This window comes from Anguilla rostrata, chromosome 10, assembly GCF_018555375.3.
Source record: "Anguilla rostrata isolate EN2019 chromosome 10, ASM1855537v3, whole genome shotgun sequence".
Taxonomy (NCBI): Eukaryota; Metazoa; Chordata; class Actinopteri; order Anguilliformes; family Anguillidae; genus Anguilla; species Anguilla rostrata.
This window is the reverse complement of record NC_057942.1, coordinates 17,712,028-17,856,206: the sequence shown is the minus strand read 5'-3', so window position 1 is coordinate 17,856,206 and position 144,179 is coordinate 17,712,028. Positions and strand designations below refer to the sequence as shown.

At 43.5% G+C, this 144,179-nt stretch overlaps 4 protein-coding genes and 3 non-coding genes across 15 annotated transcripts; 5 read left to right on the top strand and 2 right to left on the bottom strand.

The window, feature by feature from the left end:
• Positions 1-398: 398 nt before the first annotated feature.
• Positions 399-5,996, bottom strand: LOC135265184 (endoplasmic reticulum chaperone BiP). Of its 2 annotated transcripts, none has more exons than XM_064354566.1 (9): positions 5,838-5,996; positions 4,410-4,581; positions 3,829-4,060; positions 3,504-3,641; positions 3,263-3,375; positions 2,763-3,153; positions 2,159-2,396; positions 1,775-1,942; positions 399-1,462 (listed from the first exon to the last, which is right to left on the bottom strand). In XM_064354566.1, exons 2-9 carry the CDS (start codon positions 4,529-4,531, stop codon positions 891-893), a joined length of 1,974 nt encoding a protein of 657 aa, XP_064210636.1. In that variant the 5' UTR covers positions 4,532-4,581; positions 5,838-5,996; the 3' UTR covers positions 399-890. The 2 variants fall into 2 exon arrangements, with proteins under 2 accessions (XP_064210636.1, XP_064210637.1); XM_064354567.1 differs by having other exon boundaries at positions 4,410-4,562; positions 5,838-5,960.
• Positions 5,997-24,311: 18,315 nt separating this feature from the next.
• On the bottom strand, positions 24,312-88,134 carry dnm1b (dynamin 1b). 6 transcript variants are annotated; one of them, XM_064354564.1, is made up of 23 exons: positions 87,728-88,134; positions 67,572-67,645; positions 65,861-66,010; positions 64,416-64,619; positions 63,353-63,451; positions 60,669-60,829; positions 60,073-60,215; positions 59,054-59,189; positions 58,618-58,685; positions 56,133-56,271; positions 54,819-54,905; positions 51,562-51,632; positions 51,400-51,451; positions 49,762-49,773; positions 48,996-49,109; positions 35,719-35,828; positions 35,476-35,587; positions 35,115-35,126; positions 34,629-34,802; positions 33,010-33,251; positions 32,213-32,416; positions 29,838-29,874; positions 27,476-28,046 (listed from the first exon to the last, which is right to left on the bottom strand). In XM_064354564.1, the coding sequence occupies exons 1-22, from the start codon at positions 87,886-87,888 to the stop codon at positions 29,853-29,855; spliced, it is 2,547 nt and encodes an 848-aa protein (XP_064210634.1). In that variant the 5' UTR covers positions 87,889-88,134; the 3' UTR covers positions 27,476-28,046; positions 29,838-29,852. The 6 variants fall into 6 exon arrangements, with proteins under 6 accessions (XP_064210629.1, XP_064210635.1, XP_064210634.1 ...); XM_064354559.1 differs by lacking the exons at positions 27,476-28,046; positions 29,838-29,874 and adding an exon at positions 24,312-25,975 and having other exon boundaries at positions 87,728-88,133; XM_064354565.1 differs by lacking the exons at positions 27,476-28,046; positions 29,838-29,874 and adding an exon at positions 26,989-27,294 and having other exon boundaries at positions 87,728-88,133.
• Positions 88,135-90,818: 2,684 nt separating this feature from the next.
• On the top strand, positions 90,819-103,478 carry LOC135265182 (cip1-interacting zinc finger protein-like). Of its 3 annotated transcripts, XM_064354557.1 has the most exons (16): positions 90,819-91,945; positions 91,982-92,028; positions 92,533-92,657; positions 93,338-93,504; positions 94,223-94,346; positions 94,936-95,020; positions 96,827-96,915; positions 97,328-97,407; positions 97,841-98,026; positions 98,585-98,715; positions 99,493-99,586; positions 99,985-100,098; positions 100,393-100,539; positions 100,816-100,894; positions 101,004-101,125; positions 101,312-103,478. In XM_064354557.1, exons 1-16 carry the CDS (start codon positions 91,856-91,858, stop codon positions 101,957-101,959), a joined length of 2,328 nt encoding a protein of 775 aa, XP_064210627.1. In that variant the 5' UTR covers positions 90,819-91,855; the 3' UTR covers positions 101,960-103,478. The 3 variants fall into 3 exon arrangements, with proteins under 3 accessions (XP_064210627.1, XP_064210626.1, XP_064210625.1); XM_064354556.1 differs by having other exon boundaries at positions 90,819-92,028; positions 96,836-96,915; XM_064354555.1 differs by having other exon boundaries at positions 90,820-92,028.
• A 3,589-nt stretch (positions 103,479-107,067) lies between these two features.
• Positions 107,068-107,149, top strand: trnas-aga (transfer RNA serine (anticodon AGA)). The gene has a single exon. It is a non-coding gene; the product is annotated as a tRNA-Ser (tRNA).
• Positions 107,150-107,628: 479 nt separating this feature from the next.
• trnas-aga (transfer RNA serine (anticodon AGA)) lies at positions 107,629-107,710 on the top strand. The gene has a single exon. It is a non-coding gene; the product is annotated as a tRNA-Ser (tRNA).
• Positions 107,711-108,652: 942 nt separating this feature from the next.
• Positions 108,653-108,734, top strand: trnas-aga (transfer RNA serine (anticodon AGA)). The gene has a single exon. It is a non-coding gene; the product is annotated as a tRNA-Ser (tRNA).
• Positions 108,735-114,412: 5,678 nt separating this feature from the next.
• Positions 114,413-132,121, top strand: LOC135265181 (surfeit locus protein 4). Its single transcript, XM_064354554.1, has 6 exons — positions 114,413-114,640; positions 124,430-124,616; positions 125,200-125,276; positions 125,385-125,428; positions 126,943-127,129; positions 130,374-132,121. The coding sequence occupies exons 1-6, from the start codon at positions 114,593-114,595 to the stop codon at positions 130,638-130,640; spliced, it is 810 nt and encodes a 269-aa protein (XP_064210624.1). The 5' UTR covers positions 114,413-114,592; the 3' UTR covers positions 130,641-132,121.
• Positions 132,122-144,179: the final 12,058 nt, after the last annotated feature.

The window sequence follows — 144,179 nt, the reverse complement described above, 5'->3', positions numbered from 1 at the left end:
TGAGTACTTTTTTTTTTCTTTTTTTTATAAATCAGTTCACACACACCATTTGTAGTACAAGCACAAACTTAGCCTTCCAAACTGGAGAAAGATTCCCTCTCACTCAAAGAAACCACTTTAGGCAGAGGTGTCAAACTCCAGTCCTGGAGGGCCGCAGTGTGTTAGTTTTCAGTGCATTTCTGCATTAGAGATTAATTTTACTCAGTAATTGGGAAGTGTCCACACACCATTTTCTCAAGGCCTTAATTGGCTGCAGATTGATAGGAAACCACAAATACATGCAGACACTGAAGCCCTCCAGGACTGGAGTTTGACACCCGATTTAAGGCATCTTCAATGGAGTGCCAGACGTGACAGGGGTATGCAAGTAAAGGGCATGAATAAGCAAGACGAGGACATTTGTATCAAACATTTATTTCCAAGGTTCCCTACAATTATCCAGAATGACCAGATCTCTTAATAAATAATTTTCAACATCATGAACATCGTTACCCATACGGTAATAATCCATAACCACCCCCCACCCCCACTCCGCCCCAAAATCTCACCCCTCCCCAGACAAAATAAACCCTTGTCTAACTGCCAGAGAACAGCAGAAGTGAGCCTCAGTCCAGGCTGACTTTGAAATCTCCACTTGACAGTGAAGAGAGCGACATTCACACCCCCTTCTCCCGTAACCCACCCACCCTCCCAAATGAGTCCTTCCAGACAGCTGGAGGGGTTGCTGTTAACGTTCCCCTTACGTTCCTCTCGCTACAGTTCAATGAGTCCGATATGTACACCTGTGGCCCTTTTCCAGAGAAACAAAGGCCCGGGGGGGGGAAGGGGATGGTGGTGGGGGTGGGAGGAGAACGATCCATAGGGGGCACCGTTGAGCAGCTCCAGGCGCCCTACAACTCATCCTTCCCGCCCTCCTCATCGTCCTCGGCCCCCTCAGGGGGCGGGCCGCCCGCAGCACCGTAGAGCTTGCTGACGATTGGCTGCACCACCTCCTCCAGCTCCTTCTTCTTGGCCTGGAATTCCTCCAGGTCGGCGTCCTGGTGCGACTCGAGCCACTCGATCTTCTCCTCCACCGCCTTCTCGATGGCCTCCTTGTCTTCCGACGAGAGCTTGCCGCCCAGCTTCTCCTTGTCGCCCACCTGGTTCTTGAGCGAGTAGGCGTAGCTCTCGAGCTCGTTGCGGGAGTCGATGCGCTCCTTCAGCTTCTTGTCCTCGTCGGCGAAGCGCTCGGCGTCGTTCACCATGCGCTCAATGTCCTCGGGGGTCAGCCGGTTCTGGTCGTTGGTGATGGTGATCTTGTTCTTGTTGCCCGTGCCCTTGTCCTCCGCCGTCACGCGCAGGATGCCGTTGACGTCGATCTCGAAGGTCACCTCGATCTGCGGGACACCGCGGGGTGCCGGCGGGATGCCGGTCAGGTCGAAGGTGCCCAGCAGGTGGTTGTCTTTGGTCAGGGGACGCTCACCTGAGTAGGGGGGAAGCGGATATGTTCAGTGAGATTAGCTAATTATTAGCTAAACTGACAAGTGTACTATGCAATGTATCAACTTAATTAAGTATCTTTATATAATGTTGAAGTGAAATTCCAAAGTCACTAAACTAATTAATACCTGTCCATCAAGTGCCAAACAATCATCTACCAAAATGGCAGGTTCTCTAAACATTTCAATCAAGTTGGACCATTTAAACACTTTCCAGCTTCCAACTGTCACTCAAAACTCAAGACACAGCACATTGGATAGCTAAAGCTTAAAGCAAATCATAACTGGGAATTCACCTTCATAGACCTTGATGGTGACAGTGGGCTGGTTATCAGAGGCCGTGGAGAAGATCTGGGACTTCTTTGTGGGCACCACAGTGTTTCTGGGAATCAGCTTGGTCATGACTCCTCCCACAGTCTCAATCCCCAAGGTCAAAGGGCACACGTCCAGCAAAACAAGGTCACCTGTGAGGGGAATGACAAGTCATAAACATTGGTGAGATGGAAGTTATTACCATGATATGGGGGGGGGGGGGGGGTAAACCTTGGTTTTAAACACCCATTTAGAAATATAAATAGAATTTTTAGTCTACTCCTGGCACACTTGACTAGGGCACTCCAGCATTTGGTCACCAAATGAAGCCATTTATGAGTAGTACCCATAAGGGATCAGGGACTCACCTGTGTCCTCCTCTCCAGAGAGCACTCCTGCCTGCACCGCTGCTCCGTAGGCCACAGCCTCATCGGGGTTGATGCCACGGGATGGCTCCTTCCCGTTGAAAAACTCCTTCACCAGCTGCTGGATCTTGGGGATGCGGGTGGAGCCTCCCACCAGCACGATCTCGTCGATGTCGGGCTTCTTCAGGTCAGAGTCTTCCAGAACCTTCTGCACGGGCTTCATGGTGGAGCGGAACAGGTCCTGTGTGGATGCAAACAAAAGAAAATTAAAGGAAACCGATGATAAAGGGACAATGGTTAAAGTCGGCAGTGAAGAGTTCTCCCATTGGGAGATGGGCTAATGCACCTGGGCAGTGGCACCTTGGAGATTTCTAACATTGGTTAGCATAGTTAAATGACAGTATTGCGTTAATGTTGTACCTATCCTCACTGGGCTGAGAATGTTGCTAGCCAGGCCAAGCTCTATTACTCAAATTAGTCAGGTGAAAGCATTTCACTTACATTCAAAGTCACTCTGCATAAGAATGAATCTTCTGAATGAATGCAATGTAATTTCTGTTCCAAACGGTCGTTCCTGTGATAACGCCAAATGCCGAATGGTGCTTACCATGTTGAGCTCCTCGAACTTGGCACGGGTGAGGGTCTCGGAGAAGTCCTCGCCCTCGAAGAAGGACTCGATCTCAATGCGGGCCTGGTGCTGGGCGGACAGGGCGCGCTTGGCCTTCTCCACCTCGCGACGCAGCTTCTGCACGGCGCGGTTGTCCTTGCGCACGTCCTTGCCCGTCTTTTTCTTGTACAGCTTGATGAAGTGCTCCATGACGCGCTGGTCGAAGTCTTCACCGCCCAGGTGGGTGTCCCCGTTGGTGGCCACCACCTCGAAGACGCCGTTGTCGATGGTCAGCAGGGAAACGTCGAAGGTGCCGCCGCCCAGATCGAACACAAGGATGTTCTTCTCTCCGTCCCGCTTGTCCAGGCCGTAGGCAATAGCTGCGGCGGTACTGCAAGTGACAAGAAGAGGTATTAGGAAATACAACCTCATATGGCAACTCCATGCCAAATATCGCCACCCACATAAGCAAAGGGCGACAAAACGAGGGATAAACTCACGGCTCATTGATGATCCTCATCACATTCAGTCCGGCGATGACCCCAGCGTCCTTGGTGGCCTGGCGCTGAGCATCGTTGAAGTAGGCAGGGACGGTGACCACGGCATGAGTGACCTGAGAGAGAGCGCGGAGCAAAAGGGTTCTAAGAATGTGTTCAACTGGGGTAGCTTGTTTTAAGCTGGGGCGGGTGGGGTGGTTTGGCATTTTACAGCCAGTTCAAACTGACCACTAAAGCACCATACCTTCTTCCCCAGGTAAGCTTCAGCAGTTTCCTTCATCTTGGTGAGGACCATCGCGGAGATCTCTTCCGGGGCAAAGGTCTTTATCTGGCCACCGCCGATGTCCACCTGAATGTGGGGCTTAGTCTTCTTCTCAATCACCTAGACAAAAAGATTACAAAAAAGACCCATCAACAATCCCATTCGATTTGATTTGATTTGATATCTCAAAAACAATCTAGAAAGCAATCTAGCCGTAACGTTTTCATTACAACATGCAGCCACTTCAGTTTCCCCATTGACCTAAAATCCCATTGATGCACAGGTGCATCAGGTGACAGCCCCTCACCTTGAAAGGCAGGTACTTGATGTCCTGCTGAACGGAGGGGTCATTCCAGGTGCGCCCGATGAGCCTCTTGGCATCGAACACAGTGTTCTCTGGGTTAGAGGTCAGCTGGTTCTTGGCAGCATCTCCAATGAGACGCTCGCCCTCGGTGGTGAAGGCCACGTAAGAGGGTGTGATGCGGTTACCCTGGTCATTGGCGATGATCTCAACACGACCGTTCTTGAACACACCAACACTGCAAACAGGAAAATAAGACATTATTTTTGCATGTTTATAAAATAAATTCACTTTTGGTTGACACCACTTAAGAGACTGACATTAACTGGTGGCAGATTTCCAGTTGTAAAGTAAATGTTGTTGAGCTTGAATCTAACTACTGAAACGGCTGAGCTTCATGACCTTCCCTTTTGTCAGCTTATGCAATAGTTTTCTCTATATAAAATTGTAACATTACAAACGAGGCGAATTTTGCAAACAAGAGACTTTGAATTACAACAGCAGGTCGTAATTTCTCCGCTTCATATCAGTTCGGCATATCAGTTCATATAAAGGTCAGGCGTAGTTGCCAGGTGTACCGCGCTTACCAAGAGTACGTCGTTCCCAGGTCGATCCCTACCACGGTCCCCACGCTCTCCTTCTTGTCGTCGTCGTCCGCGAACACGCTGCCGGCGACCAGCAGCACCACGCACAACAGCCTCATCTTCATTGTTTCTCCGTTTCTTCTTCAATGTAGTATTCTGTGTTTAAAGTGGTATTCTGTAAAGTAAGCCATCAAACCAGGTTCAATTTACAGTATATTAAATACGTTCTAACATTTCAGCAGACAGTAATGTATACCACAAATACCCTCAGAAGATGCAATTAACTAGACAACCGGCACTATAAACAAATTGCTAATCTAGCCAACAAGCTTATTTAGCACGGGTAATTTATACTGAAGCATGTCAGTAATCCATAGAAATGATGATAAAATAAAATGAAAGCCTCGTGGCTGCCTTTAAACGCGGACATACTAAGGCCTCGTCGGGGAAAGCGCAGTACGCCCAGATAATGGTGCCCGTTTCCTCCTCAGTAGGCCATTACATTACCCATCTAGCTGGCTAGCATGCGAAATAGCGGTCTAAGCAGAAAAAGAAACGTAACGCCAGTTTGCTTTCCAATCAAGTTCAAAGAGGACCATCGTCCAATAATGGCGATACAGTTCCTAATTGAAAGTAGTAGTGAGCCAACTAGGCGACGTAAATTAGCTAGTCAGACTGCACAGTACGAACAGCTAGTGACTCGAAAGACACGAATGAATGGGCCTACAGGGTAGCCATCGAGTTTACTGGACCGTGTGGGAGCATGTTAGCTAAATAATGACAGACAGATGACGAAGTAAACTTTGATCGCTAGCTAGATTGTACAAAACAATTTGCACAAATAAAACTTGATTATGGACCAGTTAACGTTAACGTCGAACGGTAAATTAGAAATAACTTGAGTCGACGTTGCGCTGCTAAAATGTAACAGGGTGGAGTCCAGACAGGAGCTGACACATGTTCAAGTTCATATCAGCAATCTGTAATGTTAGTAGTAAGCAAAGTGGCCATACTGTACATATTCCACGTGGATTTAACGTGTAGAAGTACAACATCGCTAGGTGGGTAGCATTTGATCAACTTAGGCAGTCCATCGATAGCCACACCAACTAAGCTCTAAGCTACCACCGGGTAGCAACAAAAACGCATCCAGTACAACAGGGATCCAACAATTCCACAGTAATTTACCTGTAAGCATGCAATTCGTTTTCTAGCTTGCCAACAACGTAACAATTACCATCTCATCGACAGAAACGTTCTTTGCCGCCCAAGTACAAGATAATCAGAAATGCGTCCAGTCCGCAGAAAGCAAATGCAACTTATTTCTGGCCAAATAAAATTATGTTTCACATGCTGCCCATTCCTGTCCGACCAGCTAGCCAAGTGCCCACATTGTTTTGAAATACATGTATAAAACAATCAATTACGTACCTTTTCCTTCTGTGTATTTAACGTAGCAAATTAATTCTCCAAAAAGCCACTATGATAACACGTTCACACTTCCTTCGCTTGTCTAACTGATAATAGCTGATTGGTACCCACAAGCTATATAACCTTCATCTTTCCCCATCGTGGATGCACGCCATTGGTCGTGGTGTTGTTCGTTGGAAGGCAATCATTGGCTAGAAGAAGCACGCTGGCTGCTGTTGATTCGCACACGTACCGATTGAACAGACGTCATGACTCACGCCTGTGTTCACAATAGCGATTGGGTAGCTGTCAGTGTATTTCCAGTACGTTCTTGTCGGTTTTTGCCGGCCGGTACCCAAGAATTGAACTGTATTGCAGTTTCGACCATTAATGCTTATAAAATTATACTTACTTTATGCGCATCTTTGTCGGCACAGTCTACAAGTTCTCACGAACGAACGTATGATGGGCTCAGACATTGGGCACTAAATATGGAAATTTGTTTCCTTGTTAAAGACGATTTCCCGACTAGGAAGCGTTGCTGTTGCGCTCTGTGAGCTGCGATCTGTGGCGAGATATAAATGAGATCATGACTCGTGCTTTACGCTGGCTGTTCCAATTTTTAAAATGTGATCCTTTGGTAGAATTTGTTTGGAATATCTTGTAGTGTGAGACCTCCGTCATATAATATCGTGCTAAATGAATATGAATACCAAGGAGCCATAGTCATAGTATTATGCAGGCAATGTGACTCAGAAGCACGTGTCTGTTTGTTTTACAATATAGAGAAATATGGGTTGGTATTGGAGTAGCCCTAATTGTAATACATTTCCTTATCTTTCACAATGCTTGACATTTCCTTACGGGAATGTAATAAGAAAATAATTTAAGAGATCAAGTTATTAATAATCTTTGGCCTAGCACACAGAGTGCTGGAAATCCATTCATTGTCAGAATTATTTGTCTCTGAATTGCTCATGCATGCATAATACATCAAATTAAAATATGCCTGTGTATCACACATGTCTGGACTTTGCCATATGCATTCTCCCAAGACCTAATACACATTTAGCCTAAGTCTATTATCCAACGCGTTTCACATTCCACCATTTAAAAAATGTATAAAAACGGAAATCATGTGCATGTCATCCATCCATCGTCTATATCTGCTGATTCCCGGGTCGCGCTGCATTGGGCAAGAGGCAGCAATACACCCCTTGACAGGTCACCAATCTATTGCTGGGCTCACACACAATTCACTCGCACACTCATACCTATGAGCAATTTAAAGACTCCAATTACCCTACCTGCTTGTCTTTGGACCGTGGGAAGAAACTGGAGTACCCAGAGGAAATCCACACGGACATGAGAAGAACATGCAAACTGGATTTAAATCCCAGACCTTCTTGCTGTGAGGCGACAGTGCTAACCACTGCACCACCACAGCCCCCCACTAAAATTACCTGATTGGTTAAAACCTGAATTTTATGGGAGATGGCTGCTATAAGCAAATGCATTTGTGCTCCTATAATGAAAGTACAATGTCTCTCGATTACAGCCACATAAATTTGTACAAATTATATGGTGACAGAGTAGTCAACTATACTAGCTCTGGTGTTTCCATTTTCATCACAATCAGTAGGTAATTTATTTTAATCTCATTGCAATTGCCAAAGAACCTTTGAGTCATAGCTCAGAAACTGTGCGATTTCTTAAAGGAAAATGGGCCTACTGGCACCATTAATTAAGGAATTTCACACTGTGTTTTTTGAAAACCAAGCCAGTATCAGGGAATCAATCTGTGGGAGTCTCAGTCAGTCTAGGACAAGGTAACCTATCTGTGGGAGTCTATAGAGGAAGGCCCCATTGATTATCACACCAAGCCTCTTCAGACTACCTCTTTTAATTCAAGAATTCATCTTGGGTTTAGGGCGGCACAATGGTGTAGCCTCACAGCAAGACGGTCCTGGGTTCCGCGTGGGTTTCCTTTCACAGCCCAAAGACATGCAGGTAGGCTAACTGGAGATTCTAAATTTCCCATAGGTATGAGTGTGCGAGTGAATGGTGAGTGAATAGATTGGCGGCCTGTCCAGGGTGTATTCCTGCCTCTTGCCCAATGCATGCTGGGATAGGCTCCAGCACCCCTTGCAACCCTGCCCAGGATAAGCGGCTTTTGATGCCTGGCATAAGAACTCACTTTTAGTGGTTCACTGACGTTGCACTTACACACCCTGGTTTGGGAATGTTGCTGGTCAGGTCTGGTACTGATGCACTTTGTTTTCTTTCATTGGAAGTTGCACTGAATATGAGTGTCTGCTAAATTAACATAATGTATATCATGACAAACTAACAAATATGATCAATCAAAAAAAAAAAAGACAAGGGAGCACCTTTAGGAATGCTTTATGTGTTTTTATTTATGGTTTATATATTGATTCTGTTGGCATGAAAGTGAAGAATCTCACAAAATGCACACAAAATCAAAGCAAATGCAGAACAGAGAAATTAGGCTTTTACCTGCAATGTGGCATATCTGTCACACAAAGCAGCCTATTTGGTCTACACAGGGTTCTGATTCACCATATTTGTAATTCTGGTCTATGCTTGTTTGGTCATTAATTCAATGTTATTTAAATATGTTAATATTACATACATTAAATAATATGTTTGTGCATGAATACATGTCAATATCTGCATGCTTGTGCTTGTGTGATATATCAGTGTTTGGCCAGTAATATGACCCAGTACTCATGAACAGTGTAAATGAAGCAATATTATTTCCCATTTGCATATTTCTTTCAATTTCAGTTGTTTTATCCCCCCAATTGTGTTTTTTAAATTATTTATCAACATCATAATAAAAAAGTTTGAAAAGAAATGAGATTATCTAAATGTAAAAGTGTGCAGAATAATGTTATTTATATCCCCACTTGCCCTGTGTGTACTGTTGCAGTTATCTTCTATATTATATATATATATATTATATATTATATTATATAATTATATTCTATATGTCTCTCAAATGACATTAATTTAAAATAAATTGTCTTGGCAAAGTAAATGGCCCCATATTATAAAAGCAAATATTACTTACACACATTTAAACATCAATCCCTTTAATCAATTAGCAATAACCTATGAACGATTCCTGAAATATATGTTTAAAAAAAAATGCAGTATAATTAAAAATGAGAAACAATATTGCATGTGATTGGCTCAACCCCGATACGTGAACATGACTGTGAGTGAATTATATAAATCAATTCACTGCTGTAAAATCAAATGATATAATGACACATTTTGCTTAGAGTTAAAGCTTAAAATGCTGTTGTCAGCAGGATTTTCTTTTTTCGTTTATGAATTTATAAATTTAGGATGTCATGTTTCCCGCCTAATTTTGTCTGAAGCTGCAAAACGTATTATCGATTCCGAGAACGTAGATATACGCGGTTCTCTTCCGAAACACGTAGAGTCGACAGCTGCTTCTTTTCACGTCGCACACTTATTTTATTAGGCTACATGTTAAGTATTTCTACAATCTGTTTTTCATATGAACCGTAACGATCATTAATCGAGTTTCAGAACACCATCGGGGAACTTCTATTTTGTCTTCAAGAGTCTGATATTTCCCATTCATTTTAATGTGAGCTCTGATGTTTCGCCCTCTCAGCATGCGCAGTACATGCTTACTTCCGGGACTTGGCAAGTTTGGTTACGACGGGTTACCTGAAGGCGTGCTTGTCTGTCTAGGTAAATCAATGAACTGCATAAGAACTACTTATACAGTTCAGTGAGTTAAATAAGCATACCTATGGTCACAGGGACGAGGGATTGCCATTCTCTGTGAAGCTCACAAACTCCAGTGGTTACTGGAGTTATGGCAGTTAAGTAAACCCATGGTGCCAAAACGCAAATTTCCCCATTGAAGTCCATTTTTGAAAAATTAACTTAAATTTTACATCTTCTGTCCTCTTTTGTGGGGGTGTCCGAGCCCCACAAAATATATAGCTACAATGTATTTCATTCCATGGTCCCCCATGGGGACATTTCCCTCGCAGCATGTTACATTCACATTTACGACCACACACTTATACCAAGAAACATACAATCATTCACGCAACAGAAAGGCTGGACAGTGAAATACATACATACCAATACAAATTGGACATATACACGCCTATTCAATCAATCTTGACTGTGAGAGAGCCATCCACACATATGTTTGGCCTGTCCATGTACTGCATGCTTATACACACAGGGCCAAGTGACTTGAAAGAATTGAGCAAATGTTGGGTAGCATTGCTTTGGAATACATCTTATTTAATTTCGGTGAGGCAAGATAGCCTATATTGTTTGTAGTACCGTAACTTGGCGTCATTTTGATATCAATACTTTTAATGGCAGGCCTGGACTGGTCTTGTATGTGTGAGTAACTTGGCATTTTTGTACGTTGAAAACGTGTTTTCTATGAGATATCATTTCTTTTTGCAAAGCGTTTTATTATGAGAGTGAGCCGTGAGTGAGTTTTGGTAAAGAAAATATAAAAACGTAAGAAAACGTTAGTGTAAAAGAGGAAATTATCTGCCTGAGGGCGAGGCGGGATTCAATCCTTAAACCGGAGGTTTACCAGTCTGTGACTTTGTTAGTGCAGCACCATGACATAGCTATGCAATGCGTGAAATATCATTAGCAAACCTGTCCGTGGTTTTAAAGAAGAACACAGGCCAGTAAGCACAGAAGAGCTCCCGATGAATCCATACGGATTTGCAATATTGTAGCCGGTTAATAACTGAACGTGCAGACGGTAGCCTACGCCATAATGCAGTGTATACGTTCGGTGAACGGCGGGTAGATATGGTGCAAAAGCAATAATTGAGAAGTAGTAGATAATTATTAGTGAGGGTAAAAGCAGGTTAAAGAAACGTGTCCCTACCTAGACTTGAACCTAAGACCCAAGACTGTAACCTTACCCCCGAATAGTTAAGCTTAACGTCCCTTAACTTTTCCCGTTCATTCTCAACGGTAGTTCTTAACACTACGGATGTAATATGTTTTCGGCCGCACGTTGATTTCGCGGCGCTGTTCCGTCCCGGATAGAATAGTTAAGCTTAACGTCCCTTAACTTTTCCCGTTCATTCTCAACGGTAGTTCTTAACACTACGGATGTAATATGTTTTCGGCCGCACGTTGATTTCGTGGCGCTGTTCCGTCCCGGATGCAGGAACGACATTTTCGTCTCTGTCCTTAACTTTCCCCATTCATTCTCAATGGTAGTTCTTAACGTTGCGGGTGTAATATCGTTTTGGCCACACGCTGTCGTGGCGCTGTTCCGTCCCGAATGAATGAATGACAGCGTAAACAAATAAATTCAAATATTAAATACACGCGAGGCATTTTGCGGTTATTTTGTGGTACCTACGCTTCGGTAAGTCTTAATAATTTTATTACAAACAGGTTCCTATTTTATATTGATGCCATCGAGGTATTCTGTCATTATTTCAGCTAATAGATCAGTAGTTTCATTTTTCCTATTTGACTTCATTATTGGTTTTCACGTCCCGTTTGTTGGCTTGTCCGTACATAATAACACTTTTAAGTGAGAATATTGCAGGTAAATGGGACATGTTTATATGTGCACGTTTGTGTCTCAATATATCAGCTATTATTACCATGGCCCTGCAATCATGTTAGGGTTTAGTTTACAATATGTTTCATTTCCCCCTCACTATATTATTGCTGGTATCATCATCATTATTGGTATTGCCCCCTTTACATGTGCCTTGTGTAACACGTCACGGTCTAGACATACATTTTTATTTATTATTATTACTTATTACACTATTGCTGTCAAGGCAATAAGTAATGCCATCTCTAATTGTTCATTGTCAGTACTGTCATTCAGCCATCTTAACAAACGCTTTCCTATCTATATGTTTCTATACTTACCATTCTTCTTCTTCTTCTTCTTCTTCTTCTTCTTCTTCTTCTTCTTCTTCTTCTTCTTCTTCTTCTTCTTCTTCTTCTTATTATTATTATTATTATTAGTCAGTTTAACTATTCAATATAGAACAGGACACAGTACAAATATTGCTGCCTCCACCTTCAGACAATACAGAATTTGTGTAATGCAATTCATATTAACTACCCCTCCCACCCTATCCCCTGGATTGACAGCACACAAAAAAGGGAGATCAGTGGAAAATCATTATAATAACAATAATAATTTTCATGTTGAGAATTTGATAATACTGGGTGATAGAGCTACACAAGGTTGTGTATCAAAATGGCAAAACATAAGGTCAAGGGCATAAAGAATCTACCATTTATACAGCATCATGATGTACAGTTCCCATGAAAATATAAACCCTCCCCAAATTTTACTGTCCAGTTCTCTGTTTTAGAGTTAATGTTATTTCATTATAGCAATTATAGGTCATCAACTGTATAGGTCCACCTTGGCCTACCAGGCCCTTTATGATTACTGAGCTCACCAGTGCTCTCGTTCTTAATGATGTTCCAAGCGGTTGCCTTTGGTAAGCTTAAGGTTTGGTCTATGTCTCTGACTGTTTTTTCATATATCCCAGCCTCATAATGGCTTCCTTCCATTGGCATACCTTATAATTGTACTGAAGAAGCAATTGAACACACCTGACTAATCAGAAACACATGTGAAACCATTTGTCCTGAACATTATGGCACCCTGAAAATATGTATGTACATCCCCAATTCTAAAAAAGTCGAGACGGTAATTAAATGCAAATAAAACAGAAAGCAGTACTTTTTAAATTAGCTTTGACTTGAAAAATATTGCCCAAATTTAATAAGCGTTATTAAAAGAAATGGTGATGTTACACAGTGGTAAACACTCGACTGTCCCAACTTTTTTGGAGCATGTTGCAGTCAACAGATTTGAAATGAGTGTATATTTTCAAAAAACAATTAAAGGTAAAACGTCAAATAATGTGCTGTTGTAGTGTTTTAAATATTTGTACAGGTAAATAAAATGTACAATATTTAACATTATCACTACTTTTTGTTTTTATTAGCATTTTCCATACTGCCTCGGCTTTTTTGGAATTGGGGTTGTATGTATGTATAGAGAGTGCTGTCATTTCTACAGGGTGAAATCAAAATGTATTAAAATAACCTTTCATAAGAGCTGAGACCTGATAGCTGCACTTTAACCACATGTGAATTGTTTGATAACAAATCTAAAATTATGAAGTACAGAACCAAGTAAAGAAAATACGGCTTTGTCCCTAACGTTATGGAGCTCACTGTATATAAAAATATAATTTCTGCTTCAGAAGTGGCCCATGAAGTACTTGGCAAAAGCAGACCAATGCCAGTGCTTCTCTTAACACCCAAGCACCGAGGAGCTTCAGGAGACCCAGCAGCCGCGGCAGCATGTGACTGCAGGGAGTCTGACTGCATGTGTGCCAGTTGTCATCTTGCAGCCTTAGTAAATCCACCTGCTCCAGTCCCAGCCCCAATCCCATTTCATGCTTGTGCATATCAACCCTGCTAATACTGTTATGAACGAAAATACAAATATAGCTTTACATTTATACTTGGCCGTTGTTGTGATTATGTGTTTATTAAGAATGGTAATATGTAACTGTTGCAATAATTGATCTGATGTAAATACTTTGATAACTGTATATGTATTGATTTGGCAGAAAAGATTTCCTGATCCTCTCCATAATAAAATGGAGGTGGAGAACAAATATCATGTTAATATCAAACCTAAAAAAGAAGAAGTGATATCTGAGACACTTCTGTGAAAAACAAATCAATTATAAACAATTATTTATTTGCCCACAGGTGGATTCGAACCATTGATTCCATGTCACGCGGCTGGCCTTCGCGGGCCACAGGCAGATTAGCTGTTTAAACTGGAAATGTATTTTGCGTGCGTATGCGAGTTTTTGATTGGGTCGTGAGGGTGAGGATTTGGCTGATGTCGGTAAAATGTCCAATGGGGGGACATGTTGTTAGTGGGATAGGCGGCAGGAAAAATAAGAATGAGAAGAAGAAGAAGAAGAAGAAGAAGGAGAAAACGCAAAATCCCCTTAGTTTGAGGCTTTATTGTGTGGACATGTGAAGTTGTTCATGAAATCTGTCTGTTGAAATGGGGTCAGAATGTACAGAATTTAATGTTTTTAGGGCTGAGTGTCTGTGGCTGTTGTGGTTATTTCTGTGGGGAACCCTGAAAAGTGCCAAACTCTCGGTGCTGTATAGGTATGGGGCATGCCCCCGCCAAGGCGTAACTTGGTAGGATGGCATACCTGCCATCCCAATCGCGCAGATGATGGCATGTAACCAGGTGCGCACACTGCAACGTAAAACCATGAGGACCATGGAATGAAATACATTGTAGCTATATATTTTGTGGGGCTCGGACACCCCCACAAAAGAGGACAGAAGATGTAAAATTTAAGTTAATTTTTCAAAAATGGACTTCAATGGGGAAATTTGCGTTTTGGCACCATGGGTTTACTTAACTGCCATAACTCCAGTAACCACTGGAGTTTGTGAGCTTCACAGAGAATGGCAATCCCTCGTCCCTGTGACCATAGGTATGCTTATTTAACTCACTGAACTGTATAAGTAGTTCTTATGCAGTTCATTGATTTACCTAGACAGACAAGCACGCCTTCAGGTAACCCGTCGTAACCAAACTTGCCAAGTCCCGGAAGTAAGCATGTACTGCGCATGCTGAGAGGGCGAAACATCAGAGCTCACATTAAAATGAATGGGAAATATCAGACTCTTGAAGACAAAATAGAAGTTCCCCGATGGTGTTCTGAAACTCGATGAATGATTCTTAATAAACACATAATCACAACAACGGCCAAGTATAAATGTAAAGCTATATTTGTATTTTCGTTCATAACAGTATTAGCAGGGTTGATATGCACAAGCATGAAATGGGATTGGGGCTGGGACTGGAGCAGGTGGATTTACTAAGGCTGCAAGGTGACAACTGGCACACATGCAGTCAGACTCCCTGCAGTCACATGCTGCCGCGGCTGCTGGGTCTCCTGAAGCTCCTCGGTGCTTGGGTGTTAAGAGAAGCACTGGCATTGGTCTGCTTTTGCCAAGTACTTCATGGGCCACTTCTGAAGCAGAAATTATATTTTTATATACAGTGAGCTCCATAACGTTAGGGACAAAGCCGTATTTTCTTTACTTGGTTCTGTACTTCATAATTTTAGATTTGTTATCAAACAATTCACATGTGGTTAAAGTGCAGCTATCAGCTCTCAGCTCTTATGAAAGGTTATTTTAATACATTTTGATTTCACCCTGTAGAAATGACAGCACTCTCTATACATACATACAACCCCAATTCCAAAAAAGCCGAGGCAGTATGGAAAATGCTAATAAAAACAAAAAGTAGTGATAATGTTAAATATTGTACATTTTATTTACCCTGTACAAATATTTAAAACACTACAACAGCACATTATTTGACGTTTTACCTTTAATTGTTTTTTGAAAATATACACTCATTTCAAATCTGTTGACTGCAACATGCTCCAAAAAAGTTGGGACAGTCGAGTGTTTACCACTGTGTAACATCACCATTTCTTTTAATAACGCTTATTAAATTTGGGCAATATTTTTCAAGTCAAAGCTAATTTAAAAAGTACTGCTTTCTGTTTTATTTGCATTTAATTACCGTCTCGACTTTTTTAGAATTGGGGATGTACATACATATTTTCAGGGTGCCATAATGTTCAGGACAAATGGTTTCACATGTGTTTCTGATTAGTCAGGTGTGTTCAATTGCTTCTTCAGTACAATTATAAGGTATGCCAATGGAAGGAAGCCATTATGAGGCTGGGATATATGAAAAAACAGTCAGAGACATAGACCAAACCTTAAGCTTACCAAAGGCAACCGCTTGGAACATCATTAAGAACGAGAGCACTGGTGAGCTCAGTAATCATAAAGGGCCTGGTAGGCCAAGGTGGACCTATACAGTTGATGACCTATAATTGCTATAATGAAATAACATTAACTCTAAAACAGAGAACTGGACAGTAAAATTTGGGGAGGGTTTATATTTTCATGGGAACTGTACATCATGATGCTGTATAAATGGTAGATTCTTTATGCCCTTGACCTTATGTTTTGCCATTTTGATACACAACCTTGTGTAGCTCTATCACCCAGTATTATCAAATTCTCAACATGAAAATTATTATTGTTATTATAATGATTTTCCACTGATCTCCCTTTTTTGTGTGCTGTCAATCCAGGGGATAGGGTGGGAGGGGTAGTTAATATGAATTGCATTACACAAATTCTGTATTGTCTGAAGGTGGAGGCAGCAATATTTGTACTGTGTCCTGTTCTATATTGAATAGTTAAACTGACTAATAATAATAATAATAATAATAATAATAATAAGAAGAAGAAGAAGAAGAAGAAGAAGAAGAAGAAGAAGAAGAAGAAGAAGAAGAAGAATGGTAAGTATAGAAACATATAGATAGGAAAGCGTTTGTTAAGATGGCTGAATGACAGTACTGACAATGAACAATTAGAGATGGCATTACTTATTGCCTTGACAGCAATAGTGTAATAAGTAATAATAATAAATAAAAATACCAATAATGATGATGATACCAGCAATAATATAGTGAGGGGGAAATGAAACATATTGTAAACTAAACCCTAACATGATTGCAGGGCCATGGTAATAATAGCTGATATATTGAGACACAAACGTGCACATATAAACATGTCCCATTTACCTGCAATATTCTCACTTAAAAGTGTTATTATGTACGGACAAGCCAACAAACGGGACGTGAAAACCAATAATGAAGTCAAATAGGAAAAATGAAACTACTGATCTATTAGCTGAAATAATGACAGAATACCTCGATGGCATCAATATAAAATAGGAACCTGTTTGTAATAAAATTATTAAGACTTACCGAAGCGTAGGTACCACAAAATAACCGCAAAATGCCTCGCGTGTATTTAATATTTGAATTTATTTGTTTATACGCTGTCATTCATTAATTCGGGACGGAACAGCGCCACGACAGCGTGTGGCCAAAACGATATTACACCCGCAACGTTAAGAACTACCATTGAGAATGAATGGGGAAAGTTAAGGGCAGAGACGAAAATGTCGTTCCTGCATCCGGGACGGAACAGCGCCGCGAAATCAACGTGCGGCCGAAAACATATTACATCCGTAGTGTTAAGAACTACCGTTGAGAATGAACGGGAAAAGTTAAGGGACGTTAAGCTTAACTATTCTATCCGGGACGGAACAGCGCCGCGAAATCAACGTGCGGCCGAAAACATATTACATCCGTAGTGTTAAGAACTACCGTTGAGAATGAACGGGAAAAGTTAAGGGACGTTAAGCTTAACTATTCGGGGGTAAGGTTACAGTCTTGGGTCTTAGGTTCAAGTCTAGGTAGGGACACGTTTCTTTAACCTGCTTTTACCCTCACTAATAATTATCTACTACTTCTCAATTATTGCTTTTGCACCATATCTACCCGCCGTTCACCGAACGTATACACTGCATTATGGCGTAGGCTACCGTCTGCACGTTCAGTTATTAACCGGCTACAATATTGCAAATCCGTATGGATTCATCGGGAGCTCTTCTGTGCTTACTGGCCTGTGTTCTTCTTTAAAACCACGGACAGGTTTGCTAATGATATTTCACGCATTGCATAGCTATGTCATGGTGCTGCACTAACAAAGTCACAGACTGGTAAACCTCCGGTTTAAGGATTGAATCCCGCCTCGCCCTCAGGCAGATAATTTCCTCTTTTACACTAACGTTTTCTTACGTTTTTATATTTTCTTTACCAAAACTCACTCACGGCTCACTCTCATAATAAAACGCTTTGCAAAAAGAAATGATATCTCATAGAAAACACGTTTTCAACGTACAAAAATGCCAAGTTACTCACACATACAAGACCAGTCCAGGCCTGCCATTAAAAGTATTGATATCAAAATGACGCCAAGTTACGGTACTACAAACAATATAGGCTATCTTGCCTCACCGAAATTAAATAAGATGTATTCCAAAGCAATGCTACCCAACATTTGCTCAATTCTTTCAAGTCACTTGGCCCTGTGTGTATAAGCATGCAGTACATGGACAGGCCAAACATATGTGTGGATGGCTCTCTCACAGTCAAGATTGATTGAATAGGCGTGTATATGTCCAATTTGTATTGGTATGTATGTATTTCACTGTCCAGCCTTTCTGTTGCGTGAATGATTGTATGTTTCTTGGTATAAGTGTGTGGTCGTAAATGTGAATGTAACATGCTGCGAGGGAAATGTCCCCATGGGGATAAAGTTCTCTATGTATGTATGTACAATATGTATTTTACATGCAGTATTTGTTGTACGTAGCAAATATACAATAACTTGTACATGTACTCAAATTCAGTTCAGAAGCTAGTATCAAAATGTTTTCTGGAGAAATATGCTTCCTGTAGTTAGTCAGCAGCAGTTTTGTAGGCCTACATGAATTTCAATGTGTTCCATTACATTACATTCCATGAGGCAATTCGAAATATTTGACTCTTTGATCTCACACAAAGTTTGCATGGCATTGTAAAATGGTAAGATTACAAAGCACAGGGCCAAGTGACTTGAAAGAACTGAGCAAATATTGGGTAGCATTGCTTTGGAATACATCTTATTTAATTTCGGTGAGGCAAGATAGCCTATATTGTTTGTAGTACCGTAACTTGGCGTCATTTTGATATCAATACTTTAATGGCAGGCCTGGACTGGTCTTGTATGTGTGAGTAACTTGGCATTTTTGTACGTTGAAAACGTGTTTTTTATGAGATTAAAGATAGACTGAAAAGAGTTGAACTGAGAGAGGTGCCTGCACAGAAACGATATATCAGAATACGTGGAGTGTAAAACCTTGATCTAGAATGACACGCATCCACTGTCATTATTGTTTTGATTAGGCTATATCGTTGATATTATTACTATTAATATAACTAATAATAATATGAACTGCCATAACTTCTTGTACCCTCTGTTTCTCTTACAGGTTCTACGTTGCTGCCGCATTGGAGCTATCTGAGCTTCCGTGATTCTACGTACTCTATGCTGGATTGATAGCAACTAAAGAACGGAAGCGCCACCTACAGGTGAGTATGACTTACAACCTAATTAGGCGCAATACTGGAAAATAGTCAATACTACATCCCCCGTCATTTAGGCTAAGCAACTAGAATGCAGAATCTGTTAAACAGTAATCAACAGGAGAATAAGTGCAGCAGGTTATCGTCTAAGTACGTTACTTCCTAAACAATCAAACAATAACAATTATTATTATTATTATTATTTTTTTTTTTTTTAACAAAGTCTCTTCTTATTTCAAGAGTCTTTCTAGGAAGGTGGTGAGATTGCTAGACTGGCAGTAAGATTTGAACAACTAACAAAGTCCTTTTGATGAGCTGGCGCACGTCTTTCTCAATGAATGATGCAGGTTAGTTTCAGCAGGTAGGTCGCCCAATGCAGGGAGAATGGGAGCATCACTAATGGGGTTCGGAGTTGACTCCCCACAGCTGGCCGGGGTCTGACGGTTCACCAGACATCCCCTCTTGTGCACTTACAGGGTCTTCCAGGCTGTTTGATGACTCCTTTCCCTGGACTTGCATAGAATCTGTGTTTCAAGCTCGTATCTGGTCCACAAGTCGTCTCATGGTCTGTCCATTCCCAGCGACATTTCAATGAGACACAGGGGCCCGTGCAGCTCTCAGTCACTGCTGCCAAACCCATTTCGGCCCGTAGCCGTAATTACGCACATAGACGTCATCACCAGGAGAGAAAGTTTCAGGTGGTTGTCAGGGTTCAACTTCTGTCTTAGTTGTTTCTGTTGGACTTTTGCCTTCACGTCTGGCCTGATTAAGCCAAACGTAGACCTCAGCTGACGTGACATCAGCATTTCTGCTGGTGACTGACAAGCCTGTTGTCGTTTGAGGAGTCATCCTGTGACTGAACAATAACCTTGCCAGTTTAGTTTCAATGGTGTATCTTTATCTATCTGGCTTCTTCATCCCCTCCTTAAGTAGGCGGTATACTGAGTAAGAAGTAGAACCTTTTGAGCAAAAAGACACAATGAGAATGTAATTATTCTGCGCCCCCCAGCGGCGTGGAGTGACATTAAACGGTGCGGTGTTCTCACTGAGTATACCGACAACGGTGTTCGTGGACATGTTCGTCGGTGGTTCTCAATCCTGAAGTTCTTTCGTCTTACCGAGTATACCGCCAGCTTTAAATGACTGGACCACCCTCTCCGCGAGTCCATTCGTAGAGGGATGGAATGGTGCTGACGTGACATGTTCTATTCCATTTTGCCTCAGGAATGCTTCAAATTTGGCACTTTTGAAACACAATCTATTGTCAGACACTAAAATCTGTGTCAGTCCATATGTACTGAAGGTCTGCTAAAGTTTCTCGATTGTGCTCTGGGAGGTTGAATTAGTCGTGGGATGTATGTCTAACCTTTTGGAATGGGAATCCACAATCGCGAGGAACATCCATCCCATAAAAGGTCCAGAATAGTCCACACGGATCCTGGTCCGTGTCCTCTCCGGCCACTCCCACGGGTGCAGCGGTGCGGGTGGTGGACCTTTTCTGTTTCTTTGACATTCTTTACAGGTCTGCACTTCCCTCTCGACATCCTGATTAAGACCTGGCAACCACAGGTAAGAATGTGCAAGGCCTTTCATTCTAGTTATGGCGGGGTGACTTCAACAGTGTGCTTCTAGCCCTTGCGGGGATAACTATACGAGCCCCCCACAACACACGTCCAGCTTTGACACTTGAGGCCAGCCTCCGTTAATGATAAGCCACAAACTGATGGTCTACCTCGGTGGACTAACCCTTCAGACTGCTGTCGTGCACCTGTGATAATGTTATGTTTTCTGCAGTCCGGCGTCTGATTTGTTTGGTGTTGACAGGCGCCTAGGCATCTAGGTGGTCAATCATCAGCACTTGGTCAGCTGCATTCTCCTCTTCAGTGACCTCTGCCAAAGGTAACCTGCTGAATGCATCTGCATTCGCGTGATGTACGCCATCAGGCTTTAATATGGGTACAATTGGGGCTGCAAAGGCAGAATATTTGACTGGGGAAATGACATCATCCTTCAGTGTTTGGTTTATCTCCTGTTCTACTTTGGCCCTCATCGCGAATGGAACCGATCTTGGTCTGTGGTAGCACGGCTTAGCATACCAAGAGACGTGAATCCTAGCCTTGGTGCCTTTTGAGGTGCCCAGTTCCTCTCGAAAGACTTCACTGTGCTTCTCAAGCACTTCTTGTAAAGACAGGCGCTCTGTTGTGACATGCTTAATTTCATCCTACTTGTTTTGATACCCACAATTTAATGTTCTTCTTATTTGTGCATAGTGCATAGTCCAATTTTATTTGCTAACCGCATTGTTGCAACACAATTGGTAAATTCCACCAGCTAAATGTAGAAAGCTGTACAAAACTTTGTACAAAATACCGCCGTTGCACAGGACAATGTTACTCTTTCATGTTGTTCAGCTTATTATAATTAAACTGAACAATTGTTTGTAAGGATGGTATTACCCTTAAAAGTGTGTCCTTATAATAGTATTCAGCTTTCTGAGCACATTGATGCAATGTAGGTTTACTGTTCTTGTAAATGTTGTTAGGCACTAAGCACAGTGAAGCACAGTGAAGTTTATTATGATTATTATTATGATTATGATGATGATTATTATTATTATTATGGATTGATGCACATTACTGTATTTCCCATAATTGTGTTCTGTACTTATGTACATGCAATCATAGACTGGTTCTCTATGAATAATAATAATAATAATAATAATAATAATAATAATAGAATACATTATATAGCGCCTTTCCAGAGCCCCAGGTCACTTAAAAATGTTAAGAAGTTAAAAACAAAACAAAAGGAAAAATAAGTGCAGAAAGCAAAGCAGATATATAGGACAGTAATTTGATTGTCTTAGTAAGATAGTATTAGATTGCCAAATAAATGCATAGATAAATAAATACATACATGAATTAATAAATATGTGATATACTTTGAACACTTCAAAAGTTAAGTGAGGAGCCCCATTACCCAAAATGCCTGATGAATTGATTCATCCCCAGTATGCATCGATTAGAACCTAATAAATCCATATAAATGGTTCAGGATTGAACTCAACACCAGGCAGTATAAACTTGCGAGATACTATCAGAAAAAAATTTAAACACCTAAAATAAAAATGTATTACTAGGCCATTGTTTCAGTTCTGTAATTCTGTAGACACCAGGTGGCAGCACTGAGCCAGCACCAGCAGCTTACCGCACACATAAACACAAGTAAGTTAAATATGAGAGATGGCAGTAGGGATCAGTACTAGGAACACTAACCTGAGAACAGTCATAGAGGGCGATTTGCTTTGGAGTATTATTATTATTATTATCATTATTATTATTATTATGATGATGAAGATGATGATGATTATTATTATTTCAATTTTATATTTCTTTAATTATCTGTCATAGACATGTTCTTATTTTACATATTTTATTTCTCGCTTGGTTGAAGATCAGCTTACCGAAAATATTAATGTACTGCAAATTGCAAAAAGCAGTTGGAGCAAGTGCATGGGGACACACATCAAATAATACATTGGTGCTAAAAAAACTGAATGGCAGGCAAGCTGTATGCACTGTGTGTGCACAGTGCCTTAAACCAACTGCAGAGTTGTGTAAGGGTGGATTTGTGAAGCCCTGCCAGGCTTGGGTTTGGGTGGTCTGGTGGAGATGGAACCCGGGGCAGCCACGGATGGAGGAAATGTCAGAGCTTGGTGAGAGGGTGGAGGAGCTCCTGCCCTGATACATACATTGTTGTGATCTACCTTCTCCTCCACCCTTCTGTCACACCCGTCTGCTGTTCTTTCCATCTCTGTTCCCATTTTGCTTGCTCTGTGCCTGTCTGTGTTGCCCATCTTTCTCTTACTTATCTCCCTCTCTGTATCTGTATCCCTTTCACTGTATGGATTACAGATTCAGGTTGACTTCACTGACATGGCATTCAGACGAGATAAAACAAATGAAAAGAGAAGGGGAATAAAATGAGTGAAAACTCATGCATTTCTCATTCCTCTCTTATGTGCAGCTCATATAGTACATTGCACATCATCAACCACCTGCCATTTTGTATTACACTGTATTTGGTCACTTTCTATTGATGGAGTGTTGCTGGAAGAGCAGAGGTGGGGTTTTCTTTCAGTGACCTGATCAGTGATAGCCTCAGGTCAGTTTATAAACCTTGGTATCCATTCAGTTCTCAGACCCTGGTCATTAAAATTGTGCACCAGAGATGGCAGTGTAGCATAAATAATACGAAAGGAATTTAATATTTTTATGCAGTCTATGAACTGGACTTGTGACTGTAAGGCTGATGATTCTATGGTAAGATGCTACCGGTGTATTCTTGATGCGCTTTACCTGAAATGTTTTTGTTTATGTTCACGGGTTGCATATAAAAGGATGTAAGTTGTGTGATTTGCTCTGAATGAGAACATCCTCTGAAAGCCTAAAATGTGATTAGGTAGTTGTCATTAATAATGAATATTTTGGCTTATTATCTTTACATTAGTATGTATTCCTCATGTGTGTCAGTCCGATGTACCAGACATTTTAGTAAAAACATCCTAGGCAGTGGTATTAATTATTTTATTTCTACCCTTGAGTGAGCAAGGCCTAGTGAATAATGAAATCAATTAATGTATATACATATTTAGAAAAAATGCTTATCTAAAAAAGGCAAGATTTGATATAGGGAAAGTAAATGGAGGATGTCATTTAGTAAACTAAGTCTAGGCATTGGTAAAAATTTATGGGTCAGTGTGCTGAGGGGGCTGTAAATAAAAGGATATTAAGGGAAGTATATGTAGAATTCCAAAGGCATATACTGTATATTTAAGTAGGATAGTGGCACCATTTCCACTTCTACACTGGGAATCAAAATGGAAGCAGAACTCACTGGAGCGCTGTAGTCCCTGGGACTCGAGCACTGGATGTAATAGGGTAACTGGAAGTGAACAGTAGACGATTGGACCAGTCTTGCTAAAACACCTGCGTCCAGATCAGGTTGTTTTAACCCAAAGCTGTCTGTGACAGACCCCACAGTCAGCATTGTAAATGGCAGCATATTCCCAGAGGCTTTGATTCCTCAGCGGATATACTTCTAGTGTACTTTCACTTTCAGATACAATCCAAAGCCTGTCTCAGTGTGTGTATAGAGAGCCCTGAGGAAATAAAGGCAATCGGGTTGGGTTTGTAGTAGTCTATAGCTGGCTCAGTCTTGTCTTGGGTGACCTGTAGTCAGCTGTTAGCCATTAGAGGGGAGCGGACACACCAATACATTTATTTATATTTCAATCTTTGTCTTTTCTATGTGAAAGAAGACACATGAAGACACACTGTTACCTTCCACGTTGTTTAATCCCTTCACAATGCAAGGGCCAGCTGGTTCAATCAACAGCAATAAGATACAGGACGTGCGAGGCAGCAGGAACAATCACACACAATCACTCTTCACCTTGTAAGGGGTGAAGACACCAAACCCTCCTTCACACATGACACTCTATACATTGTGTCTGTCTAGCCATCATACATTATGTCCTTTTAATTGTGCATATATTTATATATATATATATCATTTAACACAATCACTTATTCATAATAATCATTACATATTCATATTGATAATATTCATCTTACATATCGACTAAACTCTAAACAGTGGAAGCACAATTCCCACAGATGCACCACAAAGATTCATAATACACTGAAGATTTGTCCATGATAAATGATTATTTTTCAATTGTAACAGTGTTTAATGTTGCTAAGATTTGGAGCAGGGGTTGGGGGGGGGGGGGACCTTATATGGTCTTATGGCTGTGTAGTGGGGAAATCGCTGTGCGCAATAGTAACTTCTGTAAACGGAGTCATAGTACAACAACCACAAAGACACTGGCAGGAATGGTCGAGCCCATATCCTCTGTATATATCGATGCAATTCATTACAGGAATATTGAACACAAAGGATAATTATCTTTGTATGGACTGCCTACTGTATAATTCAGTCCAAAGTGAAAAAATGAGAATTTATGCTTGAAAAACAAAAATATATATTCCTCATTCCCCATATAAATTAACAGTTGTATTAAGCAGAATTTTTGGCTGGGAGATACACTTTTTTCCCTTAATGACATAATGAATAGCCAAACCGTGACCAATCGTTCCCACATCGGTTAGTTCTGAGTCTCTACAATGTGTGTGGTGTGTTGAGTGGCCAGCTTTACGGAAGCCTGCCAATGGATATATTGCACTTTTAATATTGACCCGCCTCACTAAGTTACTGCCTTCTAATGGGGAATTGAAGGTATGACCAACTGGGAACAAGGCAAGGACACGATTGCCATTTTGGCAAGGCTCGGTGGGATAGGGCAAGGTGGGCGGGGGGGGAGGGGGGGGGGGGTTGAGATATTAGCCTATATTTAACCGTGGATCGTTTGTAGAATACTTACTCGCATAAACTCACAAGAACACACAACACGGCATTTTTCAGTACGACACAGACGCACACAGCAGTGACCGGCACGATGACACTACCAAGTGGTTTCTGGTTGCAGGGGTCCGGAGGAGGGAAATTAATATGGGGGGGGGGGGGGGGAAACGGACGGAAAGAGTAGGTTCCCTCATCCTTCCTCGGCCTTCCGTTCCGCTGAAGTCGCTCTTCAAGCACCCCTGCCTCGGTTCGGGATGGTTGCAGAAGGGGGGCGTGGCCTCCAGTCTGTTTCCTCAGGTGAGAGCCAGCCGGGCGATTGCTGGAGGAGATCTCCTGTTTCTACGTTTAGCGTAATATTATCCTCCTCTTTCTCAGAGGAAGAGCAGAGGAAGGGAATAAGGAGAGGGAAGGGGGGGGTGGGTGGGTGAGGAATCTAGGGAGAAAGGACTATTTGGAGTTGGGGTAGTTTTATGAGGTGAGAGAGAGCTCTCGGTATTGGGGGTAGGGGGGTGGGTCTAGGAGTCTGATGGAGGGAGAGGACTCTCTGGGTGGGAGGGGCTGCCTTTGCTTGGCCGGCTGAAACAAAAAGAGGTAGAAAAAGAAACAAAAGAGGAACAGAAATAAAAAATCGATACCAGAAATAAGCAAAAAAAAAAAAAAACTGATAAGAGGAAATCAGATGCAGTTGTAATAATTAAAGATGGCCAGCAAGCAACTTGTCTTGTGCATTATCGAAAAGAAAAAACTAAAGCAAATCAAGAAACACATTCCTTTTGCATACTGTACGAAGACATGGCTGGTCTGGGTGGTTACTTGAGTACAGTATTGCCATCTATGGGCCTGATTTACTAAGACCTTTAGCATATGCAAAACCTTTTAGCACACGCAAACTAATAACACAACCAATGATTGGTGCTCAACAAATACCATGACCAATCATTGGTCATGTTATTGGTTTTGCATGTGCCAAAACATTTAGTACATGCTAAAGGCCTTAGTAAATCAGGCTCTGTGTAAGCTAAATCTGCACCAGCGGCACTCTGGGAGTCTGGCACATCTGCATTGAACCACGCCCACTCCGCCAACATGGCACAAGAGCCCATTGTCATGCATTATCATCACTGACTGATTATCATAGACAAACTTTCATGGTTCTGCACAGGACGCAGAGGAATGCAACACTGTAAAAGAGATGCACTTATTCCCATTGTTTTTGCTTCCCCTCAATGCGCCAATCGGGAATAATGCATCTCATATAAAAGGAAAGAAAAGGCACGGAGCAATGGCATAAACAAATGAACTCTTTAAACAGCCGTAATCATATAATAAGCCCATAACAGAAATCAGAAATGAAACCAAGAAGAGGATAATGCACACTTCTCCCTCGTTCCCTTTTCTCGCGAGCAGACTGAGGTGAGGGAGGGAGAACAGCTCCCCCGTGTGGGTAGCCGGGGAGGTGCTTAGGCAGCAGATATTTTTGGTGCGTGTGCGAGGAGCGAGAGAGGGGACGAGAGAGAGGAGAGAGAGAGAGAGAGAGGAGAGAGAGAGGAGAGAGAGAGAGAGAGAGAGAGAGAGAGAGAGAGAGGAGAGAGAGAGAGAGAGAGAGAGAGAGAGAGAGAGAGAGAGAGAGAGAGAGAGAGAGAGAGAGAGAGAGAGGGAACTGGCCTCACTAAGGCCCTGGGGAGAAACCCTTTCGGGCGTGGGTGCTGGGCGAGCGAGCGCAGGCGGGGAAAGGAGTGGAAAGCTAGGGGGCGGGATGCACAGGACAGAGGGGACAGGCTACTCTAACTCCAGGATGAAGCGGGGCTGTTCCCGGCGAGAGGCTGATCCGGGGCACTAAGGAAGAGGAAGCCACGGCACGTCCGGGACAGCGCGCCACGCTGGCTCAGTTTAAGCTATTGGGTCACAGGGGAGAGGGGAGGAGCAGGAGAGGAAGGCAGGAGTCAGAGGACAGGGGTCAAAAGGAGGAGTCAGGGGTCAAAGGGGAGGAGTCAGAGGGCAGGATAAGAGAGAGGTGGAGATGGTAAGGAAAAGGAGAATCTTAACAACTAGACCGAAGACAACACGAATACAAGAATACATGTTCATATTTATAATGCATACAAAGTACAGGCTGAAAGTCAATCAAAACTACTACAATACATTTGAGCATTCTTAAATCATTATCAATACATCTTTGTTTTTATTTTGCATACAAGATTATTTGGTTGGTTGACACGTTCAGAGTTTTTTTTTTTTTTTTTTTTGCCTCTACCAAAATACAAATATTCAGGGATAAGAAAGAAGGAATGTGCTGGTTTGTACAAACCACACTACACTAGACAACGCAGGGAACAAAATAATTTTTGTTATTGTCCTTCCTTTTAATTTTGCAATATTTACTCCTTCTTTCCTTTTAAAATGGGCATGTGCAAAGTGAAATGTGTACTTGTATTCAAGTCTGGAGAAGTGTATACCTGCACGCTGGTATTGCTTGTGTGCGTGTGCATGTGTGTATGTGTGTGTGTAGGGTGTAGGGGATGGGAGAGGGGGCGGGGCGGGAGTGGGGGGTAGTTTATCCGCTGGGTGTCGAACCCAAAGTCAGAGGCCTAAGACAGGGGACTCTGTGGGTCTGTTGGGTCGGGTTGGTGAAGCTGGTGCTCTCCGGCTGTGAGAATGAGAGGGACAGACAGACAGATATACAGACAGAGAGAAGACAGCGCACAGTCAACACCAACACAACAGCAGTGCCGTGCTCCACACGGAATGCCTTGACTCTCTCTCTCAAACACACACACACACACACACACACACACACAAATAAACATGCATACACACAGTCAGACACATGCAAACACACAGAAACATACAAACAAATGCGCGCAGACACAGAAACACACGCACACACGTGAGGGAACACACAGCTCTCAGTGTGGGGACAATGCTACGCAGAAGTGTATATAATGGTGGCCTCCAGCAGCGCCCTCTACAGGAAAGCCAGTGAACTTCAGGCCTTGAGCATTTTTTCAGAAATTATTATCAGACTTTGATTCCTGACATAATACCAAACAAACAAATAAGATCTGCCATCATAAATATCAGCAAATGTAGTGTATACTGTTTGAATTTGTGGAAGGAGTTTATTGTTGGTGAATGTAAGGACACTGAGAGAGTATTTACAATTGGCTTGTAGGCCCACAGGCCTGGGGATCACTGGTGTCAGAGCTTGAATTATCCCTGACAGGCAATATTTGACCTGTACTCCGCTGGTTTGACAGGAAAGGGCTAAAACTTTCTTCCTGGTTTTCCCCAAAGAGGACTCACATTTTCTGATAAGGAGAATTCCACACATTGAATCCACAGTTTACTTCAGAAAAATGAATTCCAAGCTAAAATTCCCTGTAATGGATAATTCATCAAACTACTCCTGAACCCTATGCTACAGGATATGTGTGTGTTTATTGGCTCATTTATTTCCATTGGAGAGACAGGACCTTTTCCTCACATGAACTTTACATAAACACATATATACAGCCACAGTGGAATGGGTGAAATGTCATGGAGAAACACAGACACTGACCCTTGACCTGCCTGGACATGCCCTCTCCCAGGATGAGAGCTTTCTATTGGTGCAGAGGTTAGTGTGTGGAAGAAACGGAGGAGGTGTGAGTGTGTGCCTTTGGGTGCACCTGTATCTTTGAGTGTGTGTGTGCGTATGCATTTTGTGTGGTATTTCGGGCAACAGAGTGGATCATAAGGATGGATCATAAATAGTATGGCCCACTCTCTTAAAAACAGTGATAGTAGTAGCCAACACACGCGCACGCACACATACACACACACAGACTAGTTCATGCATACTCGGAATCTAGGTCACACCCCCAGAGACAACCTAAGATGGTGTTCTCCTCAACTCAGCCCATAATGGTCCAAGCCTAATTCAGTAGCACTATGAACCAAAGCAGAGCCATCCATTGGAATCGCAATATCTGCGATTCCAGCACAAGAGCTCAGTTAGGCACAGCAGCAGTCATCCGTCCTAGCTCATCGAAGACTCATAAAAGCAGAAACACGATTTGGAGGCTGGTTTGGGGAATACCTCTTAGTGGAGGTTCTGGAGTTCACAGATGCCAGACAGAACCGCGTTGGAACCCCCTCCTGTCTGACAAGATTCCGCCAAGAACCACATCTACTTAGCTGGGATTGGAAAGGGGCCTGTCTTCCTCCTTTCCACACATGCGGTTTGAGATGGCGTGGCTGTCATGGTGATGTCAGATGGTCAAGGGGTGGTGGGGAGGTGGGACTCTCGCGGGTCGGTGTCTATATATGGTGTCCCATTGGCCGGAGAGAGCTCAGAGGTGGGAGGGGCAAGGAACGGTCAGAGTGGGTGAAAGGAAGTGAGAGCCATGCAGAAAGATGAGGCAGGATGAGAGCCAAGCGATGAGAGAGCTGGACGTACCATCAGCGTTAGTCCTCATTGGTCACTGATTGTAATTCTGAAAAAATAACCATAATCAATTGGAAAGACTTAAGGAGGAGAAAAGTATGGGGAGGACACGGGGTTGGGTGCGACAGGGTAGTGGGAGGTTGTGCAAGATCACATATTAAAAAAGAAGGGCTACTCATATGGTCTGTTAACCGTGCTGGCAATTGGTGGTTACAGTTTAGAGATCATACTTGCATTATGCTTCCTTCTCCCTCTGTTGGAGGCCTAGTTATTTTATGGAGAATTCGCCCCCGAACCCCTGGATAATGATAGACAGTGCATGCCTCTTGAAGTCGACAAACCCCTTGGCTAACTGCCAGAGCTGGTCAGTCTAGGTCAGGCACAACCAGATGCAACACATGACCTTGGTGGTAACACGGAAGCATGAAGGAAAGAGGTTAGTCCTTCCCCCTTTTTTTCTCCCTCTATTTCTTTTCTTTTCTCTCCCTTTTTCTTTCCCTCTCTCCTTATCTCTGTTAAGGGCAAGGGACTCTTCTCACAGGCTGCAGTCATCTGCGCTTAGCTATTTGTTAGAGGTGGAGAGGTGATGCTCATGAGGCATTTCCACTCCTTTCTATGGCGATCTCACCAGCAAGACATCACCAGCAGTTGATTATTGAAACAATCACATAGAAGCTCTCGTAGAAGCATTTTATACGTCAAGCAACAAAGTGACCAGGCAGCGAAAGCTGACAAAAAGCAGCGAAAGCAGCCGTCATACCCATGGCCTGTGAGAAGCCCCTAAGATGTGTTCACACTGTGCAGAGGATGCAGAGAAGGGAAGGAGAGATGGATGGAGGGAGCAAGACAGGAACAGGAAGTGGGGGACAGGAAGTAGGAAAAAGAGATGGGCAGGAAGGACTGAGTGGCTTCTACCTTCTATTATTCCAGATTACTGGCAGTTACATCCACAACATTCATTTAAAATGGGTTCCAGAACTGATTCAGGGTAATATTAGTGGGAAAATCCATGCACTGCCCAGGAGTTTTCAAAAGCAATGGCTTGTACAGTCCATTCAGCAGAGCAATGTGGGGAATTTAAGAATTAAACTATTGGACCATAGTATGGATAATAATTGGTGTGTGTGTGTGTGTGTGTAATAACTGGAATAGACCAGTTACATGACCGTATTTGTCAGGTCACTGTCGGCCCCCTGTGCTGTAGGAGTGTGACAATATGAACGCTACTGGTTGTAGTGAGGTCAGTGTAAGATGATATCATTTTATTGGACAAAAATTGTAAGAAGTAGAGCAGATTCCATTCATTTGGATGGATTGATAGCCAGATCAGAGGTGGAAGGGGGGAGGTGTGGGGAGGTGTAAGGCTGTAGGAAAGGGGACGAAGGGTCAAAACTGTCAGTGTGCGGAAGCAGGTCCAGAGGAGGAAGGGGTGGAAGGCCTTTGCATCACTGTTTTCTGTGCCACAGTAACCTTTGACCTCAGCTGGTCTTCCTGTGCAAGGCTGAGTAAAAAAATCCCAGCACTCCTTGGTTTGTCTTAAAACACTGCTGTGCCTCTTCTACACCAGCGGTATTCCTGCCTCTTTTCCCTCCACACCCACTTACAGAAAGCACTATTTCACTCAGGCAGCTTAAAGGCCAACTATAGTGGGCCTATGAAAAATTAAAGCCAAGGAAATGCATCTGGTTGGTAAGTAATAACATTCGTAAATCATTACTGTCCATGTAATTTCTAATTCTTTGTAAAACAGTAGATGCACAACATTCCCTAGATATTTTCACTGGTTCGAATTTCAAATACTTATTAATAATTTTATGCTTTCTCATTCCATGCACAAATTTCAATAAATGCTCTTAAAAGTTAAGTTAAAACTACAAAGTTTACCTATAGCATGGTAGCATTTTTAAATGCCCAAAAACAGGAAACATCATAAAATTCAGGGCTTTTATCTTGAAATACAAGAAACTTTGGTTTCACAAATCCAGCTGACAAAGAGCAGCCATTCATAGTAATCTCTCAATTCTTTTGAAATAATTTTGATTTTCGTGGTGAGCACATGTCCAACTAACTTAAGATCACATGAAGCCAAAAGCTGCATTTGGGAAACCAAACCATCACACCGCTCATGGATCACACAGTGTTATGACATCGCTGGCGAGCAATCAGAACCTTTGTTTAAGAAACAGTAGACTCCCTCGTCACCGCCCACCCCCAACTTTTTTGTTGTGTCCTAACCTGACCCCTCTCATGCTCCCACGCTGGTCTCAGCTGTACTGAGGACCAGAGCTGTTATCTCCTTGCGGTTCAGCTGTCCCGTTAGCCTAGCTCACCTGATCCCAGGTAGGCTGTAGCAGTCACGGCTGGACTGGTACTTCTGTGCGACTCACCTGGGCACACCGGGAGGGGCGCGGTTGGGTCTGGAGGGGACCTGAGGGGGCGGTCCTCCAAAGGGGTCCGGGGAGGCCCCTGGGCGTGAGGGCACAGGCGGCGCCCCCGCGGAGGGGGGTCCGGGGGCAGAGCTTCGGGATCCCAGGCGGCCGGGGGGCCCTGGGGGGGCCCTTCGCTGCGGAGTGGGGCTGGACATCGGGGACCTGGGAGTCACAGGAGAGTCAGAGAAAAAAAATACTCATGAGCTTGAGCTGTTCCGTTTTTCAACACCTGGGGGCGACAAATCACCACACATTTTCTGCCTCCTGTAAATAATCTCTTTCTGCAGTTAACCGCAATATATACTGTTTTCTGCAGCAGTGGGTTCCAAACTCTGAGTCTGCCCACCAGTAGGCAATAACAGCGACTGATATATATTCTAATACATACTGAAGAAATGCTGTACTGTATATCTTGCACATTCTATAGAAAGAGATTCACCCCAGTCAAATTAAACACTTCATTAGTTACATCCACAGTGCTTATTATATTGCACAAACAGTTTTTTGTGATATGTTAAACATATTTTATTTCCATTTTCCATTTTTCAACAGGGTTCATCTGATAATGAGTGGGCCGCAGGAAATATTCTCACTCATTCAGGATGTTTGGGGACTACAGCTCAACGGTAACACGCCAGCAGCGTCTCACTCCTTGTGTCTTATGCCACTGCGCATGACTGCAAACTCGGGCCCCCGCCCACCGACCCCTGACCCCTGACCCCCGACCCCTGATCCCCCACCCCCGGCCCTCATACCTGCGGCCGGACGGCCCGCCCTGGACCTGCAGCCAGGAGTCGTCGACGGGCGGGGGCATGCTGGTGGAGATGGTGGTGGTGCTGATGTCGCCGATGATGCTGAGCGCCTCGCGCAGGGCGTGGTACATCCTCAGCATCTCGTCGCGGTGCTGCGCCTGCTCCGCCGACTCCTCCATCAGAGAGTTCTGGTCCCCGCACGAGTACAGGTTCGCCAGCAGCTCCGCGTGGATGAACTCCTTAGTCTGAGACAGGGAGGGAGAGAGGGAGGGAGAAGGGGGGGGGGGCAGACAGTGGAGACAGAACTGTAAGATTAATAATGATAATAATAATAATATTAATAATAATAATAATAGATTATAATTTTTAAGATTGCATTATAAATAAAGATAACAAATACTACGATATTTAGCAGTTAATATATAAGTCTGTTTAGATTTTGAACTGGTTTTTTTATCCTGGAAGACACAAGGTTCACCTACCTTGTTCATGATCTCATCCGCTAGGATAGAAACCTAAAATGCTTTTTTTTCCCCCAATCAGCAGTGCTGGAAAATCAGCTCATGGCACAAATATGTTAATACGCCTGCTTGCACTTTACCAGTACTGACTGAACCACAGGGACTATAGGGACCACAGCTTGCTGTATAAAGGGCTGTGTGGGTATGTTAAAATTGAAGCAATATAAAAGGAAGATGTAGCTGTGTGGTAAAGAACACGTCAGTGCTCAGATGACTTTACTGGCTAACGCCATGCTGTGACAATTTGGTCGGTTTCGGTGACCGTATTGTTTTATATATAGCTCTCCATGTTTTGCTAACAAAATTCTAGTGTAAGTCCATTTAGTGGGTTGCCTATCAAAAGTGAACTTTGGAAGGCCACACCCCCTCAGCCCTCAAGCCGTCCTGTTCAGAAATATTTTACTCATGAAATGTTGCTATTGTCAGTATACACATTTGAAAAGTAAGGTAAGTATTAATATATTTCTTGTTGGCTTACTGAACACTTCCTAAGGAAAGAAAATGGTGATAGCATGGTGATTCCTTCTGGAATCTCTTGTAAAAAAGATTCTTAACTCTCAGTGAATCTCTATTCATTATCCATACCCACTTATTTCTGGTCAGGGTCGCAGGAGAAGCTGGAGCCAATCCCAGCATGCATTTGGTGAGATTCAGGATTACACCCAGGACGGTTTGCCAGTCCATTACAGGGCACACACACACCACTCACTCACAATTAACACTCCGATTAATATAACCAGCATGTCTTTGGGCTGTGGGAGGAAACACATGCGGACACGGGGAGAACATGCAAGCTTTTTCACACAGAAAAAGGCCCCAGCCGGGAAATTGATTCGAACCAAGGACCTTCTTGCTGTGATGGAACAATTCTACCTACTGCACCACTGTGCTGCCCTTCTCAGTGAATCTTGGTTAAATAAAGGATAGATAAAATAAGATTTTAATAAATGCTGAGGGGGTGGCTTTTATGCTTACAAAATTCTCTGGCTACAATGGAAAGCTCTGGCTTCTGATAAAGCCTGTTTTATTAGAGGAGAGGGAGAGACGAAAGGGTGGGGGCAAGGCTGTTGCGTAGGGGAGGGGTAGGGCAGGGCTGCTCACATTGTTGATCATCAGATGCATGATGGTCTTGGGCATGAGGTCACGCACGGTCTTGTTGACGATGGCCATGTAGGAGTCGACCAGGTTGCGGATGGTCTCAACCTGCCGCTCCAGCTGGGGGTCCATGGAGTGCATGAAACTGTCAGAGCCATTCTCCTCTCCAGCATCGCTCTGCTGTGGAACAAATCACCACACAGTTATTCATTCATTTGCCTATCTATTTTTATAAGTTATGATTCATATTTGTAATATTCCAGCTAGAACACAATGTTTAACCTTGTGTTCGGCTGTGGTGAATAAAGAAGTGCAAAGTAAATGCTTAAATGTGTTCTCACAGTTCATTTTTAACCACTGAAACCAACTTTCATTGCCAAAGAATTTTAATTTTCAGAATGGTGTAGTCATGTATGAATCCACTTTTTTCCAAACGACAGGTCCGTTCTTATTACAGAGTTCAAGAAAGCGAGAGAGAGTCAGGGCACTTACTTTCTCCTTATCCTGTCAGCACGCACAGAACCCCAGCAAGATGTGGAGAGAGAGAGGGGGAGAGATGGGAATTTTACAACAGTACACAAAGAGACCAGAACTAAAAACCCATTGTGGTGCTTCCTGCTCATTTAGTCTACTTTGTTCCATCAATCAATCAATCTCTCTATCTATCTATCTATCTATCTATCTTCTGTCTGACTGTCTGTCTAGACAGATATATAGCGAGCTAGCAAGCTATCTGTGTGTGTGTGTGTGTTCATGGGAGTGCTCCAATGTAGCTGTGTTATTTATGAAGCTTCACAGAGTAGAACTAGGTGAAGTTCTAAATGTGAGCGGGCCTGCTCTGATGCCACCACACCGTGATGCGTTCTGGGTAGACTCCGGCGCGTAGGAAGGAAGCCTTCCAGCTGTCCACTTCCTCCTGGGTCTCGCAGGCCAGCTCCAGCTGACGGTAATCCTTATACACATTCCTGCAGGCCAGAGATGAGCCATATACTGTATCGTGAGACCATGTGTCACCTACAGTGGGCATGTGCGTATATATGTGGCAATGACTGACCACTGCATGTGTGTGTGAGAGAGGGAAAGACAGGGTGTGTACCTCTGCTCTGTGTTGAAGAGGGCAAAGATGTGCTTGCTGGACATGAAGCCCTTCTCCACATCCCTCAGTTTCAGGTTATCCACAGGCAGCATGTACTTCTTCTCCTTCTCCTGCAGGGGGCAGACAAACAGGTCTGAGACTGAGGCAGGAGGGAGATAGAGAGAGAGAGAGATAGTGACAGAGAGAGAGACAGAGACTGGGCCAAGCTGGAGTTTCTGGGTCTCTGATCTACATCAGTACACAACAGTGCCTGAAAGGAGAATAACTGAAATAAAAGCAAGGAAGAGTATGGCAGAGATCTGATGGCAGAGCCGGCACAGCACCCAGATGTCCCCAGACTGACAGCAGCGTTCTACAGAGTGCTGGAGAGCACACACACACACACACACACCTACAGACACACACACACACACACACACACACACACACACACCTACAGACACACACACACACACACACACACACACACCTACAGACACACACACACAGCAGCAAACACTATCGAGAGAGGTACAGAGAAAATATTTTAGCCCAGTTGTTTTGGAATGCGCAGGGTGTCCAGTAAAGCCTGCACATGACACATGACTCACAGAAAGCGGAGAGCCTGAATGATTAGGATAGACAGAGGGAGAGGCGGAGCCTATTGTCCTGGACCGGGAGGTTCATTATTATCCCATTCCTTTACACTGGAGGTGCTTAAAGACCCAGAGAGACTGCCTACAGGCCCGAGAGGGGGCAGAGGCAGCTAAGGCGTAGAGAGCACCCTGGCCACTGTTCCACCACAGGCTCCGCCCCCACCAAACCCGCAAAGGGGGGAAGGAGGGAGACTGGTGACTCATGGCAGAAGGCTGAGATTTTCCTCTGTCCCAGCCAGAGAACGATGGGGAGAGAGAGAGAGAGTGGGAGAGAGAAAGAGAGAGAGCATTGGAAAGAGAAGTGGTGGAGATGGAGGGAGGAGTAGAGGAGAGAGGGGAAGGAGAGGCAGCGGGAGACGCTGACAATGGGCAGCCTTCCAAAACCACCAATCTGACATGTTCCCCTGACAGACTCTACAGACTTCAGAAGTCACTGAAACAGAACGTACTGACAGCCCAGAAACACACACACACACACACACGCACACAGACTCACACACGCAAACACACACATACACACACACACACACACACACACACACACACACACACAGACCCACACTCACTCACATACACACACGCACATACACACTCACACGCACACATGCACATATACACATACAAATTCTTACATACGCTCATACACACACACACACACACACACACATGCTGAATAGTTTATGTGCAGTCATTGCAAGGTGACGTGTCTGGGAGAGGGGTTATGGGGGGGGGGGGGGGGGGCTAAATGATTGTGCAGGTGTTCCTCCACAGTGCAGCTAAAGGACGCCAGCACTTCTCAACAAAAAATATGAACCGGTTTCACTGCAGACTGTGTCCAGCCAGAAACCTGCGTAGCATGCACACAAATACACACAGCCAGCCATAATTTAAAACACACAGAGATCACCATAATCAAATGCATTCCCACACACAGATCACATCTTGCACATACGCTCACATGCGTCCGCACACAGCCAGTAATTTCATGAACACCCACACACACACACACACACACACACACACACACACACACACACACACACACACACACACACACACGCACCTAAAAAAAAGAGGAAAAAAGAAAAATAATGCTATTGTATTCACCTAGACAGTGCCACCCTTTAGCTGTGCTCTGATGTGTGTTTCTTTTTTTCGGTTGGGGTCGGGGGGTACACGGGGTGAGGTCGGACTGCCTCGGTGACTGTGCAGATTGAAGCCGAAATCAAAGGCTCCTCTGGGCATCTGGGAGCAATAAGGCAATGCCGAAATAACACTGTACCCAACCTCTCATTACCACTCAACCTCCACGCTGGGTGAGGACCAAGGGGACATTTTCAGAACTGCTTTCTTTTTTTGGGCTTCTTTTTTTTTGTCTCGCCTCTTTTCCTTTCTTAAAATGACCTCCGGCTCCTTAAGTGTTCCTCCCGCCCTTTCGAAATGCTCTCGGGCCGAACCGAAAGCTGCCGGCGCCCAGCCGAACTTTCCCCCCCGGGTCCCCGTCCCGCCGCACGCCGGCCTCTCCCCGCTCGCATCGACGCAGCGCGTATCGGGCGCAAGGGGGGGGGGGGGGGGGGGGGGGACGCGACTTCGCCCAGGACCTCCGGGAACGGCTGGCACTCTCGGAGTCCGCCCGCCCGCCCGGTGATTCACGGCCGCCAGAACGGCACGGCGCGGCGCAGAGAAACCCGACTCCGCGCGTCTGTGGTTTTCAAATTTGGCATCGATTGGGCGCGGGGGGAGGGGGGGGGAGGGGGGGCGGGGGAGTTCAAAATCCAAACTGCAGCACAATATAATTCTCATATCGTCACAGTCAAAGCGCAATAAATGATCACAGGGCGGGCGCAGGCCAAGCCGCGGTTCACGGGGTTCGCATCCGCTCTCCGCTCGCCGCGGTGATGAAACGGTAAACGAAATAAGAGCGCTCGGCGTGGACGTTAGCATCCTCTCCGCCCGCATCTGTCCAGCCCGGCGCTCGGTGGGGAGACTCCCCATCCGAGGGGAATCTGGTCCAGCTGCCCCTGCCAAATATCCAAGCAGAAAAGCGCACCAGTCAAAAAAAAAAGAGAATTCCTCCTGTGAGTACACTTCGCGGCATGCCATGGCAACCTGGGCTTAGAGTCCCCTTCTGGAGCCATACAACCTTACCACAGTGAGGTTGTATGGCTCCAGAAGGTTCAATGAGAGGCATCCGACATACCTTCTGCTTACCGGGTCACCCACCTGGTAAAGGGTTACCGCGAGGAGCTAAAGAGAGCACGACCTCATCTTACTCTAGCCACTATTTCACACAACCCCTAGGCGTCGTACTGTGACTCACCGTCTTTGAAGTAAGTACTGTAGCAAGTGATGGTCCACAGTTCAAATGGGACCTGGACACCTTTGATAATGCTTAAATCATGTGACCTTCATGGTTGGATGACCTAGAACACATGCTACTTCTTCAGCTTCCTGGAAGGCCCGGGAGAGTACTAAAATATGCCTGCACAAACCGGCAATGAGACCGATTATTCCACTATTTGAACTTCAAGCGCAAGATGACTAATTACTTGTAGATGAACAAAAAATGTAGAAAAGTCCAGAACTTTTCACCTCAAGGGTATGAGGGAAAGCATATGTGTTCGTAACAGTGTTTCATACAGCACATGGGCAGCTGATTTTATTATTTCTTTCTCTTTGGAAGCCAATGAATATTCAACAAATAAACATTAATCAAAATATCTTTCGTGAAGTTCTTAATGGGGAAGTTCACTATTTATTTCAGTGTTAGTGCATTCTATTGATTTTTGTGTGTGCACGTTTTAGTGCACATTGAAGTTTCATATGATCTGCTTTACAAGAGTGGATACAGGGCATTCAGGCGTGTGATCTACACTTCAAGAAACTTCAAAATATTTTGTACAGTGATGTTTTCTTGTATAAAATAATATAAAAAAACACAGAAAGTGAACTATGCTTTTTATATCACATGTTAGTATTAACCACTCAGTCAACTCTATATTTTGACCACTCAATAGCACTGAGAAAACCACATGTTCAAAGGTTTTACAGAGAACAGTAAGAAAAAGAAACGTTGTGTGGTTTCATGATTCACAAAGGCACGCGCACACATCCCCGGTAACTGTGCATCACTGCACACATCCCCGGTAACTGTGCATCACTGCACACATCCCCGGTAACTGTGCACCACTGCACACATCCCTGGTAACTGTGCATCACTGCACACATCCCGAACTGTGCATCACTGCACACATCCCCGGTAACTGTGCATCACTGCACACATCCCCGGTAACTGTGCATCACTGCACACATCCCCGGTAACTGTGCATCACTGCACACATCCCCGGTAACTGTGCATCACTGCACACATCCCCGGTAACTGTGCATCACTGCACACATCCCCGGTAACTGTGCATCACTGCACACATCCCCGGTAACTGTGCATCACTGCACACATCCCAGGTAACTGTGCATCACTGCACACATCCCAGGTAACTGTGCATCACTGCACACATCCCAGGTAACTGTGCATCACTGCACACATCCCTGGTAACAGTCTTTCTGCTGTGCATGGGAGCTACATTGTCAGGGTGTGCTAATGGTGTGCTAACATATGTCCTAGTGAGCGTTTAAATATGGGGAATACTCTCGTCTGTGTAACTTTGCCAGAGATGTTTCTCCACTGTACTCTCTCTATCACTCTCTCTCACATGCACACACACACACACACACACTGTTCACACAATCATTACCTCCAATCCCCCACCCCTGTCACGTGTAAAACTCAGCATTTCTCTGCATTAAGTAGGAAGAAGAATTAATGAAACTTTGCCATTGCAGGAGAATTCCTCTGTCTCTTTCTCACTGCCTTTCAGTCACCACATGGTCTTCCCTGCTTTGGCAGCCATGGCCTTTTATATGGCCTTTTTTATTTTTCTCAGTGGCCAGGCGGAGGTGTGGTAAGGCTGTAATGAGGTTTTGGTCTGTCTGCTTTGCATCTCTGGCAGCGAAGAGTTACAGTCTTGCTTTGTATTTTTTGTTTCAATGCTCCAGTTTTCCTTAGTAAGAGTTTTTGGTTTGCTTCATAATTTAATTCATGCTAGTTAGTGTTTCCCCCCTCCCGCCCCTCTCCCTCCCCATTCCAGAGTGTTATATTTCTATGAAACAGAGACATGGTCTTGGGCACAGTATGGCCAGGAACCAATGTGGACACTGCACAGATGGGGTCACCAAATTCAATCTTCCGACCGGTCCCTTCAACACTGGCATCAGAAGCCACACATCACACTCTACAGATCACCTGACCCTGCACACGTCACTAACACAACAGCTCCATCCATCCCCTGGCCCTGCAGCAAACCCCCACCAGCCAACCAGCATCACCCTCCCGTGCAGCCTGGCTGCCACCACCTTGATTTTAAAACCGAAAAAATCTGGAGAGGAAGTGAACTTTGGTCTTGATTTTTTGGAGCTGAACCCCCACCCACCCTTGTCTGTTGGGGGGGGGGGGCTCTCCAAGGCCTGGATAAAGACCCCTTTATTCACTGGGCTGTCAGACTGGGGAGAGGAAATCAGCTTTAGGAGAAAAAACACAGGAGCGGGAGGCAGGAGACCACAGGCCCCACATCTGGAGTTATTACAAGCCTGCCTCCTCGCCAAGAAACGCCGACATTCCTCTCAGCACTACAAAGACACGGAGCCCCTAAAGTCACCCTCCCCGCTCGCACACACACACACACTCACACACGCACAGACACACTCGCACACACACACACTCACACACGCACAGACACACACGCACACACACACACACACGCACAGACACACACGCACACACACACAGACACACTCGCACACACACACACTCACACACGCACAGACACACACACACACTCACACACGCACAGACACACTCGCACACACACACACTCACACACGCACAGACACACTCGCACACACACACACTCACACACGCACAGACACACACGCGCACACACACGCACGCACTCGCATTCATCGACACGCACAGACACGCACACACGCATGGACATACAAACTCACGCAAACATGCATACACGCATAACAAACACATATACACATTTCCACATGTATACATATACACCAGAGGTAACTTAATACATCCAACTTCCTGTTGACCTTTAACCTTCAACTTCCTGATGCCTCCCAAAAAAAGGAGGAAAAAAAAACATACAGAAATACGGACGAAAAGGCAAAAAACTCCATCTCTCCCTCTCTCTCCCTCACTCTGTCTCTCACTGCTCTCTCTCTCTCTCTCTCTCTGTGTCTCTCTCTCTTCCTCCCTCCCTCCCATAGGGGAAAGTTAGTTAACAGTCGTCTCGGTGCCACGTCAGTCCTGTAGGTCTATCCTCTGCCACATGACACAGACAGCTTTTACACGGCCTCTGTCTGCAGCGCATTAAAAAAAGAATTTAAATTTAAATGATTTATTTTTGGGCTGCGGCTGAATCTGAAGGAAAACATTTTTTTAAAATTTTGTTATTTTTCCAGGTTTAAAGAGACTCGCTCCAAAGGAACTGATACAAAACTGTGCGCTTAGAGTCTGCAAAGGCGTGTAAAGGGGGATAGGGGGGAGTATGAGGAGGTGACCCCCCAAAACTATTATCATCTTTGAATTCTGTCCATCAGACCATGCTCCGCCCCAACTTCTCCTCCTCCTTCCCCATCCCCCCACCCCCAGCCCTCCCCCCCCACTCCCCCACCCCATCCCCCTGCATTCTCTCTCCTGGCCCTGGACTAAACCCCAGACAAGAGCAAGCGAGACCAGGAACGAGGGAGAGGGGAAGAGAGTGGAGGTGGAGAGCAAGAGGTCCAAGCAGACGGGGCTATCAGACCCACATGGAGGTCTCTCTCTCCGTTTATCTCTCTCTCTCTCTCTCTCTCTCTCTCTCTGTCTCTTTCTCTTGCTATCCCAGTCTTCCCTCTGTTTCAGGAGAAGCGGCAGCTCCAGCGGCTCCTCGGGTGGCAGGTGACCGGGGCGTCTGTCTTCCGTTTCTCCTCGCGGTGAGTCTCGCCGTCGCCGTCGCCGTCCCGCGACCCGGCTCCTCATGCCCCCCCCCCCCCGGGGAAGTCTCAGGGCAGCCGGAGGAAAAACATTACCCGCGTAAAACTTTTCTTTTCTCAACCGAAAGGTAGATTTTGGTTTTTCGCCTCGAAATCATAGGGGTAGAGAGGTCGGTGGTCACGTTGGAGGATGATTTGGGGAGTGGAGGGGGCTCCTGAAATGGCTTATTATTATCACTGCTTATTTCAGTTGAGTTTCAGAAAATTAGGATGGTTTGATTTGGATGATGCCATTACTATCGTGACAGACAAGAAAGAATTTGGACATTTTGTACGTTCAATCTGCACAGGCCTGCGAACGTTAATATTTACAATAATTCCCGGTGGAGGGGGGAAATCATTTTGTGGCAAATTCAATTACGAAGGAAAAAGTTGGGGTTTTTTTGTAAAAAAGGGGAAACAAAGGGGACTGACGGAGAGTGAGAGAGAAGGAGCGCGGGTGAGAGGAGGCTAGAGAGGTGCTTGACGGCGGGTGTGGGGGGGGGGCAGGGGTTAGGGGTTTGGAGGCGACCAGATCCGGGTTCGAAAGAACGGTTCCCCCCCCCCCCCCCCCACCCCGGCGAGTCAGCGGGGGCTAGAGAAGCGGCGGCTTCGCTGAGCAGCGGGCGAGCTCCAGACGCCGAACCCTCCCCCGCCCCGGTCGCGCTGTCGCGGGACGGCAGACGGACGTGGCGCGAGCGGGAGGCTGGGCGTGAGAGCGACCGCCGCCGGGGCGGCGCGAACCGGGGCGGTCGCAGAACGTTCGCTAATGTGCTAATGCCAAGAGGACGAACCGCCAGGGAATTGCTCGTCTTCTCAAGGCTAATTTCCCCATTTTTAGGGCTTTGGCGGTGAGGATACTGTCAAGCATATTGGTTGTGATGGACTGTCTAAGCTGGAGAACTATTTGACTGGATGGCTGGTGTGTGTGTGTGTGTGTGTGATTTTGTGTGTGAGTATTGTGAGATTTTTTGTGATTGTGAGGAGTGTGGTAATTTCTGTAGATTCAGGAGTGAAGTTCGATTCTCTTTCCGAACCCTGTAATCATTACTGCAGCTTGTGTGCATGCGTTTGTGTGTGTGTGTGTGTGTGTGTGTGTGTGTGGTCATGTTTGTGTGTGCAACCCTGTGTGCGTTTGCTTGTGTATGTGTGTGCATGTGCTTATTTTTCCAAATGGAGCCTACTGTGAACAGATCTCTGGTTAATTTGTCCCCTTTGACCCCTGGATCGTTTGACCTCCTGAACCTTGGCCTTCGGACAGGACCTGCAGCCCGGCCCGCCCCGCCTACCCAGTGTTCAGACTACCTGTTCAGGACGTAGCGGTTGTACAGTAGTCTGCACATTGGTTAGGCTGTGTGGGGGAGCGCGAGACGCACAGAAAACAGCGACTTCGCCATTCAGCAGAATCGTTTGCCTTCCGTGTGCGTGTGCATTTGCGAGTGTGTGAGTGTGCGCGCGCGCGCGTGTGTGTGTGTCTAAATGTGATCAGCTTCATACCATGTAGCAAGATTAAATAAAATGAATAACACAACGAAACGTCTTGACCCGCCTTATTTTTGACACCTGAATGCTCTTCAACACAGAAATGAGAATCTGCACCTCACGTGCACTTCCTGGCCTTTAGATACTTGTGTACCTGTGCGGCTGTGTTCCCGTGTCACAGTGCAGGGTGTACACACCATTTCTTCAGCACTTGATATCAGGTTATACAGAAACCCAACAGACAGAGACGCTGTTTACTGTTAAGTATAACAGCTATAATTTAGTTTTAAACCAGAAAATTGGTATTTGCTTTCTAAGCTCAGAATCCGAAAGTATCTTAGTAAATGCTATAGTAAATGCTTAGTAATTGCCCGAAACTATTCAATGCCGCATCTTTATTTTGAAATTAAACAGGATATGTTGATGCAAGGATGACTAATAGAAAGGGAAGTGACAGCCTGTCAAGGTTTGCTGAAAATGAGCTGACACATACATTAAATATGAATATTTAACACCTTCTCTGAAAGCCGCAACAGAAAGAAGAGGATACAATGGAGATCTATTTCACTCTTACACATACAAAACGGCAATTACATTAAACCCACCAATCATTCATATACTTGCCTTGTCCTTTCCAGTTTCGCATTTTGTGCGCAGCTATTTTTTTGACAACCACACACACACAAATGCTAAACGCATACACATGTGAGGTGCACTACAAGCATACATACACACAACGTACACTGTGGACACACACACACATATGCACATAAGCACACACATGCACACACAGGCACACATACTCATAGAAGGTACACTACGCACATGCACAGAAAGTACACTGTGAACACACACACACACACGCACACACACACAGCCTCTCTCCCTTATATTATTTACGGCCCTGATATAAGTGACTTTCCTGCAGTACGGGAGCTCAGGGAGTTGGAGTCTGGCAGACCAGCACGCACAAAACCACCGCTGACTGAAGTTCACTTCTTCCCTGCAGGTTCTGTGGCAGTATAAAAACCTACACAGGGCTGTGCCCGGGGGGAGTTTCATTTTTTTTGGACCGACTGACTGTTTACACAATGAATCAGCCTGGCAAACGCTGATTGATGCAGTCCTTTTGGTGAACCAGTGGAAGACTTTTCCACAGAGCCGATCGCAAATATTACTCATCTTTTTTTCCAAAGAGCTCCTATGAGAGAAATGTATTAAATGATCATTAAAAAAAATGTGCTTCCGAAAACTTGTTCTGAGAATAGCACTAGGTGCTTTGCAATTAAACACTATTCTACATGCTAGTTTGTGTGAATCGGATGGACCCACCAGCTGATGTCTCACTGGCATAACTGTGTATTAGCACAAATTATGAGACACAATTAGTGAAATGAATGATACACAACTTTTGACAAGTCTTTGTAACAGCGATCTGAACACTGAACAAAAAATCATTTCTCCATCACTGCCTCTGTGTGGGTGTGCATGTGTGTGTATGTGTGCATGTGTGTGTGTGTGTTCAGGTTCACTTATTGCATAAGTGATATTGTGTCATGTGCACGTGTACGCGTGAGTTTGTGTACACGCTTTTGTCAGTCTCTCCAGTGGACGAAGGTGCGTTTAGCCAGCGAGCGATTGCGCGTGAGCAAGCGTGTACGCGTGTCTGTGCATACGGATGCGTGTGCAGTCGTGTTCGGGTACGGGACGAGCGAGCGCGCGTGCGTCTGCGAGCACATGCCATGTTCACATGCGGGCCCGTGTGCGAGCACACACGTGTGCAGCGTGTGTGTGCCTTTGCGTTATGGGACAGAGGTCGTTTATTGTTCTCCTTTCCCGCAGCAAGAATTGGGGGAGCTCTTGGCCGCTGCATTCAAAGACCTGGTATGTCTGGTAATGGAAACCATATGCCCCCCACCTCCCCCCCCCCCTCACCAAAGCTTGGCTAAATCAAGGTTATTATTAGTGTCTGGAGCTGTGGCGGAGGGGGAGGGAGGGGGAGGGAAACGAGCGGGCGACGCATGTGCCTGATGTGTGTCTGAGCAGCGGTCCTGGCTCTCTGCGCGGTGTTAGGCCGGAGGTGAGGGCGAGCGTGCACGTGTGCGTTTCTGCTCGCGCGCTTCGGGTCTGCACGTTCCGGTGGAAATCAATTTGATGGCATTCAAATATTACATTCATTAAATACTGTGCAATGGTGCTTATTTGTTCGTCTGCATATCTGAATCTGTGTGTGAGCGGGCACATGTGCGGATGCATACGCGCGTGAGTCTGCGTGCGCATACGCGCAAATACTGTATATCCGTGTGTGCGTGCGCGTGTGTGTGTGTATGTGTGTGTGTTTGCATGCATGTGTGCATATGTGGGTGTGTGTGACTGAATGTGTCTGTGGAGTGTCTGTGTACAGACAATGTGTCTATGTACAATCAAAATGGTGAAGTTGTGGATTGCTTTGCAAATGACATAAAGCCTAAACTCTAAAATATGAAAGATACAGCCCACACAAGGCGAGACAAGTGTGGTATCAGCGAATTGCAGGACCGCGCTATGTACTGCAAAATTCTGCACAATATGCTCAACACAGGCAGCCAATGACCAGCCAAGCAAACATTACTGGCTATAACTACGTGCAATCAGTGTAATTTTCAGTGACATATTTAAAACATCTGTTATTCATGTATGTGTATACATTTGTGTATTTGTGTACGTGCCTGTGCTCTGTGTACTATGTGTGTGTGTGCGTGTCTGTGTGTGTATGCGTGTGTGTTCATGTACATTTAAATGTATGTGTGTATGTAGACTTCTGGGGGTTTCCCCAGTGTGTTCTAAGTGGGTCAGTGGGACGAGTGTCCTGACCTCACCCTGTGTGTAAAAACACACACACAGCACAGTCATGTCCTGAGGAACTGTACAGACTCACAGAGGAACAACCCTTAGCAGGAGAGCTAACAAAGCCCCACTGTCCTCACAGACCTATTTCACACACACACCCACACGAAACCACACATGCACGGCCACACACAAACACCCCTGCACTGAGATATCACACACATATACACACACAACCCTGGGCTGAGATATCACATAAACACACACACACACGCACACACACACAGTGCTTGAATGGTCATGCACGGGTTGCTCTGTAAAAAAAGGGTACATCGTACGGGCGTAAATCCTGTGTCTGAGTAGAAACGCAGAGGCAGAGCAGGAATATGTCACTTCACCTGTGGGAAGCCAGCATCAGCATTTCCCCCTCCCCCCCCCCACCTGGTCTCCATTAGCATGTTCCAGCCAGCAGGGACACCCCGAACGGGTGCTGCCAGATTCTTGAGATGCTTCCCCTCAAAAAAGTAGTTCTAAAAATCCACCATCTTTAAATGGCTCCCCTATAAAAATTATGAGATTTTCTCTCCAGGTCCCATTTTAAACCCCCCCACAAACTTGTTTTTTTCTCTTTGGCACTTCCAGTCCAGTTTATTTTCTCACGTTTTGGTGCAACTGGCCACTCTGGCGACCCCGTTGTCAATGCCCCCACCCCGTCTACTGCAGCCCCCTGACGCTGCACCTCCCCCTTCTCAAGCCTTTGAAACCAAGTTGGTTTATGAGAAACAGGCCTGGTCTAGAACAAGGAGGCTGGGTTCAGCATTCTGACAGGGTAGAGATCTGGTCTACACATGTTAACTCAATGAGGTCTTGATTCTTCCTGTGCTAACCTCCAGCCCCCAAAGCCCTTCGCCCACACCCCTTCATCTCTCCATTCATTTCGTAAGAGATTCTCACCCCCCCCCCAGGTCTGGTTAAGTAAATAAACTCAAGGCCCTGCGGTATGCCTCGTGTTTGGGGAACTGAGACAGAGAGTGGCAGTGCTCACTCGATTTCTCCAGAATGGCACAGAATGTAGCAATCCTTTTTCTACCAAGGGGGACTAAAGAGGGGGGGTAACAGTGACAGTCGCTTGCTATGGAAATTTGCATTTCTATACAGCTGCTAAATTCAACAAGCTTCACTTTATGAATTAAAACAGTGTCTTATTTATTTTATTTATTTAAAAAGGTATGTGTGTGCGCGTGTGTGTGCATGTGTGTGTGTTTGAGTGTGTGCTCGTGTATGTGCATGTGTGCGTGTGCACGTGTTTGTGTGTGTGTATGTGTGTTTGTTTGTGGAGGAGAAGCGGGACTAAAAGAAAAAACCTTTCTACATATACATCCAAAAGGTGATATTATAACAAGATTATAAATTAAGAAAACAAATGTATTTATTTTTCGGTTTAGTTTTTTTTTTTTGTTAATTGTATTTACAGTTATCATATCTGCTGCCTGCATGTTTGGCTATGTTAATTTTTGGTTTATTTTCAATTTCTTTCGGAAATAAGCTCAAAATAGAAAACAAAGAGGATCATTCCTAATCTTCTCAAATATCCAATTCTACGGTAAGAAATAAAAGTCTGCGCAACAGTGCAAGTTTTTTCGCTTAGTGAAATTTCTAAAAAGTGTAAACACGCTATGCGCCTCCCCCACACGTGTACTCTGATGAAGTACTGTACATCTGCCAGACCACAGCATACATACATAAGCACACACGCACGCAAACATACGTTCACAGAGGAACACATTCATATCAAAAGCACACGTAGAAAATCGTACATGCACACACACAGCACACACGCACCAGTACATATCCAAGCCATGTGAGACCTTCTCAGTTTCACTCTGCAATTCCTATCTGTTCCTTGTGTGCTATCTCTGCCATGTTTAACTCACTGCTCACTCAAAGCCACGTATGTGGCCTTCCAGAGGTGCAAAATCCAGATTCAGAAAATAAATAATAAATAAGTCCTCCCTGATATTTTGTTGCAATCACCTGGCAATTAGCACTATTCTTCAGGCAGGAGGTAGAACTCATTTGTGAAATCAATTGGCTGTGTTCATAGTTGAAAGAAACACATGGCAGGAAGTTTACTTTCTGACCCCTGGACTGTCCAGCTCTGTAGCCTTCGTAGCAGTGGCTGAATTATATATCATAAAATGGAAAGACCTTGGGTACAAACCCCTGCCCCGCCCGCTCAAAAGAAAGCCTCACCTCATCATCCTTGTACCAGGACAGGGTCTCGGCGGTCAGCACGAACCAGTACTCCTTGGATCCGCCCTTCATGATGCCAATGTTGTTGATGGTAAGCCAGCCCTTCCTGATTACCTGGACGAGGCAGAGAGAGGGGATACACGGCGGTCAGGTCGGGGTTGGACACACACACACACACACCTGTAGCTCCGATCTCCTCTCACCTCTCCTCAGCAGGACTGGACCCACTGCTTCTGAGAGCCTGTGCATGTCTATGTGCGTGTCTATGTATATGTGTGTTTGCGAGTCCACACATTACCAGGCTCCTGCAAACTCTATGAGAAACAGCTTTCTTCTTTTTCCTTAGAATGCAGTCATTTTGGTTACAGAGTGCCAGGTAAGAAAGCATATTTAAATATAAGTAACCACAGTAAATAGGCCACTATTTGGTTAAATGGCCTATGGGAGAGAAGATTAGGGATCTTACAAAACAAGAATCAGGCTTTATCTCCTCTTCTCTCTTTTTCTCTGTTCACAAGAGAAGCCTGCGGCAATGCAGATTACCTGCTCAAATGAGAAGTCTATTTGACTATTTTCGCTGCATTTTCAAGTCTAAAATAAAAACTGAAACAGGGTGTTACATAGGTTATGTCAGGAAAAAACCAGAAATAACCTCTGTTCATCTAAATTAGCAGGATGGCTCTCTTCACACACACACACACACACACACGCGCGCACACACACACGCACACGCGCGCACACACACATCAGGGCTTGGCCTACTCACCATTATCTCATCCTGAGGGAGGAGTTGCCATAGCAACAGAGGCAAAGCAAAGGAGAAGAGAAGGGGTAAGAAAGATCCATTAGAAACAGAAACAAAATCAGAGCAGAACCCAGTGGAAAAGAATAAAGAATGGTACCCAGCAGAACAGTAAAATGGGCAATTAGAATGAAAAGAAGTGAGCGGAGCAGGGAAGTGGGGGGCTGCTGTAGATTGGAAAATGAATGAATAGAAAGGAAAAGAGAACATTTAGAAAGGCAAGAACCCAAGTGCAGCAGACCCATCACAAAGAAAAGACTGGCGAAATGCCACCATCATCTATACAGGCCTGTTCGTTGGGTTTTAGTTCTCAGTGGTGATGACGTCATTGACACATCAACATCCTGAAGCCAATAGGGGTCTGTCCATCCCCTCCCACCTACCCTTCCTCCAATGAGAGCACTGCACCCACCATAGTATTACACCCTAGGGTGACATCACCTTGACAGGGAATTTGGAATGACCACGCATCAGAGAAGCGCAAGTGGCATGACCACGCCCACCAAAAAACACCAATCTCCCCTGAGCCACGGCGGCAGTGTGAGGACACGCGGTCCTACAGCAGGACAGGCGCGGGCATCGCCCTCTCCAGGGGCTCAGTGCCAAGTGACCTCGGGCAGGGGAGACGTGCGTGACCGCGACCACATCTACGCTCCATGGCCATGCCAAAATTAGACCATATAATGGTTGTTAGCTTAGCATACCGTGCCAGGTGGCCAAAGGCCCGCAGAAAAACAGAAGAAAGAAGAGCTAATTGACTGCCCTAAAGAATGTCATAAAGAAAGAAATCAAAACATAGTAAAGCAGATGTGGAGGAACGTCTTATGATTTTCAGCCAAGAACTGCAGACTCTGCAGCCTAATATTCCACAATGGACCCCCCCCCACCCCCACCCCAACCGGCGACAGCAACTGCAGGGATCATGACCAGACTAAACAGACTGTATGGCCTGTACTCAATGAATTGTGAATGGAGATGATCGCATTTCCATTTATATGCTTTCATTGGCAGATGTTAGTTTATCATCCACTTACAGACAAGCATACATAGTACGACCAGATGGACATAAATATTTTCACACAACAAAAGAACATTACTATATAAAACACAGCAGTACACACAGGTCCTGATCTTTGGCATGTGCACAACCTTTTAGCACACACAAAACTGATTTAAAAAAACCAAGGATTGGTGCAACAACAAAAAAATTGCATGACCAATTACTGGTCAAGTTATTGGTTTTGCATGCGCTTAAAGGTTCTTCATGTGCTAAAGGTCTTAGTAAATCAGGCCCATAGTGTAACACGTAAAAGACCAGAGTGAAGGGCACAGCCTAAAAACAAGCTACAGTAGCTGTAACTGTACAGCTGCGGTGAAGCTGCAGAACTCATTGATACACGTTTAAGAAGGGGAACTGAGCAAGAAGAGATGGACAGAAGAATGCGTGGATGAGAGAGGAGTGTATATAAGAAAGAAGACATGGAAGACCTGAATTCAAGATGGCACGAATCAGGATAAAGATGGGGGGGGTGTGGTCTGGTTAATCCAAATATTGCAGTGACACTCCAAACCAGTAGATGGTGACATGTCGCTGTGGCATACCTGATTCCCAGAGGCCTTCTTCTTGCTCATCTGGTTGCTCCTCTGCTGGGCACTGTGGGCAAAGAACAGCGAGAGGCAGGTTGGTATGTTCACCGCAGCCTTCGACCATGTTTCTGTGAACAGTATGATGAGCTCAATGGGTACAGGGACTGGCACACATACTTGGCAAAGCCGATGAAGTCCTCGTGATTGGTGTTCATGTAGGCCAGCTCGATGTCAATCAGCAGCATCACCTAGCAACAACAACACACCAAAGAGGTCTGCACATCATATAAGACATTTCCCAGAAAAAGCTTTAATCATCAGCACAAAGGCGACCTAGATTCAGACGTTGGGCCCTCCAGACCAGACTAAAAGCTTTCACGTCAACGCTGGGTCACGCTTTCTGATATACCATTGCATTTTGCAAAATATAGATATGATGGACAAAGAGTCTACTTTACTTCCTTAATCCAATGTCATCTGCTGTTTCTTATATGCTCTCTGGAGTTTTTCTCACTGAAATTGGTTGTAGATAAGGCTGAGAGGTTTCTCTGAATATCTGATAAAGAACTCTGACACACATCGTTAGAATTGATCATCATTAAAAGACTCCTGTGGTAGCAAAAGTTATATTTCAACATCAATGAAATATTTGATAAACGGAAGTGCTGTCAGGCTATCTAGATATGAAACAGTTAATGAAAATCCACCCAGCCCAGACTATCACACAGGGCATGCAAGCTGAGTAGGCATGTTTTTCAGGGTGTGCAGAGGGGAAGAGTAATATTACTCCCAATACTTTCCCACTCTAACACCGCTCCCACCCTGAGAGCCCAGGAACACACTGGCTCAGTCGCCAAGCAGTCACATACTTACTTTAAACTGAATTTTCTTTCTAAGCACAAGAAAATAATATCACATTGTGGTAATTATCAAAAATATCCCTGATAAAAGTTCAGGACAGAGATGGAGGAGGACAAATGCAGCGACGTTAATGAAAACTGTGAATTTTATATTCTAGGAATTTTAAAAGAAGGGCAAGAATGCACAACAAAATATGCAGTAAAACAAAGAGAACAAACCCAAGAAAGATATTCGTTGTTTTTATGTGCGTGGTGAATATCACTTGTCTCTAACTTCCAGTTGATTAAAGCTAATAATTCCCTTTATTTAAGTGTTCACTGATTTAGTGCCATATAATAGGACAGGTTAACAGAGGCCTAAAAGTAAAATATTTAAAAAATGAATTATATATTTTTAATTATATGTTTTTATATTATTTTTTTCTTCATGCTATTTCCAAAGGGTTGGAGTGATGTGCAGCATTTACAATGCTCAGCTCCACTCACATGCTCTGCTACTAGGAATGATTATTACAAAATACAGAATAGCTCTTTTTCTGTGAAGTAGGGAGGTGTTTTCAGCCATCTCTTTTCTTTGAAAACTAATGCGAAGGGAGACAAAAATAGAGCAATTTATTTCAAAAGTCCTTTTCATTAAATAGGCTTTTTCATTAAATAGAATTTCAGTGGCTGCCACAGGAGCATTTGAGTACGCATGCTAGGTGAGTGCACTTAGTATGTATGTTGGGAAAGTGCACTGGGTATGTATGTTAGGTAAGTGACAGAGTATGTATGTTAGGTGAGTGCACTGGGTATGTATGCTAGGTGAGTGCGCTGGGTATGTCTGTTAGGTGAGTGCACTGGGTATGTATGCTAGGTGAGTGCACTGGGTATGTATGTTTGGTGAGTGCACTGGGTATGTATGTATGTGAGTGCACTGGGTATGTATGTTTGGTGAGTGCACTGGGTATGTATGTTTGGTGAGTGCACTGGGTATGTATGTTTGGTGAGTGCACTGGGTATGTATGTTAGGTGAGTGCACTGGGTATGTATGCTAGGTGAGTGCACTGGGTATGTATGCTAGGTGAGTGCACTGGGTATGTATGTTTGGTGAGTGCACTGGGTATGTATGTTATTTGAGTGCACTGGGTATGTATGTTTGGTGAGTGCACTGGGTATGTATGTTTGGTGAGTGCACTGGGTATGTATGTTATTTGAGTGCACTGGGTATGTATGTTTGGTGAGTGCACTGGGTATGTATGTTTGGTGAGTGCACTGGGTATGTATGTTTGGTGAGTGCACTGGGTATGTATGCTAGGTGAGTGCACTGTTTATGTATGCTAGGTGAGCGCACTGGGTATGTATGTTTGGTGAGTGCACTGGGTATGTATGTTTGGTGAGTGCACTGGGTATGTATGTTTGGTGAGTGCACTGGGTATGTATGTTTGGTGAGTGCACTGGGTATGTATGTTTGGTGAGTGCACTGGGTATGTATGTTTGGTGAGTGCACTGGGTATGTATGTTTGGTGAGTGCACTGGGTATGTATGTAGGTGAGTGCACTGGGTATGTATGTTTAGGTGAGTGCACTGGGTATGTATGTTATGGTGAGTGCACTGGGTATGTATGTTTGGTGAGTGCACTGGTATGTATGTTATTGAGTGCACTGGGTATGTATGTTTGGTGAGTGCACTGGGTATGTATGTTTGGTGAGTGCACTGGGTATGTATGTATTTGAGTGCACTGGGTATGTATGTTTGGTGAGTGCACTGGGTATGTATGTTTGGTGAGTGCACTGGGTATGTTGTAGGTGAGCACTGTATGTATCTAGGTGAGCGCACTGGGTATGTATGTTTGGTGAGTGCATGGATGTATGTTTGGTGAGTGCACTGGTATGTATTTGTGAGTGCACTGGGTATGTATGTTGGTGAGTGCACTGGGTATGTATGTAGGTGAGTGCACTGGGTATGATGCTAGGTGAGGCACTGGGTATGTATGTTTGGTGAGTGCACTGGGTATGTATGTTAGTTGAGTGCACTGGGTATGTATGTTTGGTGAGTGCACTGGGTATGTATGTTATTTGAGTGCACTGGGTATGCATGTTTGGTGAGTGCACTGGGTATGTATGCTTGGTGAGCGCACTGGGTATGTATGTTTGGTGAGTGCACTGGGTATGTATGCTAGGTGAGCGCACTGGGTATGTATGTAGGTGAGCGCACTGGGTATGTATGTTTGGTGAGTGCACTGGGTATGTATGTTTGGTGAGTGCACTGGGTATGTATGCTAGGTGAGTGCACTGGGTATGTATGCTAGGTGAGTGCACTGGGTATGTATGTTTGGTGAGTGCACTGGGTATGTATGCTAGGTGAGTGCACTGGGTATGTATGCTAGGTGAGCGCACTGGGTATGTATGCTAGGTGAGCACACTGGGTATGTATGCTAGGTGAGCACACTGGGTATGTATGCTAGGTGAGTGCACTGGGTATGTATGCTAGGTGAGCGCACTGGGTATGTATGCTAGGTGAGTGCACTGGGTATGTATGCTAGGTGAGTGCACTGGGTATGTATGTCAGGTGAGAGCATCAGATGTGGCTCACCTGGTTCTTGGTACGACTCTCGCGGTCACGGATATGCTGTGTGACGATCCTCTCCATCTCCTCTCTCAGCATGGGGTACTGGGCCAGCTGTGGGTGCGAGAGCAGAGCACAGTGTGACACAGGTGGGCCGATGCACAGCGGGCACAATATTATCACTCCACAGTTTGTGCAGCATCACCGCAGTGCATGGAGTGCAATGTCCCTGCAGCGCAGATAAGGGTAGCAGATAGTTCCAGTCACGTTCCACTGCACTCACTAAAAATCCATCAATGGCTATAATGCAACACTAAATAGTGTTTCCAACTTTCACCTCAGAAATGTTCACTGGTTATGTCGAAATAAAGAGGAACATGAATGCGGAATAATAAACAGAACAAGTATATATGTAGCTCCAACACCAACTATTCAAACTCAGGATTTAATTTGAAAACTTTATTTTGCTATATTTATACTGGGCTAATGAAGACCAATGCCTGAAACTATAATGCTGTATTTGGCATTTTGTTTGAATTGGATGGGCTGCACATGAAACAAATATTTGGGAAATCATTTGGGAAAGAGCTGATAACAGGGTGGACAGAGCCAGAATGGCCGAATAATGATCACGCCATTGCTTACTATGATTCCTCTTGGAACCAAAGCACACAGCTGTGCCTCTTGCATCTGGACGTAAGGCTTCCCATGCGACAGTCAGCTTTTAATGGCTGAAACGAAACTCTTGCACTTCAGGATGCCTGCGGCTAGATCGCAGCTTCATTGCTCAGAAAACACCGGAAAATACTTAAAAACACCAAGGCTCTCTCTGGAGAGCTTTCCCTGAGGCACTACAGCTCAACACAGAGTAATGCCACTCAACAATCCCTTAACTTAACTTCAGACCTCCAGACTTACGGTACAAGTTCTGACTTAGGGAGCACTAAGCAATAAAGTACACAGTGTGTTTAAAATGCACAGTGAATGAAAGAGTAAATTAGCACTCTAGTGAGGATATTTCTGCACAATCCAGTCTTTTAACCCTTGAAGCTGTGAAATCACAAACATGTGATCAAAATGTTCTTAACTGTACATTCTAATTCTGATGTAACAATCACTACTGGCAACAGAAAGCAACGGAGTTCTAGAACACTGATTTAAATTTTTCAACAAAAAAAAAAAACCCACTCTTCAAAGGGTTAAAGACCTACAGATGTTATTCAGGGTCACACAGCCCCCACCTCAGCATGCAGACACCCAAATCTCAACTCAGAATGAGCCACAGGGTGAGAGAGAGAAAGAGGAAGATGATGGTGATAAACTGAAGGGCAGGTGCCTCACCTTCCTGGTGCACTGTCTGACGGTATTGACCAGCTCAGAAATGACCATGTCCACACACTTCTGGCACGGCTCCTTGATCTTCCCGATCAGCCTCTTCACGATGGTCTCGAAGGCCATGTCCGGAGTGAAGAGACCGGTTCTGATGAGCGTAACCAACAGCCAAGCGGGGTGAAGGAGAAAGGGTTAGAAAAGAGAGAACATAAGTAAGTAGTTGGCTCCAGTATCAGTGTTTCAGTCACATATTTCAATGTAAGTCAATGGTAACAATGCAGTCAAAATACAAAGTCAATCATTTCTCCCACAAGAAAATGTAGTTGCAAGAGATATTTTTTCTTTGTACAAAGTCTCCCCATGTGCCGATGTGTTCAGTTACTGTGGGACAAGACTGTAATATTTCGTGGACGAATCAGGGACAGTTTGTGTCACTGCCAAGTCACTGTATCTCACGCGCTTAGTGGATGACTGGGCTTCATGTCCCTACTGCGCAGTCTCTGGCTCCAATTTGTACAACATGGCGGCGGCCACAAACTGCCCTTCCCTAGCTTCAAAACGCTCTTCACCAAACCCATGAAGAGTCAATGGGTGACATCACAGAGACTTTGTCTACAGTCTATGGTCTGAACACGTAGACCATGTGATCTGTTTGGACAGAAACAAAGCAGGCAGCTCGGAGGAACTTAAATTAGAAACAGACTTTACATGTTTTTTAGTGGAGAAACCTGCCTTGTGTTCTCTTCTGATCCCATAAACATTTACGCTGGCATTTTAATGAGCCTGTTTTTTTTTTTTGTTTGATTACTGCCGCTCAAACTTTTGATTCTCTGTGTAAAATATTACAGAAAAGGTAACTGGGTGGTCTCTTGAGCGAGAGATTGACGGCTCTTACTTCGACAGTAAGAACTGGTACCTAAAGGAATTTCCCTCATTTTGCATTATATAGTCAGATCACACTCTACGAAGGAAGTATTTTTTTGAGACCATTCCAATACGTACTGAAGGCAACCAGACGAACACATGTGAACACATACACCACTCACATTCATCACATCATCATATGCATTCCATCACATTCAGTTACAGGTTATATGTGTTTTGATATATTCTTATTATTTCTATTCGCAGTACTCTATCCCATCCCCCACCCCAGGGCCTCCGATATGTCTGAAAAACAGGGCCATGGGTTGGGGGGGGGGGGGGGGGGGGGGGGCTAGGGGGTGAATGGAAAGAGAAGGAGGGGGGCCTAAATAGTTTCACTTCCTTGCTGGAGTGTCGTTTTCCATATGTGGGACCACAGCAGTCTGAGAAGTAAAAGGAGAGAAACAGAGAATACTGATGCAGAGAGAGAGAGAGAGAGAGAGAGAGAGAGCGAGAGAGATGGAGAGACTATGAGAGAAAGAGTATGACAGAGGGACTGAGAGAGAGGGGGAGAGAGAAGGAAAGACAGTGAGAGAAAGAATATGAGAGAGGGACTGAGAAACAGGGAGAGAGAGAAAGAGGTAGAGAGAAAGAGTGAAGCCCACAGATTCCTGCGCCAAGTGGTCCCCTTCACATTTACTCTGTTGGCAGGAAGACCCCCCCCCCCCCCACCCCACGCACTCAGCAATCTCTCTCTGGACCCTGGAGAATCACTGTTCAATCAACCCTATGTATGTTTCAGCAGCGGTACTGCTCATCGCATGAGAACAAGACCTCTGTGGGCGCTAACCTCTGAAAATAACACTGTCGCTTTAAGAAATAAAAACCAAGGCAGCATTCCGTAAGTACAGAATATTGCATGAAATGGCCTGTGAATAATTTCTCATTACTGTACAAATACAGAAGCAATTTTATTATCAGTCTTGTCCTCATGAGATGTCTAAACATATTGGAGTGTGACATTCACTGTGCCCAGAACCAGTACACAGAGGAGGGAGGGGAGGGTAGGGTAGAGAGAAGGCAGGTAGTGGGGCAGGTAGTGCATTGAGAGGGTAGGTAGAGCAAAGAGAGAGCAGGTAGGGCAGAGAGAGGGTAGGTAGGGCAGAGAGGATGGCAGGTAAGGTAGAGAGAGGGCAGGTAGGGTAGAGAGAGAGCAGGTAGGGCAAAGAGTGAGCAGGTAGGGTAGAGAGAGGGCAGATAGGGTAGAGAGAGGGCAGGTAAGGTAGAGAGAGGGCAGGTAAGGTAGAGAGGGGGCATATATACAGAGAGAGGGCAGACAGGGTAGAGAGGGGGCATGTAGTGCAGAGAGAGGGCATATAGGGTAGAGAGAGGGCAGGTAAGGTAGACAGGGAGCAGGTAGGGTAGAGAGAGGGCAGGTAGGATAGAGAGAGGGCAAGCAGGACAGTGAGAGGGCAGGTAGGGCATTGAAAGAGCAGGTAGGGTAGTGAGAGGGTAGGTAGGGTAGAGAGGGGGCAGGTAGGGCAGAGAGGGGGCAGGTAGGGTAGAGAGAGAGTGGGGAGAGCACGCAGGCCAGAGGGGAGGCCATCTCTGAGGAGCAGGGGGAACCTGCCTGATGCCGTGGATGTTCTTGATGGCGTAGCTGATCTCCTTGCGCAGCTCCTTCTCATCAAACTCCATCTGCAGACAGAGAGGAATAAACACAGACAGCGAGTAAGTGCACGGCTGGCGTATGGGCCCATACACTAAACACACGCATTGGGTTGTACTCACTCCAACACAGCTTTCTATGGAGTTTCTTTCAGCCACTGAAAACAGTCAGTCATATACTTCAACAATGATTTAAAAAAAAACATAACCACTGTAACAGACGTATCAGAATAATAATGCTCTTATGGAACAAAGTGAGTATGGTGGTATACTCACTACTCCATAAACATGCGTATAGTTGACTTCACTGAATACAATAAGAATGACAAAGAGCAACGTTGTTGCAGTTTTGTTGTATGCGTGTGTGTGTGTGCGTGCGTGCATGTGTTTACTCGCACCTTGACCAGCTCGAAGGGGAATCGCTCGTGGAAGATACGGTTGATCCTGGCTCCGCCTGACAGCTCATAGGTATCGATCTGGTCCCCAGAGCCCTCGATGCGCTTCTCAAAGTCCACCGCAAACTGCTGGACCATCCTGTACACACAGAGAGCCTCTGTGTCATCGGCACCAATGGCTAGGCCGTTCTTCAAACGTAGGCCAAAACACAATTCAGCCCCGCAGCCTGGTATAGATGTGGCACAAACGGTGTTTACCAACTCTCAGATACCCACCCACCAACGATCTACCTACCTGCAGACATGCACTCTCAACCGCAAAAAATCTATCTACTCCATATTCCAGTGCAAAACCACATCCATGAGGCACTGCGAATTCACCTTAGTTTCCAAGCCTACCATCATATGGGGTGACATAGCTCAGGAGGTAAGACCGATTGTCCGGAAGTTGGAGGGTTGCTGGTTCAAACCCCGCCCTGGGCGTGTCGAAGTGTCCTTGAGCAAGACACCTTACCCCTAACTGCTCTGGCGAATGAGAGGCATCAATTGTGAAGCGCTTTGGATAAAACCATTTACCATGTGAACTGCAGAATGAAAAAAGAGAGGAGTGGGAGAGAGCCTGCGTGTGCGCTTACACGCGTGAGTATGGCTTATGCCAGATCAGCGGCTGTGGCGCTTGTGTCCCACCTGTTTCTGTGGCGGGACCACGGCAGCTGTCGCGACTTTGTGAAAGCTCACAATGACTTGCACGTGCATTACAATCGTTGTTACACATGTAAAAGGTTTATGTTGGGGGGGGGCAGTTCTTGCTTGTGTCAGGAAAGCTATAGTGGTTGTAATGATTTGTTCGTATTTAAAAAGTTATCGCACCAGTTACATGTCTTTGTCCAGGCTTCTGTTTGTGTTAACGCCTGTTGCGGCTAGTGTGTCAGTCTGAGAGGTTATAGCAGTTGCAGTGGTTTGAGTGCTGGTAGCAGAGGTGGTAGCGGCCATGATTAAGATGGCGGCCACAGGAGACTCACTGCAGCAGGGCCTTGGTCTTTCGGGACGGGTCGTCAGGGCGGAAGTTCTTGTACTCCTCCACCTCCTTCTCAATGGACAGCAGCTGGCTCTGCAGCTTGTTACGGAGGCCAGGCAGGGTGTCTCGGATATGATTGGTCAGTTGCTACAAGAGGAGGTAAGGGATTGGCTTAGGCACAGCCCCTCAGTTAATGAGGCTTCTTACACAGTCTTTTTTCAGAAGTCTCGAAGTAAAATATGCACTCAAGAAAAGAAAAGATTTTTAAGGCCAAATGCATTCACACTGATTTCAGTTATCCTTGTTCATCATTAGAACATACTGTGTGAAAAATCAATGACTTTCATGTTCATGGCATAAGAGATCAGATAATGGAGCTGGAAAGTCCAGGAGTCAGAAAGTAGAAGCCCTGCTATGTGTTTCTTCCACCCATATACTCAGCCAGCTGATTTCACTACTTAGTTCCACCTCCTGGCTGAATAACCATATTAATTGTGCTAATTAGCAAATCCAGGTGAAACAAAATACTGGGGAGGACTTCTGAACCTGGATTTTTCACCTCTGTGCATGGCGTTACCTGTCTTGTTTTGCTTTGCTCACCTGGTTGAGGACTTTCTGCAGGTAGGGCGTGCCCATACGCTCGGCCAGGTGTCTGTAACCCGGGTGCGACAAAAAGAACTTCCTCTCGGCAGCCATGGCCGCCGCGATGTCCTTCTTCCCATCGATATCCTTCTGGCTGCGGTTCACCACCCCAATGTAGCCTATAGGAGGCAGCACAAGGCCACAAGGAGTATAGCAGTGAGCCACCATTATGGACAGGCACATGGAACTCTCTCACTCAGTCAGATCATCCAGGCATTACAATTATGCAAACTAGGATCTAAACTAAAAATACTCTTCAGTCTCTTAGGAAAATCTGTTCCAAACTGAAGACCCTATCATTTAAAATAAGGAGAGCACTCAACAGTGCCAACATCTGTTTGCCTCATCATTGACACAGCACAACTTTATTTAAATGTTTGATTTAATTTTCTGACTTAGCATAATCCAAAATGTATTTTAGTTTTTAATGTTTTTGTTCTATGTAACATATGCATACAATTTTCTTAATAGAATTCTTCATGTCTAATTTGTAAATAATAGTAATGTAAACTAGACTCTCATATTTCAGTAATTTCATTTCTTAATATAATTTATGTAAATTGTTTATTCATTTACGCTGGCTCCTTCACCTGAAGTCCCCCCTTGCAAAAATAAAGTAATACAATTTTACTCTATTCTATTCTAGTCGGAAAATCACACTGTAATTCAATCCTGCTATAAAACTATTGCCAGAAATAAGAAGAGTCGGGCTTGGTTGTGTTTGGATGGGAATCTTTCTGGGGAAACCCAAATAGCTTCTGTAACTGCTGTTGCCAGCCCAGTAGGGGGCAGTCTTCTCTCTGGACACAGGAGAGAGAATCAAGGCCTCAGTGCAGTGATGGAGACAGTGGCCGTGTCAAAATCATGGAACTATTGAGTATAGTTGCTGAGTACACTGGGTGAGAAGGTTGTTAAATAGACAAAATTATTTTTTTATAAATTAAGAATACTTAAAATCCCTTTAAATCCCTTTTTGCTTAATTTTTTTTAATGTAGTGCACTTAAAATCCACTTTAACTGGATTAGAAATGAGGCCCAGCTTTGCTGACATTTTCTTCAACAACAACAATGATGTTGGCCATAAGGGCGGAACATCTTAGGCCATTCCACAGTAAGGGTGGAAGATAGTACGGAGGATTTATTTCACATACTGCCCATCGGGTACTAAAACCACACAGCAGTCAGCACATACTTTGAAGACCCAATAATTAGAAGGCTAATTCGGACACAGCCAGTGTTGCAGGAGTGTTGCAGGAGATGGTCTTTCGGATCACACATTATGCGATTCTCAATATGGCCACCGATTTGTCTGCTACAATTGATTGGCTCCGGTCCCTTGCAGCCCTACCTGCTTTGGTTGCCAGATCATCATGTTAAATGAACAGAAATGAGAGACAAGAGATGGCACCTTCATTCTTTTTCAAGGCACGAGGAAGCTGTGTAGGACAGGAAAACCCTGACATACGACTTTAAGAGGGATTTAAGAGGGAAGGACACTCAGGAGCACTGCAATCATAAATCATAAGAGCTGCATCAAAGCAAGGTTGCCTGACCAGAAGTCTGGCCCCAGTTCAAGGGAGCCATCATATTAGCATATTCCGTATTATCAGTATATTATATATATGTGTGCTTATGTATATTTTTAAATAAATATATATATATATATATATATATATATATATATATGTATATATATATATATATATATATATATATATACATAGATTGTTTTTAAATAGGCATAGTTACGAAAGGAAAAACATAACTGTCTGGGAAGGAAAGAATATGACCCAGCTCTGAGATACCAAAGAACAGAGAGTGACTCTCAGTTTTCCTTAGTGATACTTAGTTTTCCCCTCAACAATACAGTCTTAACATGTACAGTTTTACCATACTATCGTCCATCCATTTTTCCACCTAATAATATTATATTGAAAAACATTGGGCCTGTATTTTATCAGCGTACAAAAAATGCAAATATTACACTTTTTCTCAGCAAACTTCATTTTAGTGACTTAGTCTTAGTGATTACACAGAAAACAAGATAAGAAAGAAAACACATATTTGCATTAAAATTAGCAAATGTAGATTGAATTCAGGCCTTAACGTTTTGAAAAGGCGTTTTATGTATGAGGAGCAAATGCAGTTGCACAGGGATTTTTACAAGTAAAATGGTGAGGAGAAAACAGACCGAAGCCCAGTGCTAAAGGGCCAAATCTGGGCTGTGACCCAACCCTGGATGGAACACGGGGGAAAAATCACATCAGCAGATCTTTCGCTGACCGCAGAGACCAGAAACTAAACAGCAGGCTCAACGGAGGAGGGCAAAACATTTTTCTGCCTGTGTCACAGGAATGAAGACACGGTTTCCCCCGTCTGTGTCCTCTCTTCCTGCTGGAAACCACAGATCCCGTCTGCAGTGAGTTACACCTGGGCAGCCACCAGGGGGCAGCATTGATAGGGAAATTAGGGAGTGTGTGTGTGCTGGCTTGTTATTGCTATAGATCCAGTCCAGACTGGAGAGAGTCATTCATTTGTGCGTACAGGCCACAGGCACGAATGAGATCGTGCACGCTCTTTAAGTATTGGTAGGGTAGAAGGACTTGTCACGACATGACACGGTGTGTGAGGTCACGGCTCACCCCTGCGCAGTGGCAGCAGCTTGTTCTCCAGGATGTCTCGAGCATCAGTCCCCTCGTCCATCAGATCCAACTTAGTGATCACACCAATGGTACGCAAACCTGTGTGCACACATACATATGCACATCATGCAAATCTATTCATACACAAAAGTGCACATGAATACATACACACACACACACACACACACACACACACACACACACACACACACACACACATATATAGTACTGGCACAAAATATAGAATGGAAACACTGTATTTATAAACAGATTTTGATGATTAATGCAATATTTTGTAACATTTTATCTTTTCTTTTTGGCATAATACATGTTTTATGTAATAAATGAAATATCAACATAAAACATGAAATAAATGTCAAAAAAATGAAGAAATAGCAACATTATACCTTCCTATATGTATTAGTTCGTACCTACATAATTGAGCATTCTAATGTATCTTAATGTTGGAAATTTTATAATCAGTTTGAACATGTACCTTTACTTATAGAATGATAATATTCATGCAAAGCTCAAAGCTCATAGCTCAGGAGGTAAGACCGATTGTCTGGCAGTCGGAGGGTTGCCGGTTCAAACCCCACTCTGGGCGTGTCGAAGTGTCCTTGAGCAAGACACCTAACCCCTAACTGCTCTGGCGAATGAGAGGCATCAATTGTAAAGCGCTTTGGATAACAGCGCTATATAAATGCAGTCCATTTACCAAAGAAAACCTTTTTTGGCTTGTATCCTTTATTTCAAATTACCTCTGATCATATTATGTTGTTACCATTTGTCAAGAGGATAACTGTTTCAAATATATTTTTACAGATGAAAAGGGCTCTGAGAAACAACAAAAAAGGGCACAGATAAAGGTTCTAAAATCCCTTGACTTGTTCTTCATGCATAATTTGTGCCAGTACTGTAATTTCCCATATACCTATATATGCATACATATATATGACCTATATAAGAAAATATACAGAGGATACACAAGGATATGATACCTCTCCCTTAACTTATCTCTCTCTCTCTCTGTCTTTCCCCCACCCCTCCCCTCCCGGCTCACCCTGCGGGTCCACCTCTTTGGCAATCTTGAGGGCATCGGAGTTGGCCAGGTCAGAGTTGGCAGGGGACACAGCCAGCAGCAGGCAGTTCTCCTTGGTCACAAACTGCATCAGCATTTCCTTGATCTGCTGCTCGATGTCGGCCGGCTGGTCACCCACGGGAACTTTGGTCATCCCCGGCAGGTCTACCAGAGTCAGATTGAGGACTGGATAGGGGGGGCGAGAGAAGAGCGACAGGAAGGGATGAGAGCAGGAACGACCGAGGGTACGGAGGACAGAGAAAAAGAGGTACGCGTGGAAGGAGTTGGAAAGAAAGGATGAGTAAATCCTGAGACAAGGCAGAAACCCAGAATTTGCAGAGCTGAGAGGTATAAGGTCTGATGATCTTTTGGAGATTTAATGGAGTGTTCCCCAATAGAGGTGCACCAAGGTCTTTAACTGACCCAGCCCATTTCAGTAGCCAGTAGAGGGACATTAGAAGGGAAGTGACATGGCTGAGTCCGGGACGGTTGTAGATGAGCAGTTGCATTTCGTATGAGCTGCAGAGGTCTGATGGTGGAGAGTTGCAGTAGTCCAGATGGGAGATGACCAGCACCTGGACTAAGAGCTGGGTTCAGTAAGTGGTGAGGAAGGGGCAGATTCTCCTGATATCGTAAAGGAAGAATCTGCACGCCCGACACACCGCTGTGATGTTCTCGGTGAGGGACAGCTCATTGTCCAGTACTATTCCAAGACTTCACGCAGATGAGGAAGTTGCCACTGCAGTGCCATTCAGGGTCAAAATTCAAGCAGCATCTCAGGATTAGCCAATTTGAGATTCAGTCAAGGGCTTGCCATGCAGCTTGACAGCAAGTAAGCTGAGCTTTGTTAGACTGGTACAGTACGTCTGCTGAACCTCTGGCCTACGGCTATTTCATCAACAAAGCGCAAAAGATACAATTAGCTTGGTAAACTAAAGACCAAACTAAAGACCAAAGGTCCCTATCAAGGAAACAAATTATACTTATATTCAAGTTCCTGTGTGTGACATCACTCACTTTTGCTTCTACTACACTTGACACTAATAAATTAATCATTTTTACCAACTTATTTATTCTTGTATTTTCCAAGAGAAATTACCTGTCTAAGTTTAAAAACAATTACCTAGCTAAGATATATATACAAAGAAGAAATGTCTACAGACTGTGTTTGTATGTTTGTGTGTGTGTGCGTGTGTGAGTGAGTGTGTGTGTGTGTGTGTGTGTATCTGTTTGAGTGGTATGCATTTTCACGGACCTGTACGTACAGTATGTATATGAGTTACACATATTTATGCATGAATGTCTATATGTGGGTACTGTATGTGAGTGGAATGCAAATACCTGAGTGTGTGTGTGTGTGTGTGTGTGTGTGTGTGCATGCGTGGGTGTTTTGAGCGTATGTGTTAGTGTGTTGGAGGGGTTCTCACCATTAGGGGAGTACACGCGGAGATTGATGGGCACGGGGGAGATGCCCTTGTTCTGCCCAGTGATGCGGTCCGTCTCCGCCTCGATCTCCTGCCGCACCTCGTCGAAGTCGATGAACTTCTTCCCCTTGCAGTGAAGGAACTCTGCAAACTCTGAGGAAACAGATCCAGGTGGTTCAGGGCTCTGCCCCAACTCTGAACACGGCAAGCCGAACTACACCCACTTTCAGCCACAATGTGATCTCAGCACATTGTGGGCTTACCCATTTGGTCTACCTGGGAACTCAACTCCTATTGTAGAGAGAATCTGGGGGTAGAAAGTTCAAAAGATTGTATAGCTAGCCAGCCAGAGGTAGGGGGGTTATTAGGTGGCCAGATGTAGACTGGAAGTTTTTGTGGAAATTTGTATTCTAAATAGAATTACTCTCTTATTAAAGATTACTCTCTTCTTGCAGCCCTTGGTGCACAGAATTCAGTTGCTACATTCATAAAATAGAGGCTCTGATTGGTAGTTCTTCTCTAAATAGCTTGTAAACCTGTGGTGACACTACAGAGTAAGTATATAAGTCTACCATCAACACTGTTTCACTGAAGAAGCCTTATCTTAACTGAGAACACTGACTGCAGATCTTTTTTGAACATAGTTTGGGGAAATTTAACTATCACATCTGTGTTTTTTCAACAAATGCCATGCAATCTTTATAGACCCAATGATAAACCTCAGTCTACCACCTCCGTCTGAACATTCAACAACACAGTGTCCCCTGTCACTCCACTGAATTGGATTTTCTTCTTTTTATGCATTTTATCCATTTGTATTCAATAGTATCAATCCATTATGCTGCAGGATCCCATAAATTAATACAAATATTCAATATTTATGTATTCATTATTTGTAGTCCACTCCAAAGAATATTATATTCATATTTAAGACCATCATGCACTTACAAGTGCCCAGTATGCAGACAAGTTGAAAATATTGGAATATTTATGTTACCTGCATTATACTTGTGATATATCTTGTATTTATAGGAATTCATATGTCTGCTCATGGAGACTAAGCATTCCCCAGACACCTTGCTGTAAATCCCAGTATTACACAAAGACAAAGAGCCATTTTGTTTTTCTTTATTTTCTGTGCATAAAAACATGCAGGTCATTCAACTCGCTGTCTACTGTGCTGTTTAATTGGTGCATACAGAACTGAGGGAGCAAATACAGCTGAAAGAGAAGTGCTTCGCTCTATTAAGCCTGTCTTGAAGTGAAGGGAAAACCCCCACAGTGCAGACACCTTGCAGAAATTGCTTGTCTTGACTCAGGTTTGGCAGGTTTGTCGTATAACATAATTTTTTAATTGTTATACAAGATTTAAAAATCACGCAGAAATAACGTTCTTCATTTGCATGTTATTTACAACACAAAAGACTGATTTTAAAAACCATTCTCTTGTCACTTTGTTACAAACATAATGTATTTTACATTATCCAAAGTTTGTGAAAGCCTCCATGGTAATAGGACTACTCCCATATTACCAACACACCTAATGCAGGCCCAGCTGCTAAGGAGAGATCCTAATGGAAAAATGGCGGCTGACAGGTTCTGCACCATTATCAAGGCACAAAAGGCAACCTTCCTGCCTTCTACAGCTCACAGCTCCCCGGTTCTGCTGCTCAAATGTAGTTTGTGTGACCGCGCTGCGCTCTGCTAGGCTTACCTGTGGGGCTGTTGATGAGCTGCAGCACCAGGGGGCGTCGGGTAACAATGCCAGATCCTCGGGGCAGGAAGTCCCTGAGACAGACACGAGAAAATCAATCCTTGCTTTCTGTTTCTCAGACCCAGACGAGAAATGGGTGACGGAAGGAGCCACACCTGTGACACTGAGATATCTGTGTGATATATGTGTATTTTTATGTGTGTATGCGAGTATATGCACACATATTTACTGCATGTGTTGTTTTTCATGTGTATAGAGGTTCAGATGATGGTTTTGGATCTTATTATTATTATTATTGTTGTTGTTGCTGTTGTTGTTGTTATTATTATTATTATTATTGGGACCATATAAACTATATATAATGCCTATTATATACTGAGCAGTTCGGATGGAATGAAAACCAGAAATATCTTTTGCACTCCGGGACCAGGGTCACCTTCCTCAAATTTACGGTAGCATACAAAACATTAGCGCAAAGCAGCAGATTGTGTGAATCAATACCATAAAAAAGTGTATTATATTTTATATGCGGAGACGATTTTTTATTGAAAGAGAACCACAATGGCGGCTTGATGGTCGTCAGAGAAACTCAAGTGTCCAAACACTATACAATTTTAACCTAATTTGATTTATTCCTGGTCCAGAATCCCCTTGACTGCTACTGTTCTCATCTCTCACACAGACTTGCGGAACACTTCATCATCTTGCTGGCCCGAACTCTTCCATAGAAATTAGACTTCCGTTCTGCTGAGGGATAGCAGTTGGGAAGACACTATTATTGGAAAAAAAGAGGGCTGTTGGGGCAAGATGTGTTTTTTATGCAGGAATTTAACTGGTTGCTTTTTCAGTTATCTCTACTTCCCAGGGTCAGCTGCACATTACCATCTTCTCCAGTGGCTATTCTGTATAGTCTGTCATAGTGAGTGCAGACCTGGGACAAATACGTATTTGTTTTGGATTCAAATACTTTTCTATTCTTTACTGATCTTGTCTGGTGTATTGAAACCAATGAAATACTCTCAAATAGTGCGAACCCCGCCTTCTGGTAATACTGGCAGGCTCAGTTACACCAGGCAAGATCAATATAGCACAGAAAAGTATTTGAATCCAAAACAAATACGTATTTGACCCAGGTCTGGAGGGAATGCACATAAGATATGAATCTTTATGTGACAGCAGCTACACTGCATACTAGGCATAAATGTTTGTGTGGCTGTAAACTTCTTGGTCCATGCTTGTATAAATAGATTTATTTCTGTGGGGACTGAGGCTGTTGTACAAGCAAAACCCCACAGATAGGGTGTTGGTCTCTCACGGGTCCTACCAGCTGAATACCTAGCACTGAGGCAGTTGGCGCTATTTTTAAAGTCTTCAGTATGACTTGGCAGGAAATTCAACCAAACAACCTCCAGGTGAGAATGGCTCTAACTACACACACACACACAGCAATCTCTGAGTATCTGTCAACTGTTTACTCACTGAAGAATATTTGCAAACTAATTTTTTTTTCAAACTGTAATGACAAGGCTGATAACATCTTAAGAGTGTGCCACATCTGCCAATAAGAAGACAAGCGACTTTGTAAAATCTATGAAAAAAGAGACCTGTAAGAAAAATGACTACTCAAAACCATTGTCTACAGATAAAATATACACTGAGGGACAAAAGAAACGCAACAATGTCTTGAATAAGTAAATAAACATAGACAACATGGCTTGACCTTACAACAGGACAGTGCCAGGCCACACACAGCTGGAGTGGTCACAAATGCACTTCGGGATGCAGGTGTACGGGTGCTGCTTTGGCCTTCCTACTCCCCAATAGAACGTGTTGGTTATGCTGAATCTCAGCATCAGAAGACACAATCCTCCACTTAATGCACAGCAACAGCGTGGTGCACTTCTACAGGAATGGGAGAACATCCCACAACAACAGACACAGACACTTATTGATTCTATGCAACAAAGATGCCAAGAAGTAGTGGCTGCAAGAGGTGGCCACACACGTTATTGAAGTGTGACCGTAGTAAAATGTATGAAGTGTTATTTTGCTTACTTGTTGTTCATTTACATTGTTTATGTTAATGATATTGTTTAAATTATCTTTGTTCATTATCAAATGAATGGTCAAATATCAGTCACAAAGAGAGTGTTGCGTTTCTTTTTTCCCTCAGTATATGACTGATTATTTAGCTAAAATATCATTATCAAATAAAAATATATTTCTCTGTAAATAATTATCGAAAAAAATATCTTAAAAATGTATCTATGCAAAATAAAAAGATTTATGTATTGATCAATTTGTGTATACATGAATTTCTATATCTGTGTTTCTGTGGGAGAAGTGGACTCAGACACGATCGCTGTGCCCAGTGGAGAGCGTGCTGGCACTTCCTGCCTCTCTGCCACCCATCCTGGCACACAGAGGAGGCTGTGTGGCCCAGCAGGCTGCAGCAAAGTCCAGACCACCCGCTGGCCTCATGGTGACATATGAACCAGCAGAGCCGAGCTGAGCTGCTGCCATGGCAACAGGTCACATGGTCACACTGGGCTGAAGCTCTGCTTCTCCCTCTCTCTCAAGGGAGGGAGAAAGATGGCATGGCAATTTGCTACGGGTATGTTAATGTGGGCGTGTGTGCGTGCGTGTGTTGTGTGTGGGTGGGTGTGAGTGTGGGTATGTGTTTGTACATGCAAGTATGTGTTTGTGTGGACAGGAAACATTTATACTTAAAATAAGCAACTGTGCGTCGGTGTGAATCTATAGAGAAACGAGAGTTTAACCTCAGTCCGATAAGGCTGTTACAGGTAAACATAAAACAGAGTGTGTGTGAGATTGTGCATGTGCACGTTTGTGTTTGAAAATGAGGAGCTGCTACAGTGAAAGTGGCAGTGTTTGTTAGTGCTGGGGTGGTGTTGGGGAAGATAAAAGTGTGTGCGTGTGTGGGAGTGTTGCTGTACTGCGCTGTTTTTACAAAAAATGTGTGCTGCGCTGCGCTGTTGCCGCATGCGTAGGTGAGGATAGGCACTGCATTGCGTTCAGAGAACCTCACTGCAGTGTCACACGCTCTGTACCACGTACACACACACACGCACATTCATACTCTCTCCCATGCACACATATTCATATCCACACTGTAAACCACTGCCTTGACTGCTGTGTCCCAATATGCCCCCAATGCGCACACACACGCACACCCACACACACACACTGCAGCAATCTGTCATTCGCATTGTCATATCCCTCCATTTCATCACCCAATCATTTCATATTATCCACTCTTCCCTGATTCCCCATCTTTCTCATAAATGCATTCTGCATCCATCTTTCATTGAAATCGCAGCTGCTCTGTCCTCACGGTAGACAGTTGTTCTCAATTATTTATAACCCGGAGTCGTGACTATGGGCACAATGATCGAAAGCTGGTCGCGTGTTGACAGCAGCAGTGTGTCTGCAAAATTCCGAGCTCATCTTGTATGTATTCACGCAAACTCCAGTTCACAAGTTTGCAAAACACGTGAAGTGTTTTGCAAACTTGTGAACTGGAGTTTGCAAGTGAATACATACTCCTCTTCCTACACTCAACGACAATTGGTGATTGAGTCGACTATGAAGTCAGAAAAGGATAGCATAGCTGTAATTAAACGCTCACAAGAAATGGTTAAACCACGGTTTGAACATGAGCAAGACTGGGCACAGAGCCTATTTCGAGCTACCGTCCCTGGCTACTGCGGAGGTTATGTAACAACGCGTGGCGCTTAGACATCGGTCCTCAAACACCACGTCACATTCAGTCTTACAACCCAGCCCATCTGCTAGCTGTTTTGGACACACGATTGAGAGAATTTCACCTTCTGTTGCACTGCACTGATCCGCACTTCTTTGGGCATTCATGTCTTCATTACATTTCTGCCACCGTACTCTCCCTTCTTCAATTCCACAGAAGAGGCTTTTTGCAACACGCCACTGGGATACGTATGGTCACCAGGAGTTGAACCTTTTTTCTGCCAATGGTGGAGGCGTGTAGAGATATTGCTGCAGATAGCTGAGGGAGCTGGATCCGCCATGCCTGGTGCTTGTTCTCCATTGCAAATCCAAGGAAAGCATCACCATCATCATTATTTCAGTTAAAGCCTGTAGCTTGATAGGAATCAAAGGCTGATTTTTATGTCCAATTTATTTATTCACTTTAGTAAATTCAATTATTTTTCTACTCTTCTGGGTACTTTTCATATTTACTACAGACAATTCATATGGCTTTTAATCTTTGTACGAACAAAACGATTTTAAACAAAATAAATATATATTTATAATATTCATTCATTCATTTTGCATTTTAGTATTTGTCACTTGTCAAGTACGCAGCATGTAAAAATATGATATAATTATAATAGCTTAACAATGGTGAGGGTTTAGTATAATTGGAAGACATGTTGCCTGTCATAAAGGCAAGAGAAATAAGGGCCTAAGAGATGAGCTTTGACAAAAGACAATGTGACACAGCTGTTAAGAAGCTGGGCTTGTAATAAGTTTTTGGGTTTAAGTCTCATTGCACTTATACCCCCAATCAGACTCCCTCACCTTACTTACCCCCTGGCTTTCACAATAAAGAAAATGTACCTGCTCAAGGTGTCAACAGTATATTGCAAATTAATAAACCTGACAATCAGACAGAATACAGGTTACTAGCCTGCTACCACAAGCCTCCAAGTGTCATGTCTCAAATACAGCTGCCAGAGATCAACATTTGAGCCAGGCATGCTCTGTTGCAATGGCAGCTGTGTGGTCCAGTGGTGGGGTGGGGTACAGTATTCAACATAAAATGTTAGGACCCAGCTTCTTCCCGTGGTGTCAAAGTCAGGATGATGCAGGAGCTCACCAAGACAACAAACACTTTACGGAAGAAAGAAAAAGTTTATTGTAATCACACTGGCCAGTGGGAAAGTCACTAAAACACAACACAAGTTTGCGGTACAGCAGCCCACCCCTCACTGGCCTTCTAGCCCCAGGGGCCTGGTTTAAATACCCTCTGGGGTCTTGACTGGGTACACAAGTCCATCCTATCTGCGAGGGCCTATCTCTTTGTTCTCTAATGACATCTGTTTTGTGCATAAGCAACCTATGCTCTTAATGTTGCCTGATACCGTATGGCGTCACTACTTCCAGAGGAGAAACACTCTGTACCATCAATGACAAAAGCAAAAACCAGCTCCTGGTGCTGACCTTAGACAAGACTCACATGGGGTGATTCACTATAGGCCATAGTACAGGGATACTCTATCTAGTTAATACTTGATCTTTAATTGGTTGATTGATGCCACTATTTGGCCAAAGATTTAACTCACCTGGTGTCTCAGGTGTAAATCAGTCCTGATTAGAGGGGAAGAATGAAAGCCAGTGCTACTGGCCTTGAGGGCCAGGATTCAGCATCCTTGCTGTAGTGTACTGACCTAACTGCTCAATAGCAATGCTTCTGGTCAGAGCGCCTGTGAACTTCCTGTATCACCTACACTTTTCCGCACAGTCCTCCTGCACCCTGCAGCTCAGCTGGAGGACAGCAAACTGAAAGGAAGCAGTGGCTGTGGATTGCATTTCAAGGACAATGATTCTTGCATACACTCTCCAGGGCTCTACAGCGCTTCCATTTTAGGAAAGCTTGCTTCTGAAAACCGACGTATGTGAACTGGAAAAATTACTTAGGAGCACATCTACTAATTGGGCGTCATTAGTGTGCTCCTAAATTTTTTAAACTTCTTTACATATTGATAAAAATGTTTGCCAAGAGCCCTGCCCTCTCAATTTTGCATTTGTTGTGATGATGGGGCATATCAAATTGCTGGGAAAGGAACACTGAGAATCTAAAAGTTCCTAGACTTTTTACAGAGCTCAGCTTCCAAGCCAGTCCAATACAGATGTCTTAAAAAAAAGAGGCCTTCATCTTCTCCAGGCCAGAGGTGACCCTGTCCTGCCAGCCTGATCTGGTACAATCTATGCTTCGGCAAAAGCTGACTGTGCTCCTGAGGAAAAGCTAACAGTTAATTACCGACCTGCAGGTCAGTCACTCACTGCGCAGGTCAGCATGGCTCAGCTCTGGTCCTGCAGGGACCCCATGACTGCAGGCTTTTCACTCCAATCGAGCCCTGAGTCTCCCGACTCATCTAATTATCTTTACCGTTTACCCCCTGCAGAGAGACCGCTGGTGGTAAAGTGAGAATGAATCCCCACTGGACTAAGTTACATTACAATATTTAGCGGCTCAGTAGACTCCCTTGATCAAAATGCCCTACATTTTGGTATACTACCAATTTGTATAGCTGGACATATCCTTAAAGTGAAGGTTTGAACATGTACCCCAGATCCTAAAGTAGGCAGTTTACTTCGTAAGAAGTACAACTTTTTGAGCAAAAAGACGCAATAAGAACAACTGAAGAACAAAAAGACGCAGTGTTGTGTGTTCTCACAGTGCAGTGTGCGATGGCCTCCAGGGAGAACTTTTAGAAAATGTCTTTCTTGTTCTCCGACCTCCCCCTCTCAGCTATTGGTCCAAATATCACATGGTTGGTTACGTCACGGTTGACAGTTCAGAGGGCAGACTTCACATGCTAATGTAAGGAAAGTCAACGTCAGTCTCTCTTCTGTAGAGATGGGAATTCTGTGAGTTCCCGCATGTTTGATGAATGGTGCCACTTGTTTCAGCAAGTCATCAAAACGCTTAGCACACATTCGGAAATAAGAGAAAGTGGACCCCCTCGTCTAAACTCCGTATTTGCCAAATGTACAGACAAAACTCTCCATTCTCCGTCCTACTCTGATTTAGAGGGCGAACGTACCATCTCCTTCACCTTTTTTTCTTCTTTTGCATAGCTAGATAAACTAAAGCCACTTTAAACACATTAAACTTTTTGTTTTTTGTTGTGATCTAGCCCTTCTCTTAAATACATCCATGGTGAAGCCGCGCGACGGAGGTCTGGGCGAGATTCCAGCCCCGGTTAATAGCTGCCTCGTAATTATTCATAATTATTCACGCCCCAGCGGCGTAGAGTGACTTTAAACGGTGCGGTGTTCTCACTGAGTATACCGACAACCGTGTTCCTGGACATGTTCGCCTGTGGTTCTCAAACCTGAAGTTCTTTCTTCTTACTGAGTATACTGCCAGCTTAATGCACTACACCAAGGGTAGCCAACCCTGGTCCTGGGGAGCCACAGGATCTGCTGGCTTTTGTTTTCACCTTAAATACAACAATCATTTAGACCAAAGAAATCAGATGAGGTGAGTTAACTGTGTAATCATCTGCTTTAATTGATCAATTAAGTGCAGAGTAAAAACAAAAACCAGCAGACCCTGTGGCTCTCCAGGAACCTGAGTTGGCCACCCCTGCACTAGACCATACAGCTGCCATTTCAACTGAGCCATTTCTGGATTTCACCCTCTAACAAATGATGCCTTCCATTGCATCATCAATCAGTCTGACCCATGGGGCTCCACAGGTGTAAACTGTAATGTGGACATTCCTGTGGTTAAATAACTACAGGTGATGGGTACCACATATGCTGAGTAAGATTACAGGGTCAACTTTTACATTACATTACATTACATTACATTTATATGGCAGACGCTTTTATCCAAAGCGACGTACAAAAAGTGCATTTCATGGTCATAGACAACTGATAAACACAGGTTCAGTAAGGTACAATACTTATTTTATACAGCTATTTCTAGCCAAGAGCACAGTTTAGTTCACACAGTGAACACTATTCAGACCTAACCTCTGCAAAGCCAACTAGGCAGAAGGATAAGCTACAGTATTAGGACAAATACAAATTACCAAAAGTGCTGGGATGAGGCAACATGTAACAAGTGTCATGAAACAGGGGGGGGGGTGGAGATTTAGAGTGAAATATACAGCGTGGTGGTGGGAGGGGTTACAAGGCGCCCTGCCGCACAGCGGATTGATCGAGCAGGCACATAGAATCCAGTCATGTCCTGCAAGTAGATGGGGCTGTCCTGTTTGCAGCAGTGTAGAGATGCTCAGCTACACTCAGCTACACTCAGCTACACTCTCAAAACAATTTACCTATTAAAAGTACATAACGTGTCATTTCTTACCTCTTTGCCTTGTTAAGGACAACACATTTTGTGTTACTTTCAAGACAGACTGTTAAACAGTCTCCCTTTGTAACACATAAATTGTATATTTGTAGTAACTTTGACACAAAATGAGTAGCAAGTAACACAAAAGCAGTAACACAAAAACTGTGTTGGATATTAACCTCCTTTTTGAGAGTGTAGTTTACAGGTGAGAGGTGGAGACACAGACAGTTTACAGCACATGACCAAGTTACAGGTGAGGTGCAGAGATGCAGGGACAGGTTACAGGTGAGCCGATTCCAAACTCTGTAACCTATTCATTCTCGGCTCTTGTGTGAACCCTTATGAAGGGCAAAGCATTGTCTTAGGCATGCAATGAGCTCTCTTTCTCTTCTGGCCACCTTCAAGCTTGCAGAAGAGGAAAGAACCCATGGCAATTCACCAGAACCATCTCACACCTCCACCTGAAACCTCATCGTCTCGCCCTTTCACCTGAAATCTCACCATCTCATCCATCCACCAAAAATTTCACCATTTTGCAAACAGTGAATGTACTCATGGATGGTAATACCAAATTAATTGCAGATTCACTTCTGGCTATACGTCAATTTTAAGCCTCTTATGAAAAGGGTAGCCATAAAGTTATACAATTGATGAATAAAAGGACACCTAAAAACTTGTCATACAGTTGATAAATACATTTTGAGGCACCTCGGGGAGGCATGACTCCTCGTCTTCTTGAGGCTGTTCTGAGGTCAGCTGGCCAACCTGCAGGACTGTGTGAATGGGCACTGAACCTGCTTGACTCGTAGTGTAAGGTATGTGATGCATTTTAGCGGTCGTTGACAGTCTGGAGTGATTCTTCTAGGTTTTGTGTCTCACGAGGCTCAGCACTGAGGCAGCGAGCATCATCCTGAATGCCACTCAGTCTGTGCCCGAGGTTACACAGGAGTCACAATAGAAACAAGGGTGTGCTCCACCCCCACTCCACTCTTACCCCATCCCCCCATTCAACCAGCTGGGAGTATTATATTACTAGTGAATGGGCAAGCATGTTCGCTGGGTAGCAGCAGAGACTCTCTCATGATGGCTTGTAGGGGCATACATGTATAGACACACACTATGTCCAGATGATGACGGTACCCAGAGCCTAACAGAGGGAGATACTGGGGACACTTTATTAATGTGCGATTAATATATTCAGGCTCAATATCATACAGATTGATAAAGTTGAATTACATGTCAAGGGCACAACATATGTGGCCTTTACCTTCGATTTTAATCTGCAACCCTTAAAAGGCTAGCTCTGTGACCATTGTGCCACAAAGCTACCACCCAATAATGCTAAAACTGTGCTACCTCATAATGGCACAGCCATGCTTTGTGATGTCACACCACCTCTTTACTATGGTACAGTCGTGCTCTGTGATGTCACAATACCTCCTCAGAATGGTACAGCCAGCCATTGTGACGTCACATCCCTGGCCTGCCACAATTTTGCCTCTTGGCTTTATGATGTCACGCTATTGCCCAGAATTAGTGAGGCTGAAAGTTGTAATGCAAAAATGCTGACCTGTCTCCTAAAAGAGGAGCTGTGTGCGCACAACAGGGGCGCCACACACCGGATCATGAGCACACAATGCTACGTGTGTTCAAGACCTGGAGCATGAGTGAGAGAGGTGTTACACAGTCGGGCCAGAATGACACAGGCCTCTCTGTTTCAGAAGACTTCTGGAGCTGCTGGATCGTGTGAACACAAACCCCTTCAAAAAAGAGCCACTGTTAAGACTTCAATGATCTTTTGAAATATTGCACGTTTCAGAGAACCAGACAGGAACATCTTAGCCTTTGCACTTAATTCTTTACAAATAATCTGTTTTATGATAGCAAACGCACATCGCACAGATTACGGAATCCCCTTGGCACTAATGTCGCATTCCTTTTTAGTTTTTACTGCCGTCATGGGATTTCTCTTTCTCCCCAGGTCCACAACGCAGCGCCTTGCTCTTGACCCTCGGGCACAAAGCGCTTGTTGACGGCGTGCGTCAGACAAGGCGACGGCGCCCCGTGAGGAAGAGGTGGGATGAACTGCATCCCCTGCATCTCACTTCTGACAGGGGCCCACAGTGTCCTCTGACCCCTGGTGCACGCCTCACTGCAGTCTCCCCCTGCAGATGTGCACCGTGTTAAGGGGACTAGTCACAGGCGTCCTATTGTACACTGTCCATTGTGGCGCTGCCATTTTATTAGGTTCTTGAAACAATTGTTTGACAGGGTCAATACTAACGACAGGCAACTGATAAATGTGAGAGAAAAAAACGCAGCTCAGAGCTGGCAGCTCAGACTTCGACCAGCGATTAGCGGACAATGGACAATTAGCATGTGTACGGTCCAAGGAAATGCAAAAAATGCCCTTTAGAGTTTAAGTGGTCAGTTCACGAGATATGACTCTTTATGTGACAGCAGCTACACTGCATACTAGGCATAAATGTTTGTGTGGCTGTAAACTTCTTGGTCCATGCTTGTATAAATAGATTTATTTCTGTGGGGATTGAGGCTGTAGTACAAGCAAAACCCCACAGACAGGATGTTGGTCTCTCATGGGTCCTACCAGCAGAATACCTAGCACTGAGGCAGTTGGCGCTATTTTTAAAGTCTTCAGTACGACTTCGCAGGAAATTCAACCAAACAACCTCCAGGTGAGAATGGCTCTAACTACACACACACACACACACACACACACACACACAGCAATCTCTGAGTATCTGTCAACTGTTTACTCACTGAAGAATATTTGCAAACTAATTTTTTTTTCAAACTGTAATGATAAGGCTGATAACATCTTAAGAGTGTGCCACATCTGCCAATAAGAAGACAAGTGACTTTGTAAAATCTATGAAAAAAGAGACCTGCAAGAAAAATGACTACTCAAAACCATTGTCTACAGATAAAATATACACTGAGGGACAAAAGAAACGCAACAATGTCTTGAATAAGTAAATAAACATAGACAACATGGCTTGACCTTACAACAGGACAGTGCCAGGCCACACACAGCTGGAGTGGTCACAGATGCACTTCGGGATGCAGGTGTACGGGTGCTGCTTTGGCCTTCCTACTCCCCAATAGAACATGTGTGGGTTGTGCTGAATCTCAGCATCAGAAGACACGATCCTCCACTTAATGCACAGCAACAGCGTGGTGCACTTCTACAGGAATGGGAGAACATCCCACAACAACAGACACAGACACTTATTGATTCTATGCAACAAAGATGCCAAGAAGTAGTGGCTGCAAGAGGTGGCCACACACGTTATTGAAGTGTGACTGTAGTAAAATGTATGAAGTGTTATTTTGCTTACTTGTTGTTCATTTACATTGTTTATGTTAATGATATTGTTTAAATTATCTTTGTTCATTATCAAATGAATGGTCAAATATCAGTCACAAAGAGAGTGTTGCGTTTCTTTTTTCCCTCAGTATATGACTGATTATTTAGCTAAAATATCATTATCAAATAAAAATATATTTCTCACTGCAGTCTCCCCCTGCAGATGTGCACCGTGTTAAGGGGACTAGTCACAGGCGTCTTATTGTACACTGTCCATTGTGGCGCTGCCATTTTATTAGGTTCTTGAAACAATTGTTTGACAGGGTCAATACTAACGACAGGCAACTGATAAATGTGAGAGAAAAAAACGCAGCTCAGAGCTGGCAGCTCAGACTTCGACCAGCGATTAGCGGACAATGGACAATTAGCATGTGTACGGTCCAAGGAAATGCAAAAAATGCCCTTTAGAGTTTAAGTGGTCAGTTCACGAGATATGACTCTTTATGTGACAGCAGCTACACTGCATACTAGGCATAAATGTTTGTGTGGCGGCTGTAAACTTCTTGGTCCATGCTTGTATAAATAGATTTATTTCTGTGGGGACTGAGGCTGTTGTACAAGCAAAACCCCACAGACAGGATGTTGGTCTCTCACGGGTCCTACAAGCTGAATACCTAGCACTATTTTTAAAGTCTTCAGTATGACTTGGCAGGAAATTCAACCAAACAACCTCCAGGTGAGAATGGCTCTAACTACACACACACACACACACACACACACACACACACACAGCAATTTCTGAGTATCTGTAAACTGTTTACTGTTTATCTGTCAGTTCAGACCATGTTGTAAGTCAATGTAATTGGTGCATGTTGAGCTAGTCGTATAGGTAAAATTTTGTTTGTAGTGTTTAATACATTTTTTGTGCTAAATGTATTAAACACAAGCCATATTGCACAACACTCTCTTTCACCTGTACACCTTCCCCCACCCCAGCCACACCCTGAATTAGACAGATGGCAATAACTACAGGACCCTTAAACCACCACAACCTCCCCCCCCCCGCCCCACCCCTGCCCAAATTTGGGCACATGGAGGAGCCATATGGGAGAGGGAGGCTCACACCAGAACTACTGATTAATCATTGCATTTAAACTTAAAATGCACAAACTCCTACAAACACACCTACGTGTCTTAACACTTTCACTTACATAGACCAATACACCCACACACACAAACACACACAATGACAATTTCCTTACCTTTTATCCTCCTGTATATTTATTTGGAATAAATTTGGAATGCTCAATATTAATAGACGCCATCACGTATGTCTATTCAACTGCCACAACATCCAGTCAATCTGACAGGGTTCAGCCTGGTATGTACGTCTTTTTTTCTGCTTCTTTTCCTTCTGCAAAGTATCTATTTATAGCACCAGAGGACTTGTGCTCAACTGACCTGTGATTACATACCTTTTGTGCCTCGCACTCATGCATTATTTTCCTTATTGATGAGACACACCAGTGTGGTAACCTACGCTTTGCATGTAGTTGTCACACACACATGCAAGCATGCGCACACCCACACGCATGTGCACATGCACATACGCTCACAAGCTAGATCTGCGCTCGCGTGGATAATGCAGGATCCTCTCAATCAAGAGTGACACCTCCCTGAATCAATACAATTTTCCAGGTAATTATGTGGATGAAAACAAGCAAAAATGCACTAAAGAGCAAAACTAAAAACCCGTGCAATGAATGTAGTAACAGCATTACATTATTTCTTCTGAAAATTATTTATTTATTTATTTTTTTGCTTTTTGGTTGGAGAGTAGGGGATAGGAGAAGGAGAGAGAGAATCAGAAGTGGATGGAGGTGGAGGGAGATGTCTACACGTTAGCATAGTGCGTGGACATAACCTTCAGTAACAGTAATAACAGTGAACACAGTCACATTTCTCAGGAGGGTTTTTTAAATGTTATGTATATTTTTAAGAGCCTACCTTCTGGGGAACAGGGCTCTGACTGCCTTCATTTATGGGCCTGGGGCCTAGGCTCATCACGTACATTTGTTTGGCTGAAGTGGGGGATGTTGGACAGTTATCTCCCTGACTGCAAGCTTAATCAAACCCCCACCCCCTCACTCTGTCCCACCCCACCCTGTGCAATGGCTGTACGTGCGGAGAATAATCTTGGGAGGGGATCCCTGCATCTGCCTGCGACGTGATAAAATGTTCAACGATCCACAATGTCAGCGCGGTAGAGGGAACCTTCCAGAAACATGCGCCCGCGCACTGCAGGAAATCAACCCGCGTTTCCAATTCCCCACACCCACGCAATACGCACAATGAGTCACGCGCTACGCGCCATTAAAAGCGATTAGCGCCCTATGAAGGCTGTGTGGATACTGTGGGGCCTCTACTGACTGCAGCAAGGATATTTCTCCTGACGAGCTAATCATTCAAACCCTTCCCACATGACACACCACGACACAATGTAATCACTCTCAGACTGGAGTCCATGCAATAACTGAACACTGAGCTCTCTCTTCCTCTCTCTCTTTCTCTTTCTCTCTCTCTCTCTCTCTCTCTTCAATTCAGTTCAATTTCACATGCTTTATTGGCATTAACTGGGTTTTGTGAATATAGTCAACACACAATAAACCAGAAGCTGTTTGAACAAAAACAAACATACGTTTAGCCTGATGAAAATCAAGGCTTAATGGTAATTTTAATAATGACCGCTATAATGATACATATTTATGTAACATAACAGTGATTTAACCTAAAATCACTAAACATAGCTATATTGTAGATAAAATGTCTAGAAATTATTTTAATATCTTCTGCAACACATATAGTCATCTCCCAACATCTCGTTCTCTCGTTTACAACACCAGAGAAAAATTAAATAATGCATATGTTTCCACACAGTAAAATGTTCAGTGTTAAATCAACTATTATTTGGTTCTATTGAAGTCTAATAGTTGATTTAACACTATTATTGATTTAACATGATTAGTTGACTTAACGCTGTTGTTACAACTATTCAACAGTCCCTACTGGACACATATGTGCTCTGTTAGAGTTGAATACACAAACACTGGACAGTTTACTGTGCATGACTGCTGTATTGTGGGGATCCCACACCAGTACATACTGCTCTTCTGTACCATGACTTGCATGGCAAGCTGACATCACAGAAGGAGAGCGCTAGAAAGATTTATGAGGCCTTCAGTGAGTACTCTGACAAATGGAGATAAAAAAACCTATGGTCTGGCATACACACTGCAGCACGGCAAAAGGAGATTACTGACAACGAGCTTGACAATATCTGCAGAGCAGTGGAAGACATTTGCTGCCTGGCTGATCAATCTGCCCGAGCGCTGAGATCTCGTGTATCTTTCCTTCCCACTTACTCCTTCAGACTCATGGGTAATTGTCTGGACTGGGCGAAAGAATATTTTCCCCCTGGTCAGGATTTCACTGTTTTAATGTCATTCGACAATTAGACTATTTCTGTTTTTCAAAATATGGGAATTCACTCAAATGAAAAACCGCAAGACTGTAAGCACAGTAAGCTTTCATTTCAACCTTGACTGTTCTGTTAGCAGACTCACCCAGTAATGTCATTACTTGTCTTGTGAGACTTGATTCTATATTATTACAACTGTATTTGCATTTATTATATATATATATATATATAGAATCCTCATGAAATCATTTTTAAAACAGAGGAAAAAATAAAAAAACCACCATTTTAGATTTCGCATAAAGCTTTCACAGTTGCCGGCATTATGGTTCAGCATTTACAGTAGGTTAACCACAAGGCAACAGTTACCTGTACTTTCAGCCATTTGCAATCGCACAACCCACAGGGCTCGTTTTGCCGTTTCGTCTCTCGGAGCACGTCAGATGCTCCGTGTTAAACAACGCACTCCGCAATAAAGTCCTCCAGTGTGAACAGTTCCAAACACTAAATTGGTGCCACAAAGTTTAAAGTGCTATACCACAAAAAAACACAATCAAACCGGCTCCAACCTGCAGTTAGTTATAAAGTACAGAGGGATTGGAAGGGACCATGGTGAATGTCCTACCATGCCATCTCGCTTCAGAACAGTAAATCTCTGAGTGGCTGCAGGGGATTCAGTACTTCAAACCCAGCACACATATAATCAGCACACTTGCTTTCTCGTTTTAGATTTATGGCACCTAGAACTCTGGAAAATGAGTAACTGTTTGAGGTCTGGTTCTCAGCCCTCCTGGTTTTGTTTCTCGGAGAGAAGAGAAACAGAAGGGGGGGCGGGGGGGCGGGTTGAACCACACTGATCACTTACATCATTCTATTCTGGCTACAAAGAACAGAATTTGACAGGTAACACTGCAATTTTGTGTACCACCACACACACACACAAATAGGGATATTTAATGAAACAAAAACATTAAATTCACATTTTAATTTGTTAATAAACAGGGTGTGGGCTGCATACATAACAGTGCATAACAGTGAGGGAGCCTGTATATAAACATGCTCTGTGCAAAACAAGTCCATTGTAATCTGATCTATCCATAAACAAAGGTAAAAAAAGCCATCCTTTCCTCTCAGAATAGAGGATGTGGTGAAAATAAGGTGTGTATGTTCTTCCTTCTCTCCTCCGTTTCCTCTCCCATAATCTGCTCTCAGGATTCATGAACCACAACCACAGCAAACCAGAGGTGGAAAGTCCAGGGGTCAGAAAGCAAATGTTCTGCCATGTGTTTCTTCCACCCATAAGCTCAGCCAGCTAATTTCACTAATTAGTTCTACCTCCTGGCTGAAGAATTGTGCTAATTATCAAATTCCAGTTGATTGGAACAAAATACTGAAGAGGACTTTTTGTGATGTTCTGTGTAAGGACCCAAACGCAGACTAGGGAAATCCGAAAAACGTTTTTATTCAGTCCGAGGTTCGAAGCCAGGTAATCAGAGAAAGGACGGTGCCGAATCGAGTTTCCAAAAGAATTGTGGTAAACGGGCAAAAAATCAAAAACCAGGAGATCATATCGGCGAAGGTACAAAGGGACAGGCAAAAGAGAAGTCAAAGCAAAGCGAAGGTCAAACCAGAAAGCAAACAAACCAAAAGGGGCAGGCAAATCCGAAGTCGTTCAGAAAGGGTGTCTCAGGAATCTCGATAATCAAAGGCTTACTAAACATCGGCACAGTGAATTCGATCAACGTTCTGACCAGGAGCTGGTGGAAAAGACTGACATTTATACACTGGGGAAGGTAACAATCAAGGAGGGGTTAAGTGAGTGAGGGAGGAGTAACAAACAACATCCAGGTGAAGAACATTAGGATAACTAATTAAATGACAGGGGGCTGACAAAACACGGACTGGAATCACATAGACAACAATGATAATAGACGGCCTGGGTATAGCAGGTAAAAACGCGTGCAGAGAGAGAGAGGTGCAGTCAGAGCAAGAGACAGGTGCAGGCAATTGCAGAACTCAGCGTTAGAGCAGGCTAGAAAGAAAAGGGGCGGAGCTACAGCGCAGCATGGAAAAGGGGAGAATGGTTAATGTATTTAATGTATTAGTATAGTGATCTAAACTATCAAAAACCCAAAACTAGTGTGTGTTAGTCCATTAGTATTATTCACATGTTAGTATATTAATGAGGTTAGTACTTTACAATCTATAAGTTAGTAAGGATTAGTAGAAATGAGTAAAACTAGATATAAGCAGGAAGTAAGTAAAAACGAGACTGGAAGGAAGGGGGGGAAACCACGAAAACCCGGAACCACCCAAATAGTGAAATCACACAAATACAGGGGAGTGAAGCAGCTCAGGGAACACAGACACAGAGACAGTACTGGGGAGACAAGTGACCGGGAGATACAGACTACAACACTTTTACTTTCTGACCCTGACTTTTCTACCTCTGCAGAAAACTAGCACTCTGTACCACAGTGATTAAGAACTGGGTTTAGCATATAGGTCCGCAGGTGGTGCATTCCCATGATAGACCTTTACAAAGACATTTGCAATGCACATAAATATTGGTGGCAATAATAAAATTAAAACACTTAAAATGTATTTTTATAATGTTAAACATATAAAAACGTTTACCATTAAATATAAATACATTTGTTGCCAGGGTTCTGTGCTGAATTCTACGTCACCTTGCTTCATGTCAAGACACCTTCTGCATAGTAGTCACTTGAAATGAAATATGTTCTTCATTGGTATTGTGTAATAGCGACATTCAATTCTCGCTGTCAGTTGAAGAATACAATTTCATAGATTCTTATATTTATTGAGTGCATGTACTGCACACACACACGCAGTTGCCTAAGGTGACCGGGCATCAGAATAACAGGAATATTATTGGTTTGATTACTTGCATAACAGGCAGACACTAACTGACAGAAAACTGAAGGATAATCTTTATATTTTTACCAATATTTGACTGTTACCAGTGAACAGTGTAATGTTTAAGGGGAACACAATTACTGCAGTGATGCACCCCATAGTCTGGAATCAAGTCTCACATGCTTCAACTGGTATTACAATAAAGAAGACACATCAGAGATTGACAGAAGTCATGTTCATGAACAATAACAACACTCTACCTTGACAGGCCTGAAAACAGAAAGACATACAAGAAGACAAATGTGTGCCTGAAACCGAGCGGACTCCAGCATTTACAGTACACTGCCGCGAGCACAGAGCTTCAGGGATCAGGGGGCTGTGACCTGTGGCAAGCCAGAAGACGGCTGCTCACGTTTTGACAGATACTGTTAAAGCCCAAACAGCCCAAAGGGTCAGGGTGGTTTATGGGACCATAGCCAGATATTTGGAGCGTGTCTTCACCACATAAGGCCAACAGATGACATGAATATTGGAGAGAGAGTGAAAGAGAAAGATGAGGGGAGAGAGAGAGTGTGCGTATTGTAAAATCAACCTGATGATGTCACAGTTGATTTGTTTTGGCTCATGACCTGAGACACATTAAAAATAAGCTGCATTGCACTCCTGTATCCCATATTTCACTCCAGTGCATTTGTAAAATACAAAACAGCCATTAGACAGCAAACCCGCCATCACAACCATATATCATGCAAAGACATTGCTGCATTATTTACAGGGTGTGCAAAAGAGCAGTCAAAAACAGCACTCTATATGTTGTCAAATGAAGATATTTCAACAGCCATTTAATTTCATTTCATGCTCCAGCTCTTCACAATTCATATTCATCATTCATCATTGTGCTTTATATTCTGGATTTAAAAGCACAGTAAATGCAGCGGTACTGAAAAAAAAATATTTTTGTATGGTGGAAGGGGCAGAAACTGACTGCAGCACTCACGATTCGGCTCTTGGAATGGCGCAAGGCACTTCTCTCTCTCTCTCTCTCTCTCTCACTCTCTCTCTCTCTCTCTCTCTCTCTTCCCCCACACCCTTTCGCAAGGTCATGAGGCAACGCAAAAAAAACTGTGTTATATCTGCGAGGAACATAAACGTAGCCATCGTTGTCACGGACTGCGGCTATCCGTCATTTCGAGCAACCATTGTTTTCCTCTTTTAGGTTATTACTGACCCACGCACAATACGCGTTTGTGGTTGATGGTGCTTGGTTTAAATAATGGCAAAATGGCAGCTATAATAAAGAATATGACAGTGCACCTTTCACCCAGGCCACTGTCTTAGGGCTAGGAGCAGACCAGAATGCGACCAGCAAGAGACAAAAATAAAGCACGCCGGCGGCACATCGCTGCATTATCAAACGCCAGCTTTATATCCACATTGCGTCAATGAATGGGGGAAATAATTTGGTCTACTCTTTACTGTTAAATAATTTATTGAAAATTTTCCACATTTGCATCGAGTTAATATCATAGATTGGCTACAATTTACCATAAATAATATCAATTGCGCATAATATTACACATAACTGCACAATTGCAATAATATTGAAAACAATTTTCGCCAGGGAATTTTTACCGTTCAATTTGCGGCTATCTCGTGAGAACTTGGTCGAACATTGTGTCAACGGCTATGCTACAGCTTTTAGCCAAGGGATGCGATTTCGAACGCTATGAAATTCCAGGTTAACCACTGAATATGCATAACCCATTTTAACCATCTGAGAGACACCTCCATTTACAAAATCCCATCATGTAATCGTTGAAGATAATAGCCTAGCCTACTGTCACTGGGGATGCTACTTAAAAATACATATATACAAAACAAAATACAAAACAATGCATTAATACTGATGAAACTGCGCATGAAATACATACATAATTGTATTTGTTTTTAATGGTTTAGGCTACCCTATAATAGGATGCAGAAGCAGAAAAAAATAATAAATAAAATGTGACTGGAAAGCTACACGTGAAAAGGTGCTAATCGGTCGTCTTTCCTGTATTGCATTCATAGGCAATGTTTAGGTATATAACGAAATAATTTCAGTATAGATTCCCTCCTGGCTATTCAACCATTTATATGAGGGAGTGATTTCATTGAGGAAACGAAATACAATGTTTTTGTCGTCATTTTCTTACATTTGCAGGACTCGATATAATTTCCATGTCACTGTACATTTTGGATGTATATGCATGTAGGTGTTATGGAGTTTACAGTGTGTGTGTGTTTGTGTTTGTGGGAAGGGATGGGGGGGGGGGGGGGGGTAATGTATATATTTAATGTATAACCATGCGGATAAACCAGTATATCCAGAATCAATCACTTACTTCCCCACGAAGTTCTCCAACACCGAGCTTTTTCCAGCACTTTGACCGCCGACAACGGCGATCTGTGGGAGGTCCAGGTTGGCATTTTGTCCGATAGCGGAGAAGGCATCCTGGAGTTTATTTACCAGAGGAATCAGGTCTTCCATTCCCCGGTTGCCCATCTTTTCAGTGAAGTAGCCTCTCTCACAGCACGAAGAAATGTAAGAGAGGGGGAATAGCCCTTACGCAGAGCGCTACCCCCTCGTTGTTATCCGCTGTACTAGGCGTTCAGATGCTTTTAGTCTATTTTATTTTTGCAGGCTCCTTCATTGATTACCCTCTGCTCCTGTCCTCTCGGTGTACACCGCTCCTCCCTGTGGCTCCGTCCCTGCCACTATGCTGGAAGCGAGAAGGTACGCTTTCCTCGAAACATGGAGATGCGTAACTGTTGTTTCACCACCAGGGGGCGGTAGCGTTAGTCTGCGTGAACGACATTCTGGAATGCTGGGTAATGTATTGTAAGACCCTCTGTAGGCTATTATTGAACACAGCAGTCCATTTAATTGACTTAATTGAAAGGATTTAGAAACAGTTAAACGATTCAATAAATGCATATTATATACCATCATTATCATAAACTTCTGTGTAGCCTAATTATTATAAAATTAGCCAACTGCTTCCAGGTCTGCATGGATGAAATGAAATGGAATTATAAATGCAATTCATGCATAATATCTCCACATGGATTCTGTTTCATCATCTGACATGGAATACTGTATCTCCTTTTCATCATTTGAAAGTTGCTCGATAAATCTGAAAATACATATGACAGTTCATATGCACTACATGGCCAAAAGTATGTGGACACCTAAACATCACACCCATATGTGCTTGTTGAACATTTCATTCCAAAACCATGGACAGTAGTACTTTGCTGTTATAGCAGCCTCCACTCTTCTGTTGTGGCATTAAGAATTATCTTAACTGGAACTAAGGGGTCTAGCCCAAACCATGAAAAACAGCCCCAGACCATTATTCCTCTTCCACTAAACTTTACATTTGGCACTACACATTTGGGCAGGTAACATTCTTGTGGCAGTCACCAAACCCAGATTCGTCCATCAAACTGTCAGATAGTGAAGCATGCTTAATCACTCCAGAGTGCTTTACACCAACTCAGCCGACGTTTGGTGATCTTAATGTAATGTAATGATCTTAATCTTGTATGCAGCTGCTCGGCCATGGAAATCCATCTCATGAAGCCCCCCCACAAACAGTTCTTGTGCTGACGTAGTTTCTAGAGGTAGTGTGGAACTCAGTAGTATGTGTTGCAACCGAGGACAGAGGATTTTTACACGCTTCGCGCTTCAGCACTCAACAGTCCTTTTCTGTGAACTTGTTTGGCCTACCGTTTCACAGCTGAACTGTTGTTGCTCCTAGATGTTTCCACTTCACAATAACAGCATTTACAGTTGACTGGAGAAACTTTAGTATAGGCAGAGATCTGACAAACTGACTTGTTGGAAAGATGGTATCCTATGACAGCGCCATGTTGAAAGTCACTGATCTTTTCAGTATGACTCATTTTACTGCCAATGTTTGTCTATGGAGATTCTATGGCTGTATGATTTTTATGCATCTGTTAGCCATGGATGTGGCTGAAGTAGCCGATCCCACTAACTAGAAGGGCTGTCCACATACAGTAGTACATTATCTTTTGTTTACATGTTTAGAAAAAATACCAAAATTGAATACATTGAATGTGTTTCTCCACACATATCATTTATTTAATTTAAATCTTTATTTAACCAGGTAAAAGTCTCATTGAGATTAAAAATCTCTTTAACAAGAGAGACCACTTAAATACAGGTGATGTAGTAGCCTTATAAAATGTCAACCTAGAAAACTAGGCTATAAAGAACCATACAGTGACAACATTATGTCATGGCCAGCTCAAAAGCCATGGCAAAAGGAGGGAGACCACACGTTGAATGTTGCCAAAAAATAATAAGAAATTAATTTATTAACGAAATTAGACATAAACAAAGTGGTGTGGGGCAGTCAGTATTGTCAGTAGTGTGTGCAAATGCATGGATGTAAATTACTGTGTACATGTGAGGTGTAAAACAAATAGAACAAATCAAACAGCGAAAAAGCAGCACATGGCTTCAACACAGGCACATAACGAAGGAAGGGAGCCCTGGCAAAGGGAAAGGTGGGGTTCTTATTACCTGGGGTGCACCCATAGACTGTATAAAAATAGGGTGCACCCCATCAACAATGACGGCTGAAGCTCTGCCTACTGATCAGGGAACACCAGTCGTCATATATGATCCTTTGTTATGCATATTGTAAATAGTTCTCAATGGTTGTAGACACACAAAGCCATAAAGAGACACTGTTGGTCGTCGTCCGATAAACGTGGATCATTCAAGGACAACCATTGGGAATGGTGCTCAGAATACGCCTCTCAATAGAAGTCAAATGCGTATGAGTGAAGGTCTGTTTGTCAATATTTCAGGTGTTCATTAAAGAAGAACAATTGGACAGGTCAGTAAAACGTGTTTCAAAATACATTCCCAAAACAAATAGAACAAAGATATAAACTGTAATCAAAGACGCAATCACCCTGACATGTAAAAGGTAGCCTGCCAGAACCACGAACCCTAGCCAACTCTCTATCAGAGAAGGTAACAATTTAACGGCAGTAATTATGTCACTATGTTGAAGTGCCGAGGATGTGCCCAAGGTCACGAATAATCGTTAGCTTGTTATACTAGCTGCGAACGACTTGCTGTTAAAGAAACAATTTCCTTCAGGACATATTTCAAAAAGAAATCGCGTGCCATAGGCTACACGCTGCAAAACCTGTGTCAAACAAATTACACATGGTGTAAAACGACGATGTTAAAGTAAACTGCACATATATAATTAATGTAATTTCATTGTAACAATCATTTGTAAATCCCTGTTTATTAACACTGATGTCAACGTCATATTGTTTAATTTCACGCAAAGAACACGTACGCAGCACTGCCGCAGAAAGCAAATAATAAAAATGTATGGTTTCAACCTCCGAACCGCAGAGGGCGATGTGTGAAAATACTATACTCCGTGAGAACATCGCATACAGCAGCGAACGTATGCTGCAAATGAAAACTGACAGGTAGTGGTAGTCTACGGAGGCGATATTGTATTATGTAACGTTATATCAACAGAACAGCCTACACTAGTGGGTAAGGAGTAGGTTCATTCAGAACTTAACCATTGTAAGTTTAATGTAATGGTATTGCTGCTTTATCTGACGGTCGATTGCTAACTTGCGATTCAATGCTAAAGTTCGCTTGCTATAAACTTCAAGTCGCTCTCAGGCTTAGTCGCAGTAGTCTAAATCCTTTCAGGTGGTTTGCATGTACCAACCATCTTATCTAATGTGGTACTGGTAAACTAATCAGCATTAACTTGTTAGCTGGTAGAGTTTCATAAATAGAATATTTAGCAACAAGCTAACGTTAGCTAGGCTAGCAAACTTTTCAAACCAGCATCAGAACATTAGTCTAAAGCTGGCTAATGCGTGTTGAATTGTTTTTATTTATGTATTTATTTATTTTGAGAAGATACATGTTGGACAGCATTTAGCTAAACCCAGTCAGAGGTAGTACGGACTGTTTTTGTTGGTAAAATTATTTATTTAGTTTGATCCATTCATGAAACTCGAAAGTGTAGTTTACTGCTTAGCGAACATCACCTAACGTAGTAGGCTAGACTAGTGCTAGAGAGGGGGTGTGTTTTACTCGTGGATCTGGTCGAGAATGAGCTGTCACATTAGCTAGCCAGTGATTAATTAATAGCTGTTATTGAAAGTCGTTTAGGTTTAGCTAGAGTTAGCCAGAAAACTAGCTAGGGATCAGTGTTATATTTGGATCTATTTATTTCTCTTTTGATTGACAACTGGATCGCAGAATGCGAAAGCATGTTACGTAGCTAGAACAAAGTGTACTTAACTGGTTTTTGCAGATAGATCTAACGTTAGGTATTACGAATTGGCTTCAATAAATTTATTGCGAATTATCATACAAGTTGGAAGGAAAATATACCACCAGGAAATCAACAATAGCAGTAAAATAGCCTCCAAGCTAAAACGCGAAGATGTTCAACCACCACCACCAACAGCAGCAGCAGCAGCAGTTACAGCAGCACCTGCGGCAACTCCAGCAACTCTTTCAACACCAGCAGCCAGCACCCTCTCCGTCTCCCCTTCCACCACCGCAGCCACCCTCGTCGCATCCAATGGCGCACCATCATCATCACCAAGTCGGCCGGTAAGGGGATGAGCTCAGGCTCAGGGGATCGCAAATTCGGTCTACCTGGCTAGTTTATATATTTGCGTCATTGCCTCTTGTGCAGGGACACTATACACAGTGTAACTAAACTTGTTAAGGTAATTACACCTAACAAACGGGTTGGGTTCGACTCGCTTTTGATTTCTCTTTAAAATCTTCATTCCAAATAAATTTCATTTCCAAAGATGGATATTATTTACATTTCCAATTCTTATAAAATCCTGTAATTTCAATTCATGATCACTTCCAACTTCATGAGGTTTTAATTGAATCCAATGAAATTTGGTTTAAATTATAATGGACCTCAACCCTGCTGCTAGTATTTAGTTTTATTCTGCTCTGTTTATTCCTATTGTACCCAGTCACACAATTAACTGCCTTACAGGGCACTCTTCAACAGCTACAAAAATCCACATCAGATCATTAAATGTGCAGTATTGAACATGCCTGTCCTCCTCTCTATCTCCTGGTGACAAATGGCAGGCCCATATCTGCTCCAGCGCAGGCTCCTCCCCCCCGCATGGTCAGGCTGTGCTCCGCCTCCCAGGCTACCATCATGGCTGCCAACCCCATGCTGCAGGGGGCTCTCCTGATGCAGCAGATGCAAGGTGAAAAAGCTGCTTTCCTGTCACCAGCGCAGCTGGCTTGGAGGACTCCCTAGCGTCGTTCCCAGTTTATTTAGTTTGATTTTACAAATTACATTTTTAAAAACAATGTCCCCCTTTTCCTTATCCCAATTTGGAATAGGATATTGTATCCGGAGTTACCTCTAAGCAACGCGAACCTGCATGCTGGGAGCACTATGGCTAGTGTGCACTACCCTGTTGCACCCGCCTGCAAGCCAGTGACTAATTCATACACTACAGACCACACAGTGCTGCAGTAGAGAGCTAGCACCACTGGAGGAGAGCTCTTTCTCATTGGTATAAAAACCGTTTGCTTGTAGACGCCTGTCATGCTGGGGGGAACTAATGTCACAGTAATTTGAGGAACGGTGTCCCATCGTAAAAACCAGCACTTCCCCTTGCATTTCGTATCCCACTCCTCTGACCTCGCGGTCATGGCCCTCGTTCGCAACATTGCGCAACAAACATTACTCTGCACACGTAGATATGCATGTGCAATATGCAGTCCTAACAGCTGAGCAAACGAGGTGACAATGCAAGCTGTTAACAAATATTGCATTACACGTAATCTACCGCATGGATTCTTTGTGGATTCTTTTTGATTGAATCACTTCCTCCTCTCCCATCTCTTTCCCCCCCCCCCCTCTCCATCACATTTGTAGGAAGCCTGCGGGGGTTTGCGATGGGCGGGCAGCAGTTTACACAGCTCTTCTCGGCAGGATCGAGGCCCTCCCTCCTCGGGCCGGCCCCCATGGGCGTGGCCATAAAGTCTCCGCATATGGGTTTCCCCCGGCGACACTTTCACCCACATGCCCAGCACTATAACAAGGTAAATCCCGCTTCCATACTGCTGCTTCTGCCACCATAGAGGTCCTGTCAGTGACTCCTATGGGCTTACAAAAGAGGTTATGTGCATCTCTGGAGTTTTGTATGGCTACATAGTGTTGCCAAAGTATTTATGAAGGCAATAAGGAGGACGGAGTGTAGCACAGTGGGTAAGGAACTAGACTTAACCGAAAGGTCGCAGGTTCGATTCCCAGGTAAGGACACTGCCATTGTACCCTTGAGCAAGGTACTTAACCTGCATTGCTTCAGCATATATCCAGCTGTATAAATGGATACAATGTAAAAAATGCTTTGTAAAAGTTCTGTAAGTCGCTCTGGATAAGAGCGTCTAAATGTGCCGTAATGTAATGTATGTAATAATATTCTGTTCCTAGGATTAGGTCTTTGTGTGGTAGCCTAGCAGGGGATTTAAAAAGGTGATCGTGTTTTACAGAATGGAAAACACTTTTTTGATCACTTTCTGGAACATTAGGTCCACCTCAATTTCAATTCAGTCATTTATGAAAAAATAAGAAATGATAGAAATGAATTTTGATTTGAAAAATGCCTATAATGCACTTTGAGGATTTTCAATTAATGAATGTAATTTCAAAGCATTTCCTGAATTGACTGAATTTGCATTCAACCAGCTTCAACTCACAGTAAGTGCTGCCTGTGATTGGTTGAATGATGTTTTGAGTGGTTGATTGGCTGATTTTCAGGACTTTGCATCGCAACAGTCGGAGAGGAAAAAGGAGAATGAGCTGAGGGCAGTCGTGACAACGGATGGCCAATCTGGTGCTAAAAACACAGAGGGTGAAAACAACATCAGGGCTGTCAGCACAGGTACGGTCCAATTGACTGACCAGAGTACAATATGAACTTATGGAGCGTCCTAAAACACCTATGGACTGACCCAGGGTCAGTGCATTATTTTTGGCCCAGGCTCATATATCTTGCCCCTGAAAAAGACATATGGCCTTACTTACATACTGGGCCTACACAATAAGGTACTGTATATCTTAAGAGTATTATGGGTACATAAAAGTAATTATATCAACAAGTGAGACCAAATATTCTGTAATTCAGCTGTTTGTCACAACAAATCCTCAATTGTATGCTTATCATATAATATAAAAGACGTTGGTGTAGCTAGCAAGAAAGCCTCATATTAGCTGGCTAGGTACATTGCTACAGAGTGCTTCATTAAAATGGGTAGCTAGATAGTTTGCAAGCTTCCAGTAATTTATTTACAATTAAACTACTGAAGTATAGCTTGCTAGCTCCTCACACCATCTTGTCATTGTAGTGAGTAGTGTAGTGTGCTGCAGCTTGGAGGAAGACTGAAGCCATTATCATATTGCCATCGCTTTTATGCATGCTCTGCATTAGCACTGTTGTATCGCCCATCTTGTTTTTTTTCTCCTGCCTGTAGAGGGCGCAGTGGCTGCAGACAGACTGACCACGCCCACAGCCCAGCTGCAGGAAGAGCCTGCCCTGAAGAGACAGAGGATTGAAGGGTAAACCTGAAAAACTGCTAGTTTTGGTTGGTGTGTGTGTGTGTTTTTGTATGTTGTCGAAGGAGTCTTGCTCATGTGCTAGAGCTCCATCATATGCTGCTGGTGAGAACAGCAAAAGGCCCCATTTAAATTACATGACATTACGCATGGGGATGTCTGTTGTATGGCTGTTTTACGTCACGGAAATATGGTCTTAGCTTGTAATGCAATTTGAATAAGCAGCCACAACCACTGCCCATTGAGCTTTGTTTGGGATGTCTTAACCAATCGTGTTCAGTTGTCCAATGCAATATTTCGCAATTAACAATGGTATGCGAGAGGGATGGTGTAGGACAAATCAGCGGTCATTCTGTTTACTCATTCAATTTGGGACAAGTGTTATTAATGACTATCACTTTTAATAGGTAAAACTGCTCTTCAACCATTTTATGTAACTTAAAGTCAAACAAATCGCTGTCATTATTAAATGAAATGTTACTACTTAGTGATATGGATGTCGAAATGTCTGATTCATCATCTATGAGCATTTGTGAGAGGTAATGCTGGTCTCGATAACGTTTTCATAGTTTAGCTTGTTGGCGAGTTGACTGGGTATTATTTCTGTCGCCACAGTTATCATCCAGTGATGACTTACTGTTGGATGACTGTTACAACTTTTTCATTATACTAACTCGGTGTGCTCTGGGACAGACGTTTTCCTTTCCTTAACGTTAGCCAGGCAGTTAATGCTATGTCAGTCATAGTAGCATCACACGATGCGTCAAACCTTTACTCTAAAGCGATGCAAGCTAGGAACCATTTCACTGCTGAAAAATAATAATTATGACACGTCCAGTAAATATCACTAACATCTCGATGTAGCTAGCTATTATAATGTGTTTAACCACAATTACGTTTTGTGTAGGCCACAGTGGCATGGGAAAGAGCCTAGAAGCCAAAGACAGGTTTTAAAAAAAAGTATGGGGTGAAAATCTTGTATTTTCCGCAGAGTGAAGTATGCTTAAATGAATAAACAAATATAGGCAACCTATGCAAAATATAAGACAATTAATTGCTCCATGTTTGTCTGTAATGATAGATTCTACACCCTTTTTGGAGTCTGTTGTGTTCCGTATCGTGTCATTTTTAGATTAAGGCTTGCACATTAGGTGCCCAGAGGCTCCACTAGCTCCACCCAGAGGACTTTCCACCACTACTCTAAAGATCAGGGGGACCTGTAACAACTGTTACACCAGTCGTGTCTTCCTCTTCCCCAAAGAGAGAATACCTTAAAAGGAATGAGGGAATAAGAGGAAATAAGAGAATGTGCACCTCACTTTAATTTTACTTGTTCAGCAGGCATTTAAAGGGCATCATTTATCTTTATTTTGTATCTCCACAATTAATTTTTCAATGCATTCATTTCATGCATTAAGAAAAAAGGAAGCATTATAAAGTGTTTTATTGTTTATTCAACAGACATGTTGCACTTTCGATTTTTTATCGCAGTAGTTCGATAAAGGGTGCTGTATTCTTTATATTCACATTGAATTAATCTGTTTACTTTTATTGTACCCACCCCCCGCCCCCACTCCCCAGAAATATTTTTAGGCTAGGAATTGTTTCTTTCATTCACCCCTGATTATATTTTGTTTACCCTTTGCCTTGTCCAGTGCAACTTCACCATTTATGTTAGGCTCCTTGCTCAAGGGCACATCCCCACTTGAGAGTTGACCCTGCAACCTCTGATTTATGAAGCCCAGTTCCTTAACCAAACCGAAGCAGAGCTGTGTCTTTAATGCGTTTTCCCTATTCTCTTCCTCTCAGGTCTGAAAGGTTGATGGAGGAGCCACCGGAGACAAATGGAGCCCTGGGCTCAGATTATAAAGCCCCTGCTGAGGACAAGGAACCTGCCGGTTTGTGTTTGTGTGGGTGTGTGTGCGCGCATGTGTGTGTGTGTGTGTGTGTGTGCCTCTGAGGCAAGACACTACCTCCTTGCAATATGACTCCAGATTTCTTGGCTTTGTTTCATTTCTGTCAAGCGGCTTTGTAATTTCTGCCCTTTGGTGGTCAAACTGGACACGGATATATCCTGAAATTGCTAGCTTTGCTCAACTGTGGTCACAGAGACACAACGTAACATCTCATATGTGTCGGATTTGGAGCCCTGCTCTACTGTCCCCTTAAGGGATGTCACCGACGACATCACTGTGTCAACAGCCAAAGACCAGCATTCTATATTGTTTGTAGTTAGTTTGGTCCCCCCCTTGTGTGGTTCCCTGCATTCCCTGCTGCTCTGATAAATGTGTTTTCTCTCTTGGCTGGCAGATGCTGTGACTCTGGAAGAGGGGGAAAGCATGGCTGGGCCAGAGACCATCGAGTTTATTGAGGAGTGTAGAGCGCCTGAGGTGAGTGATGCTCTATGGGAAACAGGATGACTGTGAGCTTGAGAGAGGGGCCCAGTCTTTATTTCTCTTGTTTAAGGGCATTGTTAACCCAGTGTCAGCAGCAACAGTAATCACTGCACTTAAGTTTTCTAGTTTGATTGAACGTAGTGAGGAGAACAGCAGAACAGTCCAACTGGTGGCACTGTGCAAAATCTCAGAGAAACCTGTTTAGCATATTTCCTGCCTTTTATATTTATTTCAATATAACATTTAAAATGCAGTTTGAGTGCTATTCAGACATATTGTTTTTATGTTTATTCTGTAAGAAGAGAAAGAACTTGCTATTAATTCAAACCCTTTTTCAGTTGCCTGCAACTAGGCTAGTACCCTGTGCTTGTGGATGGTTTGTTATGTACTGAATGAGTGTGTCTCTGTCTCCTGTGCGCTGGGCCAGATGGTCGGCGTGGGGGCCACGCTGAAAGTCACCATCCAGCAGAGCAGCGAGAGTCGGGCCTTCAACACGGGATTGGAGGAGCAGTCAGGGGGCGGGGCGGGCCAGGGCGAGGCCAGGGACTCGGACGGAGATGCAGCCAGCAAGTTCTTCTGCTACATCTGCAGCACCACCTGCCACAACCAGCAGGTGGAGTCACTTGCATCCTGGAGGGGGGCGTGGGTAGCAGAGGTGGACAGGGAGGGATATTGGTGAATGATGTATGATTTTTCTGTAAAACCCAGTATGGTAAGATGCACCGGGGTATTGGACACACCCTGCTTTTTATTAAATGAATGAATAAATAAATGTTTCTGTGAAAGAGAATCCTGAAATGTATGTGGTTGTTGCACCAAGGATAATGCAACTATACATTAATCTGTTTGTAGAAGCAGTGAATACAGTCAATGAGACAGAACAGACGACAAATGTTTTTTTTTAATAAAGCAAAATTTATGTAAAAATGTAGTGTTGTGTACCAGGTTTTACAGTCACTGGATGACCTAAATAAGTGTTTTTTTTTTTACAATGCAGTAGAAGCTAAAATAGTCGGCCAACCAGCACATGCTTGTTGTCTCTTTCTCTCTCCCTCCCTTTCCCTCTCTCTCACTCTCCCTCCCTCTCCCTCTCTCTCACACACGCACACAGACACACACATACACACACACAGACCGACTGTCTTTCTCTTTGCCCCCCCCGTCTCTGTAGAACTTTCAAAGTCACATGAACGGCCTGGCCCACCAGCAGCGTATGATGGAGATCCAGCACATGAGCAACGCCTGTCTGGTCACACTGCTTCCACGGGTCCGCGAGTCCCTGGAGAGCGTACACAGAGACGGGTAGGTGTTCCTGCGCCCTGTCAGCCCAGGCTTATACAGCCCACTCAGAGCGTTTCACTGGGCAGCCATCATAGCATTGCAGTCGTAGTTACTGTAATCACCAGGGTGGGACTGTTGGGTAAAATAAGTATGTGTATGTTACCAGAAGGCTATGGTATGTTACCAGAAGGTTTCAGGATTAACTCTCTTTTGGCACTTCAGTTAGGAGGTCAATGCAAATGAGCATGTCTGCAATGTAAGCAACCATGAGTAATATTAATTATTATATTGTAACCTTTTTATTTTATTTGACGTTGTCAGTTGATCAGTGATATATTATTTTTGCTTGCAGAATTCTGGAATGAATTAGGCGACTGTCAGATTGTGATAGAGCTATTGAGGGGAGGGAAAAAGTAATATTTTTATTAATTTCTTAAATATGGAAAGTGGTGTTGCCACGTCATTCTAAACTGTAGTGAGACTTGAACACCTGCTCAGACATCTAGAGTCTGATGCATTTTCTCCTTGGGGAATTCTACGTGTGAATACGCTTACATTTCGATCTGTGGCGGCTGGCAGGCTTTATCTTACCGGAGAGAGGGCTGGCACTGCGAACGCGGTTGGCGAGCGTGCCCGTGTCGCCGTGGCTCTGGCGGCTGCGAGCCGCCTTGGTCTGCGCGGGTTTGGCGGTCTTCGGTCGAGAGTACTGACGTCAGGACGCTGAAGTGTTGAAATGAGGTGTGTCCTGGTGGAGACGACCCGTGTGACCTCTGACCTCTGACCTGTGATGTGTTGCAGGGAAAAGAGGCTAGGCCCGCAGCGGTGGTGCGCCACCTGCCAGAGCCACTTCTACGGTGACCTCATCCAGCACCGCAGGACCAAGGAGCACAAGGTGGGTGGGAGGGGGGCAGGGTGCCAGCTGCTTCTTTTCACACTGTAGGTTACAGCTAAGCTCCCATCGAACGGAGTTGGAGGAAGATACGGGTTTGGGTGCAATATATGGTTTGACCAGCCGGGGTCGCCAGATAGCAATGCATTCTGAACTCTATCCTAAGGAGACAAGTCACTGAAACGCATGATGAACCCTAAGGAGACAAGCCACCCCCGATATTTTCATATAAATTGGATCCTAGACTAGCTAGTATGCTCTTGCGACTTGACATTTGACTAGGCAGCACTGTTATACTGCAGTCAAGAGGATGTTGTAACTGTCATGCTGTGTTCAGCGTGATGTTTGGACTGTGACATACTGCGATGAGGATAATATTTTCAGTGTCGCTGATCTTCCAGCTGTCGAAGCACTCCTCCCGCCCCTTCTGCACCGTCTGCAAACGTCACTTCAGGACGCCCCGAAAGTTTGTGGAGCACATGAAGTCCCCAGAGCACAAGCAGAGGGTGGAAGAGGTGTGTGTGCACGCATTTGTTTGTGGGTGTACGTGAGCACCCGAGCGTGCGTGTTTGAACACGTATTTGCCCATGTATGTGCACGTACGTCGCATGTGTATGCGAGTGTGCGTGCCTGCGCACATACATGTGGGTGTGAATATGTGTACGTATATTAAATGCACTTCATTTGTAGTCACAAATGACTCGCTTTCTTGATGGAGCCTGATATAGGGGCCACTTCCTGTGCTGCGGAGCAGCGACTCTGCACCGATACCGATGACTGTACCGATAGCTACACGTGTGACCTCACAGCTGCGAGAGGAGGGCCTACCGGAGGTGCTGGAGGAGCTGATCACCGTGGACGCAGTGGGCTGCTTTGAGGGAGAGGAAGACTACGAGGAAGAGCCCAACGAACAGGAGGAAGAGGCGGAGGAGGAGCAGGGACATTCACAAAGCCAGGTAAAGGCAAAGGGCTCGTCTGACAATCCCCACCTTTTTACAAAAATGGGGACAACATATAGTGTAAAATAACATCCGTCCAAACATGGTTGTGTACGTGCTCTTAATTTAATAATTATATAATATTTCCATAGCATTGAGAATATCTGTGAAGAACAGGCACTGTATCGGGAGGTTTCATCCGACAAAACAAGCGCGCGTTCTCTCGGGAGAGGAGAGCGAGTCGTTTTAAAGGACGTCTCTCTGCTCCTCTCTCTGTCCTGCTGTTTCCGGCAGGGAGGGCAGGCCGCCCGCAAGGAGGTGGCGCTGGAGGACATGGCGGACGACGAGGAGCACGACCCGGACACGCAGTACGGTGAGCCTCCTGCAGCGGCGCGCTCGCGCCACACGGGGGCAGTGTTGGCCCGCGCGGCCGGACCCCGTCACTCACTCACTCTCTCTCGCCCGGCCCCCGTCTCTCTCAGGTTCCAGCTTTGTGGTTCCGGTGGCCGGGTTTCTCTGCAGGCTCTGCCGCAAGTTCTACCACTTTGAGTCCACCGCCCGGCTCTCGCACTGCCAGTCCCTCGGACACTTCCAGAACCTGCAGGTAGGCGGGGAAAGCGCAGCGTTTTTTTATGCTTGTTTTCGTTTCGCATTTTAATGGAATTGGAATTTAATCACCCCCCGCTCATTATACAGAAGCTTATTTATGAACGTGTGTATGTATGCATGTACGTTCTACTTGCATATTTCAGTGTTTTTCATTGTGCTCTTGTTGTTGCTGTGGTAACAGAAGTACAGGGCCCTAAGGAGGCAGGAGGACACAGGTGAGCCGGATACCTGCAGCGATAATGTAGAGGAAACGCCTGCAGTCACAGAAGAAGAAGAGGTTGAGGAGGAGGAGGAGGGGGAGGATCAGGAGACTGTGAGCCGCGCCTCGCCCGATCCCAGCGGCCTCTCTCCGGAGCCAGCCAGTCCCAGCGCCCCTGATAGGACGGTGCGGTCACATGACCCCGGGAAAGCCTGCGGCTCCCGCTCGAGCCTCGCGAAGCCGGGCGGCGCCGCCGCCTTGCCGAATCTCTCCATCACCGTCGGCCGGCCGACCGCCACGGGATCCGCGGACCGCCAGCCGGTGCCCCGGGACCGCACCCCGGAGGTGGTGGACCTTACCCTCGAGGATGCAACAGCCTCCCCGCCTTCCCCCTCCTCCTGCCCCCTGCAGGGAGACTCACTGGGGGACGAGAGCAGGAGATGGGCCGTCCCAGTACATCAGGAAACTCCGTCTGAGGAGGGGCAGGAGCCACCTCCCGAAGACCCTACAGGACAAGGGGAGCAGGAGGAAGAGGAGGAGGGCGCGGCTGCCAAGGAAGAAAAGGCAGCAACGGGACGCAAACGTATGGCTTCCAGGAAGAGATCAGCCAGGACGAAGCAGAGACTGTAAGAGATGGGTCGAGAGAGGAAAAGATGAGAGGGAATGAGAGAGGTAGAAGCTTGGGATAACAGGCTTTGGGTCAATTTTGTGGTTGTCCCACTTCACTGGAGAGGGAGGAGCTTCATCAGACTGTGCAGTCTGTTGATGGACCAATCACAAGCCTGGCTGAATGGCAGGTCCCGATGCTACTAGCATTGGAAAATAAATAATGGAACAGCGCCCTCCTCTGGTCTTTGATGGAAGGCTAAAAATCTGTTGTGGCAGGTTTTTATTTGAACAGTATTGGGGAAACGAATCTTCATGAAACCAAAGATGGGGAGAGCTGCCGTATGTCTGTGACTCACTAAATAAAGCCAATTGTTTTGGAGAGAGAAACCATTTGATTGTTTCACTCAAGTCTGTGAGTGACTCTCAACCCATGATGAGGTTCGTGAAACTTCAGTTCACTGTCCCACCGCTAGTAGAGAAGATAGGTAAAGTTTGTTCAGTTTTGTTGAACTGTGCCCCTGAGTTGCGCCCACTGCCTATATTCACCTGTCTGGTTGTGTTGAGTTGTGCAGGTTCGGTTTAAAGTTTGCAGATTTTAAGGGGTGATAAATTTTGTCTGTGAGAGGGCTGCGTCACATTTGTCTCACAGTCACTGCTCACCACAACTTTTACAGCAGGCAGGTTAGAAGGCAGGGGTTTGAGCCCCTCATGCTTTTAGAGATCTTTACAGTGCCGCTGCGATGTCTGTGTCTGTTAAGCCGCTGTTCTGTCTGCTGGCTGGTCTGCCAGGCTTTAAAAGCAGCTGTAAAAGGGAGGTTTTAATTACACTGTCGCATGGAAATATTGTCTGACAAACGAGGGAATGATGAAAAAATGAGGGATAAAATGTTTTTTCTGCTAGAGGTGGGAATGTGGATGTTAGTCAGAGGCTGAAAATGTATGGGGGGGGGTCTACAGGAGCTCCGAGAAGTAGCCTTGTTTTACTGGAGTGAAAACTGGGCTCGCAAGACCAGGTAAAGCTCGGCCAGGTTCTGCTCTGTATTGTGGTTTAATATGCACCAGAAATACCCCAGTGAGGCATATTTTCTACTGATCCACAGTATAATCCTGCACGTTTGACCACTGTACGAGATTGTCATTTGGACGCCGGCGTATTTTCCCGAAAATAAAATGGCATCTCAAATGGCAGTGCTTACACGATGACAATTGGGCACACTTCTCAAAATGACTTTTGAACGATGGAACTGTACTTACAGATTTCCGTAGTAGCCCGCAATTCTTCGAAAGCAATCAGGCTGATTTTTACAAGAAATTAAGTCCTGCTGTTAAAAAAATCGATGAAAGATGAACACTGCAATGTTTATGCACATGACATGATTGAGGTGCAGTACATGGAATACTGAAAATATTGTCAGTGAAAAGAAAATGGTTCTAAATTCCTTTGAGGGAAAATTAGAAATAATTTCTCTTGGAGAAGGGAATGACCAGACATAAGTTGTTTCTAGATTTCAGCATAGAAAACCTGACTGGCATAAAAGATTTGGCAGTGAATATAAAAAAATTCTTTGCTTAAGTGGTGAACACTGAATGACTGACTTCACTCCTAAAGTACTGTATTATTTTCACTAGCCAAATTGTGTTAGTCAAATTCTGTGTCCTACAGAAGGTCTGTTTGCACAATAAATTGTCATAACATCTGTCACAAAAGCATGGATTGGCTATTAAACATACATATACATAAATTGTCGAGCAGCGGTCAGTCTTTCATTTAAAGTCCCAGTTGGGGCAGTTCTAATGTTGAGCCATCAATCATTATTTTTTTCATAAAATGAGGAAGAGTGACTTGTAGAATACTGATTTGGTGGCAATCTAGCCAAGGGCAGGGTTTGAGTAGTCTAGGGGTGGGGTTAGAACAGCCTGGGGGTGTGGTTATAGAAGTGTAACAGTGGAGTTAGTGTATGGCTCAATGAATCAACTATTGCAGGAAAAGGAACTGCCAATTTTGGTCAATATTCCATGAAGTGTAGCTCTAGATTTAGCTACCATAAGTCTTGCCCAAATATTCTTGCTTGTTCTCATAAATTAGTGGGTAATAGCTGCACTCTTAAAAAAAATTAAAAAAAAAACTTACAACAGAAAGCACAGGTAGGTAGGTGTATAAGTGGACCACTCCCAGCAAGGATTAATGAAGGACCATAGGTAATGGTGTCCATTTTTACATACTACATGGCAAACGCGGTTTAAAAAATGAAATCTTTTTCTCCTGCTTAGGTCTAGTGAAGGTTGTTTTAACATTTTGTAGCTACTGTTGTCACCACAAAAATAAATAAATACTCAGATACGACTCGCTACCAGCAGCGAGTCAGTCCAGCGACAGTACTATTAACATGATGTCGTATCCCTTCTTTGTGGTGTTCCATTGGTAACCATCACCTGGGCCCTAGACACACGAGTGAACAGATTGACAAGAGAGTGCTGGCACGGGTATGAAAAGGAGTTTAGAAATAAAGCAACACTGGAATTGTGTTAGAGCGAAATTGGCAGTGTAGCAATGGCTACCCACTCCAACTCAGAAGATAGAGGGAGGTCCCTCTTTTAGTAGCGTTATATTGATAAATTATGGACGTAGGCAGTCAGAAACTTGTAAAAAGAACTGCTGTGGATCCAGCACAAGTCGCTGAATCACTAAGCAATAGTTGGAGCTTTCCTGTGGTCGTCGAGTGGTTAAGGCGATGTACTGGAAATCTCCTTCTGCAAGTTTGAATCCTGCCGACTATGACGCCGTGTTTTGATGCTCTACGTCGTAAATCACTTGGGCGTCCATCAAATTGTAACAAGTGTGGTATGTTCAGACAAATTACGGGTAGCTCAGTCTAGCTTGTTCGCTCTATTGGATCACACAGTACTGAATTATTTATTTTTTAACATGAACTTTAAAGATTTTACATTTTCCTGAAGACTATTTTTTCTGCATATATGACTAAAGCTAAAACAAGAAAAATGATTTATTTTTATCTGTCAGATCTTTGTTTGTTTTGTGTTATTTCGTTGTATTTTACATTTTAGATATTAAAACATGTTATGATTTAAAGTCCCCCGTGCATGATTTCGAATGTTGCATTGGCAGTATTAATATTAATACAGACAAGCGCACAAAGATTTTAAGACGCCACAGGTCTAGGTTTGGAAGAAAGGGTTGGTGACGCTACTGATGGGAAATATATTGTAATATTTACGATTACGGAGAGTTAATGGAAAGGGTATAATTAAAAAATGTGCCAAGATTCGCCCGCATGGTCCAAATTGCCGATGTTTTGTGGTAGAGTAGGCTATTTCAGTAGGGGTTTTTAAAAAGCTTTTCTAAATTACATTGAATTTTTAGATGATTAAAAAATGGGCGAAGACAAGTATTCTTTTTTCAAATACAAACAAACGTCCAAATGTCAGAAATTGTTTTAAAGGAATTATGAAAAAGCCATTCATTTCTCCCATAGCCAATATATTTAATTTAATGCATTTATTTCTTTTTTGATCGGAGAGTCCCGAAAATACTAGCGGAATCGAATGGAATGACGGTACGATCCAGAATGAGAAAGTTGCTGCATCCACATTGGCTGCTTCTGATAAATTAAGTGACTATATCCTCTGGAGTGAAAAAAGAGAGAGAGAACGCGTCCCTGAACAAACAATGAGATAAGTGCTCCCAGTCCCATAACAGTAGCGCGCAAAGATTTGAAGACGCCACGGGTAGGCTACGGCCTGGGTGTTTGGAAGAAAGATGATGAGATAATAATACAATTTAGTTTAATCGCTAGCTAAAGGTAAGAAGTTAATTTGCATGTTAGATGGTTTACCTCATGCCTTCCGCATCTGCTCGTGTTGAAAATATTTAAGTTGGCTATAGCTCTAAAAATCAATACGCTAATTAACAAAGCGATGGAGGAAAAGTCGTTGAACAGATCAAGAAGTCATAAAGAGCTCCTGAAACGTAGCCTAAAATGTTGTGGAATTACTTTTGCAAAGCAATGTAATGATGCAGTCGTCGTGTTACACTGTGCTCTTAACAGCAAGCTAGCTCGTTCGTAAATCACTGTTGGTCGGTTGGTTAGCCAACAAAGTTTAGGCCTACTATTTAAGAAACAAATGTTTGCATCAAAGAGATTTGCTAGCTGTCTAACCTTGATTGTGTATCCATCTGCTAGAATAGGTACAAATACAAACTATATTTCAGGTTATAGCTAGATAGTATAGGCCTGTATATATTTTTCCCGCTGGGTGACAAGCTAGCTCTCGCATTGATTGCATGTACACTTAGTAACGTTAAACGAACAAATTTGAGCGACTTGGCTATGAACTGAACTTACAGCTGAATAAAACAAACCTTTGACCTCGTTGGAAACTGTTTCTCCCATCATATTTATATAAAACAGCAAGCTGTGCTTGAAAATCACATATGTAAACCTTGTGTTGAGCGAGGGTCACCTACATACATCCTACCTCCTGTAGTTCCATGGTTATCTCCTCTCCCACCTTATCCTGGTAGGCCCACAGTAATCCCAAAATTGCCTCCAATGACATGCACAAGTTCTTCCTGCATTGCATGGGTGTCCAGCACACTAAAGAGGCAGTGCTGGAACATGGACAGTGTTCAAAATGTGCCAAGATGGACTGGACCACCTAGGCTACATCAATCGACTCAGCGAAGCGCAGGAGGTGCTACACAGGGAGAACCAGCAGAGGAGGCGAGAGATAGCCCAGACAGAGGCCCTGCCTAAACCTGAGCCCAAACTGTCCGAAGACCCTGCTGTCCCTGCACTTCTTCACTTTCTTTGGCTTCACTGCAGCAGTGCAAACTGGGGTCAGCTTGTCCAAAGGACACCCACGTCACAAATAGCCATCCACCAGTCAGGAGGCTCCTTTCCCTTGCTGGGTCGGGCCAGATGGCCTCGTGATTGGCTCCTGCTCCCATACCTATTCTCACAAGAAAAGGTGCAGTTCTTGGTCCAGCACTCAATCTAAGGGGAGCCTTGAGTTGTGGTGCAGATGCTTCACCAGTGTGACCCTCCCAGTGCTGTTCATTGACCTCTTTCCACCCCCAGCTCAGACCAGCTTGTGTGGGATGCTCTTATGTAGTCGTGGCCGAGTGGTTAAGGCGATGGACTAGAAATCCATTGGGGTCTCCCCGCGCAGGTTCGAATCCTGCCGACTACGATATTTCATTTTCATGCTGAACTGCTTTGTTGTTCGATTTGAATAAGAGTGTCTTTCAAACTGTAAATGTACTGTGAGTACAAGTACACACTGTACATATCAAGTTCTGACTAGCTGGAGGTTTTAGCTGGGTGGTAGCAAACCTAGTTCTCCATCATAGTTTAATACTAAATATTATTACAGCAAGAACAGCAAACTGTGCTGTGCCTGAAAATCCCATATGTTAAGCCTGGTGTTGAGTGTGAGGGTTACCTACATATATCCTACCTACTGCCCAGCGCTCAGCCCGTTCCTACTGTAGCGCCATGGCCAGCTCCTCTCCCAACTTCTGATGCGCTGGCCGTACACAACAAGATCACTGCCAAGGTATATTGATTAATTATGAACAGACACACATTTTAAGAAAACAATGATTATAACAGTTTTTAAGGGATACAGCCCAGTTCTCTGCATGTCTAACCTGCATGTGTAGTCTGTGTGTAGTCGTGGCCGAGTGGTTAAGGCGATGGACTAGAAATCCATTGGGGTCTCCCCGCGCAGGTTCGAATCCTGCCGACTACGTTGTCGCCTTTTGATGCTGTACAACTTTGTAGGTCTCTTTGAATAAGTCTTTCAAACTGTAAATGCATTGTGGGTACAGGTACAAACTGTGTATTTCAAGTTATATATAGCTAATGTTTGTGTTATTACAAAATGGACAGCAAACTGTGCTCTACTTGAAAATCACATATATAAAGCTTGGTGTTGAGTGTGACGGTTACCTACATATATCCTACCTACTGCCCAGTGCTCAGCCCGTTCCTACTGTAGCGCCATGGCCAGCTCCTCTCCCAACTTCTCCTGATACACCGGCCGTACACAACATGATCACTGCCGAGGACACGCACCAGCAGAGGCATGATCAAAGACCCCGCGGTGCTGTCACAACATATTTTATCCCCCCTACAAATTTCATCCCATCTATTCCCTTCCGGGGTTATGTTTCCGGTTACGTTCCTTGGTGTGGAAGTTAGTGTCCACTTGACTGCCTTGTCTGCGTGGTTGCCAAGTGTTCTCTGCTGGTTGCTAACGACAGTAAGAGATCGCTAGCTAGCTGGCTAGTGAGAAAGAGAAGCTATTACATAAGACTAAGAGAAGCTCTTACAGCTAGCTAGCTAGTGATCTCTGTATCTGGCTTTCTTTCTGGCTATTTATTTCTCTTGCTAGCTAGCTAGTGATCTATTAATCTTGCAAGAGAGAGAGATATTTTTTAGATTATTGTATTCACTGTTTTATTTCATTTAAACCTGACATTACACAAGCTAACATGCAGAAATACCACACACACACACACACACACACAGAAAGTTGTTTATGTTTATTGTTTGTTGTGCTCATGTTTTTGATATATATGTACGTACGTCATGCCGATAAAGCTTTCCCACACCAGGGTGACCCTCCCAGTGCTGTTTATCGTCCTCTTTCCACCCCCAGTTCAGACCAGCTTGTATGGGTTTGTCTAATGTAGTCGTGGCCGAGTGGTTAAGGCGATGGACTAGAAATACATTGGGGTTTCTCCGCGCAGGTTCGAATCCTGCCGACTACGGTGTTACAGTTTGATGCTCTACTTCTTTGCAGGTCTCTGGATAAGACTGTCTTTCAAACTGTAAATGTACCATGGGTACAGGTACAGACTGTATATTTCACTAGTGATTTGGCTATGTACTGTACTTATAGCTGAATGATAAACCAAACCTTTTGGTGGGAACCTTTTTCTCCCATCATATTTTAATGCTAAATATTATTACTGAATGGACTGCAAACTGAAAATCACATGAGTAAAGCCATGTGTCAGACCTGGGTCAAATACCTATTTACACAATTTCAATTTACAAATACTATTTGAGTATTTAAATTACAACATGTATTTGAAAATACATTTAAGAAACATTTGCATGTATTTGCAATTACTTTCAAGAAATGATGTGCTGAGTTTGGTGTGGAAGAACTTGACTGGCCTGCATAAAGCCCTGACCTCAATCCTGTCAAACACCTTTGGGATGAATTGGAATGACAACTGCGAGCCAGGCCTTATTGCTCAAAATCAGTTCCCGACCTTTGCTCTTGCGGCCAAATGGAACTGAATCCCCATAGCCATGTTTCAAAGTCTAGTGAAAGCCTTCCCAGAAGAGTGGAGGCTGCTATAGCAGCAGAGGGGGGGACCAACTCCATAGTAATGCCCATGGTTTTGGAATGAGATGTTGCACATATTTCTGGCCACATATTGTTGGCCATGTAGTATATATTGCACACGTTGTTTGGTGTGTGTGTGTGTGTGTGTGTATGAATGCCAGTTGAAATGTATTACAGCTAAAATTCAGTTTCCCTGTTCTGTATGGTGGTGATGATGATGATAATGATGATAACTTGGCAGAAAACAGTTTTCCATGACTTCTCTCACATGACTGCTTTTGTACCCACTCCTGAATTGTCAGAGGACAATCATGCAGATATAAAGTATTTTAGAATGTTCTGTTCCCCATTTGGGTAAAGGCAAATTAGCCTAATCTTCAATTTTGGGAGTTGGGTAACTGGTTAGTTTAGCAAACGTATTTATTTATTTATTTATTTTAATTTTTTAAAACATTTTTTCAGTGTGTTTGGAAGCTCTAAGACTTTTAGCCAGTGCATTGCCCAGATATATTATTACAGAGAGATTAACCTTTTGTGTATATGAGTCATTTCCTAGTTTTAATAATAATATGGTTCTTCTGTAGTATACGAATGTGAATTTCATTTGGAAAAAGGCAAACTGCATGTATGATACAGGATAAAGAAGCAGGAGATTTTCTTGTAATTGATTTGACATAAACTGTTCTGAACCACCCTCCAGTTGCTTGAAAGGGATTTTTCAGAATGATTAAAGGAATTTTAAATTTGAACATGATTTTATTAGTTGCAGTATGACTGGAGTATTCCTCTTCAGTTATCTTGAAAGAATAGCTTAAGCGTCCTCAAACCTAGTGACCAGTTCTGTTTGAATTGTATGCTCATCATTAAGCCTTGGGCTTCAGGTGCATGAATCATTGCCTTCCTCCATAGATTTTTTTGGAATGTCAAAACTTGATTATATATTTTATAATTGGCTCTCTCAGGTTGTGTATGCCAATTTATGTTTTGTATATTCCTAAACTAAATATCAGAAATGTAGGAATTCTCAAAAGAAAAGCCTTTATTTCAAATTTGATTAATACAATAGAATATAAAGATAATTATTATGATATTTGTTATTCTGTTAATAGCCTTTGCCCCTTGATCCATCACCCAGTGAATGTGAGATTAGTTCGGTTTCAGAATGGAAATATGATTACCGATGTAATGATTTAAAAAGGCATCTAAATTTTAAAAAACAGCATGAAATAGGCTACATTTTATTCATATGTATTATTCCTTTCACTGCATATATATAATATACAGTCAGGTCCATAAATATTTGGATATTGACAAAGTTATTGTTATTTTAGCTGTCTACCACAGCATATTGGAGTTGAAATTAAATAATGAATATGTTCAAAGTGCAGACCTTCAGCTTTAATTTGAAGGTATTTACCAAATCGGGTGAACGTATTTATCCAAATCGGGTGAACGGTGTAGGAATTACAGAACTTTTTATATGTGCCCCCCCCCCCCCTTTTTTTTAAGGGACAAAAGGTAATTGGACAATTGGCTGCTCAGCTGTTGCATGCCCAGGTATGTGTTATTCCCTCATTATTTCATTTACAAGTAAGCAGATAAATGGTCTAGAATTGATTTCAAGTGTGGCATTTGCATTTGGAATCTGCTGCTGTTAACTCTCAATATGAAGTCCAAAGAGCTGTCACTGTCGGTGAAGCAAGCCATCATTAGGCTGAAACAAAACCCATCAGAGAGATAGCAAAAACATTAGGTGTGGCTAAATCAACTATTTGGTACATTCTTAAAAAGAAAGAATGCACTGGTGAGCTCAGGAACACCAAAAGGCCCAGAAGACCACAGAAAACAACTGTGGTGGATGACTTCCACGGTGGAGAAAAACCCCTTCACAACAGTTGGCCAGATCAAGAACACCCTCCAGGAGGTAGGCATATTGGTGTCAAAGTCAACAATCAAAAGACTTAACCAGAGTAAATACAGAGGGTTTATAACATGGTGTAAACCATTGGTAAGCCTCAAAAACAGGAAGACCAGATTAGAGTTTGCCAAAAAACATCTTTAAAAGCCTGTACAGTTCTGAAACAACATCCTATAGACAGATGAGACAAAGGTTAACTTGTACCAGAATGATGGGAAGAGAAGAGTATGGAGAAGGGGAGGAACTGCTCATTATCCAAGGCATACCACCTAATCTGTGCAGCATGGTGGAGGTAGTGTTATGGCGTGGGCATGTATGACTGCCACTGGAACTGGTTCCCTTGTATTTATTGATGATGTGACTGCTGAGAAAAGCAGCAGGATGAATTCTGAAGTGTATATGGCTATATTATCTGCTCAGATTCAGCCAACTACTTCAAAACTCATTGGACGGCACTTCACAGTGCAGATAGACAATACCGCAAAAGCAACCCAAGACCTTTTTAAGGCAAAGAAGTGGAATGTTCTGCAATGGCCAAGTCAATCACCTGACCTGAATCCAATTGAGCATGCATTTCACTTGAAGGCAAAATGCCCCAAGAGCAAGCAGGAACTGAAGACAGCTGCAGTAGAGGCCTGGCAGAGCATCACCAGGGAAGAAACCCAGCGTCTGGTGATATCTATGGGTTCAAGACTTCAGGCAGGATTTGCAACCAAGTATTTAAAATGACAGTTTAATTTATGATTATGTTAGTTTGTCCAATTACTTTTGAGCCCCTAAAATGGGGGGGGGGGGGCTATATATAAAAATGGTTGCAATTCCAACATTGTTCATACAATATTTTTGACAAAATCCTTAAATTAAAGCTGAAAGTCTACACTTAAATCACATCTTGATTGTTTCATTTCAAATCCATTGTGGTGGCGTACAGAGCCAAAATAATGAAAATTGTGTCACTGTCCAAATACTTATCAACCTGACTGTATGTAACACTTTGAAAATGCTATTTTATCTTAATTTGGTTAAATTTTCACCATCTTGCAGCATAAAAACTTCTAATATTCTTATGTAGCACGGTTAACGCTAAACGTGGCCATGAGCTTTTCACAAGTTGTTTTTCTTTATGCAGTTCCACCCTCCAATGCCGCAGTGACTCAGTACACAGTCTAATCTATTCAGCTGCTTAATACTTAAACTATATCTTTAAGTACCAATGTCCCATTGTTGACTGGCAGCAAGAAAAAGAATGTATACAGCAAGATCCACCTGCTGGTACATTTTAAGGGAACACTTAACGTGTTTTTTTAAGCCTCAAAAGAGATTTCTATTCAGACCTTTTCCCATAGGTTCTTGAAATCACTAAAGATGCTTAGATATGAATGTGGAAAATTCAAGGTTGATAAAAAAATTCAGGTCCGCTTAAGGGTGCTTGATCTTATATTGGTTTATGCATTCAACTAAATTCTTCTATTGCTGAACACATTTCATATTTCATGAAAATCAAAAGTATTGTTAATTATGTGACATTAATGGTCTGTGTTCCAATGTAGTCTCCCTGATAAACTGGTTAAAGTTTTAAAGAAGGATGTCCAGTTTTAGATCATTTATTTCTTTATCTAAGAATGTATTTGATGAAGACAGCATACTATGTGAAGACTCCTTGAGTTGTGCAAGCCACAGTCATGTAAGGCTCATAAAACCTCCATTTCAAGCAGGTACTACTGCAATCAGATACAAATGTAAGTAACAAAGCTAAAGGCAATACATCTCCATTTTTGATCTGGTCACTGTTAATGTTCATAACAGGACACCATTTCATAAAGAACTGCAGGTGTGTGTGGAAGGCCTTCATAACTACTGGGAATAATTAGTGAAAAGGAAAAATGAAATGCCTGCTGTTAAATTCTGTGGTTAAATGCTGTCCATTTAAGCTGTGTGGTCTTCGATTGCATACTGCCATTAGTACATCTTAGCTGAATTGTAGGCTACCAAATGAGTTTGCAGAAAAACAGTGCCTTATTTATAAAAGAGTTGCTGGGCCTGACCGTTTATATTGATTGGTTGTAATTAGTAAGAAACACCCTTTTTCCACCCCTCATAATTAATGTCCAGAATGGGTTTTGCACTTATTTGTGACAAATGTCTTAAATTTTTATCTTGTCAGTGATGATAATAAGGACTGCTGTTTTTTTTCTTTTTAAACTAAAACTTCAGATTGTATGTGTGTGTGTGTGTGTGTACGCGTGCGTGTGTGTGGGCTTAATGTTTATAAATGTGTCTTATATTTTACTGAAAAACTTGGTTAGGCTTTCATAATTTCAGATTGCACCTGTTCACTTTGGTGTCGTCTGACAGAAGTGAGCTTGCAGGCAAATGACAAGGAGTCAGATTTTGCATTCATATAAATGGCCAATGCTGCCCACTGGTCGTCAGCAGTTAGTCTACAGTCAAGGTCAGAATATGCACTATTAATGTGGAAGTTTTGTGCCTGAGCTTGTGTACTGTTCATGGAGCAGCTATCCAACAGGTAAATTAAATCATACAGAAAGTTAGGTGTGCATATGGATTCCTGTTTTTTTCATGGAATGCCTTGGTAGATCATAAATGTACAAATTACATCTATGTAACATTTTTGTCTTCTATATTTCAAATTACAAATGCTCTCAGAAATGATTAATTATGTTCTTTAAATTTCCAAAATTCATAGAATGTCATGGTCTGGCACTTGCTGCATTCCACCCTTTCTAATATGCAGCAAAACAAATGAATTATGTCCGGGTTTTCTATTGTCAAATCGAATTGCTCCTAAATCTTCAATAACTACTTTTACATGGGTAAATTAAGCGTCAAGACCTCAGATGCATGTCCCTAAAACTTTTATTCAGCCTTATTTTGCCTAAGCATTGGTTCATTCTGCTATACATAACTAGATGTCTCGGAAATGCTTAGTTTTTCAGTCGTGACATCTCGTAACTGATTAAAAATTCACAAAATCACGGGACACTACAGGGACGTATTGATGGGAAATATGAATTTCAGACCTGTGACAAGGGTAGGGTCAGAAATAACTAGTATCACCTAATTATGTGAGCGACAATACGCCTGCCTGCCTCTTCACAAACCAGCATACGTGGCATGCTGTGGCCTTTGCATACTGTAGAGGGAGCTGTGAAGCCCAACGCGAAGCATTGTGGGACGGAGGTGGCCTTTCGCTACACAGATTAGCAAAGAAGAGAGAGGCTGCCGTGTTGAGTAACAGCACTTACGAGCGCTTGGGAGTTGCAGTCGACTCATTCAGCGATAACTGGACAGGCACCACTGACACGATACCCGCGACCGCAGAAGAGGGAGACATGGCCCAGAACAACATAATGAGTACCGCCGAGGACGTGGCGGATCAGGTACGAATCACGGCCGTGATGGCGCTGCGTTAGGCAAGAGTATTATTGAAATGGGATATTGTAAGAGGGGAGAGGGTGCCAACTACTTCAGTGTGATCTGTAATAATTGGGTAAAAAGGAAGCGGTGCTACGCCTGGGCCGAGGAGCTTACTTTTCTGTTAGCTGGAGGGGAGCTACGTTACCTATGTCCATTTGCCATTGTATGGAATCAAGCGGTGCTGCTAGCAAACTATGAATTGGTGTCGGAAACGGAACATCTGCACGATAGCGCAAGGCAGACAGCGGTTTCCTTTCCATGTCAATTTTTGGGGTCCAAACAAAGATGAAACTCGCTGTCGTTCCCCAGCCCAAGTATAAACGCCATGTGTAAGGGGAGATCTTGCTTGACAAAGCCAGAGTTTTTGCTATGTTAGAATTTCGAGGTACAGCTAGTTATTCCGAGGATGTGCATCTCTCTGGTATCTTCTGGGTTGTTAACAAACTAGCTACTTTTACACGAGCGTTTGCCTCAAATGCTGTAGTTCAAAGGGTGACGGGTCACAGTATAGTTTAAGTCAAATGTTCTTTTCCGATCTGCTTACGCTAGTTTGGTTATAACCTGTTGCGCCAGCTAGCTTAGCATGCTGCACTGGTGTGGTAAAGCTAGTCTTGTGCCTGCTATAAATGTATTCCTCATGATTCAATAAGTCTTAATTCTAAATTTGCTAAATCACGATGCGGGCAAGAAAAGTTATTTAACTTTCCATTTCATGACTGTTAGACAAGACCACGGCAACTGTACACTGACTTCTGGACAGTCCTTAAAATAAATAGCCTACATTTTCGGTCTGATGTCATGCATTTTGTTGTATAATGTGGTTCTATTTGTACTCGATACTTCTCGACAGCGGAAGCAAACATACTGTTTCATATGATCTGGGCTGTGCAGTCTGCCTAGTGTCTACAGCCGGGGGGGCTGAGCAGTTGCAAATCAGCAGAAAGCAGGAGGAACCTTGCATTCACGATGACATCAAAATTCTGCGGCTACTCTGACAATAATGCTGTTTATTTGCTAACCAATTTATATCATTCTCAACAACCCTGTTATTACTACCGCGTTAGTTGACGAACCCTGGCTCTGAACCGTTATTTCTTTGTGCTGTGCGAACCGTAGCAGGGTTCTCCAGTGTCCTGGCCAAATTCCTAATCTTGGTCTCTCGTTCTCCCAATCTAATCATCTCCCATTTTCATTGGGCTGTGTAAATTTCTCCCTGTTTGCCTGACCTGATGTGCGCTGAGTTGCGAGGAAAAATGCTGCCATTCATCATCAGGTGAGCTCTCTTCTCCTCCTGCCCCCTCCTCCTTCTCATCCTCTGTTTATCCTCTGCTAGTGGCTATGATGAGTAGTCCCAGGGGTCCCTGTTTGGAGGTTTGTGGCTGCCGAATGTGGGTCCTTGTGTTTCTGCAAGAGTACCTTTGGCTTTCCCAGGTCTTCAAAGCGAGAAGTCTGCTACCTTTGGGTCCGGGCTCTCATTTCTACCCCCCATGCTGTAGTGTGGATGCTGTCATTCTGACTGTGCCTTGCCTCTGAACGCTGGATAATTTTCCTGACTGCAGCATCGTCCTCACAGACGGGAAAGACCTGGCGACCACCCTCACCTCTGCTCTGAGTATGATGCATTGCTTGTGGGAAAGAATAAATGGGGATGCTGTGTGTGATTTGACCCAATTCTGGAGGTGAAAGAGGACACGTTTTGTTATGACATCACCGGTCTGATTTCTGTGCACATGGTGAATGACGTTGAGGTGCCAATAGTTTTGCACCAATTGTGATGTAAAGGCAGAATTATGGGTAGTTCTGAACAAGTAGGCTGTACAAGTTATCAGACTACAGAGTAACTCGCAGGTACAGTCAGAATCGCAGGTGATCACTCTGCTTCAGAGTAACTCACAGGTAGTCAGAATCGCAGGTGATCATTCTGCCTCAGAGTAACTCACAGGTAGTCAGAATCGCAGGTGATCATTCTGCCTCAGAGTAACTCACAGGTAGTCAGAATCGCAGGTAGTCACTCTGTTTCAGAGTAACTCACAGGTAGTCAGAATCGCAGGTGATCATTCTGCCTCAGAGTAACTCACAGGTACACTCAGAATTGCAGGTGATCATTCTGCCTCAGAGTAACTCACAGGTACAGTCAGAATCGCAGGTGATCATTCTGCCTCAGAGTAACTCACAGGTACAGTCAGAATCGCAGGTGATCATTCTGCTTCAGAGTAACTCACAGGTACAGTCAGAATCGCAGGTGGTCACTGCCTCAGAGTAACTCACAGGTATGGATAGTAGTGAGCAGACACTTTGAGTTTATCAGCTAATTGTAGCGTCCGTCGTCCGACTAGAGTGAGAGAGCACCTATTATCGACCACCCGGGGGGGGGACCGCTAGTGTATTTACTTTGTATTTATGAGAGAGAACTGGACATCGTTTCCCATTAAAATGTAAGTCCTGTAAAAATACACATAATAAACTGTCTAAATGTAAAAAACCAACTTCATGCATATACATTTAGTTATATTAATACAGCCTTATGTACCATATCAACTTTAAGACTAGCAATACGCTCGGAATTATCTCATCGTGACCCATTAAAAGCAATGGTGCAGATGTTGCTTCATAATTTCAAACTGCTTTCCTAACTGCTATTTTGCGTCCTGCGACTTGGGTTACAACTGTGAATATGTACGGATTCCTAGACGTGCTGATAGCGACCACCCTTTCTCATATTAACCTCAAATATGCAAGATAGGAAACTTACACAGTATGCTAACAAATTTATGTCTAGTTCCATTCATTTATATGGGGTGGTCGACACAGGTCCCCTTAGCAACCAAAAGCTAGTGCTGGACCACCTCTGACTTATTTGCCGGCACAGAAAAAAATCGCGAAAGTAGCCTATTGGAAAAAATAACCACTGGAGGATAACAAGGACATTTGTTCCTACATAACTAGGTACAGGTTGTTACAAATCTTTACGTTTTCCTGTCTGTCGAACGAAGGCGGTCGATAATAGGTGCTCTCACTCTATAGTATAAGTATTGATAACACGCTTAGTATTTTACAAATGAGTTTTTTGTTTTAAATTTGATGAATGTGGGCACTGATAGGCAAAAATAAACTAAATGGCTTTTATTTCTAGTTTTTAAAAAAAAGCAAAACGACGATGGGGGCGATGGGCTAGTAATGTAATCGGTGTATGCCCGAACACCGTGTAACGCCGGTAACTGCGGCAATGCTAGTATTTGGGTGGCAGAGGTATGATTCAGAGTTGTGGCCTTTGTCTGAGCCCTGGTATGCGAGACAGTGATTGTTTGCACATTAATATGCTGATAAATAAACAAGCCTTTTAAGGCTATAGCTGAGACCTGCTACAATAAATGCTTAGTGTAGGGCTAAGAGGGTGTGCCTGCACAGATTGTTTGCGGCAGTCCCTCCCGTGAGCCAATTGTATACGACATTACATTTATTTGGCCGATGCGTTTATCCAAAGCGACGTACAATAAGCGCATACTGACGGTTATTGGAACAACTACAAAATACAGGTCAGATAATGTACACTTCTCATTAATTATCAGCTATCCATAGTCATGAATTTCAAGTCTCGTTCACACGGTAAGCATAGGCTAAGTCAGTAAAGTTCTGGCAAGTCATAAACTAGAAGTGAGGCATGATTACAAGAGATGTGATGAAGAGCTACAACATCTAGATGAAGATACAAGTGGTACATTAGAGTGATACTAGATTGAGTAAAGTACAGTCTGAAGAGATGTGTCATCAGACCACAGAGGAAAACGAGCAGCGACTGAGTGGTTCATGGAGGAATGGGGAGTTTGTTCCACCGCTGAGGTGGAGAAGCTCCATGGTCAGGACGAGCAAGAACCATTCACACGGATGACAGGAAGTGCAGGTCCCTCCGCTGCAGGAGATTGGAGCGGTCGACCTGGCGTGCAGGGTTGAGTTATGTCCTGTAGGTAGGAAGGTGGTGTCCTGTTAGTTGCAGTTTAGGCCAGAGGCAGGACTTTGAACCTGGCCCCGGCAGCAACAGGCAGCCAGTGGACTGACCTCAGCAGGGGAGGGACACGCGAGAACTTTGAAAGATTGAAGACAAGTCAGGCAGCCGTATTCTGAATGAGTTGCAGTGGTTGCATGGCACTGGCTGATTGGTTGTAATCTTTGTGCCCTGAGCTTCCATTTTCCACAGCAGATAGACTTTCAAAAGGAGCTGTTGTATGGGAGGTGGGGGTTGTGCAATGAGCTTATCATTGTCAAAGCCATCTAATCGCTGCTCCATCCTTGACTTCCCTTTGTGGGGTGAAGGTGGGATTCATGAAAGCCAGCCGTACTGCCAGATCTGGGTTTCTGAAAATTGATTTTATTTTTGTGAGAAGACAAAGCCAAGAAGTTTGAACTTAATGAAGCCAGTGTAACCCGTTAGTTCATGAATTAGGGCTTACTTGATTTCCAGATTTCTTCTGGAAGGGCTCACTTGATTTCCAGATTGCCCTTCATGAAGGTGCTGCTTAACAAGAAAGAGGTGTGACATGCTTTTTTTGAAGGGAAAAAAAAAACGTTGTATTAATGAAGTCCAAAGAATAATGATACTGGTGACTTCAGATAACCTGCCCTCACAGATTCAAAGTTCTTTGTCCAAAAGTCTGCGGTCACTGATAAGCTGATCATCTACGGTGTGATGGTGTTGCAGGCCGCAACTCGGCGCTGTTCTGTGCGTCACTCACACACTTGTATCCGCGTAATGTCCTTTCTGATTGGCCACACGCCGTTTCCTTTCATGCAGGCTCACAGCGAGCATGTGTGGTACTTGTTGAATGCTGATTGGCCACCTCTGGGGATGGCAGCGCTGAGGTGGATGGCTCCCGTGGGTGGGGCTTAGCGGAGCCATTGACGCTCAGAGCCCGCACATTGCTGTGTTTATGGCAGGCAGATATGGGGGTGGGGGGTGGCTCTGTAATTGTAATGTGGTCTAGAATAACACTGCTGTCTGAAATCAAGTCACAGGCTGGCTGCACGTGCACATGAACCCCTCTGTGTAGAAATGGCCTGATGCTGCAGTATGTCCTGCTGTGAACATTCTGTGACTAGCTAAACAGCCTCAGGTTGTATTCTACAATATTCCTTCTGCCACCATATTTAATAGTTCACTTCCCCTGCTTGCAATTTTTTATTAATTGGAATCAGGCTCTAAACTTGCATTATTTTTTTTAAACAGAAGAACTGTAGCTTGCTCATCAGTCTGTCGCATTGCATCCCTCAGTTCTTTTATATCCAGTTAGACATGTGTGAAATATTGGTTGAAATATTAATATCATAGGCTATGTGCATAGTGTTCTGTGTTGTAAACAGAAAATAGAAAACAACGGGTCTGCTTATGTGCTAAACTCCCCATTGTTGTCATTCATTGTCTGTACTCTCATTCATTTGACGGGTAGAAACTCTTATTCTTCATTGATTACGTTTACACATTATTAACTTTCACTGCTGATTCATGACCAAAGTATTTCACGTTAATTAGGTTACCTTGATCAAGGGTAAAAGAACAGTTTCCTGTCAGGGATTTGAACCGGCTGCAACCCTTGACTAATAAGGCAAAATTCTTAAATGGCGCAGCAGGCCTGTCCTGCAGCCAGCCCTGGTCGCCGAGTGGCCCAGCTGACCTGATGAATGTTTTCTGTTTGTGTGACATGGTGGGCCATTGGTTCACTATCACAGCCACATTGTGATCAGTCGGGTTCTTACTTCTTTACTTTCTCAGCAAAAACATTCAGGGCACAAGCTAACATGGCTTTATCTATGCCCTACTTCCTGGAAACCGACAAACTAAACCCGCAGATTCGACAACATCCTCAAAAGAAAGTAGAAACATCACAAAACCTGAACTGAGTGTAAGTGATTGGGGACACTTCTCTTATGAACTGAATAAGGAACACTGTGATTCAGTGGAAATCACAGAGAAGTGTAATGGAGTGGCAAAAGTATTAGGAGTACAACCGGCATGCTCGGGGAGTACAACCAACATGCTAGGAGAGTACAACCGGCATGCTAGGGGAGTACAACCGACATGCTAGGAGAGTGCAACCGACATGCTAGGGGAGTGCAACCGACATGCTAGGGGAGTGCAACCTAAGCTGTGAAGTTTCCCTTTCATAGCAGTAAGAAGTGAAAGTGCATTAGAGCACTGGGCCTGTTTAAAATAGGTCTCAGTAAAAAAAAAAGTAAAAATCAGTCATTATCAGGGAAACATTTAGGGAAATTGACCTATGTTGAAAAATGCAGATTGCTTAAATGGATGGTTTTCGTTTGTTCTGCATCTGCAGGTGTTCAGGGTGTGTGAAGGGGAGTGGCTGTTATGGGATAAGCTTTACAGAGTTATTAGTTTTACACTGTTGTTTCGTTCTCAAGACCACTGTGGCAGTCTTGCTTCTGGGAATTGAAACTACGTCCTTCCTCCTTATCGTCATTGGCCATTATTTCCCAGCCCTGCATTAGGGCTGACAACATTTGCAAAAAAAGGGCATTTGAATATTCCTTCTAAAAAAACACATACTTTTGAATATTTTCAAATCTATATTACAATTTTAAATGTTGAATTGCATGACACGGGAAAAAGATGAAAATGCGAGGCAATCATTTGTCCTATCAAAAAGTGCACCGAGAAATAGGTGTGTACCTGAAAATATATAATATAATTACTGTGCGTTTTAATCTTTTTGCCATGCATGTGTACTTGTGTACCACTTATGTCAACCCCTGATCCTGGTGAGTAATTTGCAATAAAGTGCCATTAAAAACTCAAAAGTACTTTCTTGGACCTTTTGGAGGGGGACCTAAGATCAGCATAGTTTTAAAGTTATCCTGCCAAAATGCTAGAACTCCCAAAATGCTAGCTTGTAAAAAGAAAGGGGTAAAACTAACTTAACCGGTAGAGCATTTTATGCCCCTGTCAAGCGTACAAAAAGTTATTTGCCAAAAACATCTGTCTCTTATATTCCCAGTGGAGAATAAGACGCGTTCCGATCGCACCAGGGAACCAGGGATGAAATGTCATTTTTTTACCGTTCGAATACCATTCGAATCTCAAACCATCGTTTGACAGCCCTAGCATGCGTGCACGCTCGCACGCACGTGCACGCGGTCTCTTCTGAATCGGCTGTGGTGAAGGGTAACGGTCGAGAGGTGCAGGTGATTTGCCGTTCAGAAGGGAGCGCTTCCACTCCGACGTTTCCTGGTTGTGGCTCTCTTTTTTTTGTTCTTTTTTTTTTCTTTTTTTTAAATAAGGCAGCCTCCTTAAAGCAAACAGCAGCAGGTGGCTGTTTGTGTGGTGGCTGATCATTAGCTGGCCTAAAACCTGCGCCGTTCGGTCTCGTTCGGTCAGAGAAAGGGGGGAAAAGGCTAACGCGGGAGCGCCCTGTCGATCATTAAACAGGCGCCGCGGCCGAAGAGCGGATTCTGTTTGCTCGGAGGCCGACGAGGCGGGGGGGCGCGGAGGTCACAGCGTCGCCCGGGCGACGGGCGGCTAACCGCGCATCGGGAAGCGCGCGTCTTCGGTGACGGGGGTCCCAACTGAAGGAGGGAAAGGTTGGTCTCCCACGGAGATGGGAGGAGCAACGACACGCTGTGTGGCTCGACAGTGAGAGCAGCCAGAAGAGCTCTGTCCTGGAACTTACATCACAGTTGCGTACGTGATATCATGCATGTAATAGAGCTCTTGTTAAATATCTTGAACCATACACCTGCTTTAATGGCACCCTTGTACAGGTAGCATACATTACATTACATTACATTACATTACAGGCATTTAGCAGACGCTCTTATCCAGAGCGACGTACAACAAGTGCATTGGTTCACGATGTAGAGGTGCAAAAGAAACACTAGAGTACAGACACATTGGGACAGTAATGTGAAGACGCTTGATACTGGGCGTCGGCTTGCAGTCGGCGTGGCCTGCGTCCATCGTGGTCCCGCGTCTGGAATTCCGCAGGTGGAATACGACACCGGCCTTTTGCAGGAAAGCCGATCGACTCGGAGGAAGTTGTAAACGCTGCCCTGGGCATCTTTCCAGAGCATCCCGTAAACGTGCGACGGGGTCACGTGACTTCAGCCCGCGCGGTCCGGGCGAACGTGCGTCGCTCGGCGTGCGAGAGGCTGGCGCTCTCCCAGAACCCTGCGGTGCCTCGGATCGGACCGCCGTGGCGTTTCTCCGCTCGGCTCTGAGTGAACCATTTTCAGCAAGGCATCATTAATCAATTCCATCCATATCTGTCATTGGAAATTACAGTAAATATTGTGTGTCAATTATATACACACATACACACTCCAAATATGTGCAACGCTCCACATCAGTTCAGTTGAAGCCCTGCTGTCTTTGTACAAACACATTGTTGAAGTGAACTTTACTTCTTGTGTATTATTTATTCATTTATAGATGCTCTTATCCAGAATACCACGGCTGCTATGGCAGGACTCGTAATGCTCAGAGCTTGGTGCAGAGTAGCAAGTAGCGCAGGCAGTAAGCGTTAAAATGGCCGCTATAAAATGGCACAGCCGTTTACACAGTGTTTATTTCAGTTTTTATGGCTGGGAGAACCATGGCGACTGAGATAATTCCCCAATCGCCTAATATAAAAGCACCAAGCATAGACCCTCCAGAGCAATAACTTGCACCTTGTTGACATTCATACTGGTCATAATGTTTAATCTACAGCTCCATCAGATTTCACTCTGGAGGAGGTGAGTTGAGGGGTCTGGCTCTAATTTTCCTGTTGCTTGCTTGTTTTCCCATGTTACTTTTTGACGTTTGGCTCATTGCACAGTGGAACGGTTCAAAGCGTTTGACCTGGTGTAAAATAGTGCTTTGAAAAACCTGCGCGGGTTAGCTGCAAGTCTTTTGTGCTCATGTATAGATGGCAAGTAGGCTATAAAGAGCTAGTATGAAGATATGAAAAAAAGCTTTGTTAAACTCTGGAGTACAGTGTGATTTGCCTTTGACCTCTTGCATCAGTGACATGACAAAGGGTTCAAGTCTAGTTGCGTCTGGTTTTATTTGGAAAATGCGAAGCAGATGCAGTTTTTCTCCTAGCCCAGGACTAAAATGCCTGATTCATCTAAGCAGGATCTTCATTCAAGTAATCATCGTCAAGGTCAAGCAAATGTTGTAGCGCTAGGCTAGGAGAGGTTGCACTTCTTGGAGAAAGTTTGGATGCTGGATTCCCACCAGCTCGCAGGGATCATTTTCACTACGGCCTTCCGTGGAGCGCAGCGTCCGTCCCCTGGAGGGGATGTCTAATTTCAGAGCCTCCGGCCTAGTTTGTTCCTGGCAGGTCTCGCGGCTTCAAGATTACTTTTGCTGTAATTAGCTGGTTTACTGGCAGCAGCGTAATGAGGAATGGTGAAATTAACATGCGGCTCCCTGCTGCTATCGGTCATTGTGTAAGTCATGTCATGCGGAGAGACCAGCATGTGAAAAGTTTGTTGTCGAAGAACCAGCTCATCTGATGCAGCCGGTCGGCTCTCTGCAGGGTTAGGTGTTGCCACGACAACCGCAAAACGACTCCTTACGTCGCGGAAAACGCATCTACGTCACGTCCTTTTTGACGGGTCCTGAACAAACGCTCCCGTACTGCGCAAGTGTGTGTTATTAACATTTCGCTTGAATCGAATGAAATTGACCAAGTGCAACCAGGTCGACAGGGCTGTAGCTTGACCTACCATTGAAGTGCCCCCTCCCCCCCCTCTATTTGCAGTTTCTACGCGTGACGAAGCAGTACCTGCCCCACCTGGCGCGCCTGTGTCTGATCAGCACCTTCCTGGAGGACGGGATCCGCATGTGGTTCCAATGGAACGAGCAGAGGGACTACATCGAGGGCACCTGGAGCTGCGGCTACTTCCTGGCCACCTGCTTCGTGCTGCTCAACCTGTTTGGACAGATAGGTGAGGGGGTAGTTGTGCCTCTCAACCAGAACTAAGTCAAATACGTATTTGTTTTGGATTCAAGTACTTTTCTGCGCTCTGTTGGTCTTGCGTGGTGTAATTGAGCCTGCCAATATGAGCAGGACATGGGGTTTGCACCTTTTTTAGAGTATTTTATTGGTCCCAATACACCAGACAAGATCAGTAAAGTGTAGAAAAGTATTTGAATCCAATACAAATACGTATTTGACCCGGGTCTGCTCTCGATGCTCATGAGCATGCTCGTGGAGGTAGGGGTCTCAAACTTCAGTCCTGAAGGGCCTCAGCCTCTGCCTGGTTTTTGCAGTATCCTTCCAATCAGCTGCCAGTTTAGGCCTTGAAAACAAGGTGTGCATAATTTTCAGCCAATCAGTGACTTGCATTAAGTACTTATGTGCAGGAGCACATCAAAAACCAGCACACACGGCAGCCCTCCAGGATTTGAGTTTGAAGTCCCTGGTGTGAAAGGAATATACAGGTCAGCGGTGTCTAAATTAATGGCGTTTTCTGACCCGCCGTGGCCCTACGAACACCGTTCAGATTTTTATTTTTTTTCTCTCCACAGGCGGCTGTGTCCTCATCCTCAGCAGGAACTTTGTCCAGTATGCGTGCTTTGGGCTGTTCGGAATCATAGCTTTACAGGTGAGCGTCGAAGCTTTTTCCGAGCGAGCTTTCCGTTCTTGAACCTGGACGTGCGTATTTGAGCTCACACCGCGATCGATTCACCTCTGACTGCCTTTCTCCTTTCAGACGATCGCCTACAGCATTCTGTGGGATCTTAAATTTTTGATGAGGTAAGTCATGAGATCCTCTTCATAAAGATAGGCCTTGTTGCAATTTTTTGTCGATGTACTCTCTGAACCGACCACAGTAATCTACTCTTGTATTTTTGGCACAAAGGAAGGCTCTGAATGTCTGAACTGCCATTAATAGTTCACTCACTTGCACTTAGAAGCAGACTGGAAGATTTAGACACTCAGAGAGGAAGGACGGTATGCTGAGCGTCAAAAGGATTTTTGTTTAAAACATTAATCGTATCAGTCTGGCTTACACAGACTGAAGAATAATCTCTTCCCATTGCTTCTAGGCCTCCACAGCCCAACCCTCTTCTCTAGCGCTTCTCCAAATCTCAGCACTTTAGTTTGCTGAATGTCCACAGGATAGTTGATTATGATTGACAGGATAGTTAATTATGATTGACAATTGAGTTCCCTCTAGTACTGACGATAAGACTCCCTCCCTAGTCGACACTGAGGCTAATTATGCACCGCCCAGCAGGGCTGTTGGCCACAGTTGTTAACGGCATGGCTAACAGTCCACACCAGACCCTAATGAGCATCACTACTGTGAAGCCTAGCGTTACAGTAGTGCGACAGTCTACCCCAGGGGTGTCCAAAAAGGCCGGTGTGGGTGCAGGTCTTTGTTTCAGCCCAGCGTTACGACACCTAATTCTTCTAATGAACTAATTATGGTCTTCAATCAAAACCTTGATAAGTAGAATCAGGTGTCATAGTTCTGGGCAAGAACAAAAACCGGCACCCACACCGGCCCAATTCAGATATGATTGGACACCCCTGGTCTACCCAGTTCATTTCTGATGCCGTTGTTCTGATACTCAAACGGATCGCAAGCATAGGTCCCAGTGGTGCCACTGGTAAAAGCTGCAACCTAGATTATTATGTGTTGCCGATATAGAAATGCCTGGCTCTGGATCCTCCAAATGGCGAGTCGGTCCTTTAACGTGGTGATCACAGGAAATTGTAGTTCTCTTGACGAGTGGCCATTTTTGCTCCCCTAGTGTTGTTTTTTTTCCTGCTCATCTATCAAGTTAAATCACTCCATCCTCATGCCTCATTACCTTTCTGTGTTAATGCCTGTGTTAACAAGGCGATTTACAGCCAGTGCACCACTCTAGGCATTCAAATGTATCCTGATCAGTCATCAGTTGGTCCATTAGTCAACTTGACCGTGGAACATTTGGTCAGTACTCGACTCTGCGGTTACTTTATTCTGCGGTTACTTTGTTTAACGCTTGTGAAATCACAGGTTTCGTCAACAAAAGGCCTTTATGTGTGCCGCCGCCTGTGCTTTCTCACGGTCTCGCGTGTCTGTAACCTTCCCTGCTTTTCCCCGTCTGAATGAGCTGAAAAGACGTTGGGAGGGCAGACTCCTTTGCAAGTTCCTTTCGATGCCCGGTCTCTAGCGGTAACGGCGTGTCACTTTTCAGACGTGAAAAGATAGCGTCGTTTTTCTGGCCTCGTCCTGGTGACCCTCCCCTCCCCTCCCTTCTCTTCGCCTGTCCCTCCAGGAACCTGGCCCTGGGCGGGGGCCTCCTGCTGCTGCTGGCGGAGTCGCGCTCCGAGGGAAAGAGCATGTTCGCGGGGGTGCCCTCCATGGGCGAGAGCTCCCCGAAACAGTACATGCAGCTGGGGGGGCGCGTCCTCCTGGTGCTCATGTTCATGACCCTGCTGCACTTCGACCCCAGCTTCTTCTCCGTGAGTGACCCTTTGACCCCTGACCTTCCCAACATTTCACACCTCCAGCAAAAGTTGTTTATTTGTCATTAGTTGGACATCCTGGTCCTTATCTGGTTTATATTTTTACTTAATTTATCACGTTTGTACATGCAGGTTATTGGTTAAAAAAATGGTAATTTCATTGTTTGAACTTTAGGAGGAAGTACGTCTTTTGCAGGCAAATGTAAAACCCTAAAGCCGGGCACCCACCGCACGCGTATCGGCCGCGAGCGCACTACGCGCGTATTACGCGCGTAACTGAAGCGTAGTTGAAGTACTGTTATTACAATGGCAGCGGGCGACGTCGTCTCCACCAGATGCGAACGCGTTGCGTACCGGCTGCGAAGCTCGCGCGACACAAGCGAACTGAAGCGTAGTTTTTCGCTTCAGTTCTATTTTTTCGGCTTGTCGCGCGTCACGATGGCCTGTTTATACACAGAAATATGCTCTAAAATGCTAGGTATACATGCTCTGATTTATATTTCATCCTTATATTACTGGGGGTGTGTCCCTAGTTACCTCCCAGATATTTTATAAGCACCAAAAAAAAAAAAAAAATACAAGCCTTTTCGTTTTGTAAAAATAAATAAATAAATAACTGGAACCTGGGGAAAAGGCAAACTTAGTTTCGCTGTCTTATTTTGCGGAGGGGGTGGGGTAAATTTGAAAATACACCACAGAAAGACGTAGCCTATCGCACTTGTACTTCAAAGCTTCCGGTGTTCATGGCGTTGTGGTGTTCATATCTTTTCAAGATTAAACTGTTACTGTCTTTTTCATGATTAGCTGATTTTACTAAATATGATCCTATAAATGTTTTGACGTGAATGACAAGACAACACGGGAATTCCCAATGGTTGATTACGGATTATTTATTATTATTATGATCATTACATATTCTTCATGAAATTGGCACGCTTGTTAACCAAGCAAATAAATTAATACAGTTTGAGATTGATTGTTATGCAGGCTACGTTGCGATTTAAGTTTATGGTAATTCTTGAAAGCGTTTACTTTCTCACGTATTTACGAGTTAACGAAATATTACCAAATTAACAAACTGAAAAAGGTCTCTCACCAAAGTATTCACTTAACCCATAATCAACAGTCCTGAACAAACATGAAATACACGATGTAATCCCACTGTAGACTGCGAGAGCTACTAGGAATATATAGCTTTTACGCAAGCCTTTGCGTAAAAGCAGGGCGAAGCAGCACGGCGCGACGCGTAGGGTGTCTCCACTGGTTCCGTTTGTGTCGCGCAAAGGCTTGCTTAAAGCTCTATATTCCTAGTAGCTCTCGCAGTCTGCAGTGGGCTTACATCGTGTATTTCACGTTTGTTCAATACTTTTGATTATGGGTTAAGTGAATACTTGGTGAGAGACCTTTTTCATTCTGTTAATTTGGTAATATTTTTTAACACATGTAAATACGTGAGAAAGTAAACGCTTTCAACAATTACCATAAACTTAAATCGCAACGTAGCCTGCATAATAATCAATCTCAAACTGTATTAATTTAATTAATTATTTGCTTGGTTAACAAGCGTGCCAATTTCATGAAGAATATGTAATGATCATAATAATAATAAATAATCCGTAATTAACCATTGGGAATTCCCGTGTTGTCTTGCCATTCACGTCAAAACATTTATAGGATCAGATTTAGTCAAATCAGCTAATCGTGAAAAAGACAGTAACAGTTTAATCTTGAAGGGATATTAACACCACAACGCCATGCACACCGGAAGCTTTGAAGTACAAGTGCAATAAAGGCTTGCATACAACTTCATTTATAAAATAGGTGCATTTTCATCGGCAAGACCACTAAATAATCTGATTTTTTTAAAGCTCTGTGGATTATCTGATTTTTATTAACAAGCCCTTTTTGAAAGCACGGCGAACGAAGACATCGGAGAAGTCAAATAGGCTGAGCAATGGTTGGTTAAAAACTACCTTCCAACACTCGAGCTAACAAACCGCTGCTCGGTGCATTCACTTCTACGTCATTCAATAGGCTACGTCTTTCTGTGGTGTATTTTCAAATTTACCCCACCCCCTCCGCAAAATAAGACAGCGAAACTAAGTTTGCCTTTTCCCCAGGTTCCATTTATTTATTTATTTATTTATTTATTTATTTTTACAAAACGAAAAGGCTTGTATTTTTTTAGCTGCTTATAAAATATCTGGGCAGTAACTAGGGACACACCCCCAGTAATATAAGGATGAAATATAAATCAGAGCATGTATACCTAGCATTTTAGAGCATATTTCTGTGTATAAACAGGCCATCGTGACGCGCGACAAGCCGAAAAAATAGAGCTGAAGCGAAAAACTACGCTTCAGTTCGCTTGTGTCGCGCGAGCTTCGTAGCCGGTACGCGACGCGTTCGCATCTGGTGGAGACGACGTCGCCCGCTGCCGTTGTAATAACAGTACTTCAACTACGCTTCAGTTACGCGCGTAATACGCGCGTAGTGCGCTCGCGGCCGATACGCGTGCGGTGGGTGCCCGGCTTTACGCGACGCTTACGCGACGCGTGCGGTGGGTGCCCGGCTTAAGTGGGTCAGATGTTACAATCAAGCAGGAAGAAACCGTGTAATGCAGGGCTGTACCATGTTGCTACTGTTTGTTTTTTTTGTTTTGCTGTAATGCACTCTTGCAGATGGCTCAATTTTACAAGTATTGCAGTAATACAGTAAGCTTTTCAGCAAGCACTTGTGGTACACTGCTCAAGGTATCGACGATATTGTCACCATTTGGATTTTCAATCTTAACTAAAAAAAGTTTGAATGCTGAACTATTGGATGTATGCATGGCTGTTTTTAACCCAAAGGGCTGGAATTACAGTGCAGTCCAGTTTCTGCTTAAACGGGTGTAAACGGGTTGGATCTGGGGTATTGAATCCACATCTCAATTTGGCATCCCAAATTTCATTAAGAAGACTGCATAAAAGACAAGCTGGATAAAATTTCTATATAATTTGACCTTGAATTTACAGCGGACGTTACAGTGTTCAAATACAAATACAATCGTTCATTTAAATTTGGGGGAAAAAAGCGGAAAATATTAAAATCTGGGAGAAAAGTTGTGTGCGCAGAATGCTAGCAAATTTTGGTTTTGTTCCCAACTCCTTATTCAATGCAATCAATACACCAGCCTAGGCCTTCATCCGCCTTTCCCCTTCCACCCCTTGTCCCCCCCCCTCCCAAATCGACAAATCAGATTCTGCAGAACATGGTGGGCACAGCCCTGATCATCCTGGTTGCCATCGGTTTCAAGACCAAGCTGGCCGCCCTCACCCTGGTGGTGTGGCTCTTCGCCATCAACGTCTACTTCAACGCCTTCTGGACGGTGCCCGCCTACAAGCCCATGCACGACTTCCTCAAGTACGACTTCTTCCAGACCCTCTCGGTCATCGGGGGGCTCCTGCTGGTGGTGGCGCTGGGGCCGGGGGGCGTGTCCATGGACGAGAAGAAAAAAGAGTGGTGAGCTCGGCCCCCTGCCCCGCCCACTCTGACCGCGCCCCCGGACATGAGGACCCCAGCAGCCCCTGTGCCAGCGCCATCCAGCCGCCATCGTCACCAACCTTATCTTTTTCTCTCCCTCTTTCACTCTATTCTTTTGCTCTCTTTTCTTCACTTGCACTTTTTTTTTGTCTTCTTTGTCTTTACTAGCTAAACACATGGTCATTGCAGTGTATGTATGTATGTATGTATGTATGTAATTGTGTGTGTGTGTGTGTGTATATATATATATATATATATATATATATATATATATATATACATATACGTGTGTGTGTGTGTGTATAAATGTGCAGTAAAATGAACCCTTTTCTCTGACATCGCGTAAAATGAGACGATATGAGACTGGAGTCAAGCTTTGCGGTCAGGAGGAATCTTAACTCTAGACATTATGAAAACTGAGTTGGAGACCTGTTTTTTTTTATGTTTTTATGAATTTTCTTTTCAAGGTTTTCATGGTGTACATCCCCATGTGCCAATTTACATGACGCTCCCCTGAATAAGACGCTGTGCACTTAGACCGCGTTTAGAAAGCACCCCGTGCCCCAGACAGACTGTCGTCTGATTCTTTCGGTGTTACTGTAGGGAGTGTCGGCGTGTGAACAGGTTTGTATTTATGGTCGTCTCAGTTGGAAGTGTGTGACCCTTTTAAAAAAGGAAAAAAGAAATCAAGTTTCTTGCTGTGTTTTGGAAGAGGGGAAAGGGAAAAGATTTTAACGGTTTAGGCCGTTGGCAGAGGGTGCAGCTAGGCCTCGTTCGGCCTACGGACATGCGCCTCGACCTCCTGCACGCGTGTGTTTCTTGTGCTGCTGTCTATATAGATGTCGGGTCTTCAGGATCTGAACACTGTTTTCCCACACACACCTGTCTCCGCCCCCCCGCATTGCTCACCACTCGTAACATGCACAGGTGACACAGAGACCTCCTAATGATCAGTGAGGGGAGGCTGTGTGTTTAAAAGGGGAGCTATGTGCATAGCCTATTTATTTTTAAAGTGGGGTGGGGATTATTAAAACATCCTTGATGGCCTTTCAAAAGCAATTTTACATTGTATTTTTCAGATATTTAATAGGATTTAGGTGTTTTTTTTTTTGTTTTGTTTTTTTTTGCCAAAAATGCCATGGCAAGCCGGCCCTGGGCACAGGTGTGTGCCGGCCTTCACCTGCAGTGCCAGGCCAGATGAGGGACGCCTCAAGGTTGAGTGGCGTTCTTCAGCAGCACGTGGAACAAGGGAGAGAGTCAGCATAATGTGTCCTGTAATTTATCACACAGTGTTTTTGTTTTTTCCTCAAGGTTGAGTCAAGAGAAGAAAGGGAAAAAGAAAGCTTAAAGTGTATTGGTTTTTCTATAATGTATTTTTTGTTTTGGTTATATTTTTTTGAGATCACAAAGTAAAAAATAAAAAAAAATTTAAAAACCCAAAATGAATAAATATACATGGTTGAACTTTGTGTTGATTTGGTTGCTTTTTGTGCTCCTTGTGTAGTGTAAAGCTACTGACTGCTCTTGTGTGTTTATCTTGATCCAATGAGCCTTGTGTGCCAGTGGCATCAATGTCTTTCAGATAACAGCCAGCTGGTAAGTGACGTTTTTGGAGGACATTTTGTCAGAATACCTCCTCCTGGCCCGTCCTTGCAGCGTTCTCCTGGCCTACGCTAGGGCGTTCCTCTGAGCCACGAGAGGGGGGTTTTCCCTCCCTGCGCTTCATTTTCTCATTCACTTTCTCTTCCGTCCTCGCTTTTTCACTCTTGAGAAAAGTCCTGATCTGCTCAGCAAATGAGATACGCGGCGGGTTTTTTGGCCGAAGGTCGTTGCTTTCTGTGTAGTTGTGAGCGAGGAGCAGGTGAGATGGAAGCTGTGCGTGGGGCTGTGAAGCGGGAGATTCAGGGTTCCAGTTTGCCGCTCGTGCTTAGACCTGCCACATGAGTGCTTCTGGAACACCTGTAGTTGTGTTTTACTGACATTTATCAAAGATTTCTAGCCCGTGTGCTGTGCTGGCGTACCAGAGTTCAGGGTTGTGAGTTAGCATGCTAGCGTCACAGTCCATTATGAGAAGTAATGAGACTATCATTGGTTCTCTTAGCTGGGGACCTTGTTTTTTTTTTTTTTTTAGCTTAGCAGGCTAATTGTATCTGTTTGTGTGGAGTGGCCAGACAGGACTGAGGTTGAAACCTCTAGGACATTACTTTTTTACTTGTTTGCCTTGACGCAGGTTGAGATTAAGTTGGTTTGGTTGAGCTGTTCAGTGGACTAGTAAAATAAAAACGGGTGTGGCGTTTTAATATCTTTGATAGCTACCCTTCAAGTGGCAAAGCAATCATATACCTAGGAAGTTTAGTCACACCTTGCAGGTAGTTGAATAATGCCAAGATGAATGCTTTAACACACATGAAAAATTTTTTTTATAAAGAATCACGTGTAGATAGTACAAAGCCCTAAACTCAAGAAAAGAAAAAATGTAGCTTTGTCCCAAAACATTTTGTGAAGCTTTTACATCAATCACAACCTATATACACATACAAACCAACAGAAAAATAAACATGGTATCAATATCTCTATGCTAAACTATGATGTATGTTTGACCTACCAACACCATAAAGAAGATGGGCCCCACTGAAACTTGGTTTGGGGTCTGCTACTTAAGCCGGGGTTCCCATCATTTCATTAACAAACACACAAAGTATGCATAGTCACCCAGTGGTGTGACCAGCAGGACAATGATGTCATCCACATGCCATCCGTCCATCCATTATCTGTACCCGCTTATTCCCGGTCAGGGTTGTAGGAGAGTGCTGGAGCCAGGTTTCTGGAAATATGTAATGGATATATAACATATCGGACATTGTTAAATTATCTGTTGTTAAACTGGATTAATTCTGGTGTCATTGTATATGACTTTAATGCTTTCATATCTCAACAACAGCAGTGCCACTGATTATAATGGTGAAAATCTGTGATTTTTGGCATTTAATACAGTGTCTGTGATAAACTTCACCCACTTCTGGTTTACACTACGCCCACTCTTGGTCTTTATCTGAACACAAATACAAGTACAGATCATTTGAATGGTAAGAATCGGAGTAACCTTGGGTGACAAGTAAAACTCCTTTTTTCACGACCAAAAACCAGCAGATCATCTGTTTATTCTGGGAAGACCAGTAATGGAGTTAAATACCTGGAATAGAGCTGCCCCCATATTCAGGGGTTTAATACATTAATTAAATTTAATTCAGTTCATCTTTATAATATTGATGCTACCAAAAATGGAATTTGGTAATGTAGGCCAGGCATCTAGATCCTGCTTAGTTTTAGTACTCAGTGGTTGGTAATTTAAATGGAACACACTCTGGAGGTCTGAAGTCTGGAGGAATAAAAATACCAAGATTTTTAAAGCATGTTCTAAAAAATATATTTTTTAAAATGTTTCCTCCCCCCCCCTTCCTTTTCCCCCCACTCTATTATATGCAGGTACAATCTTGCTGGGATTGAAGGGTGACTTTTTTACTTTAGAAATGCTCTCCGTTAAATAAAGTGACAAGTAGGCTATTAACCTGTCTGACTCCTGGTATTCCTTTTTTGCCATCCGTTTTTGTGGGCTCTGTGAAAATCAATAACAATGTCATTTTGCCTGGGCCTTTCTGGCGCATAAGCGAGGTGGGCGGCCTTGAGAGAGTGCTGGATACCAAAGGAAGGGCAGAATGCAATAAGAACTGGAATTTACCCATTCAGGAAAATAAGAAAAATACAAGCTGAGGGGAATTTTAGAGCTGGTGGACAATTATCAGGTCGGCCAGCTCGTCCATTGTACATGCAGGTGTTGTGCACTGACTGAAGTTCCCGAGGCATCACTGGGGCCCAGGTCCTTGACTTCCTGCGTCAGGATGTCAGGAATCTTTGGTACTCAGGGTCTTTTGCATTGCATTAAGCAGCAGAGTTTAATAGTTAACAGTAATAACAGACTGGTCTTTGTGTTCAATGTTCATCTTGTTTATTCCAAAGCCAAAAGCAAAAATGTATTTATGAATTGACAAATCTGCTGATTTAAACACAATGTACAAACACTCTCTGTGGCAATCGTAACTTAGTATGTGCAAGTGTTTGTGTAGGCGACTTTGTAAAATGTTTTTTCAGTGCAATTTCACTCGGATCGCTGGCATTATGCGAAGAATTAAAAGTACGAGTAGTTCAGTGGTTAGTACACATTTCTGAAGATTGAGGAGAAATAATGACTTGCACAGAGATGCAGATCCATGTTTTTTAAAAGGGGTGCCACTTTTTATTAGAATGTTTGACATATTGAAGACCCAGTCAAACATTATTATATTGTATTTTATTTATTTATTTATTTATATCTCCAGGGGATGGGTTTATATCTACGAGATGGTTTGGTGAAAATTGCAATCAATTAGAACATGGCTGCAATTGACCTAGCGGTGGCACTATGGTCAAAATTTCAAAACTTGAAAAGTCATAACTTTTGAACCATTAGTGGAATGGAGACATACAACTGAGACTGTTCGATAAAGAAATAGTATAGGGCCAATAAACAGCGGCAGACGATATGTACAGCTATTTTGAGTTTTTGGAAAATCGTGAAAAACTCTCATGAACCATAAATCCGGTTAATGTTAAATTCGGTGCCGACCGTCTTTCTACTAGTCCCTAACTAAATTGCAATCCCTAACGAAGCAATTTCTCAATTTGGGCGTGTCCATTAATTAATTCACAGTAATCAATTCCAGACATGGCCTTGAAACACATTCTAAATCAAAGGGCAGGTCGTTCTGATCAAGACAAAACGGTGTTGATAGCTTAAAAACATGGCCGCTATATAAAATGGATATTTAGCATTGTTGGTCATTGTTCCATCTGAAAAAAATAATACTTACTAATTTTCTTCTCATGAAGCATAAGTCTGATCATGATACCATATGTAAACACACACACACACACACACACACACACACACACACACTTTGTTCACCTGTCTAACTAAATTACAAAGGCAGCTATTATATTATTATTATTATTCAGTGGATACACATATGCAGAACGACTTACATGATTGCCATAGATATTTATGATCTCACCATGGTCATCAGTAAAAGGAATCCATCTAAGATAATTTATGAAATTATTCATCGAACCTCTCTTTATCTGTTTAAACGTGTTGTTATGTGTACCAATGGGGTGAATGGAAATATTAAAAAGAGCCATCGGCTAAAAAACACTACTTGCAAAATGAGTCCCAATAGGCTAATCTTAGAGTTTCACCAGGTCAATACGGGACGCTTAGTAAATTAAACTGTGTGCTATCACGTTCTGTCTGAATTGTCTCTTCTCCAAACACTTTGTGAATGCTTGTGACTACAAATTGTTGTTTGCCGTGATTTTCACGCCGCGTCAACAGTTGTATTGCGGTTGGTGTGTGTACGACCTTTGCCTCATTTTGTGTAGCGTGAGTGTTGAGGAATCGTATCATTTTAATTTACTGTAGGAAGGACAGATGCAGCTCACTCACAATTTCAGAGCTTGCGGCTCGAGAACATGTTACACCAGCCCCAATACTTGCGTTCTCATTTTTGTGGTTGTACTACCTTATAACCTCATTTCTGACCGTCAGCGTTTATTTTCTAGAAGTAATTCCGTGCAAGAATGATGCAGTAGACATATTCTTAACTTAAATTATCCAGTTTTAATCATCGATATTAAAATAGTTATGTATCGCAAGCTCATATTTCCACTTTTCTTAGACTTACCCCGTTTTATCTCTAAAGGTGGAAAGAACCCTTCTATCTGCCTCTTTAAGTTTGTCGGATTCAATAATTTGTGTTTAATTTCACATTATATTTTAATGCAACCAATCTTGACATCTATTTTAATCCTCTCCCAATGTAAAGACATTTAACGTCTGTTGTTAGGCAGAGGTATTAGGAGAACGCGCTATCGCGCAAACGGTTATGGAAGTCTTGCGCTTATAGAAGAGGTGTGTTGTTCAGTTTTGGCCACTGGGGGGCACTTTCGACTTTTCAAAAGCTTGTCGGGGGCTGTAACGCGGCAACAGGAAAGCGCTATCAGAGATGATCGCGCTGAACTATTATCGCGCAGTGAATTTATTCTTGTAACCGCATCCTGGATCATAAGTAGTGAAGGCGACGCTCTCACCGTTTTAACGAGTGATAAAAACAGATGTACATTTAGTGACCGTCCTTCAAATATAATAACACCCAACAACGTTGGAAATTGCTTAATGGACACCTACTGCCCAGAATAGTGCATTTCGGCTTGACAACTCTATACACGAATAAACAGACGGGAAACATTTAAAACTTACCTCACGACATAAAAAGTAGCAGAATGCCAAGGCTACGGAGTCAAATTCCAACAGCCCCCAATTCTACAAATTACCGAATTACGCTTTCAATTACTGAAACTATGCATTTAACGCAATTAATGGCAAGTGTCTCCAAGGTTGTGACTAATGCTGGCGTTGTTTAGCAGATAAAATGTGAAGTTCATTGGGGTTCACTAAAACGTGAGTTTTTAATGAGACATTTAAATCTTATGTTCGAGCCCTGTGATTTTACAACTGTCATTACAGCATCAGCAAAAACAGAGCTGAGAACACCTGATTATTAGGCTTTATCACTAATACTCTGTCATTACTATGTGTGTGTGTGCGTGTGTGAGTGCGTGTGGGTGTGTGTATCTGTGGGTAAGTTAGATGCCATGATTGTTGTGCATGTGTTGTATTCATTAATACATATGTGTATGTATCCCTGCCCCCTCTCTCTCTCTTTATGATGTTGCATGCAGGATTATGCCTGTCCATTAAAGATGACCGATAATCGCTTACCCCCTGCTGAGACTACCCAAGGGCTCAATTGTCATCCTCTCTCTCTCTCTCTCTCTCTCTCTCTGTCTTCCTCTCTCACTCCATCTCTCCCACTCTCTCTCCATTCTTTAAATTTTGTACCCTGTTTATCAATTGTTCTTAACTTTAGTCAACCCATAGGCTATTCATCCTCCATTGACCATCAGAGCAAAAAATTATAAGAAAGGGAAAAAAAGGGTTGCTCTCAAAGTGAAGCTTCATCCTCCAATTCTTTGTAAAATATTTCTATTCAAAAGCATTTGATTGATTTTTCAACTAAAATAGTCTCGCCCCTCCAGCAACATTATTTATGTTTCAAGCACTACCAAGTCTCTGTCCACTGACCTTCAAAATATAGGCCTTCATACCTGTTCCTCAGGACTGTGGAAATGTCTGAAAAATCGATGGCTGCAGAGAAGAAACTCAACAATATGATGTTATTGGGACAGAACAATATTAGTGGAGTGGATGTATCTCCTGATTGTGCACGGCCTCTTTCCTATTTACTCCTTCCTTTCCTTCGGACTGCGACCCCCAGCCTAAACAAAATCCATCATTAAAACGTTAATAGCGCGGGAGAATTGGATTCTCTTCGTGCATGACAGGATGAAAGAAAAGATATTTTCTAGTCCAAATATTTTGAAAGGGAATTTTGCAATCGGTAAAAATGGTCTCCATTTTCATTATGGCTTTTCTATGATTGTGAGTTTATTGTTAAAACTGCATTCTGTTTAAACCTCGTATTGGAACTGTGTATAATTTAGATACAGTTTGTTTTGTAAAGAATTTGGGCAGGACTATTTTATTTCTTTTCACCTTTTTTTAAATTCAGTCTTTCAAAAAAATTTTTTGGAGGTTACCATCCTAATACCCTCCCCCCCCCCCCACACCCTGAAGTCATTATCACAGAAAAACATATTAGGCAGAAAACAAATAATTTAGAGAACCTCCACCTCCTGCTACTCCAAAAGGGACAATAGACAGCCTAAGAGGGTCGTTGTAATAGTGTTCGGCATTTGGTGGGATGTGGGGTGACCACGGATCACTGTGCCCAATGTGTATTTTTCAGGTGCTTTCTTTATTGTGGCCCCACCCCTAGCACCCCCCCCCCCCCACCCCCACCCCCATTCAATTGGACAGAGCCCAGGGGATGCCCCGCTCCAGTGACACCCTTCCCCTTCCACCGTCGACACCCAAAACCAAGCCAGCTTCTGTCGGCTTGTCGGTCAGTACCGACACCTCAGGGGTTTTGGCGGATGGTACATGCGAAAAGTGAGAACCCCATTGAACACAAGTGTCCTCTCACAACACCCCCCCCCCCCCCCCCAAACTTTTTAAGTGCTGTTATTTGTCATCCTTGGCTGCCTTGCGCATCAAAGGTGGAGATGGCGGGTGGTGTGGGGTGTCACTGTGGTTGAGGGGTCATTTCTCACAGGTGAAGCCTGGGTGAGAGTGAGAGGGGGTGCAGGGCTTCCACAGTACTGTACTCTCTCTGACCCTCCCCCCCACCATTTCCACCCCAAAACAAACCTCAGTTGCACAGTCATTTCTTCAGGTAACAGTGCAAGGCTCCACAGATCAACAAAATAGAGGGATATTATGTTGTTGCATATTTAGAAATACATTTTAAAAAATGGATTGTGAGTGGCATTAATAGCTGTATGTGTCTGGTATGCTTTAAACATTCTGTTTTAATCAAGCGATTATCTATGCATGCCAATATAATATTTCAGACTGCTATCATCTTTAGCCTGCTGGGAAAAAGGAAACAATTCCCAATGAAGTAGAGCCAGAGGCAGCACAGAAAGGCTGTTTCAAATCCATGAGTTTACATTACAACCATCTGCTCAATCTGACGTTACAAGAGTTGATTGTTATTTATGTCAGATTTCTCATAGATGTGCAGTACTACATCACGAGTAGAAGCAGAGGAGGGACATTTTATAGAAGTAAGTAAGTTTAAAAGTTTTTTTCATTTCATCTGAGAGGCTTTTATATTGAAATTTGTAAAGGATTTGGTTGCTGACAGGTGGCCCAAACCTTTGGAGCAATGTTCAGTTTAAAGGTAAGGCTTTTTTATTTTTGTCCTTTTTTATTTTTGAAATGTTCCACTTGCAGAATGAGCTCTTCTGGTAGCCTTCGGGTAGAAACAGAGGTGCATAGATGGCAGATCAAAAGAATTCAGCAGTTACATTGAAAAAAGATTCCCATTCATGGTTTTCCACTTAAGATGAGGTTAAAAATTTAAATGTTTCAGCACACTACCTTCATCAGTGAACCAGTGTTACATACAATCTTATATACCCAAACTCTAAAATATCACCACAGGTGTAGAGGCTAAACAGAGAGGAACTGGCAGTCAGACCATCCATTCAGAGAGATTACTGATGAATGACTCATTGCTGCAAATTAAATATTTTTTTTTTTACTCTAATGAATGTCTCTTGGAGGGGAACCTTAGGAAACCAGCAGCATGTGCCCATGGTGAGACCCTGCTGTTTGGGCGATGACCCCCGGCAGGCGATGACCCCCCCTCTGGACGGTTTCACCTTGTGCTCAGACTTCAGGAACTATCTGATGGAAAGCTTTATGTGTCGCTGTCTTGAGAAGAAAAGCGGGCACGCTCTTGGAGGCACTGGTTCTTGACAGCGCCCGCGACCAAAACGCGGTTTCTTGCACAGCCTGGGAGACAGGGAGGGAGGGAGGGAGGGAGAGAGAGATAGAGAGAGATATAGAGAGAGAGAGGGAGACAGAAAAAGAGAGAGGGAGAGATAGGAAGAAAAAACTTAGCGCAACTTCAGGGGCGTTTTTAACATAAAAATAAAGATCACTCAAACAGCATGGAAGGGGAGAGGGACCTGAAAAGGTCGGAGGTCAAGACAAGATGGCCGGACGGCCCTTCCAGCCTCAAAACGGCCTCTTCCTCCCCTCCCCTTTCACTCCCTCGTTCTCTTCACCCGTGTCCCTCAGCTCTTCTCGAGCCTGGGAAGAGGCAGACACACACAGACGCGGAGTTGTCGTGGGGAATGGCCCTTGTAATTTTCGATTTCATGGGAGCGGGCGCAGGGGCCGGGGTGGCCGCCGGACGGCTCCTCTGTGGCCATTGTTCCCCGGCGGCGCCGCGGGCCGCGCGGTGGGAGGCGCCGCTTCTGGCCCTGACACCGTGACACCCGAATGTCACCCCTCACGGCCATAAAGTACAAAGTCAGTGCAGCTCCCAGCCACGGGATAAGCGGCTGGGAGATTTCTGTACCCCGATATCAGCTCTTCACCTTTGAAATCAACCAACCCACCCCCCCCCCCCATGTCTGAAATGCATAATATTTCATCTCAGTATGTGTGAAACCCCCTCCCCCCAGAGAAATTCAACCTCTGAGGACCTAACACTTCTCATATCTCAGTTTCAGTAATTTCACTTACTACTGTCACTCCCCTTTCTCATTAATTTCACTGAATCTAAAATCCCAACAGCCATCACTGAGCCATCACCACTCATATGCTAGCCGACACTCAGTGATTAATAACTTCCCTCTGAAAACATGAATACATCATTGAAATGCTTGCATTTAGCACCTTTTCGATATTACATTTACAATCACTTGACCGCGAAAAGTCGTTGGTCCGGTTTGTCACTATTGCTCAAATAACCCAGATGGATACACTTTTATTCTCTTTCATTAATAGCTTATCTGGAAAAGAGCATGTGCTAGAGTAATGTAATATCACATAAATAGCTTCATGTTTTCTGTAGGCAACAAATCATCGTTTATCATGAAAACTATGCATTATATTGGCAAATGATCACTATTATGAACAATAATGCCATGTCAGAAAGAAAAAAACTCTAACTTAAATTCATCAGACAAAGCTAAGGGTACTGAATATTCTTCCTGCTTTCTTGCACAATCCCTTTGTGACTCAAACAAATAAGTGAAGCCTTTTCTGTGCATCGATGATATGTCATTGTTTTGAGAAGCAGGGAACAGGTTTACTGTAATTTAAAAATAAATGCAGGGTTTCAAACACGTGTATCTGTTACTGAGTTAGAGAGGTCAAATAGCCCAATAAAATCTTTTGCCTTACTGTCCTTTGTTTGTGCATTACATTTGAAAAATGTCTTGAAACACGTTTGATTCTTCACTGCATTACTTGCAGGAGGAGTCTTCATTCATCTGGAGTGACATTGGCCATAACACATGTATAAACACATTTGGTTAGTTTTGTCATCTATTCGTTTGAACACATTCATTGTGCTGTCCATTCTGAAAATCCTGTGGAGAGACAATCCCAGTCTGTACATGTATAAAAATGTATTTTCTATTTTATGTAGTCTATTTATATGGCTAATTTCCCAGTATTTAAAGTGCAGAAAACCCTTGAGGTGCATATTGCAGCAGTGCAATTGTAAAGTAATTGTACAATTGAAATAATAATAACAGTTTGAAAAACACAATATAGTATGGGAAAAAAACATGCACCTGAAAAGGTATTGCACATATATTAAGTTCTTCAATTTTAAAGATTTTTATTATAATGAAACAAAATGTCACCTTGATATTTTGCACTATATTATTGCACTATAAATATGTGTTGGAAGTCAATATATCCAAGTCCCCACACCAATGTTTCATGAACTTAACATACCTTGCTGCCAGTGATATTTGCCTGCATCCGTGTAGATTTTTGAATTTCTCAGAAACAATTTACCAAAGCCTGGATTAACGTAATTTAATGTTTACATAGTTTGAGGACTTTCTGTATCGATGGTAAAACAAACCAAACCTTCTCTCTCAAGCCTCTCTCTGACCCCCCCCCCACCCCCCCCAGCCCACACCCCACCCTTGTCCACTTGACCGGTCGCATCCTCCTGACCCTGTGACAACTGTCAATAAAGTCTAAGGAGGCATCTCTCAACACCAAATTACAGGGCCCAACTCCCCCCAGCCCCTGTTCCACTTCCTAATTCCTCCCTCCACCTCCACCCCCCCTCCCAAAAAAAAATGAAAAGTAACATTTCTCCTTCATTGTCAGTGTTGGATAAACACAAGAGGCCCTTTAATCAGTGCTGGGCGACCTGTTGATGCCGGAGAGAGGGGAGGGGGAGGGAGGGGTGAGGAGAGCGTGAACAAAGGGTCGCACTGTTGTTAGAGGAAATGAAACCAACCTGGCAACCTGCGTTCACCATTGTCCCTCAAGTGCTGCAAGGCTTTGGGCTTCAGGAGGTGGATGTTCAGTCCATGGAGCTCTTTGAGGGTGTGTGTGCGCGCGTGCGTGCGTGCAGGCGTGCTCAAGGCTGTGTGTGCACATGTGCATGCCCTCATACATGTGTGCATATGCATCCATGTATATATGCATGTGTGATGGTGCAGGCATGTGAGTTTGTGTGCAAGGTAACGACTAAGTGTGTGTGTGTGTGTGTGTGTGTGTGTGAGAGCCATTATAATAGCTTATTGGGATTTGTCAGCAGCCGCAAATGCAACAATGGGACAAATCAGAAAATAAGGAGGGGACACTAAATAAAAATCTTCAGTTTTAGTTTAAAAAAAAAAATTTTGCTCACTGCTCAGTGAGAAAAAGTGAATGAGTCATTGTTCATTTTCTTTACCTATTAAACACACACACACAGACAATGATTTAGACTCTTTTCTTTACATCATGATGCCTGATGATTTTCCCTCTGGACAATCATTTTTTAGAGTGAACACTTTATTGAGCATAATTTATGAATTGACAATGAGCAAGAAATAAAAATGATACTATAGTATCTATGGAGCAATTCAATCAAAAATACTGATTCTATCTATAAAGGTTTCGTGAGCTGGATACTCTGTGCATATTGTTAAGATTGCTTTTAAAGTAATTTTCTTAATAACTCATTTTTACTTTTATTTGCATTAAAGAACAATAAAAAAAATGTGTTTATACAAAGAAATATTGATCAGTTACAAATCAGAAATGAATAATAAATCAAAGGCAGAACACCACTCCAACAAAGTAAAACCACCTTTAACAGAATAAATTGTAAATTAAATTGCTTAAGATATATTTTGTCTTATTACTTTCCTTTGCTGTAATTTTACCTGATTATTATTATTATTATTATTATTAGTAGTAGTAGTAGTAGTAATAATAATAATAATAATAATAAAAACAACAACAATGATAATAAATATAATAATAATAATATAATAATAATAATAATTGTAATAGTAGTAGTAGCAGACATTTTATGCTTGTGTAATTTTATAGAATATCACCCAAATGATACTGTACTAAAAATAACCAGATGTACTGTATCTGTGTGCATTGACATGCATGGGTGGGCATGTATGTCACAATATACACATCAACGTTATTTATTTTTTTCTTTTCCAGATTTGTCAGGCTTAGTAATGGCTTCCAAAGAGAATACAGTTCCTCAGGCATGTCATTTGAAGTATCACTTCATCCTACCATCCTGAAGGACCTCTCTCTCTCTCTCTCTCTCTCTCTCTCTCTCTCTCTCTCACATTAACTTCCTTGTTTTACAACTCAAGTGATTGACTCAAATTAATATTGAATTAATTTGTAAACAATAAATATATGTATATATACATGTATTTTTCCAAAAATAAATTATGATAAAATAAG

What these genes read in the sequence shown, in the direction of transcription:
- LOC135265181 (XM_064354554.1), top strand. Translation starts at nt 114,593, where the DNA reads ATGGCCCAGAACAACATAATGAGTACCGCCGAGGACGTGGCGGATCAG. An exon ending in CCGAGGACGTGGCGGATCAG is followed by an intron (nt 114,641 to 124,429) that starts GTACGAATCACG and finishes CTCTATTTGCAG; the next exon opens with TTTCTACGCGTGACGAAGCA. An exon ending in GATCTTAAATTTTTGATGAG is followed by an intron (nt 125,429 to 126,942) that starts GTAAGTCATGAG and finishes CTGTCCCTCCAG; the next exon opens with GAACCTGGCCCTGGGCGGGG.
- LOC135265184 (XM_064354566.1), bottom strand. Translation starts at nt 4,531, where the DNA reads ATGAAGATGAGGCTGTTGTGCGTGGTGCTGCTGGTCGCCGGCAGCGTG. An exon ending in CTCTGGAGAGGAGGACACAG is followed by an intron (nt 1,943 to 2,158) that starts GTGAGTCCCTGA and finishes TTCCCCTCACAG; the next exon opens with GTGACCTTGTTTTGCTGGAC. An exon ending in CACCATCAAGGTCTATGAAG is followed by an intron (nt 1,463 to 1,774) that starts GTGAATTCCCAG and finishes CCCCCTACTCAG; the next exon opens with GTGAGCGTCCCCTGACCAAA.
- LOC135265182 (XM_064354555.1), top strand. Translation starts at nt 91,856, where the DNA reads ATGTTCAACCACCACCACCAACAGCAGCAGCAGCAGCAGTTACAGCAG. An exon ending in CATCAGGGCTGTCAGCACAG is followed by an intron (nt 94,347 to 94,935) that starts GTACGGTCCAAT and finishes TCCTGCCTGTAG; the next exon opens with AGGGCGCAGTGGCTGCAGAC. An exon ending in GACACTTCCAGAACCTGCAG is followed by an intron (nt 101,126 to 101,311) that starts GTAGGCGGGGAA and finishes CTGTGGTAACAG; the next exon opens with AAGTACAGGGCCCTAAGGAG.
- dnm1b (XM_064354558.1), bottom strand. Translation starts at nt 87,888, where the DNA reads ATGGGCAACCGGGGAATGGAAGACCTGATTCCTCTGGTAAATAAACTC. An exon ending in GCTCATCAACAGCCCCACAG is followed by an intron (nt 66,011 to 67,571) that starts GTAAGCCTAGCA and finishes CTGTTTCCTCAG; the next exon opens with AGTTTGCAGAGTTCCTTCAC. An exon ending in GCTGCTGCCACTGCGCAGGG is followed by an intron (nt 60,830 to 63,352) that starts GTGAGCCGTGAC and finishes TGCCTCCTATAG; the next exon opens with GCTACATTGGGGTGGTGAAC.